At 44.2% G+C, this 116,499-nt stretch overlaps 3 protein-coding genes across 3 annotated transcripts; 1 reads left to right on the forward strand and 2 right to left on the reverse strand.

Annotated features, from left to right (window-relative positions):
* Nucleotides 1-462: 462 nt before the first annotated feature.
* On the reverse strand, nucleotides 463-76,347 carry LOC139552554 (sodium/calcium exchanger 1-like). The gene is made up of 9 exons (XM_071364384.1): nucleotides 75,562-76,347; nucleotides 75,152-75,227; nucleotides 51,315-52,724; nucleotides 50,580-51,097; nucleotides 9,414-9,520; nucleotides 5,989-6,107; nucleotides 3,643-3,742; nucleotides 2,861-3,133; nucleotides 463-2,726 (listed from the first exon to the last, which is right to left on the reverse strand). The coding sequence occupies exons 3-9, from the start codon at nucleotides 52,647-52,649 to the stop codon at nucleotides 2,347-2,349; spliced, it is 2,832 nt and encodes a 943-aa protein (XP_071220485.1). The 5' UTR covers nucleotides 52,650-52,724; nucleotides 75,152-75,227; nucleotides 75,562-76,347; the 3' UTR covers nucleotides 463-2,346.
* Nucleotides 76,348-104,993: 28,646 nt separating this feature from the next.
* Nucleotides 104,994-107,939, forward strand: LOC139552491 (bcl2-associated agonist of cell death-like). The gene is made up of 4 exons (XM_071364285.1): nucleotides 104,994-105,394; nucleotides 105,875-105,998; nucleotides 106,161-106,387; nucleotides 106,657-107,939. The coding sequence occupies exons 2-4, from the start codon at nucleotides 105,884-105,886 to the stop codon at nucleotides 106,756-106,758; spliced, it is 444 nt and encodes a 147-aa protein (XP_071220386.1). The 5' UTR covers nucleotides 104,994-105,394; nucleotides 105,875-105,883; the 3' UTR covers nucleotides 106,759-107,939.
* LOC139552490 (aldo-keto reductase Mvan_2161-like) lies at nucleotides 107,273-110,155 on the reverse strand. The gene is made up of 3 exons (XM_071364284.1): nucleotides 109,878-110,155; nucleotides 108,681-109,241; nucleotides 107,273-108,511 (listed from the first exon to the last, which is right to left on the reverse strand). Exons 2-3 carry the CDS (start codon nucleotides 109,206-109,208, stop codon nucleotides 108,170-108,172), a joined length of 870 nt encoding a protein of 289 aa, XP_071220385.1. The 5' UTR covers nucleotides 109,209-109,241; nucleotides 109,878-110,155; the 3' UTR covers nucleotides 107,273-108,169.
* Nucleotides 110,156-116,499: the final 6,344 nt, after the last annotated feature.

Consider the following 116,499-nt stretch of genomic DNA (forward strand, 5'->3'; position numbering starts at 1 on the left):
ATGCCAAACAACAAGCATCATGAAAACTTCCTGAAGCATATGTCCCAGGTTGATCAGAGCAGATGGAGGATGAGGAAATGAGGGCACAGAGACTACGCTTAATGATTATGTAATGTAAGAAAAGTTATTTATGGAGACTTTTACACTGAACAAAAAGTAAACAGTGAGAGAGTAATGAACGTGCAGTGATGGGTCAGGTGTGGCAGTAACTGGAATACTGAATCACAGTAACCAGGGTCTGTCAAGCACATTGTTTTACACTGACAAATGCAGTTCAGATTCAATAAAACAATGTTTACTCGTGTGAATCAATAAAAAACAGCATACTGATACAAACATGCGTTCTCGCTGCATGGGAAGAATGACATTTTTTATATATCCTGTAAAATCAGCCACCAGTTATGATTAAAAAGGGCTCCAAGTCCTGATTAAGGAATAAATAAAACTCAATTTTGAACAATAATAAATAAACAACTTTTATTTCCACTGATCATACATTAAGCGTGCATATTAATCCAAATAAAAGCAGCAATGATCATGTAATTATAAATACATCTAGAAATAATAACAATGGATCTGAGGATCCTAAATTTCAAAAACAAAGTCTACACACTATCCTTATGCAAATTATAGTAAGGTTTGGCAATCATTTGATTTATGTCTTTTTTTCATTACAGTATCATCATAGTTTTGTTTATTTGTTGCCATTTCAAAAACTGTACACAGTATGTGCTATGTTTAGGAAATAAACTAACCGTCAGGTTTTAAAACCTTTTTTCTCCTCTATGCAGTGCTTTGACATAGTCATGTAGGTGAAATATGTTCAAAGCCTGAATGTGACAGAGAATAATGCAAAAAGATTTGTGAGGACTCAGAAGTGTAGACATTTCATCATTAAAATCCATACCCCCATGTTGAGTAAACATTTAGGATGGAATAAAGCAATGCCTTTCATCAAACTCTGAAGACAAGGAGTACATATACCTTGAATTATGATTCACATCCACACGCTCACACACTCATACAAAACCCTTGGAAAAAATGTGCTTCTACAGTACATCGTCTCAAATTAAAATTGTAAAGCACACTTTAATTAAGCTGGAAATCTCTGGCAGAGATTGTCTCACATAGATTAGTGTCCTGTATAAAAAATATCTTGGAAGAAGTCCTTATGAGACTGAGGTTGTCCTCAGACAGAGTGTGGATCAGGGAACCAGGCAGTGATATATTCACATGTTACTGTATTCAGCTTGGATTCACATCTAGACTTTCACTCATGAGGATAGCCGTATTAAAATGTTACATACAATACTTCAAAATGTTTCTATCATACAATTATTCTTCACTCAATACAACAAAACACACTCACGCATGTACACACCTAGTAGTAATATTATTCTTTGACATGATATACAACAAATAGTTTGAGATAAATATTAATATTAATCTTATTAACAAGCACAACAGCTTTTCAACTGATCACCATTTCCTGAATAACATCTGACATTATGTTTTGGCCTCAGTGGCTACTAATTCTAATGCAGTACCGTGCCAACTGTAGTTATCCCATTAACTCCTATCACAAGTTATTTTTAGACCCTGTTCAAAGAGAATATGGCACTGTTTTATCTACAAACACTTACATTGTTCAAACATCTTGACTATCTTGACTTTTCAATAATGAAAATCCATTTAGAAAATGTCCACAACACAAGCGCACAACGTTGTTGAAAAAGAAGAGGGTTAGGATGGGCTGAGAGTAGTAGTCAATGTTCAGGGCAGAGGCTGAGAACCTTCATGGGAATGACAGTGCTTGTGGGGCGTCAGGGGTTACATAGTTGGTCAACCAGGAACCATGTTCACAATTGGGGAGAAGGAGGATCTGGGTCAGCTCTTCTGAGTCAGTGTGCTATCATCTCCAAGAAATTGACTGATTGATTAGGGTCATCCTCTATCTGAATGGAGAGATGCAGGAGACGATCAGTGGGGCTAAAAGAGCTAAGTGTTCAGGATAGACTATAAACAAAATAGGAGCATTCTCAGAAGAGTCAAAGGTCATTTAATTTCCCTCGTTTTGTGCAGACAGCCTATTTAGATAAAGCTATGCCTCAAGGCATAAGTCATCTGAAAACATACACCAAGTCATTAACTGGTGCCAGTACGCTTCCAACAGAATGGCTAAGGCTGCCATCCATGCCATTGTAAATGGGGTAAAAGTCTTCAGAGTCAAGCATCCACAGTAGCAATAATAATAAACAATATAAATACTTTAAAACACTCAGAAAAGTACACAAAAAGGAGAGGGATAGACATGTAAACAATAGGAGACAAGCTCTCTCCTCTCTCTCAGAAGCCTGGCACGTGGCAGTAAGCCTCCAGGGAGGACAGCAGGATGTAGAGGAACCAGAGGGAGAAGAAGAAGAGGGAGGTGAGGAGTTTCGCGGTCCGCGGGCCCCCCAGTTCTCCCCCTGCCACGCCGGCCCGGCGGCGGTACATCAGCACCAGGACACACACAAACGCCATGATGGTGAACAGGGTGACGGAGAATGCCAGCGAACCAGGCTGCACAAGGAACTTCTTGCCCTTGGTCTTCCAGTAGACGGCCGCAATGGTCCATGCCACGCCGATGCCCAGGAACACGTTCACTGCATTACTGCCCGTTACGTTGCCGATGGAGGCGTCAGCGTACTGGTCCTGGATGGCCGCCACTTTACTGGCAAATGTGTCTTTGTGAACATAAAGTAAGCAGAAATAGATGGTTAGAAATAGGTAACTGATTCTGACACGGACAAGAGACGGATACAGCCCAGAGAAAGAGTGACAGACAGAGAGAGTAGGCTACATAGAGACAGGCACCCACCTGGAACAGAAGTCCCCAGGGCCACAAATACTACGGCAGTGACAGAGTCCTTAAGCCCCACTGTGCAGCCGAAATGAGAGGCCAGGTCCCCGGTCACAGCCGTCAGAACACCAATCAGGGAGATGGACACAAAGAAGCAGGCCCAGCCATTCCAGTACTCTGTGGGCGGGACAAAGGCGAACAGAACCTTCCAGAACACTGTGAGGAAGTGCATGATGTAGTCAAAACAGGACGGGAGGCGCTCCTCCCCACTCTCCTCCTCATCATCATCCCCTGGGGGAGAGAACGAGAGGTGTTTACACATATAGTACAAATCATTCTGATAAGATGCAGCGTTTTATTCAACTTTTACGTGGTACAAAATTACAGTTACATTTTACATTTGAGTAATTTAGCAAGCAGACACTCTTATCCAGAGTGACTTACAGTTAGTGCATTTATCTTAAGATAGCTAGGTGAGACAACCACAAATCACATATTGAGGACATTTTTCCTCAATAAGGTACAGCAGTTATCAACAAAGTCAGCGCTAGTAGGGAAATAAAAGTTTCACCTTTATTGCTTTGCTTGGGATAAAGTTGAACTTGACACTGCTTCTTGCATCTATACATTTTCAAACAGCAACTTTGTGTGTCTGTGATTTCATTACTGCTACCTCCCAAAGTAGAGGGTGTGATTTCTCTGCCCTGAACACCACTCCTCTCACTCTGTTAATGCAAGAGCATGCAGCGTTAGTGAGTCTGTCCCAGAGATTTAGGAGTGAAGGAGAGAGAAGCACTCACCTGCACTGACAGTGACAGCATTGACAAACTGCTCTCTCCAACTACTGCTGCCCACCACCAGAGCAAGGTTAGTCTTCTTAATCAGCTTATCTACTGTGTTCTAAACAAACAAACAAACAAAAACACAATCAGATTTCAGCCTAGACTAGAGTTATCAATACATAGAATGGATAGAAGTGTCATATTTTGAGTGGAAGGGGTAAGGGTTGGTTTGATGTTTCCAATTTGTGTGGTAAGCAATGTAATCTCGCCCAGTTTGTTCTTCATTTGTTAGAGGGCAATGACCCATCCCTCTTTTTCAGTTGCTCCACTGAGCGGGTGACCTGGCTGGCCTCTGTCCAGACAGTCTCCTCACAGGAAGAGGGAGGGCAGATCTCGACAGGAGTAACAAGACAGTGACCTCTCTCACTGGCGAAAGACATGCTTATATTATAATAAATGTGACCCGTTTCAGGAACTAGGCGTATGTTAAGATGGCGCCGACAGATATGGAAGCTCTGCTTCTAGCTCCTAAGCAACTTTGCAGTATTTCGTTTTTTTGTGTCTTATATTATTAGCCCAGAAAGTTTTTTGCATTATTACATACAGCCGGAAATAACTTTTGGATATCAGAGCGGTGGTAACTCACCAGCATTACGACCAGGAATATGACTTTCCCAATTTGTATCCTTTGTTCGTACCCCCTAGGGCAATTAAATTTATCCCAGAGGCTGCTCCAAGATACCGCCGGCGGAGAAAAGGTTTTCGGAGTGGATTTCTAGTCCGAATCAGGAGGCGTGCACACCATTCACCGCTCCCGAGTATATTACTTGCTAATGTTCAGTCTCTGGACAATAAAGTAGACGAGCTCAGGGTGAGGATCTCCTTCCAGAGAGACATCAGGGACTGTAACATACTCTGTTTTATTTCTCTCCGGATATACTGTCCCTGTTCATACAGCCAGCTGGGTTCTCAGTACATCACGCAGACAGGAATAAAGAACTCTCCGAGAAGAAGAAAGGCGGTGGAGTATGTTCATGATTAACTACTCATGGTGTGATTGTGATAACGTACAGAAACGAATTGGTTTAGCTACGGAAACGACAGGAACCTTCCCGCTAGCCATGATTGACTGAGATAATGGATGGGCTGGACATGCCAAGAGATAAGTTTGGATTGGTCTGCCATGTAGCATGTAGATAATCGTTGTTACTCAGCTTTTTCAAAAGATATAAAGTTAGCCATGGAGAACTGCAAAGGTGTTGCTACTGCTCTCATCAACATTGCTGCCCTGAATTTGGCAGGCACTATCGACAAAGATCAGTGGGAAAAAGTTGCTTTCTGCACACGGTCAGTACAAACCGGAGTGACTTGACACAATGTGGGGCAAACAAGCTTTACAAACAAAACAGAGTTAAAGGGGTTCCAGTCTGCTGTGAAGCGTTCATCCATGTATATGGGTAAGAGTCTAGCTACATTTTCAGCTATTATACGTTTCTAATTTAGTCAGAAAGTCATTTTCATTCAAAGTTAAAGGGTAGCTAGTGAACGTTAGCTTGCTAGCTTGCTAGCTAACGTAACATGTATGATCTTTGTAGTAATATTATTTGTATTTCAGAAACCCATTTGCATTGCTAGTTATAGCATAATGTTAGCTAGCTAGCTAACATTGAACCTAGTAGGTTAGGTTTAGCTACCTGCAGATTCATATTCATATTAATGCCTTCTTTCACCCATCCATTTAGACAAGTGTCTGGGTAAGCATCATCTAATAATTATAAAATATTTATAAAATATTTTAATCTGGACACTGTCTATTTTTATATTGCTACTATGCAAATATGCAAGTAACTACTTCACTGTACCATTTACACCTTCTGTATGTGACAAATACATTATTTCATTTGATATATTGTTTGTTTACCAGAGACAGTAATGTGAAGAACAACAGGACCTGCACCAAAGTCAGATTAGGATATAGGCCAAGGACTATATAACGTGTATTTTTATCTGGAGATTTTCCTTATTATATGCTACTACTTTCACCACTTTTTGTCTTATTCTTTGGTTGTTTACAACACTACCTTACTCACTCTGTTTAGCACATGGCCTCACAGGGGAATCCTTAAAGAGATGGGTGAGGTTAAGGCTTAAGAGGGTGTGGAGAAAAAAAAACACAATTTCTAATTTTGCAACATAACACCGAATCTAGGTGGTCGGTCACAAATATGATGCTGCAGGGACAGAGGGAGACAGAGGAGACAGGGGGGGATAGAGAAGAGAGGAGGACAGGGTGGGACAGAGGAGAGAGGGGCACATATGAGAGAGGGGTGTGTCTGTGGGGGTCTGTTTGTTTTTGTGGGTTACCTTAAACTCGTACGATTCCTCTATCACCACCTCCAGCTTGGTGTGTTCTCCCAGGCTGGGACAGCCCATCTTGGACATCTCCTCCTCATCGTTGGCTGGTTTGTTCTCATTGGAGTCTCCTGTGAAGCAGAGAGGAGCACTTCAATGTCAAATATCATACCCCCCCAAAAAATGCTAACCTCCCCTGTTATTGTAATATTGAGAGGTTACCATGTCTTGGGGGTATGATAACAAATGCTAAACTCCCCTGTTATTGTAATATTGAGAGGTTAGCATGTCTTGGGGGTATGATAACAAATGCTAAACTCCCCTGTTATTGTAATATTGAGAGGTTACCATGTCTTGGGGGTATGATAACAAATGCTAAACTCCCCTGTTATTGTAATATTGAGAGGTTACCATGTCTTGGGGGTATGATAACAAATGCTAAACTCCCCTGTTATTGTTATATTGAGAGGTTACCATGTCTTGGGGGTATGATAAAAAATGCTAACCTCCCCTGTTATTGTAATATTGAGAGGTTAGCATGTCTTGGGGGTATGATAACGAATGCTAACTTCCCCTGTTATTGTAATATTGAGAGGTTAGCATGTCTTGGGATATGATATAAAATGCTTACCTCCCCTGTTATTGTAATATTGAGAGGTTAGCATGTCTTGGGGGTATGATAAAAAAATGCTAAACGCCCCTGTTATTGTAATATTGAGAGGTTACCATGTCTTGGGATATGATATAAAATGCTTACCTCCCCCTGTTATTGTAATATTGAGAGGTTACCTTGTCTTGGGGGTATGATATTTGTGCATCTGTATTCACGATTCATTCAGGATTATCCGTAATCATGGTAGCATCCACATTAATGTAGAAGTGTTTCTTATTTACAATAAAAGTGACTCCAAAATTACACAATACATTATTTACCACTCATTTCTATTGGGCACAAAATAATCTGAAACGCAACCAAAGCAAACAGCAAATGCATCCAACGAATTTATAGAGTCACAAGCTTGATGTAGTCATTGCTTGCTATGAATATGGGACCAAATACTAAACTTTCTACTACTTTAATAGACATATAAGTGAATTTGTCCCAATACTTTTGGTCCCCTAAAATGGAGGGACTACGTACTGTCGTGTCTTTGGCTATGCCAGATGAATTGCTATGACATACTATTCTATAAAATAATTTCTCCGTAATTAATATTACCTGATTGAACTAATCATGTAAATGTAATTAACTAGAGAGGGACACCACGAAATAATATTTATAGAGCTGTTATCTTCCGAATAAACTCTTAAAGATTTAGTAATATTTTACATCCATAGCAGTCAATATTAATCGTCATCTTATTCAGTCTCATCTGAAAGTTGTAAATTCTTGGTTATCTGCAAGAATCCTGGCTAACAAGTTGAATCAGCAATACAAAATTGGGTTTAATTATTTATTTACTAAATACCTAACTAATCACACAGAATCACACATACACAATTATATCATAACTTGATTACAAATTGCCGTCATAAAGGAAAACGTCCCTAGCGGGCGGAATAGATATGACAGCTTGTTACACAAAGGAAAGGGGCTGGGTTTTGGTGAAAGAGCGGGAGACTGGAACAGAGGAGAAGCTGTGCTATCGTAAATACAGTATCTTATGCATTCTAAATTACTGCCCATTTGGAAAAGGAAAATGCAATAAATATTTACTCTGAGCTGCGCTTCAGTAGGTTGGTGGTAGATGGAAGACCGTGTTGCCAAACCGAGTCCTCTGTCCTTTGAAGAATGTCTCTGGTGGTCACTGGATAAGTTGTAGTAACGTCGTTGTGTAGTAGACGGGATACTCTGACTGTCCTTCCTAACCTGCGTTTGTAGCAGCTGTTGCTAACTCAACGGCTAGGAGGTATCACTTCTGTAGTGAATACGAGTTCAAAGTTCATACCATTTACAACCAAAGTCCATGCTGATGTTGGCTTAGTTCTGTAGTTATTATCTGAACCATTCTGACATCGGATCGTCATCCTAATGTACCCGGAACAGAAAGTTATATTTTTGTCAATGGCTTTATATAGTGGAGGGAGAGGGGTGTGTCTGAAAAGTTTATTACCCATGTCTCTTCACAGGGGCGGGCCACTGGTTGAGCAGAGGCCCAAACTTATGAAAACCCAAATCTCTCATTTGGAAGCTAAAATTACATTTAATCTCTTCACAAATAATTTCGTATATTCAAGCATTTGAATTAAACAACAATTCCATGTGAATCCGATACCTCTGATGTTTAGACTTTCCACAGTAGAGTTTATGTCATTCTATCATTGATGAGAATGTGTGAGGGCAACCGAACTGACATAATATACCTTAAGTACCACCGCATATGTTCAGTTGGTCGGATTACCAGAATATAGTTCATTTCCCCCCAACTTCTGATGTTCCCAGAATCTCTAAGTTAACCAAGGGGTTTTCTTATGTCACATCAGTAGGGAAGAGGAACGGGGGAGGGGGGAAAGAGGTATTTATGACTGTCATAAACCTACCCCCAGGCCAACGTCATGACAGTACAAAAAGTGCTGTAATTTCTAAACGGTTCACCCGATATAGATGAAAATACGCTCAAATTAAAGCTGACAGTCTGCACTTGAACCTCATAGTTAGTGTCATTTTAAATCCAACATGCTGGATTACAGTGCCAAAACAACCAAAAATGTATCACTGTCCCAATACGTTTGGAGCTCACTGTATACAGAAACGCAATGTCATTTATTTATCAAATTAATTCTCTGTGAATAAACTGTATACCAATGTATCAATACACAGAGTTTTGTGAGGGGGTAAATTCAAAAAGAATTCTCATGCGTATCAGCAATGCAGGAATAATTGAAATGCACCAAAAACATTACATTAGTGTAAAATACTATAATGAATGTGCAGTGAGAAGAATAGCCTGGAGAAACAGCACTAACATGGACCAACCACTCTCAGTCTTGATGAAATCCCCCGCAAGTCACTAATGGCAATTAATGTGCAACTACAGTATAACCATTTGTACACTCAGGGACATATCCTGGCCATAAAATACATTTTGGTGATGTGTTTTGTTTTTCAATATATATTTCTTAATGTTACCAATCCCCACTAATGGGTTTATGAAAGCAACATACCACCTATATTTGGAATAAAATAAATTACAGGTTAAGGATGTCATGTGTTGTAATTCTATGTGCCGCAACCTCATCACTTACAACATGGATCTGCCAGGGGCAACAACAAAAAAACTACAGCACTTCCAGAATTACCATTCCATCCTTCATATACAGATGTTGTGTATAACTGATCGGTGAAATACAACATTTAAGACTGTTAAACCTGACAGCGATAACATGAGGCTGCTACAGTAAATGGCAGCTTTGCACCCGCAGGGCTCTGCACTGACCATGTTTCCGTCCAATCTCCAGCAGCACAGGCTCCCCCAGCTGGATGATGAAGGTCTTGTTCTTCTCATACTCCTCATCATCAATGACCTTCACCTCCAACAGCTTCCTGTAGATGGGGAAAAACATACATGTTGGGTCAGAGACATAGAACCAGATAGCTCTTTAGAAGGATACAGAGATGGAGACAAAGAGAGAAGCTCTTCAGAAGGAGAGAGAGATTGGGACAGAGAAGAGAGAAGCTCTTCAGAAGAAGAGAGAGATGGAGACAGAGAAGAGAGAAGCTCTTCAGAAGAAGAGAGAGATTGGGACAGAGAAGAGAGAAGCTCTTCAGAAGGAGAGAGAGATGGGGACAGAGAAGAGAGAAGCTCTTCAGAAGAAGAGAGAGATTGGGACAGAGAAGAGAGAAGCTCTTCAGAAGGAGAGAGCGATGGAGACAAAGAAGAGAGAAGCTCTTCAGAAGAAGAGAGAGATGGGGACAGAGAAGAGAGAAGCTCTTCAGAAGGAGAGAGAGATGGGACAGAAAAGAGAGAAGCTCTTCAGAAGAAGAGAGAGATTGGGACAGAGAAGAGAGAAGCTCTTCAGAAGGAGAGAGAGATGGGGACAGAGAAGGGTGAAGAGACAGAGGTGAGGATAAGGGGTGATGAATATCAGCATGGAAAGATGGAGAGAAAACAGCTTGCTATCTCTTTTTATTTTCTTCCATTGGCTGGATGAGAAAGTGAGAGTGATAGAAAGAGGAAGGCAGGGTGGGAGGCGCAGGTAATTAGGGTTCATGAATAATGAAGAAAGGCACTAAGGCAGGCAGGGACAGAGACATTTCTGGGAACAAACAATTAAGCGGTTAAGCCATATACATTACGGCCACGATGCACACACGCACTCACGCACGCACGCAGGCACGCACGCAGGCACGCACGCACGCACGCACGCACACACACAGCCCCTAATTTCCTCCAACCTTATCACTAGATACCTTTTTAATTCATGTGTCGTGTCGATGAGTTATCACTTAAATGTAATTCACTATCTTATTGTCCTTTCCATCTTGCCCTGCAACCCAAATTTTCTGCTTAAGCCCTCACAGAGTAAGGAAATCTTCTTTATTGGATGGCACAGTGTTAATCACATGATTTCTCCATACGCCTCACCACATCTCTCTGTCCTCTTCACTAGATTCCAGTGACCCAGAAAGCCTGTCCAAGTGGTGCCTCATATCAGTGTAAATGTGTCTAAAGCAGCCTTGTCGTTCGATGGACTATTCCCATGGGTGGCTGAACTCTAAGCTCCACAGCAGCCAAACACTTCTGAGCCAAACAGACAGCGGTGGACAGCTATCAGATAGGCCTATGTTCAGACTGCAGGGCTGTCTCCAGCAGATGGGCCAAGCCAGACAGTGTACAGATAAGAATAGTCCCGGATCCATCGTGCTCCTATGCCCAGCAGACCTCTGCCTCACACAAACAGACACCCTCTGGCAGACAGGCTCTGGTACACACAAATTAGTGGAGAGGTCCCAGGTGTCAACTCCCCCTGTCTACACATTCCCCACGCAGACTGACGGGCCGTCCCAGGAGACAGGAAGAGGTGCACACGGCCTGATGGAGACGGATGATGGCAACAGGAGGAAGGAGGAGGAAACGCGAGCAAGCAGGAAAACTGCATTTGTGCATTTATCTCTTTCAGCACGAGGCCTTAATTCCACACTGTGGCCTTCAGGTATTGAATGGCACTGTTAATCACTGGAGCAAAACCTCAAAACAAACACACATCACACACACACACACACAGTAAGTAGGCCTAAAATAACCACTCCACACAGATACAAATTGACTTACTCCCCTGGGTACACCCCAACAGCACGCTTGCGTCGAGCAGTGCAGTGAATGAAATACCAAGTATGAGACTTTGCATAGTGTTTAAAACTTCTTATGGCTGCAATCCCGGTAACGGGATCGATATGACAACAGCCAGTGAAAGTGCAGGACGCCAAATTCAAACAACAGAAATCTCATAATTAAAATTCCTCAAACATACATGTGTCTTATATCATTTTAAAGGTAATCTTGTTGTTAATCCCACCAAAGTGTCCGATTTCAAATATGCTTTTCAGCGAAAGCACTACAAACGATTATGTTAGGTCACCACCAAGCCACAATAAGCACAGACATTTTTCCAGCGAAGGATAGCAGTCACAAAAAGCAGAAATAGAGATAAGATTAATCACTAACCTTTGATGATCTTCATCAGATGACACTCATAGGACTTCATGTTACACAATACATCCATGTTTTGTTTGATCAAGTTCATATTTATATCAAAAAATCTGAGTTTACATTGGCGCGTTACATTCACTAGTTCCAAAAACATCAAGTGATTTTGCATAGCCACATCGTTTCAACAGAAATACTCATCATAAATGTAGATGATAATACAAGTTATACATATGGAATTATAGATATATCTCTCCTTAATGCAACCGCTGTGTCAGATTTCTTTTTTTTAATTACGGAAAAAGCTAACCATGCAATAATCTGAGACGGCGCTCAGAACAATAGCCAAATTAGCCGCCATGTTGGAGTCAACAGAAACCAGAAAATACATGATAAAATACATCAGAATGCAGTCCTAGGAATCCCAGGTCCACAATAAATGCTTGATTTGTTCGATAATGTCCGTTATTTATGTCCAATTAGCTACTTTGGTTAGCGCGTTTGGTAAACAATTCCAAAGTCACAAAGCGCGTCCACTATAACGTGACGAAATGTCCAAAAGTTCCGTAACAGTCAGTAGAAACATGTCAAACTATGTATTGAATCAGTCTTAAGAATGTTGTTAACATACATCTTGAATAACGTTCCAACCGGAGAATTACATTGACTTCAGTTGAGCGATGGAACGGAGCTGCCTCCCACGTGAACGCGCGTGGTCAAAGCGTGGTCACCTCATGGCTTTGGTTACTCATTCCTGTCTCCTTCGGCCCCCCTTCACAGCAGAGTCATTAGACAAAGTTCTATTGACTGTTGACATCTAGTGGAAGCCGTAGGAAGTGAAAACTCATCCATATCTCGCTGTAATTTCAATGAGAGCTTGGTTGAAAAACTACCAGCCTCAGAAAAATTCCAAACAGGAAGTGGAACTTCTCAGGTTTTTGCCTGTCATATGAGTTCTGTTATACTCACAGACATAATTCAAACAGTTTTAGAAACTTCAGAGTGTTTTCTATCCAATACTAATAATAATATGCATATATTAGCAACTATGACTGAGGAGCAGGCCGTTTACTCTGGGCACCTCTGTGCACCTTTCATCCAAGCTACTCAATACTGCCCCTGCAGCCATAAGAAGTTTAACGAACCTACTCACATCTGACATGTTTTGAATGTTGATAGCTACATAATATTGTTCCATTAACTGGGAGTGTGAAATATATGTTGATTTGAATTTTTATGTGCATGCAGATAGTATCCCAGGCTAGACTGTGTGAAAAAGTGCAGCCACAGATTGAATTATGTTCTATTTCTTCAGCAGAGACGCAATTTGTTTTTATACAACTAAAAGTACATTTATGTTGATTTAGAGTCTGGCCTCTTCCCAGATCTGTATGCCTGCGATAAATCAACCAATAAGAGAACAAACTCTCCCATTGCATTTGACTGCAGCAGTCATGATTAAGGTACAGTACCAGTCAAAAGTTTGGACACACCTACTCATTCAAGGGTTTTTCTTTATTTTTTACTATTTTCTACATTATAGAACAATAGCGAAGATATCAAAACTATGAAATAACATATACTGTATGGAATCATGTAGTAACCAAAAAAGTGTTAAACAAATCAAAATATATTTTATATTTGAGATTCTTTAAAGTAGCCACCCTTTGCCTTGAGGACAATTTTGCACACTCTTGGCATTTTCTCAACCAGATTCATGAGGTAGTCACTTCCCACATATGCTGAGCACTTGTTGGCTGCTTTTCCTTCACTCTGCGGTCCAACTCATCCCAAACCATCTCAATTGGGTTGAGGTCGGGTGATTGTGAGGGCCAGGTCATCTAATGCAGCACTCCATCACTCTCCTTCTTGGTCAAATAGCTCTTACACAGCCTGGAGGTGTGTTTTGGGTCATTGTCCTGTTGAAAAACAAATGATTCTAAATAAATCACTGACAGTGTCACCAGCAAAGCACCCCCACACCATCACACCTCCTCCTCCATGCTTCATGATGGGAAATACACATGCGGAGATCATCCATTCACCTAATCTGCTACTCACAAAGAAATTAAAAATCTTAAATTTGGACTCACCAGACCAAAGGACAGATTTCCACTGGTCCAATGTCAATTGCTCATGTTTCTTGGCCCAAGCAAGTCTCTTCTTATTATTGGTGTCCTTTTGTCGTGGTTTCTTTGCATCAATTCGACCATGAAGGCCTGATTCACACAGTTTCCTCTGAACAGTTGATGTTGAGATGTGTCTGTTCCTTTAACTCTGTGAGGCATTTATTTGGGCTGCAATCTGAGGTGCAGTTAAATGCTGATTTCTGAGGCTGGTAACTCTAATGAACTTATCCTCTGCAGCAGAGGAAACTCTGGGTCTTCCTTTCCTGTGGCAGTCCTCATGAGAGCCAGTTACATCATAGAGCTTGATGGTTTTTGTGACTGCTCTTGAAGAAACTTTAAATGTTCTTGAATTTTTCCGTATTGACTGACCTTCATGTCTTAAAGTAATGATGGACTGTTGTTTCTCTATGCTTATTTGAGCTGTTCTTGCCATAATATGGACTTGGTCTTTTACCAATTAGGGCTATATTCTGTATACCAACCCTACCTTTTCACAACACAAGTGATTGGTTCAAGAAGGAAAGAAATTCCAGAAATGTACTTTTAACAAGGCACATCTGTTAATTGAAATGCATTCCAGGTGACTACCTCATGAAGCTGGTTGAGCGAATGCCAATAGTGTGTCATCAAGGCAAAGGGTGGCTACTTTGAAGAATCTCAAATATTAAATATATTTTGATTTGTATAACACTTTTTTGGTTACTACATGATTTCATGTGTTATTTCATAGTTTCAATGTCTTCACTATTTTTCTACAATGTAGGAAGTGAAAATAAAGAAAAACCCTTGAATGAGTAGGTGTGTCCAAACTTTTGACTGGTACTGTAGTTACAAGATAATGTGACGAATAAACAGAAATGCACTACTCAGAATATTAAAACACCAGAGCAATAAGGCAGGCATTTTCCAAATGTCCAATACATTACAGATGAGTGTGTGGGTGGGGGCCCTGAATTGCCTGGAGCCCTCCAGCTTTGCGTGGGTTACAGTGTGCCTCTGGTACACCAATATATGGGAGGGGAACACTGAAAATGAATTACAGACTGACCAGGATGCCTTTCTCTCTGGTGAGAGAACACGAACAGATAAAACATAAGGCAAAACATAAATGAGCTAAGTTATATTGCCTACAGTCCCACAGGTGAGTGTACAGAATATTAACGTCAACACTAACACATTAGCGCTGTCAAATTATGGTTTTGCACATGCAGCTGTGGGTGCGGTGTATGAAACACAAATTCATGGGGTTGGCATGGCAACAGGTAGCAATAGTGTATGTTCTGTTAAAAAGTCATGGCCTTCGGCAAGATATCTGTAGTCAGAGTGTGGAAGAGGAAGCAGGAGAGACTAGTAAAAGAAAAAAAGACCTCTCATATTTCACTCTCTATGTTTCTGTTGTAATCCATCACATATATTTTAATTGGTATATGAGACAAGTGCTTAAATTTCAATTTCACTGCACAAGTACAGTGAAATGCCTTTTTTGCAAGCTCTAAACCCAACAATGCAGTAATCAGTGTCAATATAGTTAAACATAACATAAGGTAGAACAAAAATAAGAAATAACAAGAACACAAGAAGTAAGTAAGCTACAGTATATACAGGGCCAGTTCCAAAACAATATTATGGCTATTAATACCAGTCTATGGCTTGGGTAGCTGGAGTCTAACGATTTTCCAGGCATTCCTTTCACACCGCCTGATATAGAGGTCCTGGATGGCAGGGAGCTCGGCCCCAGTGATGTACTGGGCTGTTGCCATACCAAGCAGTGATGCAGCCAGTCAAAATGCTCTCAATGTTTAAGCTGTATAACTCTTTGAGGATTTGAGTATGGCATGCTAAACCTTTTCAACCTCCTTGGTGATTTGGACACCGAGGAACTTGAAGTTCTTGACCTGCTCCACTCCACTGCTCCTATGTGGACGGGGGCGCGCTCGCCCACCTGTTTCCTGTAGCCCAGTGGCCACCAGCAAGTCAATCGTGAACCTAGTCGATCACCAAACATTTCTGGTGAAAGCCAACAAAGTTTTGCGCTCCATTTTTTATTGGTGTTGCGCTGCTGGTGTTAGGTGCACTTCATTTAGAAGCCCTGTGCACCGTGTAGGCAGAGTGTTACCATTTTGAACCATTTGATTTGTCTGAAAAGACTCTGCCTACCTGGTAGACCCTGTGGCTAAATTGTGTGCACCTACTGCTCTGTCCAATCGGATAGCTCAAATCATGGTGCCTACAGCTTCCACGATGAGTAACTTTTAAAACCATGACAAGAGAGAGACTGTCAATGAATACAGCAAAGAGCTGCTGTTATTATGAAGCACTGTCAACACTGTTTTAATTCAACACTACTACAAAACATAAAACGCGCTTCTCCCTACTTCCACTCGCGCTACAGCTGCAATGAATGAGTAGCCTAGTGTATCGATAGCCCTGAGTTTTTATTATTATTAGCAGCTTGTCTGTCTATTTTAATATCAAGGAATATTTCACTTTCTCTGGTAATAGGAACAACATGAATTTATGCATGAGGCAGATGCGGTGCGACTCGAGTTTCGCCATCAGGTGGAAGACTGTGTCCCCTCTCTCTGGTCAGTCTCACCGGATGAAAGGAAGGAGAGAGCAGGGACTGTGAGAGGCGGACCCTCTGCTGCTCTCTCCCTCCCTCCGCTGAGACTAATGCCTTGTTCAAAACAACTGGGAACTCTGAAATCTCTGACTTCCGACTTCAGTGCATTCAAGACAACTGGGAATTCGAAAATAAATTAGATCCGACTGTGAAAAATTGTTTTAAACTGTCATCCAACTCGGAATTCCAAGTCGGCATCTTTTTAGAGCTCCGACCTGAAGATCACTGACGTCATGACTTGACCGTGTCTTGAAAGCACCATGACCATCAAATGCAGGTACCATCAGTCCAGTAAAATAAAAAAGCAAATTATTTGCAAATTATTTCAATTTGTGCTCAGATGTGCCTTGCAAGTGCTACACCAACTGATCTATTTTGTAATCAAAGCTTGAGTTTGGAAATATAATATGGTCTGATAAGAACAATATTGGTATGCCAAGGATATAGCCAATCTGCTGTGATAATGTATTAAGCCTACTGCACAAACCTCATTCCTGCAGAACTGTTTTTATTTGGTTAATGTAAAATAAATGTAAGTCATGTTTAAAAAAAATCTGAGCAGTAGATCTCTGCTTGCTTTTTGTCTGCGAAAGTGATCTTGACTCAGAAAAGGTTGGTGACCACTGCTGTAGTCCATGATCAGCTCCTTGGTCTTACTGACGTTGTCAGAGAGGTTGTTGTCCTGGGCACCACACTGCCAGGTCACTAGTCTCATCGTCGCCGGTGATCAGGCCTACCACCGTCGCATCATCAGCAAACTTGATGATGGTGTTGGAGTAGTGCGTGGCCATGCAGTCGTGGGTGCCTGGGACTGAACACCTCCCTCTGCAACTGGATCCTGGACTTCCTGATGAGCCACCTCCAGGTGGTGACACATCTGCCACGCTGACCTTCAACACGGGGGTCCCTCAGTATTGCGTGCTCAGTCCCCTCCTGTACACCCTGTTCACCCACCACTGCTTGGCCGCACACGACTTCAACACCATCATTAAGTTTTCCCGACAACACGATGGTGGTAGGCCTGATCATCAGTGCTTAATTTGTAAATCTGGAGGTGCCGGAACAAAAAGTGAGCCGAGAGGGGGGTGACCTGGGGAGTTCTGAGGTACCAAAACACATGAGAGAAAAAAACTTTTGAATAAAGCATTGCATGTATATCATCGCATTTGCGTAGTGACATAGAGCAGTAGAGTAGAGGCGCTTACAGAAGTTGCAGATAAAAAAAAAATTTGCCTAGGGTCCGGGAAAAATGTGGCCTTTTATAAACGCATTTCATGCAATTCTACATAATTTTGCATGCAGAATCTTTTTTAATACCGCATTAATGATCGAAATGGCAGGCTACTTTGACACTGACAAACTGATAAAAACAACCTTGTCTTGAATCCATCAATAGCCTAGGCCTATGTGTGTGGAGACATATTGTAGGCTACAATATGAGGAGGAAATTATAGTCCTAAAAATATTTTTCAGTTTCACTGACTCACCCAATGATGCACAACTCACTCGCTAGTGATGGCCGCTGCGCTCCTGCCAAAAGCCTCTCTCTCTCTCTCTCTCTCTCTCTCTCTCTCTCTCTCTCTCTCTCTCTCTCTCTCTCTCTCTCTCTCTCTCTCTCTCTCTCTCTCTCTCTCTCTCTCTCTCTCTCTCTCTCTCTCTCTCTCTCTCTCTCTCTCTCTCTCTCTCTCTCTCTCTCTCTCTCTCTCTCTCTCTCTCTCTCTCTCTCTCTCTCTCTCTCTCTCTCTCTCTCTCTCTCTCTCTCTCTCTCAAAACAAAATTTGGAAGTTGATCAAATATTTTGGTAGCCTACAGCATAGTTGTCTCTTCTCAGCAGGAGCCATTTGCGTCCCAACCTGTGTTTTCCCTTGATTTTATTTTAAATATTGCGAAAGGCCTGTTTTGCCTGTGTGCTGTTCTTTCATCGGCAGATTTGCGGCACGTTCCCGACTATAGGCTATTCCTTGTTATTGGGCTACAATCCACAGCTAGGCTTTTTTTAAAGAAGCTATTGATCCTCTGTGGATAAATTATGGGCCTTCATATGGTGTAGTAGGCTATTCTGAATTATTTCATTTATTTCTGAACATACAGCAATAATTCTATAAATATGGCAAATGTATTTCAATTCATCAGGGGTGCTGCAGTTCCTTCAGAACCCTTCGTGAGGCTATTGATTCTATAAGGAAATTTATGATGAAGTGCAACGCTGGAGAGATGAGAGTTGCAGGCTCATGTCTATCAGAGCAGAGAGATGGAGAGAGATCATAGAAAGTGAATCTCATTCTAGTTACAGTATGTGAGAGATACTGGCACGTTCTCACACAGCCACGGCCACGCGTTGGTCTCAAACATAGGTTACAATGTTGGCAAACGATAAACCCGGGCCGGCTCAACCCAAATCAATGTTAGGCCCGGGCTGAAAATCAAGTTTTTCACATACATTTGTTTTGGAGTGGCAGGAGAATTATAGAAGATGCAAGTTGAATGAACTTTGATTGCTTTAATTATAATTTTCCATGTCACGAGAGGTACCTGATCTGGCCAAATAGGTTCCGGAACAAAACACTCCAAAACGGAGAGGTGCCGGATAGTGTTCCGGCAGTATCCAGCTCAAATGAAGCACTGCTGATCACCGACGACAATGAGACAGCCTATAGGGAGGAGGTCAAAGACCTGGCAGTGTTGTGCCAAGACAACAACCTCAAAGTCAGCAAGACAAAGGAGCTTATCACGGATTACAGGAAAAAGAGAGCCGAACACGCCCCCATTCACATCGACAGGGCTGCAGTGGAGCGGGTCGAGAGCTTCAAGTTCCTCGGTGTCCACATCACTAAGGACCTATCATGGTCCAAACACACCAACACAGTTGTGAAGAGTGCATGACAATGCCTCTTCCCCCTCAGGCAACTGCTCGGCATCTGACCGCAAGGCGCTATAGAGGGTAGTCCGTATGGTCCAGTACATCACTGGGGCCGAACTACCTGCCATCCAGGACCTCTATACCAGGCGGTGTCAGGGGAGGCCCTAAAAATGGTCAAATACGCCAGCCACTCAAGTCATAGATTGTTCTCTCTGCTACCGCACGGCAAGCCGTACTGGAGTACCAGGTCTGGGACCAAAAGGCTCCTGAACAGCTTCTACCCTCAAGCCGTTAGACTGCTGAACAGTTATTAACATTGACCCCTTTTGTTATTTATTTTTATCTTTATTGTATCTCTTGCACCGGCTTGATGCACACTCAGTAGACTCTACCCACACACTGACAGTCCAACACACACGCTCACACACACAAATGCATATTGGCACCACACACACACACACACACACACATACACTCACACACACACACTCACACACTTTCACACTCTTCACACTCTTCACATTCGCTGCTGCTACTCTGTTAATTATACAGTGCATTCGGAAAGTATTCAGACCCCTTGACTTTTTCCACATTTTGTTAGTTACAGCCTTATTATAAAATTGATTATGTTGTTATTTCCCTCATCAATCTACACACAATACCCCATAATCACAAAGCAAAAACAGGTTTTTAGACGTTTTTGCAAATGTATTAAAAACAGATCACTGCTGGGTCTTCCTTTGTAATCTGTAATGGACTGGAGCCCCTGACACATGTGGCATCATGTTAAAGACTGATGACAAACAGCAACCATTTTGGTGTGAGACAGATCAAAAAGGAGCATCTTTTTTAATATTTTTTTTTACAGTTAACTGAAGTTGGCTTGCTAACTAGCAAGTGACAAGAATGTTATCCAGCCTGCATAGCAACCATTTTGTTTATAACGGACAACGAGTCCTTTTGCATAGCATCTATGCAAAAATAATTAGCGTCTTGGTCACATCTGTAGCAAGATGGCCAAAATAACTAACAACCAGATTTTTGTCCGGACTACATCTTCTGGTGGAAGAATGAAATTGTATGAATTTACTTATCAAAGTAAGGTTAATGAAAATATGTAATTCATTGTTATTTTAATATGTTGCTAACAGTTTGTTTGATGAATTATTGTCTCATCAAACCAGAGCCATTGTGTCTGTGGATTTGTGTCCCTGAGGAATGGTTGTGAGTGACGAGCTGCAGTATGGGTTCACCTGCAGCCCACGGCATCTGAATCCCTTTCTCAATGTGCTTCTGGATGGCTGATGAAAAGGAGCTCCAGAATCCCAGAGGAGTGATGATTAGAGAGAACAAAAGGAAAGCTGGCCCCCTTTTCCTGTAAGTAGGTACAAGTACTCTGGTGAGTCTGACTGGGAACCCTCTGAGTCCCATTACCCAAACTCCTTTTATGTGAGCTTGCTGTGGGGAGACCAGTCTAAGTCTCTCCAGGTGCTTACTGACTCTGGGGCAGTTGAGAGTTTCATGGACGCTACCCTGGTATCAGAACTCAGTATCCCTACTCAACTCCTCTCTGTTCCCATGGATGCCAGGGCACTAGACGGCCGCTCCATTGGTAGAGTCACACACAGCACAGTTCTCATTAATATGCGGGTATCTGGAAATCACAGTGAGTCAATTCAGCTCCTCATTGAGTCCCCCTCACATACCTTGTTTTGGGTTTTTCTTGGCTCCAGAAGCACAACCCACATATTGACTGTACTACGGGTCCCATCCTGGGTTGGAGCTCGTTTTTCCATTCACACTGCCTAAAGGCGGCACAGCCTTCTCCGAAACGTCTGCCTCCAGGGTTAAGTACGGTCTCGGATCTCTCTGCCGTGCCCGCAGAGTATCATGACCTCCTGGAGGTTTTTCAGCAAGGCTCGTGCTACCTCCCTTCCTCCACATCGTCCTTACGATTGTGCTATTGACCTCCTTCCGGGCACCACACCGCCTCGAGACCGGCTATATTCTCTGTCTGATCCGGACACCAAGGCCATGGAGGAGTACATCGAGGACTCACTGGCTGTTGGGAGCATTCACCCTCCGGCCTCTCCTGCCAGCGCAGGATTCTTCTTTGTGGGGAAGAAGGACAAGACCCTGCGTCCATGTATTGATTAACGGGGCCTCAATGACATTACGATTAAAAATCGGTACCCTCTACCACTCCTCTCTTCAGCTTTTGAACCTCTCCAGGGGGCTACTATCTTTTCCAAACTGGACCTTCGAAATGCTTACCACCTTGTGCGGATAAGCGAAGGAGATGAGTGGAAGACAGCTTTCAACAATGCCAGTGGACACTATGAGTACCTGGTTATGCCGTTTGGACTCAACAATGCGCCCACTGTCTTCCAGGCCCTGGTCAACGATGTGCTCCGGGACATCTTGAATTGTTTTGTTTTTGTCTACCTCGACAACATCCTGGTTTTCTCTCATTCTGCCCAGGAACACATTCTCCATGTTCGACAGGTCCTTCAGCGCCTCCTGGAGAATCAGTCCTCCCGGTTTTGGGAGTCCTCCCGGTTTTGCTAGTCCTCCCGGTTTTGACCCTTGCCCGTTTCGGGACTCTGTACCCGCCTGTCTGACCATTCTGCCTGCCTGCCACTCTGTACCTCCTGGACTCTGAACTGGTTTTGACCTTTTGCTTGTCCACAACCATTCTCTTGCCTAACTTTTTGGATTATAATAAATATCAAAGACTAAAACCATCTACCTCCTGTGTCTGTCCACGACCATTCTCTTGCCTAACTTTTTGGATTATAATAAATATCAAAGACTAAAACCATCTGCCTCCTGTGTCTGTCCACGACCATTCTCTTGCCTAACTTTTTGGATTATAATAAATATCAAAGACTAAAACCATCTGCCTCCTGTGTCTGTCCACGACCATTCTCTTGCCTAACTTTTTGGATTATAATAAATACCAAAGACTAAAACCATCTGCCTCCTGTGTCTGCATCTGGGTCTCGCCTTGTGCCCTTATACTTCTCATGAACCATTAGTCCAAATACTGTTACACCAGATTCGGTATGTAGGCCCATGATACATCTCTCCTGCTACCGCTACCGCCACTACTATACTGCTGCTGAACGACGCAAACGACGCATTCGTCACTTCCTGTTGAATCTGCAGACGTGTTGCTGTGCGTTTTGTTGCTGTGCGTTTTGCTGCCAACTTTACTTTACTTTGCTAGCTGACAACTTTACGTTTTTTGTTTTGTTTTTAATTACCGTTTATGTTTTTAGTTTTTCCATCGCAACCTTTTTCCCTCATTCAACTTTTTCACTCCGGACGCTTTATCTGGACATGGTTCGTCAACACCTTCAACAGCCGAAGCTAAGTAGTAACATTAACATGATGTCTTCTAATTGCAGTCGCTGTACTCATAATATACAGGAGAACGATCGCCTTACGGCGAGAATAGCTGTGCTACAAGCCCAGCTTCAGACGCAATTGTTAGGCAAGGGTAATTTCAGTGTAGGAAAGGAAGAAACAGCGTCTGTGCCACCAGTAAGTACAGATAGTAACGTTAGTATACCGCAGCCGGACAACTTTCTCATGGCTTCTGGAGGGAAATGCTGTTGGAATGCTCAACCGGTGTCGCTCATTCAGCCGACAGAAACTTTCAACCGGTTCTCCCCATTATGTAGCGAGTCGGAGTCTGAGTCTGAGTCTTCTCTTGTCTCTACTCCTCCCGTTACGGGGTCTGAGACGCCGAAGGCTCCCACCATTAGCTCTGACAAATTGAAAACCCTAGTCATTGGCGACTCCATTACCCGCAGTATTAGACTTAAAGCGAATCACCCAGCGATCATACACTGTTTACCAGGGGGCAGGGCTACCGACGTTAAGGCTAATCTAAAGATGGTGCTGGCTAAAGCTAAATCTGGCGAGTGTAGAGAGTATAGAGATATTGTTATCCACGTCGGCACCAACGATGTTAGGATGAAACAGTCAGAGGTCACCAAGTGCAACATAGCTTCAGCGTGTAAATCAGCTAGAAAGATGTGTCGGCATCGAGTAATTGTCTCTGGCCCCCTCCCAGTTAGGGGGAGTGACGAGCTCTACAGCAGAGTCTCAGCACTCAATCGCTGGTTGAAAACTGTTTTCTGCCCCTCCCAAAAGATAGAATTTGTAGATAATTGGCACTCTTTCTGGGACTCACCCACAAACAGGACCAAGCCTGACCTGCTGAGGAGTGACGGACTCCATCCTAGCTGGAGGGGTGCTCTCATCTTATCTACCAACATAGATAGGGCTCTAACTCCTCTAGCCCCACAATGAAATAGGGTGCAGGCCAGGCAGCAGGCTGTTAGCCAACCTGCCAGCTTAGTGGAGTCTGCCAATAGCACAGTCAGTGTAGTCAGCTTAGCCATACCCATTGAGACTGTGTCTGTGCCTCGACCTAGGTTGGGCAAAACTAAACATGGCGGTGTTCGCCTTAGCAATCTTATTAGGATAAAGACCTCCTCCATTCCTGCCATTATTGAAAGAGATCGTGATACCTCACATCTCAAAATAGGGTTACTTAATGTTAGATCCCTCACTTCAAAGGCAGTCATAGTCAATGAACTAATCACTGATCATAATCTTGATGTGATTGGCCTGACTGAAACATGGCTTAAGCCTGATGAATTTACTGTGTTAAATGAGGCCTCACCTCCTGGTTACACTAGTGACCATATCCCCCGTGCATCCCGCAAAGGCGGAGGTGTTGCTAACATTTACGATAGCAAATTTCAATTTACAAAAAAAAAAATGGCGTTTTCGTCTTTTGAGCTTCTAGTCATGAAATCTATGCAGCCTACTCAATCACTTTTTATAGCTACTGTTTACAGGCCTCCTGGGCCATATACAGCGTTCCTCTCTGAGTTTCCTGAATTCCTATCAGACCTTGTAGTCATAGCAGATCATATTCTAATTTTTGGTGATTTTAATATTCACATGGAGAAGTCCACAGACCCACTCCAAAAGTCTTTCGGAGCCATCATCGACTCAGTGGGTTTTGTCCAACATGTCTCTGGACCTACTCACTGCCACAGTCATACTCTGGACCTAGTTTTGTCCCATGGAATAAATGTTGTAGATCTTAATGTTTTTCCACATAATCCTGGACTATCGGACCACCATTTTATTACGTTTGCAATCGCAACAAATAATCTGCTCAGACCCCAACCAAGGAGCATCAAAAGTCGTGCTATAAATTCTCAGACAACACAAAAATTCCTTGATGCCCTTCCAGACTCCTTCTGCCTACCCAAGGACGTCAGAGGACAAAAATCAGTTAACCACTTAACTGAGGAACTCAATTTAACCTTGCGCAATACCCTAGATGCAGTTGCACCCCTAAAAACGAAAAACATTTGTCATAAGAAACTAGCTCCCTGGTATACAGAAAATACCCGAGCTTTGAAGCAAGCTTCCAGGAAATTGGAACGGAAATGGCGCCACACCAAACTGGAAGTCTTCCGACTAGCTTGGAAAGACAGTACCGTGTAGTACCGAAGAGCCCTCACTGCTGCTCGATCATCCTACTTTTCCAACTTAATCGAGGAAAATAAGAACAATCCAAAATTTATTTTTGATACTGTTGCGAAACTAACTAAAAAGCAGCATTCCCCAAGAGAGGATGGCTTTCACTTCAGCAGTAATAAATTCATGAACTTCTTTGAGGAAAAGATCATGACCATTAGAAAGCAAATTACGGACTCCTCTTTGAATCTGCGTATTCCTCCAGGGCTTAGCTGTCCTGGATCTGCACAGCTCTGCGAGGGCCTGGGATCGGGAGAGACACTTAAGTGTTTTAGTACTATATCTCTTGACACAATGATGAAAATAATCATGGCCTCTAAACCTTCAAGCTGCATACTGGATCCTATTTCTACTAAACTGCTGAAGGAGCTGCTTCCTGTGCTTGGCCCTCCTATGTTGAACATAATAAACAGCTCTCTATCCACCGGATGTGTACCAAACTCACTAAAAGTGGCAGTGATAAAGCCTCTCTTGAAAAAGCCAAACCTTGACCCGGAAAATATAAAAAACTATCGGCCTATATTGAATCTTCCATTCCTCTCAAAAATTTTAGAAAAAGCTGTTGCGCAGCAACTCACTGCCTTTCTGAAGTCAAACAATGTATACGAAATGCTTCAGTCTGGTTTTAGACCCCATCATAGCACTGAGACTGCACTTGTGAAGGTGGTAAATGACCTTTTAATGGCGTCAGACCGAGGCTCTGCATCTGTCCTCGTGCTACTAGACCTTAGTGCTGCCTTTGACACCATCGATCACCACATTCTTTTGGAGAGACTGGAAACCCAAATTGGTCTACACGGACAAGTTCTGGCCTGGTTTAGATCTTACCTGTCGGAAAGATATCAGTTTGTCTCTGTGAATGGTCTGTCCTCTGACAAATCAACTGTACATTTCGGTGTTCCTCAAGGTTCCGTTTTAGGACCACTATTGTTTTCACTATATATTTTACCTCTTGGGGATGTTATTCGAAAACATAAACATAAACTTTCACTGCTATGCGGATGACACACAGCTGTACATTTCAATGAAACATGGTGAAGCCCCAAAATTGCCCTCGCTAGAAGCCTGTGTTTCAGACATAAGGAAGTGGATGGCTGAAAACTTTCTACTTTTAAACTCGGACAAAACAGAGATGCTTGTTCTAGGTCCCAAGAAACAAAGAGATCTTCTGTTAAATCTGACAATTCATCTTGATGGTTGTAAAGTCGTCTCAAATAAAACTGTGAAGGACCTCGGCGTTACTCTTGACCCTGATCTCTCTTTTGACGAACATATCAAGACTGTTTCAAGGACAGCTTTTTTCCATCTACGTAACATTGCAAAAATCAGAAATGTTCTGTCCAAAAATGATGCAGAAAAATTAATCCATGCATTTGTTACTTCTAGGTTAGACTACTGCAATGCTCTACTTTCCGGCTACCCGGATAAAGCACTAAATAAACTTCAGTTAGTGCTAAATACGGCTGCTAGAATCCTGACTAGAACCAAGAAATTTGATCATATTACTCCAGTGCTAGCTTCCCTACACTGGCTTCCTGTTAAGGCAAGGGCTGATTTCAAGGTTTTACTGTTAACCTATAAAGCGTTACATGGGCTTGCTCCTACCTATCTTTCCGAGTTGGTACTGCCGTACATACCAATACGTACGCTACGGTCACAAGACGCAGGCCTCCTAATTGTCCCTAGAATTTCTAAGCAAACAGCGGGAGGCAGGGCTTTCTCCTATAGATCTCCATTTTTATGGAACAGTCTGCCTACCCATGTGAGAGACGCAGACTCGGTCTCAACCTTTAAGTCTTTACTGAAGACTTATCTCTTCAGTAGGTCATATGATTGAGTGTAGTCTGGCCCAGGAGTGTGAAGGTGAACGGAAAGGCTCTGGAGCAACGAACCGCCCTTGCTGTCTCTGCCAGGCCGGTTCCCCTCTCTCCACTGGGATTCTCTGCCTCTAACCCTGTTACAGGGGCTGAGTCACTGGCTTGCTGGTGCTCTTTCATGCCGTCCCTAGGAGGGGTGCGTCACTTGAGTGGGTTGAGTTACTGACGTGATCTTCCTGTCTGGGTTGGCGCCCCCCCTTGGTTTGTGCTGTGGTGGAGACCTTTGTGGGCTATACTCGGCCTTGTCTCAGGATTGTAAGTTGGTGGTTGAGGATTTCCCTCTAGTGGTGCGGGGGCTGTGCTTTGGCAAAGTGGGTGGGGTTATATCCTTCCTGTTTGGCCCTGTCCGGGGGTTTCTTCGGATGGGGCCACAGTGTCTCCTGACCGCTCCTGTCTCAGCCTCCAGTATTTATGCTGCAGTAGTTTATGTGTCGGGGGGCTAGGGTCAGTTGGTTACCTGGAGTACTTCTCCTGTCTTATCCAGTGTCCTGTGTGAATTTAAGTATGCTCTCTCTAATTCTCTCGTTCTCTCTTTCTCTCTGAGAACCTGAGCCCTAGGACCATACGTCAGGACTACCGGGCATGATGACACCTTGCTGTCCCCAGTCCGCCTGGCCTTGCTGCTATTCCAGTTTCAACTGTTCTGCCTGCGGTTACGGAACCCCTACCTGTCCCAGACCTGCTGTTTTCAACTCTTAATGATCGGCTATGAAAAGCCAACTGAGATTTATTCCTGATTATTATTTGACCATGCTTGTCATTTATGAACATTTTGAAAATCTTGGCTCTCTCTAATTTTCTCCATCTCTCTTTCTTTCTCTCGGAGGACCTGAGCCCTAGGACCATACGTCGGGACTACCGGCCGTGGTGACTCCTTGCTGTCCCCAGTCCGCCTGGCCTTGCTGCTATTCCAGTTTCAACTGTTCTGCCTGCGGTTATGGAACCCCTACCTGTCCCAGACCTGCTGTTTTCAACTCTTAATGATCGGCTATGAAAAGCCAACTGAGATTTATTCCTGATTATTATTTGACCATGCTTGTCATTTATGAACATTTTGAAAATCTTGGCTCTCTCTAATTTTCTCCTTCTCTCTTTCTTTCTCTCGGAGGACCTGGGCCCTAGGACCATGCGTCGGGACTGCCGCCCGTGGTGACTCCTTGCTGTCCCCAGTCCGCCTGGCCTTGCTGCTATTCCAGTTTCAGCTGTAGTGCCTGCGGTTATGGAACCGCCACCTGTCCCAGACCTGTTGTTTTTCAACTCTTGATGATCGGCTATGAAAAGCCAACTGACAATTATTCATGATTATTATTTGACCATGCTTGTCACTTATGAACATTTTTGAACATCTTGGCATAATCTCCACCCGGCACAGCCAGAAGAGGACTGGCCACCCCTCATAGCCTGGTTCCTCTCTAGGTTTCTTCCTAGGTTTTGGCCTTTCTAGGGAGTTTTTCCTAGCCACCGTGCTTCTACACCTGCATTACTAGCTGTTTGGGGTTTTAGGCTGGGTTTCTGTACAGCACTTCGAGATATTAGCTGATGTACGAAGGGCTATATAAAATAAAATTGATTGAAATTGATTGATTGATCTCTTAACTTAGTTTGAGAAAAGATGGTTAAGAGATGGCTGAGTTATGGATAAATCCGAAAAACTGATTTTAGGTAACAAATGTAATTAAATCCTTTGCAAATCCGCTCCACAAGGGTCTATCAACTTGGAAGTTCTGCAATCTTCTTCTCCTCTGTCATGTTGGTAACAATGATTCGGGAGACAGGCACAGGAATGCGTAATAGTTTTTTTTATTACGCCCCAAATTATGGCGTGCCGTGTAAGTGCACGGGGACGAAGACCAAACAAACATGTACACGAAACACAAGGTTGAAACCCAAACAAAAGAGCGAGGAGAACCTCAAATAAATACACACGCGCACAATGATTAAAACACGGAACGAGACCCGTAATCATCTGCGCAATCCACAAGGGCACAAAAGCCCAAAACACACAGCACAGGTACTCACATGCACCAACAAACATTGTAACAATAAGGGCACATATATACAAATACAATCAGTGGGAATAGGGGCCAGGTGTGCGTAATGAAAGTTCCAGAGGGATCCATGACATCCTCATGAATCTTATGTCAGATTCCCTTCATATTTTGTATTTAGAGTCATTTTTTAGACTCATTTAATGGCTTTGAGAGATATATTTTTTTACTTCATTCAAATTAGTCCACACTGTACCCATAGATGCACATTTGCAAATGCTAAAAATACTTTACAAATATTCTTCACATGAACCATAAGTCAAATTGACTACAGATTTGGTATATAGACTCAATGAATAAGTCTCTAATTAATTTGTGTCACGGCATTCAAGAGAAGAAGATGAGGACCAAGGTGCAGTGTGGTACATGTTCATATTTCCTTTAATAGCAACCGAACACTAAATACGAAAATTACAAAAAGAATAACCGAAACAGTTCTGTCTGGCACAGATACGAAACAAAAAACAACTACCCACAAACACTGGTTGGAACAGGGTACCTAAGTATAGCTCCCAATCAGAGACAACGATAGACAGCTGCCTCTGATTGGGAACCACACCAGGCCAAACACATAGAAACACAACAACATAGAAAAAATAACATAGACTGCCCACCCTAGTCACACCCTGGCCTAACCAAAATAGAGAATAAAAAGCCTCTCTATAGCCAGGGCGTGACAGTACCCCCCCCCCCCCCCCCAAAGGTACAGACTCCGGCCGCAAAACCTGACTCTAAAGGGGAGGGTCCGGTTGGGCCTTCTTTACGGCGGCGGCTCGGGTACGGTACGTGGACCCTGCTCCACCTCAGTCTTGGCCCACTTAGGTGGCGCCTCTGGAGCGGGGACCCTCGCAGCGGGCCTCGGACTGAAGACCCTCGTAGAGGGCGCCACTGGACTGAGGGGCGCCTCTGGACTGAGGGGCTGCGATTCTGGCAGCGGCTCTGGCAGCTCCGGACTGACGGGCGGCCCTGGCAGCTCAGGACAGACGGGCGGCCCTGGCAGCTCCGGACTGACGGGCGGCTCTGGCAGCTCCGGACTGACGGGCGGCTCTGGCAGCTCAGGACAGACGGGCGGCTCTGGCAGCTCCGGACTGGAGATAGAACCTGGAGGGAGGAGACGGAGAGACAACCTGGTGCGTGGGGCTGCCACAGGACCCACCAGACTGGGGAGACCTACAGGAGGCCTGGTGCGTGGAGGAGGCACCGGATGGACCAGGCTGTGGGGGAGCACTGGAGCTCTGGTGAGCAGCCTTGGCACCACTCCTCCAGGCTGGATGACCACTTTAGCCCGGACTCTCCAGAGTGCAGGCACAGGTTGAACCGGGCTGTGGGGGAGCACTGGAGATCTGGTGCATACCACACGCACCTCTCCCTTAAGCTCAATGCCCACATTTGCCCGGCATGGGCGGAGCGCAGGCATAGGGCGAACTGCACCCTCCCAACGCCCTGGAGACACAGTACGCCGCGCCGGCGCAGGATACCCTGGACCGAAACAGCGCACCGGAGACCAAACGCGCTGCGCAGGCACAATCCGCCCTGGCTGGATGCCCACTCTCGCATGGCACTTGCGGGGGGCTGGCATATAGCACTCCGGGCTATGAGCGCGCACTGGCGACACCGTGCGCTTCATCGCATAACACGGTGTCTGACCAGTGCCACGCTGCTTCCGGTAAGCACGGGGAGTTAGCTCAGGTCTCTCGCCTGACTCCGCCAATCTCCCCGTGTGCCCCCCCAAAAACATATTTTGGGGCTGCCTCTCGTGCCTGTTGCGCTGCCGTGCTAACTCCTCATAGTGTCTCCGCTCAGCCTTAGCTGCCTCCAATTCCTCCTGCGGACGGCGATACTCCCCAGCCTGTGCCCAGGGTCCCTTTCGGTCTAAAATCTCCTCCCATGTCCATGAGTCCAGATAACGCTGCTGCTCCTCACCACGCTGCTTGGTCCGTTTGTGGTGGGTAGTTCTGTCACGGCATTCAAGAGAAGAAGATGAGGACCAAGGTGCAGCGTCGTGCGTGTTCATATTTCCTTTAATAGCAACCGAACACTAAATACGAAAATTACAAAAATAATAACCGAAACAGTTCTGTCTGGTACAGATACGAAACAAAAAACAACTACCCACAAACACTGGTTGGAACAGGCTACCTAAGTATAGCTCCCAATCAGAGACAACGATAGACAGCTGCCTCTGATTGGGAACCACACCAGGCCAAACACATAGAAACACAACAACATAGAAAAAAAGAACATAGACTGCCCACCCTAGTCACACCCTGGCCTAACCAAAATAGAGAATAAAAAGCCTCTCTATAGCCAGGGCGTGACAATTTGAGATTCCTCGTCTCCTGTCTGACGGGTTGAGCCCTGGAGTGGGCCAACGCAGTGTGGAATGGCCCAGACTCGGCGAGGGATCACTACCCCGAGTTCACCCGCCTCTTCCGGGCCATGTTCGACCACCCACCAGAGGGCCGAGCGGCGGGTGAACGGTTGTTTCACCTGCGACAGGAGACGAGGAGCGCGCAGGACTTTGCGCTAGAGTTCCGGACCTTGGCCGCCGGGGCGGGGTGGAACGACAGGGCCTTGATGGACCACCATCGCTGTAGCCTCCGGGAGGACGTCCGCAGGGAGCTAGCTTGTCAGGACACCAGCCTCTCCCTCGACGAACTGATGATTGACATGTCCATCCGACTGGACAACCTGCTGGCTGCCCGCGGGCGTCCAGAACGGGCCTTTTTGATTCCACCTCCAGGCCCTCCCGCTCCAATCCCTATGGAGTTAGGGGGGGCCGCATCGAGGGGAACCGGAGGAGGAGGCTCCTCCTGCACCAGGTGTGGTCGGAGAGGACACACTGCCGATCGGTGCTGGAGGAGCTCGTCTGGGAGTTGGGATGGCAGGCAGAGCACTCCTCGTTCACTCCAGGTGAGTCAGCACCAGACTCACCCAGAGCTCCCTGTTGGCCATATGTTCTTATTAAAAAAAAACTGGTTTTTCTCCCTCTCTACAGCATAAGGCGCTAGTCGATTCAGGCGCAGCTGGGAACTTTATGGATCATGGGCTCACGTTAAGGCTAGGGATTCCCCTGGTGTCGTTAGACCAACCTTTCCCCGTGCACTCCTTAGATAGCCAACCATTAGGGTCAGGGCTGGGCAGGGAGGCCACGGTTCCACTGAACATGGCAACACAGGGGAATCATAAGGAGCGGATTAGTCTCTTCCTTATTGATTCACCTGCGTTTCCAGTGTTGCTGGAAATTCCCTGGCTGGCTAATCACAATTTGGAGATTTCATGGAGACAGGGGGCTCTCCGAGGGGGGTCAGAGGAGTGTTCAGGCAGGTGCATAGGAGTTTCTATCGGTGCAACGACTGTGGAGAGTCCAGACCAGGTTTCCACTGTGCGCATTCCCTCTGAATATGCAGATTTGGCTATCGCCTTCTCTATGAAGAAGGCGACCCAATTACCACCTCATCGACGAGGGGATTGCGTGATTAACCTCCTGTTAAACGCTGCACTTCCCAGGAGTCACGTGTACCCGTTGTCCCAGGAGGAGACAGTGGCTATGGAGACATACGTCACTGAATCTCTGGGACAGGGGTACATTCGGCCCTCCACGTCACCCGTCTCCTCGAGTTTCTTTTTTGTGAAGAAGAAGGAGGGATGCATTGATTATAGAGGTCTAAATTCCATCACAGTGGGGTTTAGTTACCCGCTACCTCTCATCGCCACGGCGGTGGAATCATTTCACGGGGCGCGTTTCTTCACAAAACTGGACTTAGGAGTGCGTATAATCTGGTGCGTATCCGGGAGAGAGATGAGTGGAAGACCGCGTTTAGTACCACATCTGGCCATTATGAGTACCTTGTCATGCCGTATGGGTTGAAGAATGCTCCAGCCGTTTTCCAATCTTTCGTAGACGAGATTCTCAGAGACCTGCACGGGCAAGGGGTGGTAGTGTATATCGATGACATACTGATCTATTCTGCCACACGCGCCGCGCACGTGTCTCTGGTGCGTATGGTACTTGGGCGACTGCTGGAGCATGACCTATACGTCAAGGCTGAGAAAAGCGGTGTTTAGGGTTTGCCAATTACTACCGGAGGTTTATCCGGGGTTTTGGTCAGGTGGCTGCTCCCATTACCTCACTGCTGAAGGGGGGGCCGGCGCGCTTGCGCTGGTCAGCAGAGGCGGGCAGAGCTTTCAGTCGCCTGAAGGAGCTGTTCACCGACGCTCCTGTGCTGGCTCATCCGGACCCCACTTTGGCGTTCATAGTGGAGGAGGACGCGTCCGAGGCTGGGGTGGGAGCCGTGCTATCACAGCGCTCGGGCACGCCACCAAAGCTCCGCCCCTGCGCTTTTTTTCCCGAAGAAGCTCGGTCCGGCGGAGCGGAACTATGACGTGGGGGACCGGGAGTTGTTAGCTGTAGTCAAGGCTCTGAATGTGTGGAATCATTGGCTTGAGGGGGCCAAGCACCTTTCCTCATCTGGACTGACCATCGTAATCTCGAGTATATCCGGGCAGGGAGGAGATTGAATCTGCGTCAGGCCAGGTGGGCCATGTTCTTTACCCATTTTCGTTTTACGATTTCATATCGGCCAGGCTCCCAAAATACGACGCGCTGTCCCGCCTCTATGACATCGAGGAGCGGCCCATCGAGCCGACTCCCATTCTCCCAGCTTCATGTCTGATGGCACCGGTGGTATGGGAGGTGGACGCGGAGATCGAGCGGGCGTTACAGTTGGAACCTGCACCCCCTCAGTGTCCAGTAGGTGTTCAGTACGTGCCGCTTGGTGTCCGTGATTAGTTGATTCGATGGGCCCAATACACTACCCTATTCGGGTCATCCTGGGATCGAGAGGACAGTGTGGAGTCTTAGGGGGAGGTACTGGTGGCCCACGTTGGTAAAGGACGTGAGGTTTTATGTCTCCTCCTGCTCGGTGTGCGCTCAGAGCAAGGCTCCTCGACACCTGCCTAGAGGGAAGTTACAGCCCCTCCCCGTTCCACAACGGCCGTGGTCGCACTTGTCGGTGGACTTTCTCACCGACCTTCCCCCGTCTCAGGGTAACACCACGATCCTGGTCGTTGTGGATCGGTTTTCTAAGTCCTGCCGTCTCATCCCATTGCCCGGTCTCCCTACGGCCCTACAGACTGCGGAGGCTCTGCTCACCCATGTCTTCCAGCACTACGGGGTGCCTGAGGACATCGTTTCTGATCGGGGGCCCCAGTTCACGTCCAGAGTTTGGAGGGCGTTCATGGAACGGCTGGGGGTCTCGGTCAGCCTGACCTCGGGTTTTCACCCCGAGAGTAATGGGCAGGTGGACAGAGTAAACCAGGATGTGGGTAGGATTCTGCGGTCGTATTGCCGGGACCGGTCTGGTGAGTGGGCAAGGTACGTCCCATGGGCGGAGCTAGCCCAGAACTCCCTCCGCCACTCCTCTACTAACATGTCTCCGTTCCAGTGCGTGTTGGGCTACCAGCCAGTCCTGGCTCCATGGCATCAGAGCCAGACCGAGGCTCCTGCGGTGGAGGAATGGGTGCAGCGCTCGAGGGACACCTGGAGAGCCGTCCAGGAATCATTAAAACAGGCTAGTGGACGGCAGAAGAGGAGCGCTGACCAGCACCGCAGTGAGGCCCCCGTGTTCGCACTGGGTCTGGCTCACGACCCGAAACCTGCCCCTCCGCCTGCCCTGCCGGAAGCTGAGGCCGCAGTGTGTGGGGCCATTTAAAGTCCTGAGGAGGATAAACGAGGTGTGTTACAGCTTCCTACTTACTATCGTATTAACCCCTCGTTTCATGTGTCTCTCCTCAGGCCCGTGGTGGCTGGTCCCCTGCAGGAAGGTGAGGTGCCGGAGGTCCCTCTGGACATCGAGGGGTCCCCGGCGTACATAGTACGTGCTATTCTGGACTCGAGACACCGGGTGAGGAGCCTACAGTACCTTGTGGACTGGGAGGGGTACGGTCCGGAGGAGAGGTGCTGGGTACCGGTGGGGGACATTTTGGACCCTTCACTACTGAGGGACTTCCACCGCCTCCATCCGGATCACCCAGGAGCCGCGCGTCAGGGGGGGGTACTGTCACGACTCCCACCGAAGGTGGCCCCCCTGCCTGTTCGGGCGGTGCTCGGTGGTCGTCGTCGCCGGTCTACTAGCCGCCACCGATCCCTTTTTCCTTTACTGTTCGTTTGGTCTTATTAGTTGCACCTGTTTCTTATTGTGTTTCTTGATTTTTGTCTATTTAAGCCTGTTAGGCCCGCCTAGGTTTGTGCGGGATTTTCCGGGAATAAATATAAATTTATTCTAACCCTCTGCTCTCTGCGCCTGACTCCAACCCACTGTTCTTTAAGGACTCTGACAGAATGATTAGTTGCTGCATTCAAAGTAACGCTGAAAATATTTCACAAATCTTAACATAAACCATTAGTAAAATTGATCCCATAATTGGTATACACTGAGTGTACAAAACATTAAGGACACCTGCTCTTTCCATGACATAGACTGACTAGGTGAATCCAGGTGAAAGCTATGATCCCTTATTGATGTCACTTGTTAAATCCACTTCAATCAGTGTAGATGAAGGGGAGGAGACAGATTAAAGGAGGATTAAGGACTGCAACGCTGTTTTTCACACTCAACAGTTTCCCGTGTGTATTATTAAGAATGGTCCACCACCCAAAAGACATCCAGCCAACTTCACACAACTGTGGGAATCATTGAAGTCAACATGGGCCAGCATCTCTGTGGAATGCTTTCGACATAAATCGAATTTCGATTAAATAATGACTTTAGGAATGATTACCTGCTGCATTCAGAGGTAACCAACCTACAGCACTAGACTAAACTTCAGTTGCGTCATTCTTGTGGTATTGAAAGATAAGCACGGTAATACTGTAACTGATTGCACAGAAAGAAAGATAGATCAAATCAAATCAAAGTTAATTTGTCACGTGCGCCGAATACAACAGGTGTAGTAGACCTTACAGTGAAATGCTTACTTACAGGCTCTAACCAATAGTGCAAAAATGTGTTAGGTGAACAATAGGTAAGTAAAGAAATAAAACAACAGTAAAAAGACAGGCTATATACAGTAGCGAGGCTACATACAGACACCGGTTAGTCAGGCTGATTGAGGTAGTATGTACATGTAGATATGGTTGAAGTGACTATGCATATATGATGAACAGAGAGTAGCAGTAGCATAAAAGAGGGGTTGGCGGGTGGTGGGTGGCGGGACGCAATGCAGATAGCCCGGTTTGCCAATGTGCGGGAGAACTGGTTGGTCGGCCCAATTGAGGTACTATGTACATGAATGTATAGTTAAAGTGACTATGCATATATGATAAACAGAGAGTAGCAGCAGCGTAAAAATAGGATTTGGGGAGGCTTTGAGGGGGGCACACAATGCAAATAGTCCGGGTAGCCATTTGATTACCTGTTCAGGAGTCTTATGGCTTGGGGGTAAAAACTGTTGAGAAGCCTTTTTGTTCTAGACTTGGCACTCCGGTACCGCTTGCCATGCGGTAGTAGAGAGAACAGTCTATGACTGGGGTGGCTGGGGTCTTGGACAATTTTTAGGGCCTTCCGCTGACACCGCCTGGTGTAGAGGTCATGGATGGCAGGCAGCTTAGCCCCAGTGATGTACTGGGCCGTACGCACTACACTCTGTAGTGCCTTGCGGTCAGAGGCCAAGCAATTGCCCTACCAGGCAGTGATGCAACCAGTCAGGATGCTCTCGATGTTGCAGCTGTAGAACCTTTTGAGGATCTCAGGACACATGCCAAATCCTTTTAGTTTCCTGAGGGGGAATAGGCTTTGTCGTGCCCTCTTCACGACTGTCTTGGTGTGTTTTGACCATTCTAGTTTGTTGTTGATGTGGACACCGAGGAACTTGAAGCTCTCAACTTGCTCCACTACAGCCCCGTCGATTAGAATGGGGGCGTGCTCGATCCTCCTTTTCCTGTAGTCCACAATCATCTCCTTTGTCTTGGTTACATTGAGGGATAGGTTGTTGTCCTGGCACCACATGGCCAGGTCTCTGACCTCCTCCCTATAGGCTATCTCGTCGTTGTCTGTGATCAGGCCTACCACTGTTGTGTCGTCTGCAAACTTAATGATGGTGTTGGAGTCGAGCCTGGCCATGCAGTCGTGGGTGAACGGGGAGTACAGGAGGAGACTGACCATGCACCCCTGTGGAGCTCCTGTGTTGAGGATCAGCGTGGCAGATGTGCTGCTACCTACCCTCACCACCTGGGGGCGGCCCGTCAGGAAGTCCAGGATCCAGTTGCAGAGGGAGGTGATTAGTCCCAGGATCCTTAGCTTAGTGATGAGCTTTGAGGGTACTATGGTGTTGAACGCTGAGCTGTAGTCAATGAATAAGTGTTCCTTTTGTCCAGGTGGGAAAGGGCAGTGTGGAGTGCAATAGAGATTGCATCATCTGTGGATCTGTTTGGGCGGTATGAAAATTGGAGTGGGTCTAGGGTTTCTGGGATAATGGTGATGATGTGAGCCATTACCAACCTTTCAAAGCACTTAATGGCTACGTACGTGAGTGCTACGGGTCTGTAGTCATTTAGGCAGGTTGCTTTTGTGTTCTTGGGCACAGGGACTATGGTGTTCTGCTTGAAACATGTTGGTATTACAGACTCAATCAGGGACATGTTGAAAATGTCAGTGAAGACACCTGCCAGTTGGTCAGCACATGCCCGGAGCACACGTCCTGGTAATCCGTCTGGCCCCGCAGCCTTGTGTATGTTGACCTGTTTAAAGGTCTTACTCACGTCGGCTACGGAGAGCGTGATCACACAGTCGTTCGGAACAGCTGATGCTCTCATGCATGCCTCAGTGTTGCTTGCCTCGAAGCGAGCATAGAAGTGATTTAGTTCGTCTGGTAGGCTCGTGTCACTGTGCAGCTTGCAGCTGTGCTTCCCTTTGTAGTCTGTAATAGTTTGCAAGCCCTGCCACATAAGACGAGTGTCGGAGCCGGTGTAGTATGATTCAATCTTAGCCTTGTATTGACGCTTTGGCTGTTTGATGGTTCGTCGCAGGGCATAGCAGGATTTCTTGTAAGCTTCCGGGTTCAAGTCCCGCACCTTGAAAGCGGCAACTCTACCCTTTAGCTTAGTGCGAATTTTGCCTGTAATCCATGGCTTCTGTTTGGGGTATGTACGTACAGTCACTGTTGGGACGACGTCCTCGATGCACTTATTGATAAAGCCAGTGACTGATGTGGTGTACTCCTCAATGCCATCGGAAGAATCCCGGAACATGTTCCAGTCTGTGATAGCAAAACAGTCCTGTAGTTTAGCATCTGCTTCATCTGACCACCTTTTTATAGACTGAGTCACTGGTGCTTCCTGCTTTAATTTTTGCTTGTAAGCAGGAATCAGAAGGATAGAGTTGTGTTCGGATTTACCAAATGGAGGGCGAGGGAGAGCTTTGTACGCGTCTCTGTGTGTGGAGTACAGGTGATCTAGAATTTTTTTCCCTCTGGTTGCACATTTAACAGAAATTTGGTAGAACTGATTTAAGATTCCCTGCATTAAAGTCTCTGGCCACTAGGAGCGCCGCCTCTGGGTGAGTGGTTTCCTGTTTGCTTATTTCCTTATACAGCTGACTGAGTGCGGTCTTAGTGCCAGCATCTGACTGTGGTGGTAAATAAACAGCCACGAAAAGTATAGTTGAAAACTCTCTAGGCAGGTAGTGTGGCCTGCAATTTATCACAATATACTCTACTTCAGGCGAGCAAAATCTAGAGACTTCCTTAGATTTCGTGCACCAGCTGTTGTTTACAAATATGCACAGACCGCCCCTCCTCGTCTTACCAGAGTGTGCAGTTCTATCTTGCCAGTGCAGCGTATAGCCCGCTAGCTGAATATCCATGTCATCATTCAGCCACGATTCCGTGAAACATAGGATATTACAGTTTTTGATGTCCCGTTGGTAGGATATTCGTAATCGTACCTCGTCTAATTTATTGTCCAATGATTGCACGTTGGCGAGTAGTATTGACGGTAATGGCAGCTTTCCCAGTCGCCTTCTCCGGGTCCTGAACAGGCATCCGGCTCTTTGTCCTCTGTACCTGCGTCACTTCCTCTTGCAAATAACGGGGATGTCGGTCCTGTGGGGTGTTTGGAGAATGTCTTGTACGTCGTCTTTGTTGTAGCAAAAATCTTTGTCTAATCCAAAGTGAGTGATCGCTGTTCTGATATCCAGAAGCTCTTTTTTGCCGTAAGATACGGTGGCAGAAACATTATGTACAAATAAGTTACAAATAATGCAAAAAAAAACACATGATAGCACAATTGGTTGGGCGCCCGTAAAACTGCTGCCATTTCTTCTGGCGCCATTTTACATGATAGAGTGCTTACTTTGTTATCTAACAGATCTTGTGTCCTTTCTGTCATCCTGTGAACACCTGTTCATTGCTGCCCGCAGCAATATTTATTACTGTTATTATTTTTTATTATTATTGTTATTATTATTATTATTATTATTATTAATCTAAAGGAGCACAACTGATGCTTCTCTTGGTACTCTGTGAAATGTTCTTCTTTGTATTGCATCACCTAACTGGGCTCTTTTCAAATCAAAGCTTATATATATATTTATCTATTTCATTAATGCAGAGTTGGTGAAGCATCACATCTGGGTTTATAGTATTAATGTGGCTTTAGCATTGAAAGGTTGAGATAGTGCTGAGGCCATTCTACTGTTCTGTGGGCATGAGGCTAGTGCATTGTAGTGGCAGGGCTGGAAAACATTTTACCTTTCCAAGGAGGAGGCTGCTCTGGCACTGGGAGCAAGGAGAAAGTGTATATTAGGAGAAAGTGTATATTAGGCAATAAATTCTCATTTTTATCTCTGTACTTCTCCATTTAAAAATGAATGTAAATCTCTTGCGTAGTCCTATAAGCGGTGCTTGTTCCCAATAGGCTGTCTGTCAGCCATACTCAATGGCCAAGATCGATGATAAATCTCCCACTAGCTCCTCTTTTCTCTGTCCCTGTTCTCTTCCCACACTTTCTTTAGAAAGCTCTCTCCTTTTCTTTAGCGTTTATATTCTCTCCCACATTGTCTGCCCTGTTTGCCTGATGCTGACAGTGTAAAAGCCATACCTTTATTAAGGGTAGATGCAACTGCTTTTCTTTCAACAATTAACTGTTTCTATACACCAAAAACCATTCTAAAATGTTAGTCATACATCAGAAGCCCTGTTTTATCAATACTTTTTTTATTTTTCATAGATGAAGACAGAATGATAGAGCAAGCGAGGAGCTGCTGAGGCAAAGAGGAAGAACCTCATGGAAGAGATGAGAGGAGGGATTTAGGGAACAACTCTGAAACAGAGCCACCTCATAATTACTGTGAGAGAGAGCGAGAGACCGAGGGAGAGACAGAGAGAGAGAAACCAATCTGAGGTATGACATAAGATGAAGAACGTAATTAATCTTTACCCAGTTCTCTTCCCTGGTGTAGGAATTATAACCCTCTGTAGTCCCTAATTGTTTAACGTATACTGTGGGGGCGAGTGGCTGGGGGAGACAGAGATGAGGAGAGAGAGAGAGGGAGAGAGAGAGAGAGGACGGCTAGGGAAAAGGTGATCATGTTAAGGGAGCTATCTCTCCATCTATCAGCAGCCTGTCTTCTCTCTTTCTGCAGTGAAATAGAAAATACACCTCTCATCACATACATCTGATGCTGAGATATAAACTATAAATTCTCAACTCAGTGAATCTGGGGGGGTGGTAAAGACACAAGTATAGAGAGATAGAGACAGCGGTTAAGAGTGTTGGGACAGTAACCAAAAGGTCGCTGGTTTGAATCAACGAGCCGACTAGGTGACAAATCTGTGAATGTGCCCATGAGAAAGGCACTTAATGCTAATTTCTCCTGTAAGTTGCTCTGGATAAGAGTGTTTGCTAAGTGACAAAAAAAAAGTTGAAGTAAGCTCAGTGAAATTGATATGTGTCATTTCCCTTGTAACATCGCCGCTCAATGCCAAACTGATTTCAAAGCAACAACACACAGAACTCTCTTTTACCACCATTAAAATATCTATACAATTATGTAAATGCAGTTCTGTTTATGAGTCCTAACAGCAGACAGCAGATACTGCTGATAGTATTGTGGTAGCAGTATTAACCTGGTACAGTAGCTGCAGTGGTAGCAACAATCTCCATGGTAAAGTAGCATAGTAACGGTAGCTTTGGCAGCACAATCCTGTGACGGAGATGAAGTCCCTAGTCCCTAATTACAAGCTCTCGTGAACTGCGACAGAGCATCCAACGTTGTGTTTGAGTTCCATGCCACATACTTGTGTATGCAGTGTTAATGGCCAAGGGGGAAACGTAAATAAGCCAGAAAAAATCATTGCAGTAGGGTGCGAAATGTACTGTATACGAGGGATGTTCAGTTTCATGCAGAAAAACAGTTGTGGTGTAGAACTGTAGAACCAGTACACTGCTACATTGGCAATATTCCCATTAGTGTGTGGTAACAGAGTTTTGTGGGTACATGTGTGTTGTTTAAGTGATACTATGTATGTGTGTTTTTTGTAGCATATTACACTCACTGACGTACAAAAGGCATGGAAGCACCCAGTCAGAGTCAGACACACACAGTAAATGTAGTCTGACAGTGGAAATGTTCGGCTGCTGTGGTGTGCTCTTTAGTAGGTCTCAGTGGGAGCCCAAGTGTTTGCATCAGCCTTCCACACTCTCAAATTAAGTCTGTTTCTATCGCTCTCCCTCCATCTCCCTAACGATATGTGGGCGGCTGTCTATTTTTGTCCACACACACAAACACAAGCTGGGACACACACAGGCAGTGGTTTGGCTAGCAAAAAAAAAGCTTTTACAGAAGAGTCAGTGAGACGTCACACACACCCTGTGTGTGATGACTGAATAGAGCATGCCAGTAAGAGAACACTAAACTGCTGCACTAAGGAGGGGTAATGAGAGATAAGCTACAGACTGTGACGTTACTGTACACAGATATTATTTGGATCCTCTCCTAAAACACACGGGCAAGAAAAAGAGCAGGACAGAGACAGGAAAGTCATAGAGACACAGTCAACAGATCCACATCAGATCTCTCTACACGGTCCTGAAGGCTGAAGTGAGTGAGTAAGTGAGGGAGTGATGGAGGGAGGCAAGGAGCAGCTGCTATGGTGTGTCAGAGGACCCTGGTGGGTAGCAGGTGAGGAGCTGGGGGTGCAGGTCACCCAACACTGCCTGCTGAGCATGGCCAGGTCTTCAATAACCACATAGACACAGGGCAGGGGTGCAGGGGAGACTTGAGAACATGACCCAGTTTTCGACAAACAGTGATTGACTACATGGTAACTCAGAATACTGTATTTTTCTTATGATTTAATTGTTTAATTGTATTTGTTTCCTGCTCTAATTATGCAGGAGTCGTGTGAAATAGTACACACCCTTTAACATTTCGCCATGGCCCAAAACATTCACAATGGAAATAAAATGAAAATACAACAAATAAATAAAATAATCTGACTCCTCTTTTCCTGATTTGTGACACCTGATACATTTCCAATGTAATGATGCTTTTGGTTTTGGCAGAGATATAGATTTGCTCATCACTGCACCTTATGGCGTAAGGATTAGAGGCGATTATGTTTCTGTGCTTTGGCAAAAGACAGCGTGTGTTTGTGATCTGAGCGGCCATTTGATCAAACGGATGAAAAAAATAATCACACCGAAAAAGACAATACACTATAAATACTCATCAAAGCTGCCACCATCATGGGGAAAACATTTCCCCAGTCAATCTGTAATTCCCTTCATAATGAAAAATAATACAAGAGTTTTGTCTTCATTAGAGATGCCAGAATAATACTTGTTGTGAGATACTCATGTGAGATATCCCCTCCCACTGGTGGGGTAATATCATCTGTCAATTAACACAACACGGTGTGTGTATGTGTCTGTACGTACATTACTAAATGTGTATGTTCATGTGTGTGTGTGTGTGTGTGTGTGTGTGTGTGTGTGTGTGTGTGTGTGTGTGTGTGTGTGTGTGTGTGTGTGTGTGTGTGTGTGTGTGTGTGTGTGTGTGTGTGTGTGTGTGTGTGTGTGTGTGTGTGTGTGTGTATTTCAGTCTTTTGGATGAATCCAGGGTAGAGGATTTGGTTAACACATCAAATAGACCAGCTAAAATGAGGCAAGATGATTATGTGGATAAGAACTCTGAATGTATTAAACACTATAGCTGCAGTATCTACAGTATGTTATTCCCCAGACAGTGAGTGTCCTAACTCATTTAAGTATCTGGGTAACAGAGTGTAATTGCTATTCCAAATGACTGACAGATGAGAGGCATGGGGGAAATATATGAGTTAGTACAGAATAAGAAATAACGACAGTGAGCAGAGGAACAGAGAGAGATGAAAAGGGAGAAGACAGAAAGAAACCTTTAAGACATCTACTGTAAAAATTCTGTGCTTTTCACCTCTCCCAAAGATATGGATTACTTAACAAGCCAGTGTGTTATTTTGCCGTTTGCAAATAACATCTTCAAAGTTCAGAGCTTTTTGTAACCTCTTTTAAAAACCCCTCTGGTGAAATTCAAACAGACTAATTTGTGTTCAAATAACTACTATAAACCGGGTAATTTGGGACCTGGATTTTGATTGGGTAAACAGCATTCCAACTGTGTGTATATCAGACATATACCATGGGTATGAAGAAAAACTACTTGTTTACTGTTATTTTTATGTTGATATCCTGTTTATAATAGCAATAAGGCACCTTGTGGGTTTGTGGTATGTGCCCAATATACCACTGCTACGGGCTGTATCCAGGCACTCCGCTTCTCTTAAAAAAGAGAAATAATAGAAAAATAACAACACGAGGAATAAACGCACAATCAGTAAATAATAACTTGTCTATATACACAGGGTACCAGTAGGCAGGCCTTATTGCTTCTTGTCAATAGGGGGACGCTGTTTTCACTTTGGAAAAAATCGTGCCCAAATTAAACGGCCTCGTACTCTGTTCTAGATCATACAATATGCATATTATTATTACTATTGGATAGAAAACACTGTGAAGTTTCTAAAACTGTTTGAATTATATCTGTGAGTAAAACAGAACTCATTTGGCAGCAAACTTCCATACAGGAAGTGAAAAATCTGAAAACGAGGCTCTCTTTCAGGGCCTGCCTATTCAACTGGCTTTTATTTATCGATATGTATGCACTTCATACGCCTTCCACTAGATGTCAACAGGCAGTGGAAGGTTGAATGGGGTGTCTAGCTTGATCTGAGGCCGAATAAGAGCTTTTGGAGTGACAGGTCCGGTATTTTGTTTGTTTTCGACGACGCGCGGGGGACCTCGACATTGTCTTCTGAAAAGCGTTCGGTATACACGGCGAATATCTCCGGCTCTGATTTTATTTTTGATACATATGAGAAAAACATCATAAAGTAGGATTTTTCAACCGAGTTTTATCAGTTTATTCAACGTTTATTGGGACTTTTGGAATTTTCTGTTCTTTGTGCCAAGAGAGGATGGGAATGTTCGCGCCACAATGCTAGCCAAGGTTGCTAATTCGACAGAAGAAATGGACATTCTAAAACCAAACAACGATTTATTCTGGAAATAGGACTCCTTGCACAACATTCTGATGGAAGCTCAGCAAAAGTAAGACAACATTTATGATGTTATTTCGTATTTCTGTGTAATATTTTGACTCCTATTCTCCGCCGTGTTGGTGAGCGCTGTCTCACAATAACCCAAGCTGTATGTTGTGGTAAAGTTATTTTTAAAAATCTAACACAGCGGTTGCATTAAGAACCAGTGTATCTTTCATTTGCCATACAACAAGTATTTTTATGTAAAGTTTATGATGTGTTATTTGGTCAGATTTAGGTGAGTGTCCAAAATATCTCCGGACATTCTGGCGAATTGTTGCTACGTATTCACAATGTATAACCACGATTTGCAGCTCTAAATATGCACATTTTCGAACAAAACATAAATGTTTTGGCGGGGAGTAAATTGTGTTGTGTGTTTGGCTACTGTAGTGAGCTAATAGAAATATATATTGTGTTTTTGCTGTAGAACACTTAAAAAATCGGAAATATTGGCTGGATTCACAAGATGTTTATCTTTCATTTGCTGTACACCATGTATTTTTCATAAATGTTTTATGATGAGTATTTATGTATTTCACGTTGCTCTCTGTAATTATTCTGGCTGCTTTGGTGCTATTTGTGATGTTGGCTGGCATGCTGGCATTATTACCAGCGCTTTTCCCAGGCATGATTACCAGCGCTTTTCACAGGCATTATTACCAGCGCTTTTCCCAGGCAATATTACCAGCACTTTTCCCAGGAATGATTACCAGCGCTTTCACAGGCATTATTACCAGCGCTTTTCCCAGGAATGATTACCAGCGCTTTTCCCAGGCATTATTACCAGCGCTTTTCCCAGGCAATATTACCAGCACTTTTCCCAGGCATTATTACCAGCGCTTTTCCCAGGCATGATTACCAGCGCTTTTCTCGTCACACATTTCAGGGTCGTTCCATGTCATTTTAGCAAACAATGACACCCACCATCTCAAATTGTTCTGAAATATTGTCTGCAGTTAGAAACAGATAAGATAAGCATTTTCCTAGGTGAAAAAAAAGTGTAAATTCCCCCCCAAATTACAAAATTACATGTTGGTTTCCTTACCCTGTAAGCAGTCTATTGACAGCAATCATGCTTTGGTTTTGTTAACCTGGTGACTGTTGTAACATTTATGGTACAAATCCAATGCAAGTCAATAACCATGTTTCCATCCACAGATTTTATTTGAGGAAAGTCATACAGTATAATTTTTTAAAATCACGACAGCTGTGATGGAAACAGGAAGTGACGGTACAATTTGTTAATTCGATATGGTGGGATCTTTTTGTGTCTATAAAACTAATTATGTGACAAATTGCAGCTGAAACAATTTCTTGCGCAATTGTTGATAGAATAACCATCATGTCGAGATAAATTTGCAGTCAGGCGATGCTATGTCGTGTGGTCCTCCCACTACAACTTGAAAAATCATGTAGAACTAAGAAAGGATATAGCCCTTGGTTCACCCCAGACTTGACTGCCCTTGACCAGCACAAAAACATCCTGTGGCGTTCTGCATTAGCATAGAATAGTCCCCGCGATATGTAACTTTTCAGGGAAGTCAGGAACCAATATACACAATCAGTTAGGAAAGCTAAGCCTAGCTTTTTCAAACAGAAATTAGCATCCTGCAGCACTAATTCCCCCCCAAAAAAGACACTGTAAAGTCCATGGAGAATAAGAGCACATCCTCCCAGCTGCCCACTGCACTGAGGCTAGGAAACACTGTCACCACCGATAAATCTACGATAATCGATTATTTTAATAAGCATTTTTCTACGGCTGGCCATGCTTTCCACCTGGCTACCACTACCCCGGCCAACAGCTCTGCACGCCCTGCAGCAACTTTCCCAAGCCCCCCCCCCTGCTTCTCCTTCACCCAAATCCAGACAGCTGATGTTCTGAAAGAGCTGCAAAATCTGGATCCCTACAAATCAGCTGGGCTAGACAATCTGGACCCTCTCTTCCTAAAATTATCTGCCAAAATTGTTGCAACCCCTATTACTAGCCTATTCAACCTCTCTTTTGTATCGTCTGAGATCCCCAAAGATTGGAAAGCTGCCGCGGTCATCCCCCTCTTCAAAGGTGGAGACACTCTAGACCCAAACTGTTATAGACCTATATCCATCCTGCCCTGCCTTTCTAAAATCTTCGAAAGCCAAGTTAATAAACAGATCACCGACCATTTCGAATCCCACCATACCTTCTCCACTATGCAATCTGGTTTCTGAGCTGGTCATGGGTGCACCTCAGCCACGCTCAAGGTCCTAAACGATATCATAACCGCCATCGATAAAAGATAGTACTGTGCAGCCGTCTTCATCGACCTGGCCAAGGCTTTCGACTCTGTCAATCACTGCATTCTTATTGGCAGACTCAATAGCCTTGGCTTCTCAAATGACTGCCTCGCCTGTTTTACCAACTACTTCTCTGATAGAGTTCAGTGTGTCAAATCGGAGGACCAGTTTTCCGGACCTCTGGCAGTCTCTATGGGGGTACCAGAGGGTTCAATTCTCGGGCTGACTCTTTTCTCTGTATATATCAATGATGTCGCTCTTTCTGCTGGTGATTCTCTGATCCACCTCTACGCAGACGACACCATTCTGTATACATCTAGCCCTTCTTTGAATACTGTATTAATAAAAAAACTTCAAAACAAGCTTCAATGCCATACAACACTCCTTCCATAGCCTCCAACTGCTTTTAAATGCTAGTAAAACTAAATGCATGCTCTTCAACCGATTGCTGCCTGGCCCCGCCCGCCCGACTAGCATCACTACTCTGGACGGTTGTGACTTAGAATATGTGGACAACTACAAATACCTAGGTGTCTGGTTAGACTGTAAACTCTCCTTCCAGACTCACATTAAGCATCTCCAATCCAAAATTAATTATAGAATCGGCCTATTTCGCAACAAAGACTCCTTCACTCATGCTGCCAAACATACCCTTATAAAACTGACTATCCTACCGATCCTTGACTTTGGCGATGTCATTTACAAAATAGCCTCCAACACTCTACTCAGCAAACTGGATGTAGTCTATCACAGTGCGCGCTAACCGAGGGGGGCGGGTGCACGGTGTTTCCTCCGACACATTGGTGCGGCTGGCTTCCGGGCTTGGTTGGGTTGTGCTTCGGAGAACGCATGGCTTTCGACCTTCGTCTCTCCCGAGCCCATACGGGAGTTGTAGCGATGAGACAAGATAGTAATTACTAGCGATTGGATACCACGAAAATTGGGGAGAAAACGGGATAAAAAAAATAAAAATTACAAAAAAAAATGCCTTATCTCAGCTCAATGATCACCATAGCAACACCCAACCATGGCACACGCTCCAGCAGGTATATTTCACTGGTCATCCCCAAAGCCAACACCTACTTTGGCCTTTCCTTACAGTTCTCTGCTGCCAATGACTGGAACGAATTGCAAAAATCACTGACTTATATCTCTCTCTCTAACTTTAAGCATCAGCTGTCAGAGCAGCTTACCAATCACTGTACCTGTACACAGCCAATCTGTAAATAGCACACCCAACTACCTCATCCCCATATTGTTATTTATCTTTTTGCTCTATTGCACCCCAGTATCTCCACTTGCACATCATCATCTGCACATCTATCACTCCAGTGTTAATTCTAAATTGTAATTATTTTGCCTCTATGGCCTATTTATTGCCTTACCTCCCTAATCTTCTACATTTGCACACACTGAAAATCGATTTTTCTATTGTGTTATTGACTGTACGTTTGTATATGTGTAACTCTGTGTTGTTGTTTTTGTCGCACTGCTTTGCTTTATCTTGGCCAGGTCGCAGTTGTAAATGAGAACTTGTTCACAACTGGCCTACCTGGTTAAATGAAGGTTAAATAAAAATTCCTATATTTTTTTTTTATGCACCGTTTTTTGGGCTGCCAGTACTTCACCACCCTGTGAAGTTATGATGAACTTCACAGGGTGGTGAAAGTGCACGGGCGAGGAGCTTTATGCCCTTTTCCAATAAATATTGAGAGTCTTAATTTGTATGCTAGTGACATCACAGGAGGTTGGTGGCACCTTAATTGGGGAGGACAGGCTCTTGAGAATGGCTGGTGCGGAATGGGTGGAAGGGTATCAACTGCATCAAACACATGGTTTCCATGTGTTTGATGCCATTCCCTTTGCTCCATTCCAGCCATTATTATGAGCAGTCTTCCCCTCAGCAGCCTACACTGAGTGACATGATGATTGGTGCTTAGCTGCCAATTAACAAATAAGAATGATCTTGCTCTTATCCATCTCATCATATAACCTGACTTGTCCTGTCCACTTTATCAGCGCACTGTTGTCTAGAGAGCAAGTGCAAATTGGGTTTGTATGACAAAATCATCGATAAAGTAGAAAATGCAATGGAAACACATTGGACTTGTGTTCATTTGGTACAACTTTAATGCAAAAGTGATTGTAATGTGCACTACATCATCCCGCACAGCCTTTTATCTGCAACAAGCCAGTTTTAATGGAAACAACCTGGTGAGAATCTTTTTAATTGTTTTAAATAATATTCGCATGAAAATTGTTCACAAATTGGATGGAAATCTAGCTACTGGTACTTTTATTAGCATAATAAGTAACTGCCAACTAGCTCTCACAGTCTCACGTAAGAATTGGACGTTCATCCATGTTTCTCAAACATTACATTTAGAAGTGTTTAAGGTTACGTTTAGGCATTAACTCTGAATTTTGAAATTTAGGGTTAAGTTTATGCGTTAGCTCAGAAATGTTAAGGTTAGATATTAACTCAGAATGGTTAAAACCTCTTAGATGTAAAGTCCCCTGTTTAGGGGATCTGCATAGTTCTGGTACCGGTTCTGACCGTCATTTTCGCATATAAATTGATCTGTGGACACCGTAGATCAGCACTCACTGTTGCCCCTAGTGGCCGGTTTCAAAGTCATCTCGCAACGTCCTCAGCAATGGATGGATGTCGAATACTGACTGAATACTGTATCACTGGTGACCTTCATTGATTTACACAAGAAAAAAATATATACTTTAGGATGATTTTGACATGAAGCATGAAAATGCTCATATAGGTACCATTGACTTGCATGGGATTTGTGCCACAAATATATCAGGATGTAGGATGGGACATAAACTGAACAACTTAAATTACTAATTTCTCTGAACAGGGGAAAATAACCATCACCAAATTCGCTCAGAATACATTACATAGTATGAAGAGACAATACTCCAAGCCACAGCTCCATACTACTTCTCAGACATAGAGAACTGATACTGTATACTGGTTATTAGGGTGGAATTGGTGTGGGGTGTGGGGGTCCGTGGGTGGCTTTAGAATTTGTTTTAATTTAGGTGCAATCAATTAGTTTAATTTCTCAGAGATCAAATCATATTTCAACAAAATAATGATGCAGCAGGACTGCTAATCTTATCTGTTTCTAACTACAGAAACGATTTCAGAGCAATTGTAGATGGTGGATGCCAAAATCCTCTTTCTTGTGCTTTTTGAGGTGGAACAACCTTCCATGAAGCACAAACACACACGCCCACACACCACTCTCTAAGCTCTCTTCCTCATCCGTCAGCCAACCCTGCCTACAATGAGAGACAAATGTTAAAACACACCGCTTTACACTCTCATCCCCTCTCTACCTCTCCTTACGCCCTCTTACCTCCTCTCTCCCTTCGAAATCTATCACATTTTTCTATAGTCTAAATCATCACTGAAATCATCACTATCAGACAAACCGGTTCCATTTTCTAAACCCACTGCTTTTCCCTTTTCTCTCTCAGTCCCCTATTCTTTATTTCTCATCCTTTACATACTTGGCCACTATCTTTTTCTAGCAATATTAATTTAGTTTCATCCTCTCTCTTTTACTAGTCTCTTCTTCATGTCTCTATATTACCTTCTCTCTATGAAAATTGTGAAATCCCAAATGCCAACCATTACTTACCCATTACAATTAATGAACTCCCATAGAAAGTATAGTGCTCTAATATAGCTATGTGTATTTATCCCTTTCATCACTACCAATTCCTCTATCTCTGTCCTCCACACTGCATCCCCACTGTTAGATCTCCTGCTGTTTATCTCCTCTCCAATCCTGTTTAAAATATGTCCCATCTATGCCATAAAAATGGCCCATAGAATACTATGCTGAAATGTAACACACAAGCCATCAAGAGCAGCAGAGCAGTGGACAGGACAGGAAGTGGTGTTACTCACATGGTCTCGTCGTTCTGGAACTCCAGTTTCCCGGCCACCTCCTCGTAGTCCTCCTCAGCTTTGGCGGTGCCCTCCAGGGTGTGGTAAGGGATGGCCACTTTACCCCTGGCCCCAGACATCCGGTGCACCTTCACCTGCATGATGCCCACGCTCTCACTCACCCTCATCGAATCTACTTCAAACGTGAAGATGCCTGCGTGGTCATCGTCATAGATGGTTACCGTGGCGGTGTGGGCATTGCCGAGGGCGGCTTTGGGGGACAAGTGGGGGGAGAGGTTGCGCATGCTGCTGGTGGTGGTGATGGTGCTGGGCTCCAGGATAGCCACCTCGGCACGGTGCACAATGCGAGGGTTGCTGAGGTGCACGTAGAAGTGCTCATCCTCTTCAAAGATGTCGTCATCAATAACCCCCACGGTCAGCTCCTTCAGCGTCTCACCGGGTTTGAAGACCAGCGTGCCCTCGGCAAACTCATAGTCTGAGCCGGCATTGGCTGTGCCGTCCTCGGTCCGGTAGTCCACCTGCGTTGACCCAGGAACAAAACCAACTCAATGCCGATATAATTTATTCATTAGACAGAAATAATTAAAATGTCCCCATGGCTAGATCCTTATCTCATCTAAAAATCTTTCCCATTATTACATGTGGCTTGAGTGATTGATTTTTAACATAATAATCTTTCCATTATACAGTATAATTAGTATCAAAGACAAATACGAGTTGCTTGTCCCCACTGACCTTGACTGTGCAGCCGCTTTCACCCCCATGGCGCCCAACAGACAGTTTGAGCGAGCCACAGTTCTCAAAGCACTGGTAGTGGGAGGGTTCAAACTGCAGGTAAATCGTGTGGGGATCCTCCTCCTGTCCACTGGCCTCATGGCAGCTCACCACCTTCCTGGCTTGGTCGGCAGCATGCTTCTTCAGGATGTTCCCAGCACCGATCATCATGCGTGTGGCCTGGATGCGGTAGAAGGCCCTGCTCTTCTGCTGCTGGACCAGAACCTGGTAGTTGGCCATCTCAATCAGCTGCTCCGTGTCCTTGTCTGGGTGCCTCTGTTTCAGCTCCTTCAGAGTGCGGGCCATGTCCCTCCGAGCTTCATCCTCCTCTGAGCCCATCCCCCCGCCCTCCTCCACCCCCTCCAGCATGCCGTCCAGCACCTCCTTGGGGTGGGGGTGGGAGTTGCCCCCCTGGCCATCCATCTCCATGTCCATCTTGGTGAACATGCCGTCTCCCTCCGTCTCGATGATGATGCCGCGGGCCTTGTCGACACGGTAACGCTTGTGGATGTACTTGTAGAAGAGCAGGCGTCGGTCTGCGACCCAGGCCTGAACCACACAAATGGGGAAGAACATGAATGTGACCACGGCCTCCCACACCTCCACCTCCCCCGGGGAGATGACAGCCAGGATCAGGTAGAGCCAGATGTAGGCGAAGATGCTCCAGGTTGCCGTGACAAAGAATACCCTCAGGTGCTTGATCCTGCGTGTCTCGTTCTCTGGCACCACGTACACACAGAGGGCGATGATGACGAACATGTTGAAGGCCGCGCTACCCACAATGGTGCTGGGGCCCAGGGAGCCTGCCTCAAACGAGTGGCCACACACCTCGATGACAGACAGCAGGATCTCTGGGGCAGATGAGCCTAGGGCCATCAGGGTCAGGTTGGATACTGTCTCGTTCCAGATGCGTACGGTGGCTGTGGTGGTCTCTCCGTTGGGCTTCTTGATGGTGATCTCTTTCTCCTGAGAGGTGATGACCTCAATAGAAGACATGAAGCGGTCGGCGATAATGGACATGCCCAAGAACATGTAGATGAGAGCCACAAAGTAGACGATGGCCCGCGCCACCTTGTCGCCCACTGACGGGTTCTGAGGGTTCCACATGGGAAGGACCACGCCCTCAGAGCAGGGGTCTCCATCAGAGCAGTTGCTGGGCGGGCTGCTGGGTGCTGCTTGGTCTGAGCCGGCCTGGGAGAGGTGGGTGAGCTCCAGGAGGAAGAGGAGGAAGAGAGACGTGGAGAAGCAGGAGGCGGTGAAGGGGTGGACAAGGCTCAGAATGCGGGTGTGTAACATGCCGGCGTCCGGACATTCGAGTCAGCTGGCTCCAGAGATCAGCCCACTTCACATCCAACGTCTAAACAGACACCCCTGGAAGACACAAGGGAAGAAGTGTAATGAGTTACAAGAAAGACTAGCCCAAGCAGAATATTGATTGTTAGCTGCTGCAGATAGATCATTGTAAGGTCCGCATGTCCTCGTCTTTCCCTAAGGCTAGGTGCTCTAGTGGTCAATCACAATGTGATGGGAGAGTTAGTTACAGTGATAGTTTATTCCATCCCATATATCTGGTTCATTAATTGAGGCCTGGATGACAGTGAAAACCAGCAGACCAAGTGAGTAGATCTCCAGAACCTGAATTATCGACTGCTGTTTTAGATGTTTTTATTTTATTTAACTTTTATTTAACCAGGAAAAGCCCATTGAGACCCAGGGTCTCTTTTTCAAGGCAGACCTGGCCAAGAAGACAGCAACAAACAATACATTAGAGAATTAAAACATACAACAATAAAACAACATGATCCAGCCTAAAAAGAAAGCATTTACACTCCTCTGTAACAGAGTCTCCCATCAATATTTTATGCATGTATTGTAGATTATTCCATGCGTCTGGTGCACAAGAAGAGAAGGCAGTCTTGCCTAATACTGTGAATGTCCAGCGGACTTTAAATAGCAACCACCTAGCAGACCGGGTATGGTAACTGTGGGTGCTGAAGGAGTGAGTTTACCCAAAAGGGCTTTGTAGATGAACACATACAAATGTATCTTTCTGCACATATGAAGTGAGGCCAGCACAGTACAGATGAGCACCACTGTTGTTTACCAACCTGAGTAAATCTCCTCTTTGGCAAATAAAGCGCCACAGCCAAATGCACTTACCGTAACCCTGCTTCAGTTGTTATTGGTGTTACAATAGCAATTGCTGCTGCTGTAGCTGATGCTGTCAACCACTACTTTAATACTTTAATTCTCTGAATATCACATTCAACAGCTCCTGTTTCACCCCTTCTCTGTTGTGTGACTGACTTCCTATTGTGCTGCCGTGTCAATGTTAACTCTGTAATAGATCAAGCACAGTGAGTGTTCACTTTGTAATACACTTTTTTGAAAACACTAATCCTCACTCTTCTAAATGTTTCTGTCTAAGGAGCTTAACAAATGTGTTAAACCGTGGCCCAGAGTCAGTGGTAACAATAACAGCGTAATGCGTCATATTCACAAAAAGAGAATTTTTGTTTTTTTCCCTTCTTATCCCTGAAACGTCCTGGCTGAGGCGTGTTTATTAAGAGCCTGTATCACGCACGGAGGACTAATGATGCCTCTGCTTCCTTAGCCTCTCTTTCTCTACAAACAGCATAGTACAGTCACATCAGCAGCTCCTGTCCCTCCAAGCCGTACAATGGTCCACAATCTCTCACCTCCTAGTGCCAGCCTCCCCTCCCCTCTCCATGTGAACACCTCACCAGTCGCCCACCTCTTTGGTTGATCATAACCCTATAAGCAACACTTCAGGACTGCTTTGTTTCCAAACAATGATCACCGACAGCTATTGTACCACCAATAACAACAGAAACAGCCTCTCTGGGTAAGTGGGTAAGTGCATTTGTCCATAGCGGCTTACGAGCTAAAGAAGAGATTGCTCAGAGGTGGGTGAACAGAACAGCATCCCTGATCTGTGGAGGGGATCTAGTCCTCTATTCACAGTTCACATTTTCATCAGCCTGCCTGTACGCTCCAATGGCTCTCCCTGGAACTTGAACTACTTGGAGGGGAATTATGGTGTTTTTTCTTGCCTTCCATTTTCCTAAGGAAAATTCCTGCAGCCACTATAAGCAGTTCAACACACTGCTGTGCGGTATATGATGCATTGTTGGGCCTATACAGATGTTGGACCTTAATTTGACCAGTAATGTCACAACAAAATAATACTGCAGCAACAGGATTTCAATGTTAAGTCCATAATGTTGCTTGATTGGTGGTTGGGCTATTAGCTGGCCAAAATTAGGCTACATGAAAAGTGCAATACTGTTAATATAACCGTGAGTTATTGCAGGTTTTCAGTGAATTTATGTAAATCATGAAGCCCATCTGCATAAGGAGAGGATTCCGGCAGCCACGGCAGAGATGTTGCCAGTCAACAGCCAGAGTTGCTACCTCGCCTTGTCAGGCCGACACTTTATTAGTCCTGGGTGATGTAGCAAGCTAGCAAATTATCTTAACTTACCACGCAACATAGCCCAACGTAGTGTGAGACTGGAGAGTAGCTGTAGTTCCCCAATGGTCGACAGGCTAAAACACTCTGTGGACATGGCACGCACATGTATGCACCCTGACTATTAATTTCATGTTTAGGAACAGAGATCTGGAAAACAGTGAGCAACCATGTACGGTCAGCTAGGGACAAAATGTCTGCGTCACATCGAAAGGACATAGAAGCCTCTGAGCACCTTTACATTGGTTTGGTTCATTGATTTGCACCCTTAAAACGCCAAGCGTCTTCAAGCATCTAAACCTTTAGCAAATGAGGCACACTGTTGAGGGGTCAAAGATTAAATTGTTGCATCTCAAAAACATTGTCATTCAGAGCCAGGAGGATTATATAACATTACAAGATGCCAAGAAGAAGAAGACTGCATGAATATTGAGAAGGAGATGTGTTATGGATTAAGATAGGATTATAGTTGGATTAAATGAGAGGAGTAAAAATACAGATTTTCTGTAGGGAGCTCCCTTTGCTCTCTTGGAGGTGAGTCAGGTGCTAAAATAGACTGACAGACACACTTGGCCTTAGAAACACAGAATCATCTCAACCAGGGGGGAAGTCAGGACCGAATCTCTGGAGACCCAGACCAGGCATACAGTATAGAGACTATGACAAGACCATCAGCAGAGACATCAGGTGCAAAGATCCAGATTCCAGACAACACCAATACGTTGGGTTCAGAGACACAGACCAGACCGAGAACTGGACATCAGCTGTGTGTGCGGTAGAGAATTAATCAGTGGTCCAATCAGCTAGCCATCCAATCAGCTAGTCGTCTCTCTCTGCCTCCACTGAGAATTCTGCCATCAGTGACCAAACCCAACAGGCCAGAAACAACAAATAGAGTTTGAAATAACATGAGCAAACCATATCCACCATAAATTTGGTGCCATTTCAGATTTTTCTTGAGCAGAATATGCTTGTACAACTTGATTCAATTTCCCTTCAAGTTTCACTATGTCTAGACTGGGTACCGCACTCCATCTCAATTTCTATTTGACATTTGTAATTTTATTGTTACCCACATAGACTTTGATGGTATACATACCCATGGATTTCAGTTAGCATTAATGCAAAGGGCTGTAGAAATAACACAAAGGCCATACACATTCTATATATTTCTTTATCATTGTTGTCTTGTATGAGTCTACGAACACTGCACAACTATACCAAACCATCTATATATATCAGACCTGTTTTACTTGTGCAGATTCCATGTGGTAGGGTGTTTGGTTTGGGGACCAAAAGCAGTGAATACTGTATTTACACCATATCTGCCTCACTCTGCCCCTTCAGTCCAGCCTAGTCAATATTGTGCACACCTCCCCTCTGTCTTCATCTACCTCCTGACAGCAACCCCCTCCACTCTGCTGAGCAATGCTACACAGATCATGTAAATCCTATAATACAGTAACTGATCATTGATATGCCTATACTCTTTTAACAGTTTTCATTGTGGCCCAGAGACCGTAAAATCAATTCAGTGCTAATACTGAATATACGTTCTAATACTGAGACTAACCATCAAGGCAATCTCTTCGAGGCCATAACGTAACTGCCTCATTAATGTCAGCTGATGATGTAATATACAAACATCGTTCTTTCTCCAGGTTAGACCACGGGGCTGCTCACTGCTAGCGCATAGCAAGGGGAATGAGAGCAGAGCAGCACACTAATGAAGGGACCAATAGAGAGGAGCTAGAGAACACCTGCAGGTCACCCCTGCTGTTCTCACACTACTGAAGCATGTGTTCCATATCGTTAACGACACACAGTCAAACACCCTGTCAGGGTTTGACCACACGGCTCTCCTTTTGCTCTCTGTCTGGTGCCTGATGTGCAATGGGAGGGCCTATTTAACGTATATACGCGGGGAGTCAGGAAGAAGGTGCAGAAGGTACGCTTAATGATAAGAAAAGGCAGATAAACAAAACAGGAGAAGCGTACTGAATGTGAACAAAGCCATTACTGCCTGATGACTGAGGCTACTGAGGGCTAAATAAATAGAGTAATCAAGGCGATGATGAGGTCCAGGTGTGCGTAATGATGGGGAGCAGGTGTGCATAATGATGATTGCCAGGACCTGTGGTTAGTAGACCGGCAACATTGAGTGCCAGAGCCAGGGAGCGGGAGTAGGTGGAGAGCCAGACGTGATCACCAGGATGGAACACGGGAGCCTCACTGCGGTGGCGGTCCGCCTGCTCCTTCTGGAAGCAGATGGCGTGCTGGAGCCTCACGGTGGCAGCGTTCCAAACCTCCTCTGCGCGGCAGAACCATTCATCCACCGCAGGGGCTTTGGTCTGGCTCGGGGTCCATGGGGCCAGGGCCGGCTGATATCCCAGGATGCACTGGAAGAGAGCCCAGTGGAGGAATGACAAAATTAGTTCTGGGCGTACTCTGCCCAGGGAAGGAAACGGGCCCACTCCCCTTGCCGGGCAGTGACTCCTAAGGAACCTCCCCAGCCCCTGGTTGGTCCTCTCCACCAGCTCGTTTGACTGAGGCCGGCACCCCGGTGTGAGGCTGGCCATGGCACCCAGCTTCTCCATGAAGGCTCTCCTTTCTCGCGATGTGAATTGGGGGCCATGGTCGGAGACGATGTTCTCCAGAAGGCCATAGTGCCTGAAGACCTGCTGGAATAGTGCATCAGCAGCCTGGAGAGCGGTAGGGAGACCAGAGAGAGGGATAAAACAAGAGGATTTGGAGAATCTGTCCACCACAACCATAACAGTGGTCAAACCATCAGAAGGGGGAAGATCAGTAACGCAATCTATGGACAGATGAGACGGAGGCCGCAGAGGCACGGGAAGGAGAAGAAGTTTCCCTACTGAAGCGTGCCGGGGTGATTTGGTTTGGGCACATATGGAGCAGGAGTTGATGTAGCGTGCGAGATCCTGCACCGAGGTGGGCCTTAAGTACTTTACGGACATGGATTGAATGGTGCGAGTGATACGTGGGTGTCCAGCGGCAAGGGATGTATGCGCCCAGGTCAGCAGCCAATCCCTTACCTCCGTGGGGACGCAGGTGTGCTCCGGAGGGCAGGCAACAGGCACGGGTTCCCCCTCAAGAGCCTGGCGGATGTCCACGTCTACGTCCCAAAGCACGGGGGAAATGATTCGGGAGGGCTGAACGATGGGCGCACTCAGAACAGGAAAGGGCCCACCTTGCTTGGCACGGATTCAGCCGCCTCGCTGTCCGTATGTAGGTTCCGATGGTCGGTGAGGATGAGAAATTGGTCCTTGGCGCCCTCCAGCCATTGTCTCCACTCTTTTAATGCCAACTTCACCACCAGGAGCTCCCGGTGGCCGACATCATAGTTTCTCTATGCAGCAGAGTAGTATGCACATGGATACAATTTCTGTGGGTTACCTTGGCGTTGGGACATGACAGCCCCCACGCCCACTTATGAGGCATCCACCTCCACCACAAAGGGCAGCGTAGGATCTGGGTGTTTCAGCAACAGGGCTGAGTTGAAACGGCCCTTCAGTAGGCGCAAGGCCTCATCGGTTGCAAGACTCCACACCAACTTACTGGGACCGCCCTTGAGGATAGAGTTGAGAGGAGAGGCGATGGAGCTGAAGTTTTTAATGAAGCGGCGGTAGAAGTTGGAAAACTCAAAAGAAACGTTGTAGTCCCTTTACGGTGGTTGGGACTGCCTCGACCTTCCTCTCAACCATCACCACTCCCGAGGTCTGATCCGGTATCCCAAGAAGGAGCCAGCCACCTGATAGAACTGGCACTCCTCCTCCGCTACCCGGATGTGGGCAATATAATCCTCCAAGGTGGCCGAGTAGACCAGGATTTCGTCGATATACACGACCACCTGGTGCACAAGCATGTTCCGGAACACCTCATTCACAAATGCCTGCAACACCGATGGAGCATTAGCTAACCCATAAGGCATTACCAAGTACTCGTAGTGCCCAGACATCGTGCTGAAGGCCGTTTTCCATTCATCCCCCTCCCGGATGCGGATCAGATTGTAGGCACTCCGCAAGTGCAGTTTAGTAAAAAAAAACGGGCCCCGCGGAGATGTTCAATGGAGAGGGTAGCGGTACTTGGTGGTGATGGAATTGAGACCTCTGTAATCAATGCACGGACGTAGACCTCTGTCCTTCTTGGCCACAAAGAAGAAGACTGCCAATGCAGGGGAGGTGGATGAGCGGAAAAACCCCTGCTGGAGAGCCTCCTGGATGTACTCCTCCATGGCCTCGGTTTCAGCCACCGACTGAGGGTAGACGCGACTGCGCGGAGGTGCAGAGTCTGAAAGCAGGTCGATAGCACAATCCCAGGGGAGATGAGGAGGGAAACAGGTGGCGCGGGTCTTGGAGAAAACCTCCCAGAGATCTTGGTAAACATCCGGGATGTCGGGGCTGGAGGGCAACCACAGGACTCTCAACCGAGTGGAAATACAGGGTAACGGAAAGCAGGTCTTCCGACATCCGGGAGCCCAGGCAGTGATTTTTTATCCTTGACCAAGAGATGGTGGGGTCATGACGTTGGAGCCACGGGAGGCTGAGGATGACTGTGTACGGGTGCGTTGATGAGGAAGGGAAGGATTTCTTGGTGCAGGAGTCCCACGGTCAGGGTGAGTGGTGCTGTGATGTGTGTGACTCCGGTCTGGACCTCCTTGCTCAGTCCTCCACGGAATAGGGTGCAGAGTGCCGGGTCATTTCATCTGCTGGAGGCTGCCACGGTACGGAAGGTGAAGGCGTACTCAGCAGCAGTCTGGGCACCTTGCCGGAGTTGGAGTAGTCACTCTCCTCCGTCTCTGCTCTCTGGTGGATGGTCGAAGACTGCCCTGAACAGAGCCATAAAACATCTCGTAGGAACCTAGCTCCTCCTCTCCTCTCTCCCTGACGGCCGTAGCCCACTCCAACGCCTCTCTGGTCAGCAGGGAAATGACCGTGGAAACCTTAGACCTCTCGGTGGTGGGGGCTCCCGTGTGATGGGCAAAATAGAGGGAGCACTGGGGAAAGAAGCCACGGCATTGGGATGGAGTCCCGTCATACTTGTCCGTGAGGGACTGTCGGTCATCGCTGACCTGGGCTGTCTGCTGGGTAGGCTGGGGGGCTGGCTCGCTGGGACGACTCATGGTAGGAGGCCAACCGCTAGTTGGAGGTGAATCCTCTTGGGTGGTGTCGAGGCAGTGGATGACGTGGAGGACCCCTTCGTTAAAAAACGAATAAAGCAAAACCTCATGGCACAACGCCTCTCCCCATGTGACCTACTTGTTGTGAGTATGTACTGACATGTTTGTGTAACTAATAGATGCACACACAATTAAAAACATGAACATGTAGTGTGTGTATGTCAATTGTAAAGTCTTTTGTCTGTAATGTCTTTTTCGTTATGTGTCGGACCCCAGTAAGACTAGCTGTCGTCATTGGCGTCGGATAATGGGGATCCTATTAAATCAAATGAAATCCCCAGCTGAGTCTACAAGTGTCAAGAAGTTCATGGATGCTCCTTCCGTTTCTCACCCTTTAAGCGTTTGCTTCCTTTATTTTCTGTCTCTCCTTTTCCCCCTTTCACACTCTACTAAAATATAAAATAATCCCTATTATAACAAAAGCCCAAAGATAATTCCTCAGACAGAATGAAAACCGTGCTCAAGTGATTGTTTCCTTTCACTGTTTGTCGTAATTTCTGTTAATACAATCCCCACCAGCACACACAATGAGATAACAACAGACAGGCAAGATTGTTTACTTCAAATATATGAGGTTTTTCCTTTATGGAAGTGACAGAGCTGAGATTAAAATCTTCTCTTCCTCATCGGCTAATTTAAAATTGTTCTCTATTGTCTACAACAAGCACATTCGAATAACAGGGGACAAAGGAAGAAAGATAACACCGCAATGAGAGAGAATATTTTTAAATCCCATTCCTGAGGGGAGTTAGGGGTTGAAGACTTGGCTTTGATGTTGTGGATGGGGAAAGGTATGGTGCAGGGAACTGAAAGCACATGTATGGCAGCAGTAATGTGGAGAATTGCATACATGCCTAAACACACACGTTGCTCACACACACCACACACAAAATTAAATAAAAAATCATATATTTTTTGCATAATAGTAGGTACACATGTGAGGTATCCAACTGACAGATAGACACAGAGATGCCAACTCATAAATAAATACTACTGCACTGGGATATTTTTCTCAACAATGATACAATATTCAAGGAATTCCAATTTTAAAACTGCCATGACAGTCACATTACACAATCAAATAGGCATAAGGTCCCAATTCTATGACATAAGAGCCATGGTTTGGATTGACATTTCATTGAGTTGATACACATAGTAGAGTACCTAATCTGTAAGGCATCAAACGTGTGGGAAAAAATCATATTTTAAATGGGTCAACAGCATTCCCCTTGAGCTGTAAAAACATGAAGGCTATCCCAGCTCTTCAGCCCAGCTTCCTGCATATTCAGAGCTGTCATTTTCCCTTTCTCAATATGCTGCACACATGTCCACACACACATTGATATTCACGGCATATGCAACACATTACCATTCAGACCGTCCTAATCCCAAACAGGAGCAGAATGAAATTGTTTCATGCTGATCTTTCCTGATGTGAACATGCTTTTCATTTCATCGCCCGCTCCACTAGAAGACTCCACAATTTAAACAAACACAATCAATCACACATAGAATTGTTGTGCCTCTAAAGAACTAATCTAGACCTTAACCTCAGAGTTTTTCAAAAGTTATCTATTCGGATTTCACCTATCGGATAGGATTAAAATTAGAATGAATAGAATGAATTAGAATTAATAGAATGGGAGTCCCCATTCAAGTCAATGAATTGTCAGTTCTATTCATGATATTGCCATGTATTTAATCCTATCCAATAAGTGAAATCCAGATAACTGGGCCCAGGGAAGTAAATGTGTAACAAGCAACCAGGCCAATGCAAATGAACTACGCTCTTCTACTAACTCCATCCTCTTATCTAAGACCATGTTCAATCAACCGGTTATCAGGTTTCCAGGATAATTAATGCATTCTTGCAGCAAGAAAGAAAATCATGTTTCTGACCTTGACCTCACAGGATCACCAATATAAGTTGTTAATGAAGCAAGCCAGTAAGATTAATTCAAATTCACAACTGTTGATGTGCACCTGCCAGCACTGCATATCTTTTGTTGCAGATGAACCACGTGCTGTCCTGACTCTGGTGAAGTAAGAATATAAGGTAAAGTCAGGCCACCCTGTAAAAGGCCTTGGAACGTTGCCTAGCTGGGAGAGACAGCATCTGGAGCATATGGCATGTGCCAGACAAAAATAACACTACCTTTTCTTTTTACTTTCTTCTTTCAATTGGTGATATTTGCCCAGGGGCAGGTACAGCTACATTCTCCATTCGTCTCCTCTCTATGTCTCAAGTATCAGCTGGCAATCTTGGTAGCCCCCCCCCCCCCCTCCCTCCCCTCCTCCTCCTCAACTCCAAGTTTTCTGTGCCACTAGTTGTGTTGCCACATAACCCCCATATGTCATATTCTTGGTCTTAAAACTTGCCTTGCCAACTCTTTCGCTGTACTTTGCCAACCTATATCCACACGTCTTACAAATTTCCATTCAAGTGTCGTTGACATTCACTCAGTAATGACTGCAATATTACATAGAGATGGAGCCAGTGTGGGCACATGCCCAAATAACTGAGCAAAACCCAATATCACAGAAAAGCATTTATAGGAAGGGAAGTATTGACATTGGGCACTATGCCTTCTCAATATGGCTGAAGAACATTCTCATTTCAATTATCATGAAGCAAAAACACATGGAATTTCTAACAGCAGAAATAGATTTACTTGTTATCAATGTCATGCACAGCTGGCTGGTATATCCGTTGAGTGACCTCAACGTGTGACTTCTTGTTGGCATTTTGACTCTGTCTGGTGTGTAGCCTGGCATTATGCTGGGCAGAGCCATTCAGACTGCACACAGACAGACAAGACAGACAAGACACAGACAGACAAGACAAGACAAGACACAGACACAGACACAGACACAGACAGACAGACAGACAGACAGACAGACAGACAGACAGACAGACAGACAGACAGACAGACAGACAGACAGACAGACAGACAGACAGACAGACAGACAGACAGACAGACAGACAGACAGACAGACAGACAGACAGACAGACAGAGAAAGAGACCTACAGAAAGCGAGAGAGAGAACATTTTTATTTGAATATCTAAAAAACCCGTGTCTGCATCATGAGCATTTTATAATAAAAATGGTATGTCCAATTCAAATCCTGAAATGACTCAATTCAAAATGGAATTCACTCTAAAACATTCATTTACATAGAGGGAGTAGAGGAAAAAAGCAGAGCTTGACATTTAATAGGGCTCTAGACAGATGGAGGTAGCGTGTCTGTGAGTGAGTGTGAGTGTGAGTGTGAGTGTGAGTGTGTGTGTGTGTGTGTGTGTGTGTGTGTGTGTGTGTGTGTGTGTGTGTGTGTGTGTGTGTGTGTGTGTGTGTGTGTGAGACAGACCTGGGTTCAAATTCTATTTCAGGTATTTAAATTACTTTTCCAAACATTTAAAAACACATATTCAGATTATTTTATTTGAAAAAACAAGCAGTTGAATACTGGAGTCTATTTAAACAGTAAGGCATGAGAACCCAAGGATTATTGTGTGATAACTCCTTCCTAAGTGCTGTTCGCCTTGGGCTGGGAACAGCCCTTAGGAGGGAGTTATCACACGATAATCCCCAGGTTATTGCTTTTATAAAACAGTTGCCAACATATTTATACAAATTTGAATTACATTTTTTTATTAAAAACATATTTACACAAGTAAATTTGTGTTTGCATTCTGAAGTTGCAACACAAGCGGCTGGTCAATAGTTATTTTGTCATGTCTGACACGGTCGTTAATTCTAATCATTCGACATTGCTATGCTAAACAAATCATTGGCACGTAGCTAGCTAGCAGAGATTAAATGACGATGATGGACAAGATCTTCAATAAATAATGATTCAATAAATATCCAATAGGCCTACATAGGCAACAACTATTAAGGTTGGCGCAATGTTTCTCAAATGTAAAAGTCAAATTTCGAAGTGTTTTGTTTCTTCTCTGTATCGTTCCAAGATTAAATTTAGGCATTAACTACGAATGGTTAAGGTAAGGGTCAAGGTTTAGGAGAGGCTTAAAACAAAAAATATCAAAAACATCTTTCTAAAGCGTAATTCAAACATGCACCCTTTGGAACCAGCGGCAGATGCTTACACCCATATGCCACGGCCGTCCACAACACCTTTGCAAAACCAAAGCCAGGTCATCTGATGCAGCACTCCATCACTCTCCTTCTTGGTAAAATAGCCCTTACACAGCCTGGAGGTGTGTTGGGTCATTGTCCTGTTGAAAAACAAATGATAGTCCCACTAAGCGGATGGGATGGCGTATCGCTGCAGAATGCTGTGGTAGCCATGCTGGTTAAGTGCGCCTTGAATTCTAAATCGATCACAGACAGTGTCAACAGCAAAGCACACCCACACCATTACACCTCCTCCTCCTCCATGCTTTATGGTGGGAACCACACATGCGGAGATCATCCATTCACCCACACCGCGTCTCACAAAGACACAGCAGTTGGAACCAAAAATCTCCAATTTGGACTCCAGACCAAAGGACAGATTTCCACTGGTCTAATGTCTATTGATCGTGTTTCTTGGCCCGAGCAAGTCTCTTCTTATTATTGGTGTCCTTTAGTAGTGGTTTCTTTGCAGCAATTCGACCACGAAGGCCTGATTCACGCAGTCTCCTCTGAACAGTTGATGTTGAGATGTGTCTGTTCCTTTAACTCTGTGAAGCATTTAAGAGGCTGGTAACTTTAATGAACTTATCATCTGCAGCAGAGGTAACTCTGCGTCTTCCTTTCCTGTGGTGGTCCTCATGAGAGCCAGTTTCATCATAGCGCTTGATGGTTTTTGCGACTACACTCGAAGAAACTTTCAAATGTTCTTGAAATGTTCCATATTGACTGACCTTCATGTCTTAAAGTAATGATAGACTGTTGTTTCTCTTTGCTCATTTGAGCTGTTCTTGCCATACTATGGACTTGGTCTTTTACCAAATTGGGCTATCTTCTGTATACCCCCCCTAGAAGGTTGAGGGTTCGAGACCTGCTCCCTGCCTGTTTCATTACAATATATTTTGATTTGTTTAACACTTTTTTGGTTACTACAAGATTCCATATGAGTTATTTCATAATTTTGATGTCTTCACTATTATTCTACAATGTAGAAAATAGTAAAAATAAAGAAAAACCCTTGAATGAGTAGGTGTTCTAAAACGTTTGACTGGTAGTGTAGCTAGCTATCAGAGATGCAATGATGATGAGAGACAAGAACTTCAATAAATAATTATTTAATGAATATCCAATAGGTCTACATAGGCCATACTGCGCTGGTTAATGAATGAATAGAATTCTGAGTGTTTACGGTTTCCATGGTGAATTGTTATTTTCACGTTCATTCTTAGGCTAGCTAGCCCTAGGAACATATCTGTACGTTCCTAGAGCTAGACTACTACCACGGGAGAGATCGCATTTGTAAAATGATACATTGTTGCACAGGTTATAGAGGTAGACAGGTAGGTGTATAAAAACCCCAACTGTTGCAAACCAAATAGTTGCATGGAAAAATAATGTTTAGACGCTTTATTCCTCCAGGGAGATGATGTGTATACATTTCCTGCCTGGGGTGTGGGACAGTGGAATAATGAGATTACCACGTCATGGTATTTTGCGGGATATCAAACAATCAGCATCCAGGATCCAAACAACCCGTTTTGTAATTGGATATACACTTGGAAAGTACAATATTTGAAAATACAAAAATACACTGAGTCATGAATTTAAACCAGGTATTTGAAAATAGTATTTGAAATAAATTCGTTTTTATTTTAATTTAATTTTTTACAAATAACCATTCAAGTACTCTAATAAAAGTATATATTTTGGACATAGTATTTGAAAATACCCAAATACAGAAAAAAGTATTTAAATAACAAATATTCAAATACACACATATTTCAACCCATGTCTGGTTGTGTGTGTGCGTGTCTGTGTGTGAGAGAGAGAGAGAGAGACAGAGAGAGAGAGAGAGAAAGTGAGAGAATGACAGCGAGTGAAAAGGGGTTTTTAAGAGATTGTGAGATTTAACATTCTGTTCACCATGGTAGAGCCCAAAGACATCCAACTTAAATTGTGCTTTTAATTTCCAGGAAAAAAATGGATAGCTCTGCCACTTCTCCAGTCTTCATTGTGCTCAATGGTTGGTGTTGATTAGCAAGATTTCATCTAACTGTTGTAGCTGTTTCTAACATGCAGAATCAGGACCATGGACAGCACCTAGAACCATTGCCTCTCTGCTGCTTTACAACGCTCTATATGTGTACAGTGAAAATACTTGGCAGTACATAATGGCATGTTTGAGTGGACACTCTACAGTCAATGTTTGCCAGATTTGATTTGTCAAGCACCCTTATATTTTAAGAGGCAATGAGACCCTAATGTGCCATTCTACATTAAATATATAACAGGTTGGTAGCTTGGTTCCAATTAATCACTTCAAGATCTTTGGTGGTAATTAGGGGCTGTGTCAACATATAAAAAAACAATTGCATAAACACTGCAAAATACATTAGATTTTCTCAGTCACTGCGACACACACAGACAGACAACACACACAGACACACAAGTGTCAACAACATTTTTATAATTAACCGAGACCCTGAGACTGTTCATCAGTTTCTGTTGAGAGATTACAACGCCTCTGCAAATTCATTTAGTGCGTCACAAAGCCAAACACCAAACAGGAAACAGACATTAAATCTGAAATTAACATTCCTACAGGACTAAAGAAAAGAGGATCCACAATCATGTTTGTGCATTCATTAGAGCATCACAGGATTCACTGTGCACACCGAGACATTTGTCATCTTAAATTGCTATGGTCTAGAGCATTGTTTGCAACTCGGGTCCTCAAGTATCCCCAACAGTACTCATTTGTATTGTAACCCTGGACAAGCACACCTGATTCAACTTGTCAACTAATCATCAAGCCCTGAATGAGTTGAATGAGGTATATTCGTCCCGGGCTACAACAAAAATGTGTGCTGTTCGGGGTAATCGAGGACTGGACTTAGGAAACACTGGTCCAGAGACTGGGGCACAAGTTCTCCTGAGGTCGCCTGATTGGGGTCCATGTAGGTCCTGGAAAGCTCAACACGGTAAAGAATGACTTTGGTATTCGAAGGTCACAAAGGTCTCTGAGCACACAAAACAAAACACTTAGACCTGTTCCGTTTAGTAATTGTAAGACTGGAAAGACGTTTGGGAGACATTGAACAAAACGTGGCTCAACACCAAATGAGGTTGAAGGTGTAAATCTGACTAAAGCACACAAAAAGCCTCTTCCACATAGCATATGTGTTTAGCCCTCTATTACCCGAGGTTCTGGGTGGAGCTGGACCATCCATAAGCATGATTAAAATGTGTGTGTGTGTGTTTTCTTTTGGCTTCCCCATATCCGGAGCATGGATCACAAAATAAACAATTTCTTGAATTTAGCCGACGACAAGAAACAGATTCATATTATCTATCCACAACACGCATTAAGATGAACTTAAACTGTAGGTGATTTAATCAGCAGTAGCAGAGGAGAAACATAAAACTTTTGTCATCAAGTCAGCAATAGCATACCACCCTGCATCCCACCGCTGGCTTGCCTCTGGCTTGCCTCTGAACTGCATCCCACCGCTGGCTTGCTTCTGAACTGCATCCCACCTCTGGCTTGCTTCTGAACTGCATCCCACCTCTGGCTTGCTTCTGAACTGCATCCCACCGCTGGCTTGCTTCTGAACTGCATCCCACCGCTGGCTTGCCTCTGAACTGCATCCCACCGCTGGCTTGCCTCTGAACTGCATCCCACCGCTGGCTTGCCTCTGAACTGTATCCCACCGCTGGCTTGCCTCTGAACTGCATCCCACCGCTGGCTTGCTTCTGAACTGCATCCCACCGCTGGCTTGCTTCTGAACTGCATCCCACCGCTGGCTTGCCTCTGAACTGCATCCCACCGCTGGCTTGCCTCTGAACTGCATCCCACCGCTGGCTTGCTTCTGAACTGCATCCCACTCATACCATCATGTGTTCCTAATCATCCCCAGCTTCCAATTGGCTCATTCATCCCTGTAACTACTCCTCAGGCCGTTGTTGTAAATGAGAATGTGTTCTTAGTCAACTTCCCTGGTAAAATAAATACAAATAAATGACACAGGCATAGACACCACTGACCTAAGTGACTGAAAATACAAGACATGCCCTAACACACCGGCACATGGTGCATATTCAGATGTCAGAGGAACTATATTCACTGTTTTCACTAACTCCACATGCAGGATAATTGTCACGATATTTATATTTTTTTAAATGTGCTAAACGGATCTGTTTTTGACCCAACGTGATCTTTTCAATGCAGATATTTTATAAGTGCAAACTCATGTAACTCTCTCTGAGAGGCATCCCTGAACCCTGGCAGTACTATTTCCCAGTCGAACCGGGAAATTATCTGTGGTCGTGACTTTGTGAACTGAGAAAAACAGCGAATCCACTACTCACTACCATTTAGATTGCAGATGAAGAAAAAGCATTGGCGGAACAGGCTTGGAATGAAAGTTCATGCCTCTGACTAAACCTCATCTCACAAAAAGAAAAGAATGGAACTAGAGCTGATCCAGCTCAATGGGGATGTTTGGCATGGACAAAATGCCTCAACGTGAGAAAATAACCCTACTGTACATGCAAAAACAGACATATTGATACCTGTATCTTAAGAGAATAAACTATTTTAAATCTGATATAACATATAGAATAATAAAATAGGAATAATGAAATGAAGGTGTGTCCAAATGAAGATTGGACACACCTACTCATTCAAGGGCATTGTAGAATATTAGTGAAGACATCAACACTACGAAATAACACACATGGAATCATGTAGTAACCAAAAAGGTGTTAAACAAATCAAAATATATTTTACATTTGATATTCTTCAAAGTCGCCACCCTTTGCCTTGATGACAGCTTTGCACATGCTTGGCATTCTCTCAACCAGCTTGATGAGGTAGTTACCTGGAATACATTTCAATTAACAGGTGTGTCTTGTTAAAAGTTAATTTGTGGAATTTCTTTCCTTCTTAATGTGTTTGAGCCAATCAGTTGTATTGTGACAAGGTAGGGGTTGTATACAGAATATGGCAAGAACAGCTCAAATAAGCAAAGAGAAACAATCTCATTAGAGGTCAAAAGAGAAACGATCTCATTAGAGGTCACAAGAGAAACGACCTCAACCATCATTACTTTAAGACATGAAGGTCAGTCAATCCAGAAAATGTCAAGAACTTTGAACGTTTCTTCAAGTGCAGTCGCAAAAACCATCTAGCGCTATGGTGAAACTGGCTCTCATGAGGATCGCCACAAAAATGGAAGACCCAGAGTTACCTCTGCTGCAGAGGATAAGTTAGAGTTACCAGCCTCAGAAATTGCAGCCCAAATAAATGCTTCACAGAGTTCAAGTAACAGACACATCAACATCAACTGTTCAGAGGAGACTGCGTGAATCAGGCCTTCGTGGTTGAATTGCCGCAAAGAAACCACTACTAAAGGACACCAATAAGAAGAAGAGATTTGCTCGGGCCAAGAAACACGAGCAATGGACATTAGACCGGTGAAAATCTGTCCTTTGGTCTGATGAGTCCAAATTGGAGATTTTTGGTTCCAACCGCTGTGTCTTTGTGAGACGCAGAGTAGGTGAATGGATGATCTCTGCATGTGTGGTTCCCACCATAGAGCATGGAGGAAAAGGTGTGATGGTGTGGGGGTGCTTTGCTGGTGACACTGTCTGTGATCTATTTAAAATTCAAAGAACACTTAACCAGCATGGCAACTACATCATTCTGCAGCGATAATGTGATCCCATCTGGTTTCCGCTTAGTGGGACTATCATTTGTTTTTCAACAGGACAATGACCCAACACACCTCCAGGCTGTGTAAGGTCTATTTTACCCAGAAGGAGAGTGATGGAGTGCTGCATCAGATGACCTGGCCTCCACAATCACCTGACCTCAACCAAATTGAGATGGTTTGGGATGAGTTGGACCGCAGAGTGAAGTAAAAGCAGCCAACAAGTCCTCAGCATATGTGGGAATTACTACATAATTCCATATGCGTTATTTCATAGTTTTGATGTCTTCACTATTATTCTACAATGTGGAAAATAGTCAAAATAAAGAAAAACCCTTGAATGAGTAGGTGTGTACTAAATTTTGACTGGTACTGTACGTAATTGTAATGGCACATTTTAAATGTTTTTAAATATATTGATAACTGTGGAATGGATTAGAATTGTATTTCTAACACTAAACCTACTTGTACTTACAGTCATGCCCTTATAACCGAGTCCAATAGAAGCTACTGGACTCATAGGGGCATAGAGGTTCAAATAAAATTTTATTGGTCACATACACATGGTTAGCAGATGTTAATGCGAGTGTAGCGAAATGCGTGTGCTTCTAGTTCCGACAGTGCAGTAATATCTAACAAGTAATCTAACAAATCCCCAACAACTACCTAATACACACAAATCTAAAGGGGTGAATGAGAATATGTACATATAAATATATGAATGAGCAATGGCCGAGCGGCATACGCAAGGTGCAATAGATGGTATAAAATACAGCATATACATATGATATGAGTAATGTAAGATATGTAAACATTATTGAAGTGGCATTATTTAAAGTGGCATTGTTTAAAGTGACTAGTGATCCATTTATTAAAGTGGCCAGTGATTGGGTCTCAATGTAGGCAGCAGCCTCTCTGAGTTAGTGATTGCTGTTTAGCAGTCTGATGGCCTTGAGATAGAAGCTGTTTTTCAGTCTCTCAGTCCCAGCTTTGATGTGCCTGTACTGAACTCGCCTTCTCGATGGTAGCGGTGTGAACAGGCAGTGGCTCGGGTGGTTGTTGTCCTTGAGGATCTTTTTGGCCTTCCTGTGACATCGGGTGATGTAGGTGTCATGGAGGGCAGGTAGTTTTCCCCCGGTGATGCGTTGTGCAGACCGCACCACCCTCTGGAGAGCCTTACGGTTGAGGGTGGTGCATCAGGCTGTGATACAGCCCGACAGGATGCTCTCGATTGTGCATCTGTAAAAGTTTGTCAGGGTTTTGGGTGACAAGCCAAATTTCTTCAGCCTCCTGAGGTTGAAAAGGCGCTGTTGCACCTTCTTCCCCACACTGTCTATGTGGGTGGACCATTTCAGTTTGTCTGTGATGTGTACGCAGAGGAATTTAAAAAAAAATCCACCTTCTTCACTGCTGTCCTTCGATGTGGGGTTCTCCCTCTGCTGTTTCCTGAAGTCCACGATCATCTCCTTTGTTTTGTTGACGTTGAGTGAGAGGTTGTTTTCCTGACACCACACTCCGAGTGCCCTCACCTCCTCCCTGTAGGCTGTCTCGTCGTTGTTGGTAATCAAACCCACTACAGTTGTGTCGTCTGCAAACTTGATGATTGATTTGGAGGCGTGCATGGCCACACAGTCGTGGGTGGACAGGGAGTACAGGAGGGGGCTGAGCACGCACCCTTGTGGTGCCCCAGTATTGAGGGTCAGCGAAGTGGAGATGTTTCCTACCTTCACCACCTGGGGGCGGCCCGTCAGAAAGTCAGGACCCAATTGCACAGGGCGGGGTTGTGACCCAGGGCCTCCAGCTTGATGATGAGCTTGGAGGGTACTATGGTCTTGAATGCTGAGCTGTAGTCAATGAACAGCATTCTTACATAGGTATTCCTCTTGTCCAGATGGGATAGGGCAGTGTGCAGTGTGATTGCGATTGCATCGTCTGTGGACCTGTTGGGGCGGTATGCAAACTGAAATGGGTATAGGGTGGCCGGTACGGTGGAGGTTATAGGATCCTTGACTATTCCCTCAAAGCACTTCATGATGACAGAAGTGGGTGCTACGGGGCGGTAGTCATGTAGTTCAGTTATCTTTGTCTTCTTGGGTACAGGAACAATGGTGGCCATCTTGAAGCATGTGGGGACAGCAGACTGGGATAGGGAGCGATTGAATATGTCAGTAAACACACCAGCCAGCTGGTCTGCGCATGCTCTGAGGACGCGGCTAGGGATGCCGTCTGGGCCAGCAGCCTTGCGAGGGTTAACACGTTTGAATGTTTTACTCACGTCGGCCACAGAGAAGGTGAGGGGGGGAGTGCAGTCCTTGTTAGTGGGCAGCGACGGTGCCACTGTATTATCCTCAAAGCAGGCAAAGAAGGTGTTTAGTTTGTCTGGAAGCGTGACGTCGGTGTTCGAGACTTGGCTGGTTTTCTTTTTGTAATCTGTGATGACAGTGTCTGAGCCATTGAATTGCGACTCTACTTTGTCCCTGTCCCGGCATTTCGCATGTTTGATTGCCTTGCGGAGGGAATAACTACACTGTTTATATTCAGCCATATTCCCAGACCTCTTTCCACGGTTAAATGCGGTGGTTCACTCTTTCAGTTTTGCGCGAATTCCGCCATCCATCCACGGTTTCTGGTTAGGGTAGGTTTTAATAGTCACAGTGGGTACCACATCTCCAATGCACTTCCTTATAAACTCATAGCCTCAGAGAACAACATCGACCTGACTGGAACATATCCCAGTCCGTGTGATCAAAACAATCTTGAAGCATGGATTCCGATTGGTCAGACCAGTGTTGAATGGTTCTAGTCACTGGTACATCCTGTTTGAGTTTCTGCCTATAAGACGGTAGGAGCAAGACGGCATCGTGGTTGGATTTGCCAAAGGGAGGGCAGGGGAGGGCTTTGTATGCATTGCAGAAGTTAGAGTAGCAGTGATCGAGTGTATTACTCCCGCGAGTACTGCAATCAATATGCTGATAGAATTCAGGTAGCCTTGTTCTCAAATTTGCTTTGTTAAGATCCCCAGCTACAATAAATGCAGCCTCAGGATATAAACTCAGCAAAAAAAGAAACATCCTCTCTCTGTCAACTGCGTTTATTTTCAGCAAACTTAACATGTGTAAATATTTGTATGAACATAACAAGATTCAACAACAGACATAAACTGAACAAGTTCCACAGACATGTGACTAACAGAAATGGAATAATTGGTCCCTGAACAAAGAGGGGTGGGTCAAAATCAAAAGTAACAGTCAGTATCTGGTGTGGCCACCAGCTGCATTAAGTACTGCAGTGCATCTCCTCCACATGGACTGCATCAGATTTGCCAGTTCTTGCTGTGAGATGTTACCCCACTCTTCCACCAAGGCACCTGCAAGTTCCTGTACATTTCTGGGGGGAATGGCCCTAGGCCTCACCCTCCGATCCAACAGGTCCCAGACGTGCTCAATGGGATTGAGATCCGGGCTCTTCGCTGGCCATGGCAGAACACTGACATTCCTGTCTTGCAGGAAATCACGCACAGAACGAGCAGTATGGCTGGTGGCATTGTTATGCTGGAGGGTCATGTCAGGATGAACCTGCAGAAAGGGTACCACATGAGGGAGGAGGATGTCATCCCTGTAACGCACAGCATTGAGATTGCCTGCAATGACTTCTGCGGTGCCGTTGTTTTGGGTCAGCTTCTGGGATTAGTTCCATTGTCCTGGGTGGTGGTCCAAACAGAGGATCCTCTTTGGGAAAGTCGTATTCCTGGTCGTAATGTTGGTAAGTTGACGTCGCTCTTATATCCAATAGTTCTTCCCAGCTGTATGTCATAAGACTTAAGATTTCCTGGGATAACAATGTAAGAAATAATACATCAAAAAACAAAATCCTGCATTGTTTCTAATGACTCGAAGCGAGGTGACCATCTCTGTCGGCACCATTGTTTAGAAGGTTAGATTAGTATGGATGTGTTCACTGAGTTGCTGTCTGCAATTATTCTCTTTCACAGCAGGCATCTAGGATGGGTAGTTAATAGATCACATCAAAACACAACAAATCGCATTTACCACCCTCAACCCTTTAAAATTAGACCATAAATAGTCAAAATGCTAAAATAGAAATGGCTAAATAACAAAGAAAGCTTCAAACATCTTTCTCTCAGAATTAAAATACATTCTTCAATCATAATTTCCAGTGCCAAGCCCTACGAGAAAGGATAGCAGTGGAACTGGATTCCCATAACAGGTGGTAATAAAAATATAACCACTAACTCAACATTAGAATTTAACTCATCCACAGGATTATGTATATGGTCTAAACATCTCAGGTCTCCTGCCGTTTTCAAGACAACTCGGCACCTCTGAAATTTCCGACTTGGAAACTAGTTGTAGAAAAATGTGCGCCGAGTTTCCCACTTGGAAAATATCAGAATCAACCAATAGGAAGCTCTGTGCAAAAAAAACATTCAGAGTTTTCTGAGTTGTCTTGAAAGCACCATCCATCCTCCATTATTTTTCCATTCTCCATAATACAGTATCACTAGGGAACCTACATCGAGTATGAGGCAAAACATACACACTAATACATTGCACTAATGAAAACCACAAATACAGTGCACATGCACATGTTTCCTCATGGGATTATTAACAGCAACTCACATTGTTGTCATTTAATGTAATTTAAATTTGTATTTTCTCCTGCTTTTTGTGTCTGAAGCTGGGCACCCTTACAAAATAGGCATGGTCTCAATGGTTCTTCCCTGTGCAAGGTTTAATCAAATTAATACAAATAAAATACATTTGCTCTGGGCAAAGACACACTACTTTGGATGGGCAACTTGCAGTTACAGTGTTGTTGCGGTACAATAACACTCAGGTCTCAGGTATATCCTAATCTCAATGTCTTACGCAAACCATGTTCATATAGTCACATCTTAATAAGACAGAGCTGTTGGTCCTGTAAACCTTATATCATTACCATGAGAACAGTATCATAAAGACAATTTAGAACATTAGACTTACACACAGGTTGACATTAAACAGGTGTGTTATCGATGGCATCAACAACTGAGCACAACATTGTTGTTATATACCACAAACATTAACAAGTAAACATGTAGCTAGAACCACTATAGGCTCAGGATATAATCAAAATCAGTGGCTGAGGTCATGACTAATTAGTTATTTGCCAACATTACTTTTTCATGGTTTTGACAAAACATACACTATTCCATAATATGTACAACTTTGTCAGTAGACAGAATATTATTATCACTCACCTGAGTGCTGCTGTCAGCAGTGAGCAAGAAACTGGTGGGCTTAACAGATCATCACCCTTCGCTCTCCTAAATGGATCTGGTGCAAGACAAGACAATTCCATAAATTCTAAGAACTTATTTGATAGAGATACACAAAATGCCACTACTTACCATTCATAACGGAGGACACACAAATACCCTATATGAAGTTGACTATCGTTCTCCAAATCAACTCTTGAAGTATAATTTATTGATTTATCAAAGGAATTGCACCATTTATACAACCCAACTGACCTCCTCCAAATGAGACAAATATTATTGGTTAGCTTATTTGTTAAACATCCTCGTTTATCATTAGAGTGGTAGCTTATTTGCAGAATGAATATTGTCAAGGCATAAAGTAATGCTTCATCCATATCCATAATACTCACTTGCTGCCCAATATCATCTGCCTCCTATCCTTCTTCGACTCCTTCTCCGTATACAATGTGGCACGGCAAAACACTGTAGCCTGTCACTTCCAAAGAACACTATCAATGGTGCTCCGTAGGCTACGCTGATGCGCTGGATTTTGGATACGTCGCTCTGCTTTCCTAGGCGTTTTTCCAGGAATAGGCTTCACAGGCAGGTTTCGTTGCTAACTTGGAATTAATAGATAGGCTATGATCGGTCCTTGTTCTTTTATTCGTACTAAATGTCTTGTATTCAGAATATCTGTTTTGATTTTTCTCAAATCTAAATTGGTATTAGTATCCTATCTGTGAACAAGGCAATGAGAGGTTGTTGAAGCGGAATTAATTAGTCTAATTATTGACACAGTGCTGGATCGTTTAAGGATCCTCGCTCCTCTTTGATCTACCATTTACTCTGCAGAACGACCAAATGCTGTTTGTCTACACTAAATTAGCCGAAGAACAAACCGCTTTGGCAGAATGTTTCGCAATCAACCAAAAATCTATTTGAAAATGCTGTTTCTCAGAGCCTATTCGAAGAGGCGGGAATGAGTGATGAAGATGTACTAAAAAGACGCAAACCCAACACTCACATCAGCATCAGTAGAGCATGGAAGCGAAAGAGATGCGAATGGGGAAGAAAGTGATGGATAGGCAGGCATAAGGATATATGCAAATGCAGCCCTGTCTTATTTCGTCTATCGGTTGACAGGTTTTGGCACAAGGTAGAAAACAATGCGCGAGAAGGAACAGCAGCTTCTAGCAGCTTGGTCTGCAGGGCAAGGGGAGGGGACGTTTGGAACATCTTTACAGAACAAAAATATAAACGCAACATGCAATAATTTCAACGATTTTACTGAGTTACAGTTCATAAGGAACTCAGTGAATTGAAATAAATTCATTAGGCCCTAAACTAAGGATTCACATGGGTAGGTGCGCAGCCATGGGTGGGCTTGGGAGGGCATAGGCCCACCCACTGGGAAGCCAGGCCCAGCCAATCAGAATGAGTTTTTCCACACAAAAGGGCATTATTACAGAGACAAATATTGCTCAGTTTCATCAGCCGTCCAGGTGGCTGGTCTCAGACGATCCTGCAGGTGAAGAAGCCGGATGTGAGGTCCTGGGCTGGCGTGGTTACACGTGGTCTGTGGTCGTGAGACCGGTTGGACGTACTTCCAAATTCTCTAAAACGATGTTGGAGACGGTTTATGGTAGAGAAATTAACATTAAATTCTCTTGCAAAAGCTCTGGTGGACATTCCAGTAGTCAGCATGCCAATTGCACGCTCCCTCAAAGACCTGACATTTGTGGCATTGTGTTGTGTGACTAAACTACACATTTCAGAGTGGCCTTTTATTGTCCCCAGCACAACGTGCACCTGTGTAGTGATCATGCTGTTTAATCAGTTTCTTGATATGCCACACCTGTCAGGTGGATGTATTATCTTGGCAAAGAACAAACGCTCACTAAAAGGGATGTAAACAAACTTGTGCACAAAATTTGAGAGATATTTTTGTGCATATGGAACATTTCTGGGATCTTTCATTTCAGCTCATGAAACATGAGACCAACACTTTACATGTTGCATTTATATATGTGTTCAGTATAGAAACGCACAGCTCGCCATCAACAGTGTCTGTGTATGAAGGGCCGACAGAAATGATTGGAATTATAGGATTTTCTCTATAAAAAAATAAACATAACGCGTAGTTACGGATGTTAACATAATACTGCTTATTTGCTTCATGCATAGCCTACGATGTTGGCAATTAACAACACTAATTAAGACTAATCCAGTCCATTAAAACATTGTAACCTCCTATCCATTCATCCTACTTACCGTTATAACCAGATGTTACATAGGGGAATGTAAAGTGGAGTGCCACTGTATACCAATGGGCAATTAAATAGATGTACACTACCAGTCAAAAGTTTTAGAACACCTACTCATTCAAGGGATTTTCTTTATTTTGACTATTTACTACATTGTACAACAATAATGAAGACATCAAAACTACGAAATAACACACATGGAATCATGTAGTAACCAAAAAAGTGTTTTATATTTGAGATTCTTCAAATAGCCACCCTTTGCCTTGATGACAGCTTTGCACACTCTTGGCATTCTCTCAACAAGCTTCATGAGGTAGTCACCTGGAATGCATTTCAATTAGCAGGTGTGCCTTGTTAAAAGTTAATTTGTGGAATGTCTTTCCTTCTTAATGCGTTTGAGCCAATCAGTTGTGTTGTGACAGGGTAGGGGGGTATACAGAAGATAGCCCTATTTGGTAAAATACCAAGTCCATATTATGGCAAGAACAGCTCAAATAAGCAAAGAGAAACGATAGTCCATCATTACTTCAAGACATGAAGATCAGTCAATACGGAAAATTTCTAGAACTTTGAAAGTTTCTTCAAGTGCAGTTGCAAAAACCATCAAGCGCTATGATGAAACTGTCTCTCATGAGTACCGCCACAGGAATGGAAGACCCAGAGTTACCTCTGCTGCAGAGAATAAGTTCATTAGAGTTACCAGCCTCAGAAATTGCAGCCGAAATAAATGCTTCACAGAATTCAAGTAACAGACATATCTCAACATCAACTGTTCAGAGGAGACTGTGTGAATCAGGCCTTCAAGGTCAAATTTCTGCAAAGAACCCACTACTAAAGGACACCAATAAGAAGAAGAGACTAGGGCCTCCCGGGTGGCGCAGTGGTCTAGAGCACTGCATCGCAGTGCTATGCTGCGCCACCAGAGTCTGGGTTCGCGCCCAGGCTCTGTCGCAGCCGGCCGCGACCGGGAGGTCCGTGGGGCGACGCACAATTGGCTTAGCGTCGTCCGGGTTAGGGAGGGTTTGGCCGGTAGGGATATCCTTGTCTCATCGCGCTCCAGCGACTCCTGTGACGGGCCGGGCGCAGTGCGCGCTAACCGAGGGGGCGGGTGCACGGTGTTTCCTCCGACACATTGGTGCGGCTGGCTTCCGGGTTGGAGGCGCGCTGTGTTAAGAAGCAGTGCGGCTAGGTTGGGTTGTGCTTCGGAGGACGCATGACTTTCGACCTTCGTCTCTCCCGAGCCCGTACGGGAGTTGTAGCGATGAGACAAGATAGTAATTACTAGCGATTGGATACCACGAAAAATTGGGGAGAAAAGGGGATAAAATTTAAAAAATAAAAAAAAAATAAAAAAAAGAAGAAGAGACTTGCTCGGGCCAAGAAACACGAGTAATATACATTAGATCAGTGGAAATCTGTCCTTTGGTCTGGAGTCCATAGTGGAGATTTTTGGTTCCAACTGCTGTGTCTTTGTGAGATCTCACATGATCTCCACATGTGTATTTCCCACCGTAAAGCATGGAGGAGGAGGTGTTATGCTGTGGGGGTGCTTTGCTGGTGACACTGTCTGTGATTTATTTAGAATTCAAAGCACACTAACCAGCATGGCTACAACAGCATTCTGCACCATCCCATCTGGTTTGGGCTTAGTGTGACTATCATTTGTTTTTCAACAGGACAATGACCCAACACACCTCCAGGCTGTGTAAGGGCTATTTTACCAGGAAGGAGAGTGATGGAGTGCTGCATCAGATGACCTGGCCTTCACAATCCCCCAACCTCAACCAAATTGAGATGGTTTTGGATGAGTCGGACCTCTGAGTGAAGGAGCACTCTGAGTGAAGCAGTCAACAAGTGCTCAGCATATGTGGCATATACGGTGGGAAATACACATGTGGAGATCATGTGAGATCTCACAAAGACACAGCAGTTGGAACCAAAAATCTCCACTATGGACTCCAGACCAAAGGACAGATTTCCACTGATCTAATGTATATTACTCGTGTTTCTTGGCCCAAGGGAACTCCTTCAAGACTGTTGGAAAAGCATTCCAGGTGAAGCTGGTTGAGAGAATGCCAAGAGTGTACCAAGCTGTCATCAAGGCAAATGGTCAATTTGAAGAATCTCATATGTAAAATATATCTAGATTTGTTTAACACTTTTTTGGTTAATACATGATTCCATATGTGTTATTTCATAGTTGTAATGTCTTCACTACTATTCTACAATGTAGAAAATAGTATAAAAATGTCAGAAAAACCCTTGAATGAGTAGGTGTTCTAACACTTTTGACCGGTAGTGTATTTTGTTGAAAATAGATTATAATGGAAAAGCAACTAATTTGGGGAATTATGCCACCACCTTCAAAAACTAAATGTAACCAAATAAGCTTTGGATGGAACACTTGGTTGTAACTCGCAGCCTCTGTGTCTGTGAAGGTGGAACCCAAATTAGTGCTGGAGAGGGCTCAGCTGCAAGTTGGGGGCTTAGTATCAGGGTTTGGCTCTGGAGTTGGCACTGCAATAAAGTTGATTAAATAAACTAAAGTAAAAAAAATATATTTTTAAAGTAACACAATAAAATACCAATAACGAGGCTATATACAGGGGGTACCGGTACCATGTCAATGTGTGGGGGTACAGGTTAGTTGAGGTAATTTGTCCATGTAGTAAGGGGTAATTTGACTATGGATAGATAATAAACAGCGATTTTTACAGCAGCACTGTAAAAATAAAGGGGGGACGGGGGGCTATTTGATTAATTGTTCAGCAGTCTTATGGCTTAGGGGTAGAAGCTGTTGAGGAGCCTTTTGGACCTAGAATTGGCGCTCTGGTACTGCTTGCCGTGCGGTAACAGAGAGAACAGTCAATGACTTGGGTGACTGGAGTCTTTAACAATTTTTTGGGCCTTCCTCTGGCACAGACTAGTCGGGTACAAAATTCCTTAAATGACCATGGCTCCTGTCTGCAACATCCTCCTGCTTTGCGAAGTCCGGGTGCAGCCAGTCTAATGCAGATGTCAATCGCCTGTTCATTAACAGCTTGGCTGGGCTCTTCCCAGTAGAGGCCGTGGGCGTAACATGCTGAGACAGCAAGAACCTTGACAGTCGGGTCTGCCAGTCACCCACCGAGATCCTAGACAGAGCCTCCTTGGTTGTCTGAACCATGCATTCAGCTTGGCCATTGGAGGATGGATGATATGGGGCTGTGTTGACGTGTCTGATTCCGTTCCGTCCGTATCTTTAAACTCAGCAGAAGTGAAGGCAGATCCATTGTCTGACAACCCATGCTTATCACAGCAGCAGAGGACATGAAGCTAACCATGGCTACTTCCAGTGGGAATCCACTACAATGTCATATGTCTTTCCTTTGAACAGCCCAGCAAAGTCTATATTAAGACAAGACCATTTCTTTGTTGTCCACCCCCCTATAAGTTGCAAGGTGGCATTTGCTTGGAGCATTGCCAGACAGCTGCGCACCACAGCCTCAATTTCCATATCAACAACAGGTTGTTTCGACGAGACCAGTAGGGCTCAAACTGGCAGCCAGGAACCTCGGAGACCCATCCATGCAGCACCCAGCGAAGCACCCGTAACATGACATGATCCTTAAAGGTCAGTGCGGCTATCCTAGAAACTTGGAGAAGGGCATCAAGCACCACCTCCAAACGGCATCACTTCCCAGGGATGTGGTGGCTCAGACAAAGAGGTAGTGAGTGGTGCAGCAAAAATCCACTTCTCTCTCTGCAGTCGTAGCCCTGCTTCTACAAAGTGCCTCAGCACTTCCCTCAGCCAAAAGTTCTGCTCTTTCAGAGTCCGGTCTGTTATCAGTATGTCATCAAGATAAATCTGGACCCCTGTGATGCCCGATAGCAAGGTGTCCATGTAGCGCTGAAAAATGGCCACTGCTGTGGACACTCCAAATTGGAGGCTTGTTGCCCTGAAAAGCCTCTGCTGTGTGTTGATAGTCAGGGGCTCCCCTGTGTCTTCATCCAAACTAGCTGCTGGTAAGCTTGTCTCATGTCCAGCTCTGTAAACAGCGCCCCCCCCCCTGCCAGTAGAGCTGGCTGCCCTGTGGGGGACACGTAGAGCTGGCTGCCCTGTGGGGGACACGTAGAGCTGGCTGCCCTGTGGGGGACACATAGAGCTGGCTGCCCTGTGGGGGACACGTAGAGCTGACTGCCCTGTGGGGGACACGTAGAGCTGGCTGCCCTGTGGGGGACGCGTAGAGCTGGCTGCCCTGTGGGGGACACGTAGAGCTGACTGCCCTGTGGGGGACACGTAGAGCTGGCTGCCCTGTGGGGGACACGTAGAGCTGGCTGCCCTGTGGGGGACACGTAGAGCTGACTGCCCTGTGGGGGACACGTAGAGCTGACTGCCCTGTGGGGGACACGTAGAGCTGACTGCCCTGTGGGGGACACGTAGAGCTGGCTGCCCTGTGGGGGACACGTAGAGCTGACTGCCCTGTGGGGGACACGTAGAGTTGGCTGCCCTGCTGATTGAGAGGGGCGCCAACCTGGAGGAGATCAATGATGAAGGATACACTCCACTCATGGAGGCTGCACGAGAGGGCCAAGAGGAGATGGCGGTGCTGCCAGACCCTCACCCTCTCCTATCCTTAGGTAGCCCCACCCAGAGATAGAGGACTCATCTTTGTATCTGTGCCATTATAGTATCTGTGTCTCCAGGAGGGATCACCCAATGAAGTTGGAAGTCCCACCCAGTTGACTACATTAAAATGGTGGAAGGCCTCAATGGCGCTGCCCATGCTAATACAGCCTTTTGGCCACTAGAGGCCTCTATCATTCTCTATGGTATCCCCCTGCCAGACATTTATTTTGACAAGAGGTATGGGCTTCCCTCTCTGGGTTTGAATTAAACCACTGCTTTTGTTTATATATTTTACCTACCATATTGACTGTCCAAGCTCAGTGTTGAGACAAAATATGAGACCCCACTTTTGGAAACAAAATTATCAAGTGATATGATTATATTCACATACAGTTTGAAGTTCATAGTCTTCTCGAGTTGATGTAAAAGGTAGAAGCTGGCTTTTCCAAAACAAATTGATATAATTTTTCTGGGGTCAATAGCCAACAGCGGGAATAGATTAATACTATTTAAAGTGTGTTCCAAGCAGAACCCTCTTAAATCCACCCTTGTCTGCAGGTGCCAACATCAACGCTTAGACAGAGGAGTCCCAGGAGACGACCCTGACTGGCCTTGCGTGGGGGCTTCCTGGACGTGGCTGACTTCCTCATCAAGGCCGGGCTGACATCGAGCTGGGCTCGACTACACCTCTCATGGAGGCTGCACAGGAGCAACCCCTTGAGCTGAATACCTGCTGGCTGCAGGTGAGCAGAACCTGTTCTAACTGGATAGCCTGTCTGTTTGGCTGTCTCAAACCAATCTCTACAAACCTCTATTTGAGATTCTCTCATCCTCAAATCAAACATTATTATCACCAAAACTTCCTCTAAAGTTTATCTTTGTTATCCTGAGTGATCACTCACACACACACACACAACCCTCTGTAAGTAATTTGACACTTGTTTTTTTGTCCTCAGGAGCCAATTTCTACACCACAATGGTGGTGGGAGAGACAGCGTTGACATTTACCTGTGAGAAGGGACACAGAGATGTGGCTGAAAACAAGTACACACTATAAACAAGTCTGCAAATTGTAAGCATTGTGCGTCCTACTTTTGTGTTGTATAATTATTAGGAAATTCTGGTCAGTTTACAAATATTATCTTGTTTTATTTTTTGCCCTGTCACATGTTCTAGCCAAGGGCAAAGTAAATATGCATGTATTTTTGCTAATACAGTCTTCAAACAATTGGTAAAAAATATATAAAAAATATGCACATGCATTTAGATATTTTATGTTTTCATATATTTTTTACATTGTGGCAAGAAATAAGATCCATGAAATGAACAGCATCTCTAAGCCAGAGTTCTGGTGAAGTAATGATAAGGATGGCTCACGGGACAGTGTATTTCCTTACAATCAAAGGGTGTCCCTGATAGTTGGAAGATGGACATGAGCGAGATCTTAGAATCGTCCTGCAGCGACGAGGACGACACAGAAGGAAAGAAGAGGAAAAGGAAGTGCTCAGGGTGGTCACACCATTGTGGTTTCCTACCTCCTCGACTACCTCAACAACATCTTGTCAGTCCCCGCGACAGACCTATCTCAGCTCACACCCCCTCCCTTGACACCTCTCAGGTAGGGACCGCTGGTTAACTAACAGACAAACATCTACTGTACTTCTACAAACATGTTTGTTTATTTGTCTGGGTGGAGTTGTATTGAGACCAAGTTGAAAGAAAATATTGATAGCAAATATACTTTTGTAATATCTCTTTACATCTTACCTAACCCAAACAGGCTCCATGAGTTCCATTCCAACTCCTGGCCATCACAGGAGGCTGCTGAGGGGAGAACGTCTCATAATAATGACCGGAACCCAGCAAATGGGCCGGCATCAAACACCTGGAAACCATGTGTCTGATGTATTTGATACCATTCCACTCCAGTCATTACCACTAGCCCGTTCTCCCCAATTAAAGTGCACCAACCTCCTGTGCTGGCATGGTGGAGTATCCCCAAGAGCCAGACAGAGTACCCTCCAACATCACAACACCTCCACCCGTCATCACAAAAGGTCAGTCCAACAGTAAATATTGGTCTAACTTTGTTAATTCCCTAACCAAGAAGACAACTAGACACCTGTTGACTGCACAAGGCATCTGCACAAGGCACAAAGCATTACAGGTAATGATTACTGTAATATTGTATGGTACAACCTGGTAGCTAACTGGTTGTGTTGTCCTGTGTGGCTGTCTCAGGCGGCTCCAATCAGAGGCTGATCCCCCTACAGGGTAACCCTGTAGCTGCAGACAGTCCAGACAGACCTGCTGTCCCCCTTAAAACCATACCAGACCCTGGAGTGCATCGTGAAAGAGACGGAGGGCAAGCTGAACGAGCTGGGCCAGAGGATCTCAGCCAAAGAGTCGGACCAGCTGCAGAATAAGATGATGATCCTCAAGGAGCAGTTCACCAATGAGTACATGAAGGCCAAAGATTACATGAATGCCAAAGAGTACATGAAGGCCAAAGAGTACATGAAGGCCAATGAGTAGATGAAGGCCAAAGAGTAGATGAAGGCCAAAGAGTACATGAAGGCCAAAGAGTACATGAAGGCCAAAGAGTACATGAAGGCCAAAGAGTACATAAAGGCCAAAGAGTACATGAAGGCCAAAGAGTACATGAAGGCCAAAGAGTACATGAAAATCAAAGAGTACATGAAGATCAAAGAGTACATGAAGATCAAAGAGTACATGAAAATCAAAGAGTACATGAAAATCAAAGAGTACATAAAGACCAAAGAGTACATGAAGATAAAAGAGTACATGAACATCAAAGGCCTGAAGGATGACTCAGTTCAGCCCCAGCAGACCAGCTTTGTTACAGCAGACTACCCTGACAGCGCCAGTCTTGACCTGCTAAGGCTGATGGTGAGCCAGCTACAGATGTTGTGGTAGCAGTTGACAGGCCGAGGACCGGGCATTCTCACCCAGTCCCCCGACGGACTCATAGTGGCCTTCCCTGCTCAGGACGACATCATGGAAGCTATGTGAGCATTTACAGTAGAAGCTGGTTCTTCACTTTTCTTAATTATTCAAATAACTAACAATAGGAACAGTGTTCCTTCCCCCATCCTTTTCCTTAATGCTGAACCTGGTTTCAATACATTTTCAACATAATTCACAACTGGTTTTAAATTCAATCTTTAATTGTAATGTAATATGACGTAGTTCTAATTTGAAGGTTGACTCTTATTAACAGCTCTCTCTCTCCCCCTGTGACAGTAGTGGTGAACAGCAGAGTGCCTATGTTAAACACAACAACCTCACTCATACCCACAGCACACGTGTTGGATACATTTGCTTGTTGTTTTGGTTGTGTTTCAGATTATTTTGTGCCCAGTATAAATTAATGGTAAATAACATAATTGTGTAATTTTGGAGTCACTTGTATTGTAAATAAGAATATAATATGTTTCAAAACACTTCTACATGAATTTGGATGCTACCATGATAAGGGATAATCCTGAAGGAATTGTGAATAATGAGAAAGTTAGATGTACAAATATCATACCGCCAAGACATGCTATTCTCTCACTATTACAATAACAGGGGAGGTTAGCATTTTGGGGGGTATGATGTTTGTGTGCCTGTAACTTTCTCATTCATCATTATTTACAATTCATTCAGGATTATCCGTAATCATGGTAGCATCCACTTTCATGTAGAAGTGTTTAGAAACGTATTCTATTCTTATTTACAATAAAAGTGACAATACATTATTTACCATTACAAAACAACGCGCAAAAGCATCCAACAAATGTGGAGTCACAAGCATGATGTAGTCATTGTGTGCTATGAATATGGGATCAAATAATTGACTTTTTACTACTTTAATACCACAGGAGGTTGGTGGCACCTTAATTGGGGAGGACGGGCTCATGGTAATGGCTGGAGCGGAATGGTATCAAATACATCAAACACGTGGTTTCCAGGTGTTTGATGCCATTCCATTTACTCCGTTCCAGCCATTATTATGAGCTGTCAACCCCTCAGCAGCCTCCACTGTTTAATACACATAAGTTAATTTGTAACAATACGTCTGCTCCCATAAAACTGGGGGACTATGTACAAAAAGTGCTGTAATTTCTAAACGATTCACCCCCACCCTCAAATTAAAGCTGACAGTCTTGACTTCAAATCCAAACTTTTGGAGTATACAGCCAAAAGAAGAAAAAATGCTTCACTGTCCCAATAATTACAGTGGGCACTGTATGTATAGGGGTAAGGTGACTAGGTAACCGGATATGTGATAAACAGAGTAGCAACAATGTATATGAGGATTGTATGTGAATGGGTGTGCATGTGTGTCAGTAAAAAAGTATGTGCATATTATGTGTGTGTGTGTGTGTGTGTGTGTGTGTGTGTGTGTGTGTGTGTGTGTGTGTGTGTGTGTGTGTGTGTGTGTGTGTGTGCGCAAATGTTGTAATGAGTGTTTGTGTGTGTGTTGGAGTGTTCAGTGGGCGTGAGTGTGTAAGGCCCTGTGAGTGTGCATAGAGACAAAAAATGAATGGAATAAAGCTAAGCACAGACAAAATTCTAGAGGAAAATCTGGTTCTGTCTGCTTTCCAACAGACACTGGTAGAAAAATTCGCCTTTCAGCAGGACAATAACTTAAAACACAAGGCCAAATATACACTGGAGTTGTTTACTAAGACGGAATTTAATGTTCCTGAGTGGCCGAGTCACAGTTTTGACTTAAATTGGCCTGGAATTGTAATGGCAAGACCTGAACATGTCTTTCTAGCGATGACCAACTTGACAGAGGTTGAAGAATAATGTGCAAATATTGTACAATCCAGGTTTGCAAAGCTCTTAGAGACAAACGCAGGAAGACTGATTCTAACATGTATTCACAAAGGTGATTCTAACATGTATTGACTCAGGGGGTTGAATACTTTTCTTAAATGTTTTTTATTTTTTGGGCCCATCGGAGTACACTAAATACAGTGCTGGAAAAAGTAAAAGTGAAAAGTAAAAGTCAGCCAGTAAAATACTTCAGTCAAAGTCTAACAGTATTTGGTTTAAAATGTACTTAAGTATCAAAAGTAAAAGTAAAAATAACAAAATTCCTTATATTAATCTAAATGTATGTGACACATGCACCAAATAAAACAGGTGACGATCTTACCGTGAAATCCTTACTTACAAACCCTTAACCAACAATACAGTTAAGAAATATTTTGTTAAGAAAATATTTACTAAATAAACTAAAGTAACACAATTAAATAACAGTAACGAGGCTACCGTATATACAGGAGGTACAGGTACCGAGTCAATGTGCTGGGGAACAGGTTAGTTGAGGTCATTTGTACATGTAGGTAGGGGTAAAGAGGCAAAGCAGACAGCACCATTTCCCTGTTCTTAAACTGTTTGGATAGCCAGGGGCACACTCCAACACTCAGACATTATTTACAAAAGATCCATTTTTGTTTAGGGAGTCCGCCAGAGGCAGTAGGGATGACCACGTTTCTCTTGATAAGTGCATGAATTTGACAAATTTCCTGTCCTGCTAAGCATGCTTTTGGTTGTCAGGGAAAATGTATGGAGTAAAAAGTGCAATATTTTCTTTAGGAATGTAGTGGAGTAAAAGTCAAAGTCAAAAATATAAATAGTAAAGTAAAGAACAGATACCCCCAAAAACTACTTAAGTAGTACTTTAAAGTATTTTTACTTAAGTACTTTACACCACTAACTAAATAAAAACATTTATACCGTTTTTTTTTAACATTCTACACACATTTTTACATGGCACTTTTTTTTTACAGTAGTTACATACCAAGAATAAAGTAATTTGATATTTTGGTATACATTACATCTAGATAGATAGTACGTATGCATTATGCATCGTATTTTCAGTCATAACTATGATAGAACATGAGCTTTTAAGAGGGTTGAATTCTTATCTAATCAAGATAGTGTTTTCTTTTTTATCATTGTTTCTTCCACTTTGACATAAGAATATTTTGTGTAGATCGTTGACAAAATATTATAGTTAAATGTGTCGGAGGAAACACCGTTCAACTGTCGACCGGAGTCATCCTGCAGGCACCCGACCCGCCACAAGGAGTCGGTAGAGCGCGATGAGCCAAGTAATGCCCCACCGGCCAAACCCTCCCCTAACCTGGATGATGCCGGGCTAATTATGCGGCATGTGACTCTGTGACTCCCGGCCACGGCCGATTGTGGTACAGCCCGCGAATGAACCCGGGTCTGTAGTAACGCCTCTATCACTGTGATGCAGTGCCTTAGACTGCTGCACCACTTGGGAGGCCCCAATTAAATCCATTTTAATCTCACTTTGTAACACAACTAAATGGGAAAAAAGTCAAGGGGTGTGAATACTTTCTGAAGGCAAAGTCTTATGGCTTGGGGATAGAAGCTGTTCAGGAGCCTGTTGATGTCAGACTTGATGCACCGGCACCGCTTGCTGTGCGGAAGCAGAAAGAACAGTCTATGGCTTGGATGGCTGGAGTCTAAGGATTTTACGGGCCATCCTTTAACACCGCCTGATATAGAGGTCCTGGATAACAGGGAGATAGGCCCCAGTGAGGTACTGGGCTGTCCACACCACCTTATGTAGAGCCATGCTCAGGGGCAGTGCTTTTGCCATACCAAGCAGTGATGCAGCCAGTCATGATGCTCTCAATGGTACAGCTGTTGAACTTTTTGAGGATTTGAGGGCTCATGCCAAACCTTTTCAACCTCCTGACTATGAGTGCGTGTGGACATTTTAAGTCCTTAGTGATTTGGACACCGGGGAACTTAAAGCTCTTGACCCGCTCCACTGCAGCCCCGTCGATGTGCTTGTCGCCGGTGACCAGGTCTACCACCGTCCTGTTGTCAGCAAACTTGATGATGGTGTTGGAGTCGTGTGTGACCACGCGGTCATGGGTGAACAGGGAGTACAGGAGGGCACTAAGCACACATCCCTGTGAATCCCCCTGTTGAGGGTCAGCGTGGCATAGGTGATGTTGCCTATCCTCACCACCTGGGGTCGGCTGGTCAGGAAGTCCAGGATCCAGTTGCAGATGGAGGTGTTCAGCACCAGGGTCCTAAGCTTGGTGACAAGCTTGGGGGGGACAATGGTGTTTAAGGCTGAGCTGTAGTCAATTAAGAGAATTCTCACATAGGTATTCCTCTTATCTAGGTGGGTGAGGGCAGTGTGGAGTGCAATTAAGATTTTGTGGTCTATGGATCTGTTGCGGCGGTACGCAAAATTGGAGTGGGTCTAGGGTGTCTGGGATGATGGAGTTGATGCGTGCCAAATGAATAATGGCTCCGGAAGGGATTGCTGACATTTTACGGGCTCCTAACCAACTGTGCTATTTTATTTGTTTGTAACTCATAATGTTGCTGCTACCGTCTCTTATGACCGAAAATAGCTTCTATACATCAGAAGAGCGACTACTCACCTCGAACTGGACAAAAACGGGGGAAAAGGGGGAGGAGGGCGGGTGCCTTGTAAGAATTTAGTATGTATTGTATGTAAACCGCCACTTCCCTCCGTATTACTGGCCAACCCGCAATCATTGGAAAACAAACTGGACGATCTACGATTAAGACTATCCTACCAAAGGGACATTAAAAACTGCAATATCCTATGTTTCACAGAGACGTGGCTAAACGACAACATGGAAAATATAGAGCTGGCTGGCTTCTCTGTGCATCGGCAGGACAGAGCAGCTACGTCTGGTAAGACGAGGGGCGGGGTGTGTGTCTATGTGTCAATAACTGCTGGTGCGCAATGTCTAATATTTGTATTTTTATCAATTTTTTTACCCCTTTTTCGCACCAATTTCGTGATATCCAATTGGTAGTTACAGTCTTGTCTCATCACTGGAACTCCAGTACAGACTCGGGGAGAGGTGAACGTCGAGAGCCGTGCGTCCTCCGAAACACAACCCAACCAAGCCGCTCTGCTTCTTGACACAATGCCCACTTCACCCAGAAGCCAGCCGCACCAATGTGTCGGAGGAAACACCGTACACCTGGCGACCGTGTCAGCGTGCACTGCACCTGGCCCGCCACAGGCGTCGCTAGTGCACAATGGGACAAGGACATCCCTGGCGGCCAAACACTCCCCTAACCCGGACGACGCTGGGCCAATTGTGCGCCGCCCCATGGGTCTCCCGGGTGCGGGCGGCTGCGACAGAGCCTGGACTTGTACCCAGAATCTCTAGTGGCACAGCTAGCACTGCGATGCAGTGCCTTAGACCACTGCACCACTCGGGAGGCCTACGATGTCTAATATTAAAGAAGTCTCAAGGTATTGCTCGCCTGTGGTAGAATGCCTCATGATAAGCTGTAGACCACACTATCTACCAAGAGAGTTCTCATCTATATTATTCATAGCCGTCTATCATCACCACAAACCGATGCTGGCACTAAGACCGCACTCAACGAGCTGTATAAGGCCATTAGCAAACAAGAAAATGCTCATCCAGAAGTGGTGCTCCTAGTGGCCGAGGACTTTAATGCAGGGAAACTTAAATACGTTTCACCCAATTTCTACCAGTGTCATGTCTTTGGCATCATTAAACTGAAGATTAATCTTTATCAAATGACTCTCTGTAATTATTATTACGTGATTAAACTGATTAATCATGTAACTGTAATTAACTAGGAAGTCGGGGCACCAAGGAAAATATTCAGATTACAAAGTTATAATTTTCCTAATATAACTTTTCAGATATTTTCGTATCTGATCAATAGTCTTCTGATTAATGAATTCTTCTTTACCTCACGTTAGTCTCATTCCAAACGTCGTAAATTGTTGGTTATCTGCACAAAACCAGTCTTCACTATGAGTCATCCATACATCAATTGTCTCAAATAATTTATTTACTAACTAAGTAATTCACAGAAATGCATAAACAAACAGTAGATAGTTACAAGGAAATGATAACGGAGTTTCCCTAGTGGGATAAACCGGCATCGCGGCTTGGTGTACAAAAGGGAAGTGGGGGTCGACTGATATAAGACAACACACAGTTGATAATTATAACAATTGAAATGCTAATCCTTTGCACATGAACGCTCACTCATTCGGGAACAATTGCAATCAATCAATATATTTACACTCAGTGTGTCGTCGGGATCTCTGTTGAAAAGTTTGTTTCTGTTGGAGAGTCTGTCCGCTCTCTCTCTCTCTCTCTCTCGCTGTCGTGGTTAGAATGGATAGTTCAGAGTGACATTCACTCATGTCGTTATAGAATAGATGTTTCGGCGGTTGTCGGTCTTCGCGTTCAATGATACCGAATTCCTAGCTGCAGACTAGTAATTAATATCAAAAACTTGTTCTTATTCTGCCGGTATCGATAGTCTAAGAGTTTAACCACGTGGGATGGTTAAAAGATTCAGCAATCGTCTCAAACCTTGGCCCTCTCGTTATCGAGGTAAGCTGGTCTGCAACCTTTGTCCTCTCGTAATTGAGAGAAACATGGTCTGTTGAGAAATTCTCATGGTGGGGGTTTTATTCGGAAGAGCAGAAAAAGGCTGTCTCATGACGGCAGGTCCTAACTGTGTTCATGGGAGCGTGCCAGTGACTTAAGTGAAACTTTACACAGAAATACAATTCTCTCACATTACATCATTACATAGCATCCCATAATTTCACAAATAGTTGAATCTTTCCTCATTCATCCTGTACAACAATTAGATGTAAGGTTCATATCTGAGGCTATTGTATAAACAGAGTTATGGTAATGTGGCCGTATTGTTTCCAATGAGTTTCACAAAATTGTACCAAACGGACCAGTTCGTAGCTGGATTCTTCACAGATCTTTTATACCTTCTCCAGGAGATAAATGTTGTTCGGTTCTCCAGTTCTGTGAGGTGGAAGAAGTTCCTTTGTTCTCTCTATGAAACTTTACTCTCTCTCTATACTGTGGCCATGAGGAGATAATCTCCTCCAGGATTTTACGACCTCTCTCTGACCACAGCAGCCTGGGTGTAGGAGACAGGGGGGTAGGGGGATGGTGCATAGAAAAGGGCTGGTGCAGAGGGAGGGGTGCTCGCTGTACCCAAAGAGGGCAACTTCATGACACCAGCGTGTCACATGTGCAACCAGAGGGAGAAAAAAAACTCTTGACCACCTTTATTCCACACACAGAGACGCATATAAAGCTCTCCCTCGATATCCTTTTGGCAAATCTGACCATAATGCTATCCTCCTGATTCCTGCTTACAGGAAAAAACTAAAACAGGAAGTACCAGCGACTCCCTCAATACGGAAGTGGTCAGATGACGCGGATGCTACGCTACAGGACTGTTTTGATAGCATAGACTGGAATATGTTCCGGGATTCATCCAACGGCATTGAGGAGTGTACCACTTCAGTCACCGGCTTCATTAATAAGTGGATCGACGACGTCGTCCCCACAGTGACCGCACGTACATTTCCCAACCAGAAGCCATTGTTAACCTCTCTTGGGTATGTGAGACGTTAGCGTCCCACCTCTTCAACAGCCAGTGAAACTGCTGGGCGCCAAATTCAAATACAGAAATACTCATTATAAAAATTCAGAAAAAACAAAACTTATTTTACATAGGTTTAAAGATTAACTTCTTGTGAATCCAACCACGGTGTCAGATTTAAAAAATGCTTTAAGGCAAAAGCATACCTTACGATTATTTGAGAACATAGCCCACTAGACAAATCATTACAAACAGTAACCAGCCAAGTAGAACAGTTACACAAGTCAGAAATAGATATAAAATGAATCCCTTACCTTTGATGATCTTCATATGGTTGCACTCAGCAGACATTCATTTACTCAATAAATGTTCCTTTTGTTCGATAAAGTCTCTTTATATCCAAAAAACTCAGTTTTGTTTGCGCGTTTTCTTCAGTAATCCACAGGCTCAAACGCAGTCAAAACAGGAAGACAAAAAAATCCTAATTGTATCCGTAAAGTTCATAGAAACATGTCAAACGATGTTTATATTCCATCCTCAGGTTGTTTTTAGCCTAAATAATCGATAATATTTCAACCGGACAATAACGTCGTCAATTTAAAAGGTAAACAAGAAACGCAATCTCTCGGTCTCGCGCATGAAAAAGCTCTGTGACACTTTAGGGTCCACTCATTCAGACTGCTCTTACTTCTTCATTTTTCAGAATACAAGCCTGAAAAAATTTCTAAAGACTGTTGACATCTAGTGGAAGGCATAGAAACTGCAATTTGAGTCCTAAGTCAATGGATACTGTAATGGCATTGAATAGAAAACTACAAAACCAACAACAAAAAAATACTTTCTGAATGGATTTTTCTCAGGTTTTCGCCTGCCAAATCAGTTCTGTTATACTCACAGACACTATTTTAACAGTTTTGGAAACTTTAGAGTGTTTTCTATCCAAATCTACCAGTTATATGCATATAATATCTTCTGGGCCCGAGAAGCAGGCAGTTTATTTTGGGCATGCATTTCATCCAAAATTCGGAATGCTGCCCCCTACCCTAGAGAAGTTAACAGGCAACATCCGCACTGAGCTAAAGGCTAGAGCTGCCGCTTTCAAGGAGAGGGACACTAATCCGGACCCTTTAAAGAAATCCTGCTATGCCCTTAGACGAACCATCAAACACGCATAGCATTCATACAGGACTAAGATTGAATCCGACTACACTGGCTCTGACGCTCGTTGGATGTGGAAGGGATTGAAAAATATTACGGACTACAAAGGCAAACCCAGATGCGAGCTGCCCGTTGACGTGAGCCTACCAGACAAGCTAAATGCCTTTTATGCTCGCTTTGAGGTAAGCAACACTGAAGCATGCATGAGAAAACCAGCTGTTCCGGACGTCTGTGTGATCACGCTCTCTGTAGCTGATGTGAGCAAGACCTTTAAACAGTTCAAGATTCACCAGAACGATTACCAGGACGTATACTCAAAGCATGCACGGACCAACTGGCAAGTGTTTTCAAAGGCATTTTCAACCTCTCCCTGACCAAGTCTGTAATACCTACATGTTTCAAACAGACCACCATAGTCCCAAGAAAGTTAAGGTAACCTGCCTAAATGATTACCACCCCGTAGCAATCACGTCGGTAGCCATGAAGTGCTTTGAAAGGCTGGTCATGCCTCACATCAACACCATCATGCCGGAAAACCAAACCCACTCCAATTCGCCCTAACAGATCCACAGATGATGCAATCTCAATCGCACTCCACACTGCCTTTTCCCACCTGGACAAAAGGAACACCTATGTGACAATGCTATTCATTGACTACAGCTCAGCGTTCAACACCATAGTGCCCACAAAGCTCATCACTAAGCTAAGAACCCGGGGACTAAACACCTCCCTCTACAACTGGATCCTGGACGTCCTGACGGGCCGCCCCCAGGTGGAAAGGGTAGGCAACAACACATCTGCCACCCTGACCCTCAACACTGGGGCCCCTCAGGGGTGCTTGCTTAGTCCCCTTCTGTACTCCCTGTTCACCCACAACTGCATGACCAAGCACGACTCCAACACCATCATTCATTTTGCTGACGACAACAGTGGGAGGCCTGATCCCCGACAACAATGAGACAGCCTATAGGGAGGAGGTCAGAGACCTTGCAGTGTGGTGCCAGGAAAACACCCTCTCCCTCAATGTGAGCAAGACAAAGGAGCTGATCGTGGACTACAGGAAAAGGAGGGCCGAACAGGCTCCCATTAACATCGACAGGGCTAAAGTGGAGCGGGTCGAGAGCTTCAGGTTCCTTGGTGTCCACATCACCAACAAACTATCATGGTCCAAACACACCAAGACAGTTGTGAAGAGGGCACGACAACACATATTCCCCCTCAGGAGACTGAAAAGATTTGGCATGGGTCCCCAGATCCTCAAAAAGTTCTACAGCTGCACCATCGAGAGCATCCTGACCGGTTGCATCACCGCCTGGTATGGCAACTGCTGGGCATCTGACCGTAAGGCGCTACAGAGGGTAGTGCGTACGGCCCAGTACATCACTGGGGCCAAGCTTCCTGACATCCAGGACCTATATACTAGGGGGTGTCAGAACCGATATACTAGGTGGTTCTCTCTGCTACCGCACGGCAAGCGGTACCAAGTCAAGGACCAAAAGGCTCCTTAACAGCTTCTACTGGGTTAGATACAGCTAACAGATCCAAGATGGTGTAGCAGTGCAGACATGTTTTGTTTGTCCTCTCGTGTACTTTTGTATTTTTCGTCTTTTTTTGTATATATTTCAATTTTATTTTCAATCTCTTTTTATTATTTTTAATTTTTAGACCTTATAGCAAGAACTACCTAGCCATCAGAAGCTAACCAGCTAATTAGCTACAAGATATTTAGTCATTGTTAGCCACTGCTAGCGGCCTTTAACTTCTGCACAGATACCAGCCCTTTTTTTTTTTTTTTGCCTGGATAATACTCGCCAGCCTACCTGTATCGGACTGTCTCTCCACCACAACGCCGGATTCCTGCCGTAATCCCTGGACCATTACTCCTGATCTTCACAGCTAGCTAGCTAGCACCCACCGAGTCACCCAGTACCGAAGCTATCCCTGAGGCCCACCTCCCGGCCTACTCAGTTGTTCACCCGGACTCCACCCAAACACGGCTAGAACCCACTACTCCACCGGATCCTTGCCGTAAGCTCTGGACCTTGGCACTGGATCACCGCTGCTACCGAGTGGCTATAGTGGCTAACGCCCCTGCCCCGAAGCTAACACCAGTTAGCCATGAGCCAGGCGCATCTCCCGGCTAACAAACTAAATTACTACAACTACAATAACTCTTTCGCCATCTGGCTTGGATCCTTTGTCGACACGGCGCCCCGCATCACAACCACGACTGGTCTGCCGACGAATACTCCATCCGCTGTGCCTTCAACCGGCCTCCGTCGGACGTCGGAGCAGACGCTTCTACTAGCCCCGGGCTTCTAACTTTAAACGCCGTGTCGCCCGCGTGCTAGCGTAGTAGCGACTACTCCGCGGCTTCCCTGTTCCATCTATTGCTGCCCCCTGGACCCTATGATCACTTGGCTACATAGCTGATGCCTGCTGGACTGACCCTTAATCACGGTACTCCATTCTGTTTATTTTTTTGTTTATCTGTCGGCCCCAGCCGCGAACTCAGGCTCTGTGTGTAGTTAACCGACCCTCTCTGCCCATTCATCGCCATTTTACCTGTTGTTGTTTTAGCTGATTAGCTGTTGTTGTCTTACCCGTTGTTGTCTTAGCTAGCTCTCCCAATCAACACCTGTGATTACTTTATGCCTCGCTGTATGTCTCTCTCAAATGTCAATATGCCTTGTATACTGTTGTTTAGGTTAGTTATCATTGTTTTAGTTTACAATGGAGCCCTTAGTTCCACTCATTATACCTCTGAAACCTCCTTTGTCCCACCTCCCACACATGCGGTGACCTCACCCAGCATAACCAGCATGTCCAGAGATACAACCTCTCTTATCATCACTCAGTGCCTGGGCTTACCTCCACTGTACCCGCACCCCACCATACCCGTCTGCACATTATGCCCTGAATCTATTCTACCACGCCCAGAAATCTGCTCCTTTTATTCTTTGTCCCCAACGCTCTAGGCGACCAGTTTTGATAGCCTTTAGCCGTACCCTCATCCTACTTCTCCTCTGTTCCTCGGGTGATGTGGAGGTAAACCCAGGCCCTGCGTGTCCCCAGGCACCCTCATTTGTTGACTTCTGTGATCGAAAAAGCCTTGATTTCATGCATGTTAACATCAGAAGCCTCCTCCCTAAGTTTGTTTTACTCACTGCTTTAGCACACTCCGCCAACCCTGATATCCTTGCCGTGTCTGAATCCTGGCTTAGGAAGGCCACCAAAAATTCTGAGATTTCCATACCCAACTACAACATTTTCAGTCGAGATAGAACTGCAATCTACTGCAGAGATAGCCTGCAAAGTTCTGTGATACTTTCCAGGTCTATACCCAAACAGTTCGAACTTCTAATTTTAAAAATTAATCTCTCCAGAAACAAGTCTCTCGCTGTTGCCGTCTGTTATAGACCCCCCTCAGCTCCCAGCGGTGCCCTGGACACCATTTGTGAATTGATCGCCCCCCATCTAGCTTCAGAGTTCGTTCTGTTAGGTGACCTAAACTGGGATATGCTTAACACCCCGGCAGTCCTAAAATCTAAGCTAGATGCCTTCAATCTCACACAAATCATCAAGGAACCCACCAGGTACAACCCTAAATCCGTAAACATGGGCACCCTCATAGACATTATCCTGACCAACTTGCCTTCCAAATACACCTTCGCTGTTTTCAATCAGGATCTCAGCGATCACTGCCTCATTGCCTGTATCCGTTATTGTACCGCGGTCAAACGACCACCCCTCATCACTATCAAACGCTCCCTAAAACACTTCTGCGAGCAGGCCTTTCAAATTGACCTGGCCCGGGAATCCTGGAAGGATATTGACCTCATCCCGTCAGTCGAGGATGCCTGGTCATTCTTTAAAAGTAATTTCCTCACCATCTTAGATAAGCATGCCCCTTTCAAAAAATGCAGAACTAAGAACAGATATAGCCCTTGGTTCACTCCAGACCTGACTGCCCTTGACCAGCACAAAAACATCCTGTGGCGGACTGCAATAGCATCGAATAGTCCCCATGATATACAACTGTTCAGGGAAGTCAGGAACCAATATACGCAGTCAGTCAGGAAAGCAAAGGCTAGCTTTTTCAAGCAGAAATTTGCATCCTGTAGCTCTAACTCCAAAAAGTTTTGGGACACTGTAAAGTCCATGGAGAACAAGAGCACCTCCTCCCAGCTGCCCACTGCACTGAGCCTAGGTAACACGGTCACCACCGATAAATCCATGATAATCGAACATTTCAATTAGCATTTCTCAACGGCTGGCCGTGCCTTCCTCCTGGCTACTCCAACCCCGGCCAACAGCTCCGCCCCCCCTGCAGCTACTCGCCCAAGCCTCCCCAGCTTCTCCTTCACCCAAATCCAGATAGCAGATGTTCTGAAAGAGCTGCAAAACCTGGACCCGTACAAATCAGCTGGGCTAGACAATCTAGACCCTCTCTTTCTAAAACTATCCGCCGCCATTGTTGCAACCCCTATTACCAGCCTGTTCAACTTGTCTTCCGTATCGTCTGAGATCCCTAAAGATTGGAAAGCTGCCACGGTCATCCCCCTCTTCAAATGGGGTGACACCCTAGACCCAAACTGTTACAGACCTATATCCATCCTGCCCTGCCTATCTAAAGTCTTCGAAAGCCAAGTTAATAAACAGATCACTGACCATTTTGAATCCCACCATACCTTTTCGGCTGTGCAATCCGGTTTCCGAGCCGGTCACGGGTGCACCTCAGCCACGCTCAAGGTACTGAACGATATCATAACCGCCATCGATAAAAGACAGTACTGTGCAGCCGTCTTCATCGACCTGGCCAAGGCTTTCGACTCTGTCAATCACCGTATTCTTATCGGCAGACTCAATAGCCTTGGTTTTTCTAATGACTGCCTCGCCTGGTTCACCAACTACTTAGCAAACAGAGTTCAGTGTGTCAAATCGGAGGGCATGTTGTCCGGACCTCTGGCAGTCTCTATGGGGGTACCACAGGGTTCAATTCTCGGGCCGACTCTTTTCTTTGTATACATCAATGATGTTGCTCTTGCTGCGGGCGATTCCCTGATCCACCTCTACACAGACGACACCATTCTGTATACTTCTGGCCCTTCCTTGGACACTGTGCTAACTAACCTCCAAACAAGCTTCAATGCCATACAACACTCCTTCCGTGGCCTCCAACTGCTCTTAAACGCTAGTAAAACCAAATGCATGCTTTTCAACCGTTCACTGCCCGCACCCGCCCGCCCGACTATTATCACCACCCTGGACGGTTCCGACCTAGAATATGTGGACAACTATAAATACCTAGGTGTCTGGTTAGACTGTAAACTCTCCTTCTAGACACATATTAAACATCTCCAATCCAAAATCAAATCTAGAATCGGCTTTCTATTTCGCAACAAAGCCTCCTTCACTCACGCCGCCAAACTTACTCTAGTAAAACTGACTATCCTACCGATCCTCGACTTCGGCGATGTCATCTACAAAATAGCTTCCAATACTCTACTCAGCAAACTGGATGCAGTCTATCACAGTGCCATCCGTTTTGTTACCAAATCACCTTATACCACCCACCACTGCGACCTGTATGCTCTAGTCGGCTGGCCCTCGCTACATATTCGTCGCCAGACCCACTGGCTCCAGGTCATCTATAAGTCTATGATAGGTAAAGCTCTGCCTTATCTCAGTTCACTGGTCACGATAACAACACCCACCCGTAGCACACGTTCCAGCAAGTATATCTCACTGATCATCCTCAAAGCCAACACCTCATTTGGCCTCCTTTCCTTCCAGTTCTCTGCTGCCAGTGACTGGAAAGAATTGCAAAAATCGCTGAAGTTGGAGACTTTTATTTCCCTCACCAACTTTAAACATCATCTATCTGAGCAGCTAACCGATCGCTGCAGCTGTACATAGCCCACCCAATCTACCTACCTCATCCCCATACTGTTTTTATTTACTTTTCTGCTCTTTTGCACACCAGTATCTCTACTTGCACATCATCATCTGCTCATTTATCACTCCAGTGCTAATCTGCTAAATTGTAATTATTCGCTCCTATGGCCTATTTATTGCCTACCTCCTCATGCCTTTTGCACACACTGTATATAGACTTTCTTTTTTTTCTACTGTGTCATTGACTTGTTTATTGTGTTATTGGCTTGTTTATTGTTTATTCCATGTTTAACTCTGTGTTGTTGTCTGTGTCACACTGCTTTGCTTTATCTTGGCCAGGTCGCAGTTGTAAATGAGACCTTGTTCTCAACTAGCCTACCTGGTTAAATAAAGGTGAAATAAAAAAATAAAAAGCCATAAGACATAAGACTGCTGAACAATTAATCAAATGGCCACCCGTACTATTTACTTTGACACCCTCCCCCCCACCTTTGTTTTTACACTGTTGCTACTCGCTGTTTATTATATATTCATAGTCACTTTACAAATTACCTCGACTAACCTGTACCCCCGCACATTGACTCTGTACCGGTACCCCCTGTATATAGCCTCGTTATTGTTATGTAATTTTCTTGTGTTACTTTATTTTATTTTTTAAACAATTGGACTTTAGTTTATTTAGTAAATATTTTAACTATATTTCTTGAACTGCATTGTTGGTTAAGAGCTTGTATTCTGCGCATGTGACAAATACATTTTGATTTGATAACCAGCCTTTCAAACCACTTCATGGATTACAGATGTGAGTGCTACAGGGTGGTAGTCATTGATCTTGGGAACATGAATGATGGTGGTCATCTTAAAACGTGGGGAATATAGACTGGGACAAGGAGTTTGAAATTTACAGTGAATATGCCTGCAAGCTGTTCTGTGCAAGCTCTGAGAACGCACCCTGGAATACCGTTGGACCCCGTGGCCTTGCGGGTGTTGATCTGATTAAAGACCTTACTCACTTCGGCCTCAGAGAGAGATCACCCAATCCTCTGGGTCGGTGGCGGCCCTCTCATCCAGCATCCAGCTCAGAGTTACAGCCCCTACTGGAGATGTTTCAGACATTTTGAAGAGGGTTAAGTCATCCTGGACAGGGTAACTGATTACATTTTTTTAAATAATTGTCCCTCTGCTGGTTTTGGAGTAATGGGTTACCCACAGAATGGCCTTGGTTACTTAATCGAACATCAAAAGACACTTTGTACCACAGAATTCTGGATGAGCTCCAGGCAGCAATGAGCCACAGCAGACCTGGCCTCCACAATTCTTCCAGACAGCAGGGGCTCTGTTCCCTGCACAACCATGGTCTACTAAACAATGGATAAATTATGAATGTAATATAACGTAATCATGTCTTTGTTTTTCCCTCTCACAGAGAGCACCATTAGCCTACTTGCTCGCAGCTACAGATTGAGCCACAGAGGCATCTACAGTAATGAAGCAATTCAGGTTATGTGCTCAGGGGCAGAGGAGCAATCCAATTTCCCTAGCCCCCGGCCCAGCTAACATCGACTCAGTTTAAACGTAGGATCACCCTATACTAATGTGCACAAAGGGTCCAGTAATCTGGTCTGTGTTCAGAAACTAAATCAGTCATTCAGGATGAGAAACAGCAGCAGTACGATTTACTGTACAATAAGACTTAAATAAAGCATCCAAGCTCAAGAAAAGATCAAAAGAAAAGCAGCCCTGAAGGACTGAGGTTAACACCAGCAGAAACACTGACTGTAGACAGCCTTGACACTGCTCACTTTCTAAGACACTTGAAAACAGAAAACATTTTCCAAACAGCGTGTGCACGCGCACGTGCGTGTATGTATTCATCCCTATTACTACTGACAATGGTGAGACCTTCAGCGAGCACCTAGACACTTGGTTTATCTAACTATCCCATAAAACACATGGAATTGTCTCTCCAAATAATATTTTAATTTCTTCCCTATCGTTGCATGTTGCCTTGATATCTTGCCCTGCCAGGCATCATCTGGTAGAAGCTCTAATCTGAACGGAGACTAATAATGTCCTAGTTAAAGTAAAACACCAGAATTCCACCAAGCCTACTACCTGGATTTCCAATAATGTTAGCTTAAATGACCCTCCCTTAACATAAATTAATATAAATAATTCACTTATAGAGATTGAAAAAGACGCACTAGGTCAACATATTTAATTACAATCATGGATTTTGATTGGACGTTTTAATCAAATTCATATAAAGTTTTAATAGCATGCTACAGTCAAATAATTAAGATAACAGCTTTGCTGTATAAGAGTTTCCCGCCATCTCGTGGCCATAAAACAAAACTACAACTAGAAAAATAAAACAACCCTAGCCAACATAGGCTGCACCCCCTCAGTCAGCCCAATTCTGATCTTTTTTCTCACTAATTGGTATTTTGACCAATCACAGATCTTTTCACATCAGACTTTTTTCAGAACTGATATAATTCGACAAAAGACCAATTATTGGGGGAAAAATCAAGAATTAGGCTGTCTAAACACAGACTATGGTGGCTGTATGTATCTCAATGGCCTCCTTTTATTTTATTTAACTAGACGAGTCAGTTAAGAACCAATTCTTATTTACAATGACGGCCTACCCCGGCCAAACCCTCCCTATGGGACTCCCATATCACGGCCGGTTGTGATACAGCCTGGAATCAAACCAGGGTCTGTAGTGATGCCTCTAGCACTGAGATGCAGTGTCTTAGACCACTGCGCCACTCGGGAGACCAAACTTTACTCATCTCCTTTCCTACATACCTTCTGATCTCAGAAGACTTGATGAATTACAGCGCCTTCAGAAAGTATTCACACCACCTTGACTTTTTCCACATTTTGTTGTTTTACAGCCTGAATTTAAAATTGATTAAATTGAGATGTCACTGGCCTACACACAATACATCATAATGTCAAAGTGGAATTGTTTTCCGACATTTTAACAAATTCATTGAAAATGAAAAGCTGAAATGTCGAGTAAATACATATTTAATTCCTTTGTTATGGTAATAAGTTCAGGAGTAAAATTTTGGTTTAACAAGTCACATAATAAGTCGCATGGACTCACACTGTGTGCAATATAAATTTTTAACGTGATATTTTAATTATATGTAAGATCCCTCAGTCGAACAGTGAATTTCTGTCACGACTTCCGCTGAAGTCGGTCCCTCTCCTTGTTCGGGCGGCGTTCGGCGGTCGACGTCACCGGCCTTCTAGCCATCGCCGATCCACTTTCATTTTCCATTTGTTTTGTCTTTGTCTTACACACCTGGTTTCAATTCCCCAATTACTTGTTCATTATTTAACCCTCTGTTCCCCCATGTCCCCCATGTCTGGTTGTGAGTAATTGTTTGTATGTAGTACGGTCCGTTAATGTGGGCTCTCTTTATTGTATTGCATTTGTATATTTTGAGTAAAGTACGTTTATTTACTCATATCTGCTGTCCTGCGCCTGACTCCTCTACACCAGCTACACACAGAGCACATTACAATTTCAAACACAAAGACCAGGGAGGTTTTCCAATGGCTCCCAAAGAATTGGTAGATCGGTAAAATTAGAAAAAAAGCTGATATTGAATATCCCTTTGAGCATGGTGAAGTTATTAAGTACACTTTTGATGGTGTATTACTATCAATACACCAGGTCACTAAAAAGATACAGGTGTCCTTCATGACTCAGTTGCTGGAGAGGAAGGAAACCATTCAGGGATTTCACCATGAGGCCAACAGTGACTTTAAAACAGTTTGTTTCTCCTATCACAGCCATTGAACTCTAAGGATGGATCAACAACATTGTAGTTACTCCACAATACTAACCTAATTGACAGAGTGAAAGGAAGGAAACCTGTACTGAATAAAATGTTTCCAAAACATGCATCCTGTTTACAAGGCACTGAAGTAACACTGCAAAAAATGTGGCAAAACAATTAATTTTTTGCCACGAATACAAAGTGTTAAAACAGAATGGAGCTAAGCACAGGCAAAATCCTAGAGGAAAACCTGGTTCAGTCTGCTTTCCACCAAACACCGGGAGATTAATTCACCTTTCAGCAGGACAATAACCCAAAACACAAGGCCAAATTGTCATATGTCAGTTGTGCAGAGGTGAGGACGGAGTCAAGCGCAGGACACAGAACTGAGTAAAATAACGTACTTTACTCAGAAAAATAAAACAGCCAAAATAATCCATGCAGAGATAACAACCCTAACACACACGACTAACACAAACCAGGAATAATCACGCACAAAACATAAATGGGAACCAGAGGGTTAAATAGGGAAATAATAATAACTAAATGGGAACCAGGTGTGTACACTCAAGACATAACAAATGGAAAACAGAAACATGGATCGGTGGCAGCTAGAAAGCCGGTGACTACGACCGCCGAACGCCGCCTGAACAAGGAGAGGCACCAACTTCGGCGGAAGTCGTGACACAAATCTACACTGGAGTTGCTTAAGTTACAGTTTTGACTTAAATCTGCTTGAAAATATGTCAGGACTTGAAAATGGTTGTCTAGCAATGATCAACAACCAATTTGACAGAACATTTTAAACAATAATGGCCAAATATTGTACAATCTAGGTGTGCAAAGCTCTTAGAGATTTACCCAGAAAGATTCATAGCTGTAATTGCTCCAAAGCTGATTCTGGGGTGTGAATACTTATGTAAATCAGATATTTCTGTATTTCATTTTCAAAAAATGTGCTAACATTTCTAAAACATGTGTTCACTTTGTCATTATGGGGTAATGTGTGTAGATGGGTGAGAGAGAAAACGAATATTTAATTAATGTTGAATTCAGGCTGTAACAACAAAATGTGGAATAAATCAGGCGGTGTGAATAGTTTCTGAAGGCACCTGTACATAATTGCTGTGGCGACATAAGCAAAAAAAGGCATAGGCTACCTCATGTTGATGTGATGTCCCTCATTACAGGTCTGTCATCATGGCCAGAATATTGTACTGCTTCCAACAAATGAAAAATCATTAGGGGTGACATCTCAGATAAAGTACACATTATCTCAAATTAAAGTGTGACTAAATTACAGAAGAACAAATATACAGGGCATTGGCAAATTTCTCTACCAAATGTAATAGTGTGGTTATTTATGAGCTAATCTAAATGTCCACCACTACACACCAATGAGTCACTAACCTAATACTGACACTACCCAATACAATAATAAGCTTTTAGTAAATTGTGCGCGCGGGGATGGGCGAAACGGTAAACAAGTCACGAGACTGCACGAACCATTCGGCTTTCCATACTTTATACAACTGTTCCATACCCGTTTCGCAACAGTGACGTTTTGACAAGATAGCCATTGAAAAACCCCTAGCAGCGCGCGCTTATTGGCTTGTTCTGCTTGCCAGTGTCAGCCTATTGGGCGAAGAGGTGCTACTGTACAAGACGACGGAAGACAACAGCATTGGGCACTCGAGACCGCCTTCCATATGTCAAGACATTTCAGTAAGAATTTGATAAACTCGTCGATTGAAATTGAGTTTGTGAAGACAATCTTTAAGAACAGAAGATGTGAGCTAGCTACGAACGTTTATTTTGAACATTTGATCATAAAAGGCTCCCGGTGGCACACAAAGCAATAACGTTACTAGCTAGACCGTTACTGTTTCTATTTGGGTGTGCCACTTGCAATGAGAGGAAATCAACACCGACTGGGTCTTGGAGAAACAGAAATAGCATCACTTCCAAAGTCCAGTTTAACATTGACAGAAGAAGAGGATCGCCAAAATAGAGTCAACCTATAACCACCCTCTTGCAAGTCGTCAGGACACCTTGGGTAAGTTCTAGCTGAATATACTGAAAATGTTTCATTCCTATAAATAAATAAAATACATGTATAGCGATTTTACCAACAGCCTGATGTGGTGAGAGTATTCCTTACTGTAGACACATATGGTTATGAGCAACACTATGCCAGTCTCTCTTGGCTAAGACTTGAGGAAAGACTGACTGCATCACTTCTTGTTTTTTATAAGAAACATTAATGTGTTGGAAATTCCAAATTGTTTGCATAGTCAACTTACACACATACTTACCCCACCAGACATGCCACCAGGGGTCTTTTCAGGTCCAGAACAAATTCAAGGAAATGTACAGTATTACACAGAGCCATGAGTGCATGGAACTCCCTTCCATCTAATATAGTGCAAGTGAACTGCAAACCTGGTTTCAAAAAACAAATAAAACCATTGGCATCAGCTAAGGGGGATCTTAATAAATTAAAATAATTGACTGTGGATGGCCCATTTCTCTTCAGGTATTTACAATGGACCACACACATGATTGTGTGGATGAATGTGAGTCTGACCACTCAGGAACCACACACAACTCAGAATTTCCGCTCCATGTCTCAACTACAATGAGCAACAGACCAAGACCAGGTCAGAATCAAACATTTACCCTCAAACCTATCATGCCTGGATATTGAATATCATGTGAAAATATATTCATACTCAGTTTATATACATGTGTGAATCTCTTCAGGTATAAATACATCTAACCATGTCTTAATTCTCCCCTTCCCTTCCCACTCACTGACACAGGTGAGCGAGTCCGGCTCTACTCAGAGTCCCAGGTGTGCTCCCAGGTTGGCAAAAGGGAAGACACAGAGTTTCAGGATGTGATGACTCCTACTGAGGAGGGCGGGGGTGATGGGGCTTCATTCCGAGGCCGATCACAGTCTGCTCCTCCTGCACTGTGGGCTGCAAAGAAATATGGCTGCCAGCTGAGGAGGATGAGTGATGAATTTGACACCTGGCTCGACAAAGGGGTAAGATATGTGGGCTAGCGGAGGAGTGTACAATTGAAAGATTGGGGACAAAGTAGACACTCATTCCCATTTACTATATACATGTATAGTAAATGTGTAATATGTGACTTTATCCTTAGCTACATGAATGGACTCCACAGGTCTAAGCATAGTGCATATACTGTAGGAAGATTATTTACCCGAGTATCACTAATTGACAGTGATTGCAGTAAAGACTGCTTTACATAAAAATGTATAGAGTTGACCTTTCAATCCATTTCCCTGTCCAGGAGCCCAAGAGAGGGATTAGCCCAGGAGGAGGCAAGCAGAAAGTCTCCCGAGGATGGTTCTCTTTCCTCTGGAGTCCAAAGGAGGCGGAAGGCAGGGAGTGAGAAACCAATACAGTACGCACCTCTTTCAGAGACCCAGCCAAGGCAAGAAGGAGCTCATACACATTTCCATAATGACTGGACCACACCTGAAATATTCACATCTCATAGGCATACTTTTGCTTAAATTACAGTATGTCTATGGAGAATATCACCAATTCAAATGTGACCTTTTTGTACAATCAAATCAAACGTTATGCAAAAATGCATTGCATATTGAAAATGTTGCAATATTACCAAAAAGTTATTCAGTGCATAATAAATGCATTTTCGAAGAAATGCAGTCATTAAAAAGCGACAATCTCTTGTGCCAATTACATATTTATAAACATATTTGCAGAGAAATGTCAGATTGTTCTATGAAATGTTTCTACATTTTTAAGTATGAATTTCAAAGCGTAGGCTAATAACTAATGGTTTGAAATAAACAAAATGTAAATATACTTTAATGATTCTTAAAATATGAAACCTGTGAAAAAACAACTGATCTGTGATGACAATAATTATAAGACGGGTATGTTGTACAAAACGTTTTATTATACAGACCCCACCTATGCTAGCCTATTAAATGCCTTTGTCTGCAAAAACGTTAGTGCATTCTGACTTGACATAGGCACATGTAACTCCAGTGTGCGATAGAATGAGTAGATTTACGTAGACTTAGATGGACAGGCACCTATTTCAAGTCAGGTTATTGCCAAAAACGTAAAAGTAGCTGTTCAATTATCTTCATACATACTTAACTGATACACTAAGTTTATTTTGGTATTGTTCTTAAACTTAGATGCTTTACATTTCATTATCTTCTTTCATTTGCAATAGTCTTTAATTTAGTCAGTATATTTTTTCAATTGTATAGTGTGCATACCGGTATGTAAATATTTACAATCCAGGCCATATGCAGCCATCTCAACTGCCTTATATGCAAATATTCGGAATACTGTTAAGCATTCAGTTGAAGAAATATGAGTGTATATGGCAATCTGATGTATAAACAATAGTAGGAGTCGTCCACTGCCATCAGTTAAAACTGATTCTACTTGAAAATGCGTGTGGCTTAACATTTTTATATTTATCTTTTTCATAAAAAACAACTGTATAACTATTTGTAAATATTTGTTATGTTACGTAACAGATTAAATGTTTGAACATTGCTTATTAAAACGTGGCTATTGTCTTTTGCATATCTTTGTTGAAGTAATTCATATTAAGCATTTTAACATGCATTAGGATAGGTCTTTATTTAAACTAACTGATTGGCCTAACATTTGTTCAAGAATCAAGGAACTATGACTTAAACATAAATATGGTAAATGAAACGTTACATTTCATTATAGGTTCGTTTGTAGTTCAGAATTACATTTAACACATTGTTCTATGACTGATCAAGTATATTGTTGTGGGGCTCTCTCCTCTAGACCACACTAGTGGGATCTCTTTTGCAGAATCTTATTCCACTGTCCATGTCAGACAGTCTCTCCATTCCCCCTTCATCCAGGTCAAAGTCAAACACCTGCCCATTTTCTCTCACCCTCTTGGGCTGTGCGGACCTGGGTAACACAGCCACACCCTGCTGAATGGCCCACCTCAAGAGCACCTGGGAGGCAGTTCTGCCATGCCCCTCCGCCATAGCAACAACTTCTGGTTCCGACAACAGGGCACCTTTCCCCAGGGATGAATACGCCTGGAAGCAGACTCCCGAGTCCCTGCAAATGACCCTCAGCTTCTTCTGTGCCAGTCTAGGATGGAACTCCACCTGCAGAATGGTAAAAAATATATAATAAATGAGAGTTAAAATCCCAGGCCAGGTACAAACAGCAGCTGTGCCCTTGGCTAAGCTAAATCCGAATAGATTTAAACTATGGTCTGTGTGTCAAATTTGAAATATAAAACCACTTCAACAAATCATGAGGACATTAATGTACCTGCAGCACGGCAGGGCGCACCCTGCAGGTCTCCAGCAGCTCTATCAGGTGCCTTGGAGAGTAGTTTGAGACCCCAATTGCTCTGAGCAGCCCATTGGCATGGAGCTCCTCCATGACAGTCCAGGTGTGGGCTCGATGCTGTGCATTCCTCTCATCTTCTGGTTCCAGACCCTCAGTTCCAGGCCAGTGGATGAGGTACAAGTCAATGTATCCCCCTAGCCCCAGCCTCTCCAGGCTACGAGCACAGCCCTCTCTGGCCTTCGAGCCCATGTCCGCTGGGGACAGCTTACTGATGAGAAAGATGTCTGCTCTGGTCAGGTTGTGTTTGGGCATCAGGTCCAACAGGGCATGGCCCAAGTCTGCTTCATTGCCGTACACCGCAGCAGTGTCAAAGGCACGATACCCTTCCCCGAGTGCAGCGTCAACACTCAGGTGCATTTGCTTACCTTGCAGCCTGTATGTTCCTAGGCCCAGGAGGGGCATCTGAGCCCCAGTATTCAGTCTAAACGAGGGCAGGGGGGAAGACATCAACGCCAGATGGAAGGGCTGGGGAGTACTGTGCTGTAAAAAAAATATGGACATTGTGGTTTAACCATTAGCCACACACCGACCTATACAATCATGCTACACACACATCACAACTGCTACTACCAGACTCGTATGATTGCTCGCTAAATACCGCACAATTTAAAACACTTCCTCACAAATCCCCTTCCCCAAAATACGTGTAAATATCGGACTATAAATTGTGCCTTCCTGTGTGATACTGATGCTAAACATATTATTATATTCTACTGAGCATTTTACTTTATGTCGTATACTTATCTTTGTTATTATTTCTTATTGCATTGTCGAGAAGAAACCTGCAAGCAGTTCGTTGGACAGTATGTAACGTTATACTATGTGTATAGTACGACTAATAACTACAACTTGAAACTAGTGGAATAGTACTTCAAGACAAGTCTACATGGCCAAGCTTTTAATGTATTTTGTTGAGCAGAAGAGGGCTCATTTCATTTAACTGGCTGGGGTACCACAATATTCGCGCCATGATGGAACACTGAATTTGACAGGAAATTGCTAGCTATTAGACCAACTTCAGACCATTTCAGTGGCTGCAAAATACTATCATATTTCTGACATAGTGTCATGTTTTGCTTCTCATACGTTTACTTTCTTTAGAGACAGACAACTTACTTGAAGGATGACCACGTCTTGTTATGTTTAGATGGTACGGTACACTAACACACGTTGTAGGATCTGAGCGAAGTTCGTTATGTCCGAAAGTATTTTATTGGTTCCCCACTTTCTTCGCCTAAAGTGGCTTCCTTCCTCTTCTTCAACTACTTATGTATAAAAATAACACACAGGCTAAGTAAGACCATATGAATGACACTTCTTTCACTTTAAAGCAGATGATTTCTCTGCTACCGAATGGCAAGCGGTATTGGAACGCCAAGTCCAGGACCAAAAGGGCTCCTCCTCTACAGCTTCTACCCCCAAGCCATAAGACTGCTGAACAATTTATACAATCGCCACCGGACTATTTACATTGACCCCCCCCCCGCTCCCTTTTGTACATTGCTTTTACTCGCTGTTTATTATCTATGCATAGTCACTTCACCCCTACCTACATGTGCAAATTACCTCAACTAACCTCTACCCCCTGTATATAGCCTCGTTATTGTTATTGTGTTACTTAAAAAAAAAAGTTTTTTACTTTAGTCTATTTGGTAAATATTGTCTTAACTCTTCTTGAACTGCACTGTTGGTTAAGGGCTTGTAAGTAAGCATTTCACGGTAAGGTCTACATTTGTTGTATTCGGCGCATGTGACAAATACAGTTTGATTTAAAAAAAGACAAGTCATACCCAACATTGGAAGTCAATAGACGTCATGTTATTGCAGGTGACAATGCAATAAGTCAACTTTTGCTTTAAAATGGCAGCTGTTAAAATTAACTTCAATAATGCTAAATGGCTAATCGTTTTTTTTTAAATACTCACAAACCCTTAAATATGCCATCAGGAACAGTCCCCAGTGACATGCTGTAGACTGGAAGAGGCTGAATAGATGTTGAAACATGTAGGGGTGAAAAAGAGGACAATATAAAACAATCTTATTATCCTCCATGTGCTTGAAAAGGGTTCACATGGACCAAATCCTAATTACTGTCCATTGTCCCTTTTCCTCACTTATCAAGTAATTGAAGACCAGATAGGCAAGGACAGAGAAATGGAACATTTCAGACTTCAGATTTTGCCATGGCATGAAATTCTCAAGAGATTTCCTTCCAAGCATCCAGTGAAATTACTGAAAATGTGCAACATTGTGGTACCATGGAATGTATTAGATTGGGGAAGTGCACCATGGAGAACTTGAAATGTTGCACACCATCAAAAGCAATCAATGCCAAAACAGTATTGTCAAAGACCATGCTGGAGGCCCTGTGCATCCTTGCCTTCAATTTCAGTACCTTCAGTTTTACCTGCCAAGCTGTTACACAAGTTTTCACTTACCTTTTTCAGGTGGAGGAGAGTTTTCATAGCACAACTTGTAAAAGAGAAATTAAAACGTTAGCAGTTAAGGGTTACAGTATGCCAGGCCCTATTTCTCTATTTGGAGAAAGGAAGTGTCTAACAAAAGGGAGCAGCCATGTCAGGTCTTACACAAAAGTGAGTTTAGTCTGTTTAGCCCCTTGTGGGTGTAGTTTGTGGAGGTAGGTTATATGAAAGATCCTGTATACACCAGACACCTTACCTTTCAACTGACATTTGACATCCAAACACCTCAACACCATTGACATCATTGTTCAGAGCTACTCACTAGACCACTGGCGAGGGTGCTTTTTTTTGTCTGTAGAGACTTCAAGTCATTTAGTTGTGGAAGGACACAAACCATTTCAATTACACCATTGGTAACCGTCAATCACGTATTTGAGCAATCATTATTCCATAATCAGTTCGTAAAGATAGTCAACAAAAAATGTATTAAATGAAAAATCGATGGGATCAGAGTGAGGTCGAGATTTTATTTAAGCTGCTAAATGACAAAAGCGTCTGATCGAGACATTTCTTCATGTATTTCTTATAAAAACAAGTCAAATTTGTCCAACGTTTCAACAACCGTAATGATGAATTCGAAATAAGTCATTCAAAATAGCTCCATTCAAATTAACAGCATTTTAAGCATACAATCAGGAAAGTCTATAGGCCTAGATGTCTATTTTATTTTGGATTACATCCACGTCACGTTATACAAAAACAAAAAGGACTTGCAACGCAACAGAAAGTGAGTGATTAGTTCATATATGCATAATGTGAAATAGTAATACAAGCTGTGTGACTATGGCAGTGCAACGGTTTTTCGGTGGTTATCTTTTTATTTAGTCGATGAACTGGTCGTATCGGGTTTTGTTTCCAAGGCGATGCTTTATCCTATGATGCTGGGTCGAACGTGGCAAGGCCTTCAGAGGAGATGAGCTCGGTCAGCTGTTGCGGTGTGTTTGGTTAGTCGGTCAGTCAGGTTGCACACAACACCCCCAACCTTTGAATTGGGGTGAATGACAAAAACCTGAGGGAGGGGTTATTTTTAGGGGACAAATAAAACTGTCTTAGAGAGTAGTATTTCAGGACTTTTAGGCAGAGCTATCCACTCAATGTAGGGCCTACTACACAAAACATAATTCCTATACTACACCAGAAAATCCTTAACTCCAAAACATAATATTAACAGGCATTGAGACACTAGCCTACCACCTCAAGTCTACAAATCTGTTAACAATCAAACACTCATACAATTACTCATAGACTGCTGTTATGGCTGGCGTTTCTTCAAAAATAAATTAACAAAAACTAGTCAAAATCAATTAAGTGTGATGTTTGACTAAGTAAGATTTATGAATGTCCCTATTTCCCATATAATATACGATTACAACCAGCTTCAAAAAACCTCTGTGCACTCATAGCAAACACACTCATACAGTAAATCTTCCATTTCAAAAAGAGCCCTTAGTAACCTCTACCAAAACCATTGGAGTAATTCTCCTCAAAGTAATCATCATTATCAAAGCCTGAGCCCAGAGCATAGAGGAAGGTGGGGGCACAGAGCTGCCACCAACGAAATCTCGCAGAGCACCACTTCGCACATAGCTGGCAGAGGAAGGTGAGAGCAACAGAGTGTGGCGGCAAGCCAGGTGGCTGCGCTCCTGGTAATAACAGGAAGTGGGGGAGAAAGTGGCCGCTGAGGGAGTGGGGGAAGCCGTCGCTCATAAGGATCCTGCTCAAAGTAGGAGGAAGAGTATGGGTCATGGCAGACACTCCTCTCATATAGTTCACGATCGTAATAGGCCCTAGGAGGGGGTGGGGGTGGAAGGCGACCACGAGATGGGTAGTAGTCACTGTGTGGCGCTCGAGCGGGGAGGTAGTGAGGAGCGTGGTGTGGGTGAAGTGGATAGTGGTGAGGTGGGGGAGGGTAGTCATCCCCTCTGCCATTTCTGGATTGATTGTTGCGGGAGATGGACACGAAGATCTTTTGGCCCTCCAGTTTAGAGTGGTTTAACTAGCTTGTTACAGCCAGGCTATTTAACGTTAACTGGCTAGTATATTTGCTAATAGCTAACCTTAGTGACTGACAAAAAGACAGTCAATTGAAATATCTAGCGAGCTAGTTACATTTCATAAAATAAAGTGTGGCTTTCTGACCAAATAGAAATACCTTAGTAGATGTAGCCTAGTTAGATAATGTTGTTAGTATATGTGGAGGTTAGCTAACGTTAGCTACTAGTCACACCTAGCGAGATAGAATCCTCAGCTGCTAGCTGGCTGCCTTTTTGAGGTTGTAAGACAAGTCGCTTTCGTCTATTTCTGTACAAATTAACTTAAATATCACCGTGTAGGTTGGGTTACGTAGGTATGTACTTTGATGGCTTCACCACAGCCCTACTTCCCACTGACAACAAATTGCGATAGCCAGGCAGGCAGCTGGCACTAAAGCTAGCTGGATAACTAGGAAGAGCAAAGTTTGTTGTGTACGGCTGCGTATTTTATTTAACTAGGCAAGTCAGTGAACAACAAATTCTTATTTACAATGACGGCCTACCCCGGCCAGACCCGGACGACGCTGGGCCAATTGTGCGACACCCTATGGGACTCCCAATCACGGCCGGATATGGAATACTGAAGTATAATTACAAGCATTTGATAAGTGTCAAAGACTTTTATTGACAATTACATGAAGTTGATGCAAAGAGTCAATATTTGCAGTGTTGACCCTTCTTTTTCAAGACCTCTGCAATCCGCCCTGGCATGCTGTCAATTAACTTATGGGCCACATCCTGACTGATGGCAGCCCATTCTTGCATAATCAATGCTTGGAGTTTCTCAGAATTTGTGGGTTTTTGTTTGTCCACCCGCCTCTTGAGGATTGACCACAAATTCTCAATGGGATTAAGGTCTGGGGAGTTTCCTGGCCATGGATCCAAAATATCATTGTTTGCTGCTGCTCCAGTTTCAACTGTTCTGCCTGCGGCTATGGAACCCTGACCTGTTCACTGGACGTGCTACCTGTCCCAGACCTGCTGTTTTCAACTCTCTAGAGACCGCAGGAGCGGTAGAGATACTCTTAATGATCGGCTATGAAAAGCCAACTGACATTTACTCCTGAGGTGCTGACTTGCTGCACCCTCGACAACTACTGTGATTATTATTATTTGACCATGCTGGTCCTTTATGAACATTTGAACATCTTGGCCATGTTCTGTTATAATCTCCACCCGGCACAGCCAGAAGAGGACTGGCCACCCCTCATAGCCTGGTTCCTCTCTAGGTTTCTTCCTAGGTTTTGGCCTTTCTAGGGAGTTTTTCCTAGCCACCGTTCTTCTACACCTGCATTGCTTGCTGTTTTGGGTTTTAGGCTGGGTTTCTGTACAGCACTTTGGGATATCAGCTGATGTAAGAAGGGCTATATAAATACATTTGATTTGTTCCCCGAGACACTTAGTTATAACTTTTGCCTTATGGCAAGGTGCTCCATCATGCTGGAAAAGGCATTGTTCATCACCAAACGGTTCCTGGATGGTTGGGAGAAGTTGCTCTCGGAGGATGTGTTGGTACCATTCTTTATTCATGGCTGTGTTCTTAGGCAAAATTGTGAGTGAGCCCACTCCCTTGGCTGAGAAGCAACCCAACACATGAATGGTCTCAGGATGCTTTACTGTTGGCATGACACAGGACTGATGGTAGCGCTCACCTTGTCCTCTCCGGACAAGCTTTTGTCCCAGATGCCCCAAACAATCGGAAAGGGGATTCAGAGAAAATGACTTTACCCCAGTCCTCAGCAGTCCAATCCCTGTACCTTTTGCAGAATATCAGTCTGTCCCTGATGTTTTTCCTGGAGAGAAGTGGCTTTTTTGCTGCCCTTCTTGACACCAGGCATCCTCCAAAAGTCTTTGCCTCACTGTGCGTGCAGATGCACTCACACCTGCCTGCTGCCATTCCTGAGCAAGCTCTACTGGTGGTGCCCCGATCCCGCAGCTGAATCAACTTTAGGAGACAGTCCTTGCGCTTGCTGGACTTTCTTGGGCGCCCTGAAGCCTTCTTCACAACAACTGAACCTCTCTCCTTGAAGTTCTTGATGATCCGATAAATGGTTGATTTAGGTGCAATCTTACTGGCAGCAATATCCTTGCCTGTGAAGCCCTTTTTGTGCAAAGCAATGATGACGGCACATGTTTCCTTGCAGGCAACCATGGTTGACAGAGGAAGAACAATGATTCCAAGCACCACCCTCCTTTTGAAGCTTCCAGTCTGTTATTCGAACTCAATCAGCATGACAGAGTGATCTCCAGCCTTGTCCTCGTCAACACTCACACCTGTGTTAACGAGAGAATCACTGACATGTCAGCTGGTCCTTTTGTGGCAGGGCTGAAATGCAGTGGAAATGTTTTTTGGGGATTCAGTTCATTTGCATGGCAGAGGGACTTTGCAATTAATTGCAATTCATCTGATCACTCTTCATAACATTCTGGAGTATATGCAAATTGCAATCATACAAACTGAGGCAGCAGACTTTGTGAAAATTAATATTTGTGTCATTCTCAAAACTTTTGGCCACGACTATATAAATGATCAGCAGGCTTATGTGATTTTCTTCAATTTACTTGGAGCATGCACTTTCAGATCAGTGCAGAAAGCCACATGTAGTGACTCCATAAGTTTCTCAATGTAAAGTTCTTCCTCTTATTTTTCAACAGCATTGTAAAATATTTTACAGGTATGAAAAAGCAATATGAAGAAGCCCCATCATTAGGCTAGCTTTCACCAGTCCTGGGGTGTTATTTCATGAAGTGAAACATTCTGAACTTTGCAGATGGAAATGTCAAAAATAGGATCTCTATACTGTAGCAATAGATCTGCAATAAAGTGAAAATAATTAGTCTCACTCATAAACAAGTGCAATTGTTCAGTGCATTTTCTTAATTCGTCAGCAATGTGTGGGCAAATTAAGCGGGCTGGAATTCCTTCCTTCCCATCCATGACTTACAGTTGAAGTCGGAAGTTTACATACACCTTAGTATTTCAATTAGTATTTAGTAGCATTACCTTTAAATTGTTGAACTTGGGTCAAACATTTCAGTAGCTTTCCACAAGCTTCCCACAATAAGTTGGGTGAATTTTGGCCCATTCCTCCCGACAAAGCTGGTGTAACGGAGTCAGGTTTCTATACTTCCTTGCTCGCACATGCTTTTTCAGTTCTGTTCACACATTTTCTATAGAATTGAGGTATGGGCTTTGTGATGGCCACTCCAATACCTTGACTT

The sequence above is a fragment of the Salvelinus alpinus genome, chromosome 24 (genome assembly GCF_045679555.1).
Source record: "Salvelinus alpinus chromosome 24, SLU_Salpinus.1, whole genome shotgun sequence".
Taxonomy (NCBI): Eukaryota; Metazoa; Chordata; class Actinopteri; order Salmoniformes; family Salmonidae; genus Salvelinus; species Salvelinus alpinus.

Coding starts and splice junctions, on each gene's coding strand:
- LOC139552554 (XM_071364384.1), bottom strand. CDS start 52,649: ATGTTACACACCCGCATTCTGAGCCTTGTCCACCCCTTCACCGCCTCC. Junction 3,134..3,642: donor TGCTGTCACTGTCAGTGCAG/GTGAGTGCTTCT, acceptor TCTCTCCCCCAG/GGGATGATGATGAGGAGGAG. Junction 2,727..2,860: donor CCTGGGGACTTCTGTTCCAG/GTGGGTGCCTGT, acceptor ATGTTCACAAAG/ACACATTTGCCAGTAAAGTG.
- LOC139552491 (XM_071364285.1), top strand. CDS start 105,884: ATGGACCACACACATGATTGTGTGGATGAATGTGAGTCTGACCACTCA. Junction 105,999..106,160: donor GAGCAACAGACCAAGACCAG/GTCAGAATCAAA, acceptor TCACTGACACAG/GTGAGCGAGTCCGGCTCTAC. Junction 106,388..106,656: donor ACACCTGGCTCGACAAAGGG/GTAAGATATGTG, acceptor TTCCCTGTCCAG/GAGCCCAAGAGAGGGATTAG.
- LOC139552490 (XM_071364284.1), bottom strand. CDS start 109,208: ATGTCTTCCCCCCTGCCCTCGTTTAGACTGAATACTGGGGCTCAGATG. Junction 108,512..108,680: donor TGCGCCCTGCCGTGCTGCAG/GTACATTAATGT, acceptor ACCATTCTGCAG/GTGGAGTTCCATCCTAGACT.